Source organism: Chenopodium album, chromosome 10, assembly GCF_948465745.1.
Source record: "Chenopodium album chromosome 10, dcCheAlbu1.1, whole genome shotgun sequence".
Lineage (NCBI taxonomy): Eukaryota > Viridiplantae > Streptophyta > Magnoliopsida > Caryophyllales > Amaranthaceae > Chenopodium > Chenopodium album.
Window position 1 is genome coordinate 61173827 of NC_137843.1, and position 137558 is coordinate 61311384.

General features: G+C 33.9%; 14 protein-coding genes, 1 long non-coding RNA gene and 2 pseudogenes across 19 annotated transcripts; 5 read left to right on the forward strand and 12 right to left on the reverse strand.

The window, feature by feature from the left end:
* Positions 1-8185: 8185 nt before the first annotated feature.
* LOC145562822 (serine/arginine-rich splicing factor RS40-like) lies at positions 8186-13637 on the reverse strand. 2 transcript variants are annotated; one of them, XM_081623224.1, is made up of 6 exons: positions 13482-13637; positions 12395-12504; positions 9757-9869; positions 9429-9658; positions 8668-9282; positions 8186-8576 (listed from the first exon to the last, which is right to left on the reverse strand). In XM_081623224.1, the coding sequence occupies exons 2-6, from the start codon at positions 12498-12500 to the stop codon at positions 8540-8542; spliced, it is 1101 nt and encodes a 366-aa protein (XP_081479350.1). In that variant the 5' UTR covers positions 12501-12504; positions 13482-13637; the 3' UTR covers positions 8186-8539. The 2 variants fall into 2 exon arrangements, with proteins under 2 accessions (XP_081479350.1, XP_081479351.1); XM_081623225.1 differs by lacking the exon at positions 13482-13637 and adding an exon at positions 10084-10415.
* A 2013-nt stretch (positions 13638-15650) lies between these two features.
* On the forward strand, positions 15651-16223 carry LOC145565646 (uncharacterized). The gene has a single exon (XM_081625580.1). The coding sequence runs from the start codon at positions 15651-15653 to the stop codon at positions 16221-16223; it is 573 nt and encodes a 190-aa protein (XP_081481706.1).
* Positions 16224-32772: 16549 nt separating this feature from the next.
* On the reverse strand, positions 32773-37657 carry LOC145564460 (uncharacterized). Its single transcript, XM_081624769.1, has 7 exons — positions 37171-37657; positions 34277-34389; positions 34096-34184; positions 33941-34015; positions 33697-33804; positions 33432-33527; positions 32773-33260 (listed from the first exon to the last, which is right to left on the reverse strand). Exons 1-7 carry the CDS (start codon positions 37593-37595, stop codon positions 32994-32996), a joined length of 1173 nt encoding a protein of 390 aa, XP_081480895.1. The 5' UTR covers positions 37596-37657; the 3' UTR covers positions 32773-32993.
* A 1290-nt stretch (positions 37658-38947) lies between these two features.
* On the reverse strand, positions 38948-39691 carry LOC145564461 (dehydration-responsive element-binding protein 1A pseudogene; annotated as a pseudogene).
* Positions 39692-48255: 8564 nt separating this feature from the next.
* LOC145564462 (potassium channel KAT3-like) lies at positions 48256-52305 on the reverse strand. Of its 2 annotated transcripts, XM_081624771.1 has the most exons (12): positions 51955-52305; positions 51595-51810; positions 51352-51507; positions 51057-51114; positions 50629-50946; positions 50302-50541; positions 50030-50128; positions 49902-49934; positions 49631-49816; positions 49084-49489; positions 48480-48621; positions 48256-48354 (listed from the first exon to the last, which is right to left on the reverse strand). In XM_081624771.1, the coding sequence occupies exons 1-11, from the start codon at positions 52140-52142 to the stop codon at positions 48509-48511; spliced, it is 2013 nt and encodes a 670-aa protein (XP_081480897.1). In that variant the 5' UTR covers positions 52143-52305; the 3' UTR covers positions 48256-48354; positions 48480-48508. The 2 variants fall into 2 exon arrangements, with proteins under 2 accessions (XP_081480897.1, XP_081480896.1); XM_081624770.1 differs by having other exon boundaries at positions 48256-48621.
* Positions 52306-53548: 1243 nt separating this feature from the next.
* LOC145564463 (uncharacterized) lies at positions 53549-55990 on the reverse strand. Its single transcript, XR_014094834.1, has 4 exons — positions 55815-55990; positions 55629-55662; positions 53952-54373; positions 53549-53793 (listed from the first exon to the last, which is right to left on the reverse strand). It is a non-coding gene; the product is annotated as an uncharacterized LOC145564463 (long non-coding RNA).
* Positions 55991-56492: 502 nt separating this feature from the next.
* Positions 56493-60783, reverse strand: LOC145564464 (uncharacterized). Its single transcript, XM_081624772.1, has 5 exons — positions 60296-60783; positions 58830-59094; positions 58522-58718; positions 57868-58055; positions 56493-57191 (listed from the first exon to the last, which is right to left on the reverse strand). The coding sequence occupies exons 1-5, from the start codon at positions 60388-60390 to the stop codon at positions 56905-56907; spliced, it is 1032 nt and encodes a 343-aa protein (XP_081480898.1). The 5' UTR covers positions 60391-60783; the 3' UTR covers positions 56493-56904.
* A 3158-nt stretch (positions 60784-63941) lies between these two features.
* LOC145562823 (ABC transporter B family member 28-like) lies at positions 63942-77820 on the forward strand. 2 transcript variants are annotated; one of them, XM_081623228.1, is made up of 18 exons: positions 63942-64492; positions 66186-66373; positions 67470-67493; positions 68170-68271; positions 68578-68668; positions 69970-70070; positions 70232-70282; positions 70380-70508; positions 71316-71378; positions 71481-71760; positions 73517-73665; positions 73761-73850; positions 74903-75037; positions 75114-75170; positions 75266-75322; positions 76065-76365; positions 76461-76602; positions 77539-77820. In XM_081623228.1, the coding sequence occupies exons 1-16, from the start codon at positions 64102-64104 to the stop codon at positions 76299-76301; spliced, it is 2145 nt and encodes a 714-aa protein (XP_081479354.1). In that variant the 5' UTR covers positions 63942-64101; the 3' UTR covers positions 76302-76365; positions 76461-76602; positions 77539-77820. The 2 variants fall into 2 exon arrangements, with proteins under 2 accessions (XP_081479354.1, XP_081479355.1); XM_081623229.1 differs by having other exon boundaries at positions 76464-76602.
* Positions 77771-78929, reverse strand: LOC145562824 (uncharacterized). Its single transcript, XM_081623230.1, has 2 exons — positions 78387-78929; positions 77771-78193 (listed from the first exon to the last, which is right to left on the reverse strand). Exons 1-2 carry the CDS (start codon positions 78915-78917, stop codon positions 77930-77932), a joined length of 795 nt encoding a protein of 264 aa, XP_081479356.1. The 5' UTR covers positions 78918-78929; the 3' UTR covers positions 77771-77929.
* A 3765-nt stretch (positions 78930-82694) lies between these two features.
* On the reverse strand, positions 82695-86795 carry LOC145562825 (calcium-dependent protein kinase 17-like). Of its 2 annotated transcripts, none has more exons than XM_081623231.1 (5): positions 86644-86795; positions 85136-86118; positions 84608-84904; positions 83711-84109; positions 82695-83272 (listed from the first exon to the last, which is right to left on the reverse strand). In XM_081623231.1, exons 2-5 carry the CDS (start codon positions 85722-85724, stop codon positions 83007-83009), a joined length of 1551 nt encoding a protein of 516 aa, XP_081479357.1. In that variant the 5' UTR covers positions 85725-86118; positions 86644-86795; the 3' UTR covers positions 82695-83006. The 2 variants fall into 2 exon arrangements, with proteins under 2 accessions (XP_081479357.1, XP_081479358.1); XM_081623232.1 differs by having other exon boundaries at positions 85136-85661; positions 86644-86776.
* A 1411-nt stretch (positions 86796-88206) lies between these two features.
* Positions 88207-91021, forward strand: LOC145564465 (uncharacterized protein ycf20-like). The gene is made up of 2 exons (XM_081624773.1): positions 88207-88438; positions 90358-91021. The coding sequence occupies exon 2, from the start codon at positions 90380-90382 to the stop codon at positions 90845-90847; it is 468 nt and encodes a 155-aa protein (XP_081480899.1). The 5' UTR covers positions 88207-88438; positions 90358-90379; the 3' UTR covers positions 90848-91021.
* A 637-nt stretch (positions 91022-91658) lies between these two features.
* LOC145565647 (mavicyanin-like) lies at positions 91659-92647 on the reverse strand. Its single transcript, XM_081625581.1, has 2 exons — positions 92485-92647; positions 91659-92062 (listed from the first exon to the last, which is right to left on the reverse strand). Exons 1-2 carry the CDS (start codon positions 92645-92647, stop codon positions 91659-91661), a joined length of 567 nt encoding a protein of 188 aa, XP_081481707.1.
* Positions 92027-95294, reverse strand: LOC145564466 (pentatricopeptide repeat-containing protein At2g33680-like). The gene is made up of 3 exons (XM_081624774.1): positions 93136-95294; positions 92485-92585; positions 92027-92062 (listed from the first exon to the last, which is right to left on the reverse strand). Exon 1 carries the CDS (start codon positions 95292-95294, stop codon positions 93174-93176), a length of 2121 nt encoding a protein of 706 aa, XP_081480900.1. The 3' UTR covers positions 92027-92062; positions 92485-92585; positions 93136-93173.
* Positions 95295-96942: 1648 nt separating this feature from the next.
* Positions 96943-103749, forward strand: LOC145564468 (zinc finger CCCH domain-containing protein 48-like). The gene is made up of 9 exons (XM_081624775.1): positions 96943-97718; positions 98222-98314; positions 99439-99528; positions 99632-99733; positions 100396-100542; positions 100652-100771; positions 100900-100959; positions 102769-102866; positions 103136-103749. The coding sequence occupies exons 1-9, from the start codon at positions 97218-97220 to the stop codon at positions 103275-103277; spliced, it is 1353 nt and encodes a 450-aa protein (XP_081480901.1). The 5' UTR covers positions 96943-97217; the 3' UTR covers positions 103278-103749.
* A 291-nt stretch (positions 103750-104040) lies between these two features.
* On the reverse strand, positions 104041-107097 carry LOC145562826 (sorbitol dehydrogenase-like). The gene is made up of 6 exons (XM_081623233.1): positions 106836-107097; positions 106676-106743; positions 106098-106334; positions 105365-105655; positions 104516-104703; positions 104041-104418 (listed from the first exon to the last, which is right to left on the reverse strand). The coding sequence occupies exons 1-6, from the start codon at positions 106939-106941 to the stop codon at positions 104226-104228; spliced, it is 1083 nt and encodes a 360-aa protein (XP_081479359.1). The 5' UTR covers positions 106942-107097; the 3' UTR covers positions 104041-104225.
* Positions 107098-110263: 3166 nt separating this feature from the next.
* On the reverse strand, positions 110264-117508 carry LOC145564469 (pentatricopeptide repeat-containing protein At2g29760, chloroplastic-like; annotated as a pseudogene).
* An 8664-nt stretch (positions 117509-126172) lies between these two features.
* On the forward strand, positions 126173-126604 carry LOC145565648 (uncharacterized). The gene has a single exon (XM_081625582.1). The coding sequence runs from the start codon at positions 126173-126175 to the stop codon at positions 126602-126604; it is 432 nt and encodes a 143-aa protein (XP_081481708.1).
* The last annotated feature ends 10954 nt before the right edge of the window (positions 126605-137558 follow it).

Sequence of the window (137558 nt, forward strand, 5' to 3'; positions counted from 1 at the left end):
GAGACAACACACGCTCTTTTGAGAGGTAAGAGGTCGGGCCATGTAACTTAACCATAATGTTGCTTGTTGCTACTAACTATTAGAATAATGACTTAATTATGAGTACAATTGAAGTGATGAAACGAAATTAAGATTTTTATTTCAAATATACTTAGGCCCCAACTTTCTAACACGTACAGAGTATTATTATACTTAAATTATTTTATTTTACTTAATATTCCTCCTTTCATTTCACAACCTCGTAACATTTTGACTTTTTATACTACTCACTTACTCAGTAGTAGTCAATAATTCAGTACTCACAATTAACCATATGTTTTGTTACTGTATAAATAGCAATACTAGTGTATAGTGCATTTTTTTGTGTGGCTGATCACACGATGTGACTTGGGTTGCTTAAATTATTCTGGGATTACTCGATCGGTTAACACATTTTCTGTGTAGCTAGCAGTGGCGTATCCAGGAATTCCGAACTGTGGGTTCGGAATTTTTAAAAAAATGATGATCATATATTAACTAAATATTCAATACATAAGTTCATTTTTTTTTTAAATTACAAATGGATGGATTTTACAAAAAAAAAAAAAAAAAAAAAAAAAAAAAAAAAAAAAAAAAAAACCTACAAAAGCATTTTTCGAGTTTTCATAGTTTGAAATTAAAGCGTGCTAATACATTACTACTTCTATAAATCTATATTTCTATTGCAAAAAATCAATATTACACATAAAAATAAAAATAAAAAATCTCAAGCCCCCAATAAACACAAATTTAACAATGTAAACTTCTTCTAATTATCAATTAAAAGACCAAGTAAAAAATTTTAAATTCTAAGTTTCTACAATTCAATTTGTCAACAATTCAAGTATTCAACAATATATTAAAACCAATTAAAAAAATTAGTATGTAATTAACTAATTATCACTAATTTTAATAAAATCAACCATTAAATAAAGATTTAAGAATTAAGAGGAGTAGAGGAATAAGAGGTCTCACAAGCTCACGAAGAACGGAAGAACTCGGAAAAAAATTACAAAAAAGAAAGATAAAAACATTAAATGAGATTAACCATTAAATAAAGATTTAAGAATTAAGAGGAGTAGAGGAATAAGAGGTCTCACAAACTCATTAAGAACAGAAGAACTCGGAAAAAAATATCAAAAAAAAAATAAAAACATAAAATGAGGGCAGCAGGATCGAACCCAAGACCTAAGGAGGAGATTCAATGCTCTAACAATCACTCCCTTACCAATGTGCCAGGCTTTAACATTTGATTATTTATCTCACATAAATTAGTTTTAACCCTTTTTTTCTTTTTTTTTTTAAAAAAAAAAAAAAATTAAAACTTATAATTTTTTTCCGAAAAATCTGTGGGTTCAATGAACCCCCTTGAACCCCCCCTAGATCCGCCCCTGGTAGCTAGACACATTATATGATCGACTGACACACATTACACACTTAACGGGTAATCTTTGACCGATTAAGTAATCCTTAATTGAGTAAACCCTGACTAAGTTATCCTGACCGAGTAAACCCTTAATAAGTAACCCTGATTACAATAAATAATCTGGCCACATGGTGTAATCAAACACATGAAAATTTGTGTATAACGTATTCGTATTAACGTGTACTCGTAAGTGTATTCTATTTTGGGGAGGAATAATAAAAAGGTAGGTCCAATGAGTATGTGTGTTCAAGTGTAATAGTGACAAGTAGGTATCCACGTGATGCAAGTTACCCAATATTTTACTTTTTTCTTTTTGAGAAGACATTCCACCCTTCTTTTTTTTTTTTCAGGAAAACATTCCACCCTTCTTTTAATTTGGTCACAATACATACAAACGTGTAGAATTCATTTCAAATTTAAAATTAACTTCTAATATGGGGTACTACTATTAGTACTATATAACAAATTAAAGTTGTTTTTGCATGCATGAAAGAATCCTTATGTGTTTTAGTTCTCTTCATAACGTTTTTTATTGACTCTTACTCTGGACTTTGAGAAGGTTTTGTGTGAGACCGTTTCACGTGAGTCCAGTTTATAATGCACACACCCATCCGACCTTAACGAAGGCGAAAGAAAGGCCAGAAGCGAGATCGAAGAAGACGATCTAGATGATGATGATGACGAAGGTGCCGCAAAGAAGATGATTCAGATGATGATGATGGAGGTGCCGCCGTTGAGATAGGAAGATCGAAGCTTATAGAAGTAGGATCGAATAAGATGATCCAGATGACGATGAAAAAGGTGCCGCTAAGAAGACAATCCAGTTGATGATGATGAAGGTGCCGATAATAAGAATTGGAAAAGTTTTGATGATTTTCTATTGAGTAGTGCGAGCCATTAACAAACTAAAGCAAGAAAAATACAAGCTAATTAATAAAAGCAAAAGATAATTACATAAAAGCATACATATCTACATCTAGAGACTAAGTGATAAGCACCGACTATAGTGACAATATGATAAACGTAGTAGTAGCCATAACAACTACTGTATGATTTATCTTCAACACCGAAGTGCCGCCATTGACATACAAGCATGGTGAGTGATTCTTTAGCCATAGAAAAGGAAATTTTGTCTAATATCTTAACAATAGCATCTAATTTCTGACCATTATCATCTAATTTCTGACCAATTTCATTTAATTTCTGACCAACTTCATCTAATTTCTGATCAATTTCATCTAATTTCTAACACTTTTAATCTAATATCTGATATTTATAACTTAATATCTGACCATTATTATCTAATTTCTGACAATTAAGAATTGTTTTTTTCATGTTTGTATGACCGGACTCACGTGAGTCCGTTCTACACAATACTTTTCCTTGGAGTTTTATTCAAGTTTCCTCGACATGAGAAAAATCATACTCGTACTACGAGTGAATTAAAAGGAAATAATTAGAAAACACAACTTTTTATGGTAAGCTAATACGAAGTAGTACTCACATGTTGAGAATATAAATTTGAACTACGAAAATTATATGTGTGTATATGAACGTATTCCATAGTTTTGAAGAATCAAAGTAATGAGTATTGGCCTATTGGGTATTTGATAGGCCGTCGTTGAGCCTACCAAAGATAAAGTCCTATCTTGGTCTCACTAGCTAATAGCAAGGTTAAGAAAGGGTCGAACCCAAGAGAGGCGTTGAATCAACCACCGAGATACTACCGCATAAATAAGCTAAATGTAGTCGAGATTGGTTTGGTTTTATGTAACAAGTGCTAGTTCAAGTCAACTAAAGCTAAGGGGAGATTAACAATATTTAGAGAGTTCTAGGGCTTGGGATATACCACTCAATTTCGTCACAAATCACAATTAGCAAGTAGCAAACAATGGTAATTTGAGGGGATAATATAGGGGAAGTCATCTAAAGCACCTAACTACTCTCTCAAGCTAGAGGGATTACTCGAATTATGAATACAACCTACTCTCATGGTTACAAAGCATAAAATAATTATTAAAGCATAATCACGATGACAAAAACATTCCCTTGACTGGAAATTCCTATTCTCATGGCATTTCAAGTCAATTAAGCATAAGGGAGCTAACTCAAGTTCATCTCTCGATCCTTCATTGAGAAAGCTTAATAGTTTTAGCAATGGCCGTATACAAGAACTAAGCAATTAAACCACTTAAGCTCAACTAATTAACACCCAACAATTACCAAATTAACACATGCAACAAGTAATTAGTGACTACATTGAGGGTTTTACCCAAACCCTAGAAAATTAGACTACTCACAATCCATGGAGATTAAAGCAATTAAGGATTTCAAGTAACTCATGAACAAGAATTAACTAAAGATTAAGCTAAATAACAATCTAAGCATACAAGAATTAAGCAAGATAATTAACAATCAAAGCAATTAAAATGGAAGAGAAGAGTGAGAAAATGTTACTAGAAGCTTCAACTTGAATATCAATGGTGAAACTTGTCTTCTACAATGATTGAGAATGAAATTTCCAAGCTAATAATTATAATCTAACTAATGATTTGAGAATATTTGTGTTTCTACAATTGCAAACTAAGAGGAAACACTAAAAACTTGGCTGCCGTACAAATGAGCTCACAGGGTTATTTATAAAGACCCCCAAATAAAAAGGACGGAGAAAACAAGAGTCGAGCACGGATACAGGTCAGCACGGACGTGCTGAGGTTGGCACGGACGTGCAACTATACCTGCACGGACGTGCTAAGGTTGGCACGGGCGTGCACCTAGGAGGCAGAAGGTACTGCTTTAGTCAGGGCATCCTGCACGGACGTGCCAAATATGGCACGGACGTGCAGGCCTTGTTCAGTAGAATCAGTTTTGAAACTGATTTGGGCTGAGTAACCTGCACGGATGTGCAGGATCAGGCACGGACGTGCTGAATATCCTGCACGGACGTGCTGATCCCTGCACGGACGTGCAGACCTTGAAAGCAGTAGGCAATAGCTTCTGGTCGTGCTGAAACACTTATGCACGGACGTGCCATACTTTGCACGTCCGTGCAGACTCTCTAAGGCCTTTATCTTCACTTTTCTTCGGTTTTGCTCCATTGTTTCAGCTTCTAACCTCGGTTTATCATCCAAATGCCTCAAATGGTCGTCTTTGAACCTAAAAACCCAACAAAAACACTACCAACCCGTGAAGCAAGGGATACACAAAAGTTGAACAAAAATAGAGTAAAAGTGAACCAAAATGCCAATATACCAAGTAAACAAGGTTCGAAATCACTCTAAAATCGTATCAAATAACAAGTTATCAGTATTCAACTATTCACAGTAGGTCGTAGTAGTAGTTCACTAAAATAATTTGATACTCACATCGTTGTTTGATAGAATCTCGGTCTATGTCCTCAAAAATCACATACAAGAAATGAAACAACCGTTTTGTTTATTATAGCAACACATAAGAAATGTTAAGTGTTTTAGAAGCCCATATAACGAGAAAAGAGATAGAGAAAAATAAAACAGATACTCTTATAATAATAAGGTGGTTGATGTAGAAAAAAAAAATTGTGCACATAAATAAATAAAAGACGTTTAAAACAAAAGAACTTATGTATCTCCATGGTATTTAGCTTATATATTCAATACTACCAAAATTGCTTCATGCTTAATATAAATTTGGTGATTGAATTCATGTATTCATTTCTTTATCCATGTGCAAACTTATTAAATGATGTTACGTTATACGTAAACGTAAGAGGCTTTTAATTATAGTTACCTATAGGCTATAGACACAACTTTGATCGAACAAGTAAGATTATTATAGTAGTGGTGCATACTAACTTTACTTCATCATGCTTTTACGACTTTTTCATATATGGATAAATAACATAAACTATTCATTCCCTACAAGGCTACAAGGGCTAAACTAATAATAAGACAGCAAAAGAATTTTGTTTAGGATAAAAGATAAGAATGGAGAAAGAAAAGTTTGAAGTAGCTACTAGCATTTAGTAAGCGTTTGTGAATAAGCAAAGTATCTAGAAACTGTAGAAATGGCCCTAGAATTTTTTTTTGGTCGATCTTTTGGCTAAGTACTTGCCAAAAAAGAAAACTTTATTATCTTTTGTTTAAATAAAAAAAAGTTGATCCTTTTATCTTCTTCTGACATATTCACAATTCACCAAAGCACATTTTGGCAAATTGTTCTTAGCTTCACTTGGTGAAATACACGTGCCAATCATATTGGATAGTATATTTGTTTTGGGTTCATCCACATTTTTTGTATTATGATGTGGCGATAAAACTTATGTTACGTGTCAATTTTGACACCCATTGTAGCCCTATTAAGACTAATAACTAGGGTCAACAAGCCCTTAGGACGTACTGTAGTGATTAATGTAGCACGGTCTTTATTTAATTCGGATATATATATATTTGGATTGAGACTAATGTATTACTAAGGTAATAAAGTTAAAAAAGATGAAATTGAATATAAGAAAAGATCAAATAATAATGATGTGATTGTAAGGGGTTTCAATAGTAATAATGTGGTGTAAGGTGAATAAACTATCGCCCTTATTGCTTCATACTCCATATGTCTCTATTATTATGTCAAAATTACCTTAACTCATTTTATTTGTAAACACTTTATTTTATTAAATCTGATTGTAAGAGTGTAAATTTATTAAACTTAAATGAAGCATTTTTTTAATCTTCTTAGCGTATTGCATCGAAACCTTAGAACACGCACATCATAACTCTTCTATAAGCCCTAATATTTGTATATGTGATGCTAGATAGTGTGAAGTTAATGGGTTCCGATTCTTCTAAAATTGCATGCATTGGTATCATAATGTCAAATTTTCTGAAAGTTTTGTGGTTTACAATAAGTATCGTGCACATATATTGATGATCTAATTTATGATTCAGAGTCAATTTTTTTTATTCTATTATATTTTGCGCCAAGACATTATATCAAAGAAATCCAATAACCCTTGTCATGAATCTTAATTGGGAATTAGAAACAAGGAAGTGAAAGAGGCGTAAATGTAAAAATAGGGCTTACACTTACTAGATAATCACTTGCTTGTAGTTTCACATCATCAAGGAATTAGAATAAAATGGGAGTTGATTTACACAAATATAAACTGGAGTCCAACAACCTGCACTTGTTTTTACATTTTACATGCATCATCATCATCATTCGTTATTTTAACATAAACTTTTTTTTTTTAAGTAGCATTTTCACAGGAGAATAGTAAAAAATAATGTCTGCTGATTGTTCATAAAAAATGATTTGTACCAAACTTCGGCCGATTTGCGGACCAATTTTGTAAAACCAAAGACAAGTAAAATTTTGTCCAAGGAAAAGTCTCAAAAAAAGGTGGGTCCATTATATACCAACTTGAAATCGGTATAGAGTATGGTCGGAAAATTTCGGACCGTAATAGAATTGGGAAGCAAAGTAGTGACCACCAATAGCTGTAACAAAGCTGTGTTTTGTGGCTTTGTGCAAGCTTGGTTGAGATGTCACCTTGAAATTTGGGTGTAAATCACAAACTTGCTTGTCCATATTTTTGATGAAAATCATGGTCCTATTTTTGGTCACTTCCTTTCTTTGATTGATGACCCTATATTAACCATAAGGGTCACTTGATGTCATCAAATTCTATCAAGTACCATCCCTCTCTAAAGGACCACTAAAAGATTTTGCCATATCTCTCTTCTACTACTACCTCCCATAAGGGTTAGCCTCCACCCCAATAACAACTAACAAGCTAATCAAATTAGTCGAGCGAGAATGACACACTACTAAGGTGTCTGAATGGCTATTATCAATATACGTTGTCAGTGTCTTATGCAGTAATTATTGGTAATCCTTTCAGGACCGCTTAGAGAAACTGTTGTCCTTTCTATCATAAGCATAGCTGTGTGAAGTAAGGTTTTGTTAATAATTTCGAATCAAATTATTTGAAGTAGAGAGTAAAGAATACAACTTGACAATGTGATAAGATATACTTGAATCATAAACGCGTGATGATACACTTTTGTAATATTTTCTTATAATTTGATATGTTTATGATAGGTCCACTATTGATGTTGCCAAATCTTATACCCTAGCTACACCAATGGACCATCCTATTTTTACTTGATAAGTGCATTCGGTTTGCTTTATATATCACTATGTTAATGTGTCAACATCTAAACCATTCCTAGCTAAGCAGTTTGTTTTTATCCCTTCTCATGTATGTGAATTTGGAGTTCTAAGAGTTGATAAGTTGGTGCAGTAAGCCTTATCATCCACATCTATATCATCAAAGCTATGTCAATTGCAACTACAAGCAACAATTATCCAGTTCATCCTTTCATGATCTCCTATCCACTAAATACCAATATCTCCTAATTACAACTCGTACAAATAATTCTAAGCAAAAAAGATTCAAGGCAGGGGATAAGGAGTAGCGCCTACCAATTCAAAACTCCTCGTGAATCAACCAAAAATGGTTTAGCAAACAAGGCTCCTTGAGAAGTTGAGAGTAGGTAACAAGAAATCCCACTTTAAAGTACAAAAACTAAGCATTAGAACATTCAATTGCAGTACTTTTCTTTGCCATAACTGATAACACATTAAATAAGGAATTACTATAAAGGGAATGATTGATTGAATGTAGTAATTCAAGTCGTCTAGATTCAATCTGTAAACATGAAGGCCGCAAACCACTTCAACCTACTCAGCAAGAATAGGAGATCAGGGCAAAAAAAAAACCAAAGCATACTTGATAACGTTGTTACAGAGTATAACATAATGCTGAGTTCCTGACTGAGGAAAACCATGCACGCAAAGGTCATACACAAGATACACAGAGCACAACAGACCAGAAGGGTGCAAGTGACAGTTTTTTTAAAAATTTTTAAACAAATTTAAATTTAAGTCATTGAAAATTGGTGAGAATCAGGTACCACTGTAATACAGAGATGGACTAACTACGAATGATTTAGCCATTACTAATATTCTTACATAAATCTAAGAGAGCATGTCACAGCTACCACCTTTTAGAACTGGAAAGCAGCCAAACTGGAACAAGATTGAAGCAAAGCAGGATCAAGATTGTGATCTTTCACGTGCTAGAGGTGAGGGACTGCAACACAAAACAATTCTAGATTAATATCAATAAAGATGAAAATCCAACTGCAAAATTAACTATAAGATTCCAAAAAAAGAAAATCAACCTTCTATATCTGTCATCCACTGGGCTTCCATATTCATTGGTCGGGCTCTCTCTCAAGTCAGGCTTGTTAGTCGGACTCCTGGGTTCTTGAGCATCATCAGAGATGGCCCCTTCCTCAGGATAAGGGCTTGAGCTAGGGGGACGACCATGACTATGACCATTTTTCTCTCCACGAGGACTTCGACTACGCTCACGAATATCAGAAAGCTTCTCTTCAGGACGTGGGCTGGAACTATGTGCACGACTATAATGTGGGCTACTCCTTGATGCCTGGCGAGGACTACGGTTCAAACCATTTCCATATTCTGGGCTCCGCTGTACCCGACGAGGACTGCGGCTTAAACGATTCCCATATTCAGGACTCCTCTGTACTCGCCGAGGACTACGACTAGAGCCATTCCCATACTCAGGACTGCCGCGCTCTCTCCTATAGGCAGCAGGGCTGGAGCCAGTTCCGTAGTCTGGACTTCCTCTCTCTCTTTTGTAAGGACTTGGTGACCTCCTCCTCCTACTAGGTGATCTATCACGGCCTCTCCTATCTGGGCTACTGCCACCTCTTCTTTCATCATCATCACGAGCAGCATACTCAACTGATATGACTCGATCCATTAGCTTGCTGCAATATAAATGTTGTACCAATTATTACAAAATATAGGCAGACAACGAAGAGCAACATTCAAAGCTGAAATGAAACAAAACAGTGAATAAACATGATAATCTATACAAGGAGTGTTGGAAAAAAAAAAAAAAAAAAACACTGACCTCAAGTTTGTTGCATCCAGAGCTTTAGTAGCATCATCCTGGGACTCATACTGTACAAATGCAAAATTTCTTCGGATCCTCACATTAACAATCTTCCCATATGGATCGAAATGCCTTTCCAAGTCCCTTGTCTTTGTATCATAAGGGAAATTAATAACAAATAAGGTCTTAGAAGGCCTTAGATTGGCAGATCTTCTTGTACTGACTGGTTTTCTGCCACCTCGTTCATGCTGAAGGACAGATTGACATCATAAGAGATTTATATGCTGATATGCAAGGTAAAAAATAAACAAAAAGGTACACGAGAAGTCAAATGTTTGCAAGCTACCTTTGTCCATTCAACACGAAGCCTCCGCCCTTTTCTACCAAATTCAGATCTATCAAGGGCTCGAATTGCATACTCAGCATCTCTGTCATCGTCCATGTAAACAAATGCAAATCCTAAGATAACATGAAACAAAAGAAACTCAGCAGATGAGACAACAGAGAAATATACTAAATTAAGCTTGACAAACACCTTCAATAAATCCCACTGTAGGACTCTATGACATCCCTGCCATACATTGACAAATATCGAAATATAGAACTTCCTGAAGAAAATATTATATATATGCACCACTTAAAACTATAAAGCTAAGTGAATTTACCAACAGACCTTCTGAGATCGACTAAATGATGTCAAGGACAAATTCCAAAAGTTCATGGTATGACAGTGATAGAAGGGACATCTCCATGTATGCTGCTGCCTCCGCTGCGAGGTCGGCAAGGTAAGTGCTATGAAATATGTCCAAAATTAGAGGTTGGACAAATGTCACAAGGAATGGAAGGCAATGGTGGTGTCTCATGCAAGTGCAGGATGGTAGTGTCATCGTGGATGGATCAGACAGGCTCTTCTTTGAAGAAGAAGAGGAAAATGAGACATAAGCTGGAAATAGAGGGAATGGCCCTTCCATCAGCCAAGGGAGATAAGAATATGCCAATACATTCCTGCGCCAAAGAAATCGTTGAGTACAGGGGCTGACACTTTTAAACAAAACAGTTTTCTTCTTAATGTATCTTGAACCCCATTATAACTCAACAATTGACACAGATTTGTCCGAACGAATCCTTTAGGATCAATAATTGAGCAACCCGCGATTAGTGCACCCTCAAAAACAGAAGTTACCAAAATCAGTTGGCTCGGTATTTTGGGATCTGCTTCATGGGCTGCTGACCTTTCACACGCTATTTCCCATATAGTTGTACTTAAAAGGCCTGCAGAGTATCTCGCAGTATTCTCTATAATCCTCATGAATCCAAATTCATAAAAGATTTGTATAGCTGTGTCTTTGCAAGATTGATGTCAGACACCGCACATTCTCTAATGGAACTTTCCCCAGCAAAATTTGGGCATAATATTTGAAATTTAACAGGCAAAAGTAATCACTTGAGCCCTTAAAAAACCTTTTTATTTTCCGCGTGACGATATCCAAATAAAATCGTTATATACAAGACTGGAACCACAGTAACACTTCAATATGTACTATCTTAATGACACTGAACACTTCAATATGTACATACAGGCAAAAATTTAATGACAAGTGTCAAAGTAATTCAGGAGACACTAAATTTTCATTAAACAATACTGATTTCATCCACTGAGAGACTATTGTAAATGAAGATATTTACCCATCAAAAATACGAAATACAACAGAATTCCAAAAGCAAATTTATACATTAAGATGCTTATAGTTTCAACAATGATCAGTCAGTAAACAAACGAAAACTTCCATACTGCTTGCAAAATAAACAAATGTAAATCACCTCATTTATTTAACATGAACACGAATTCTAAACATTAACACCAATTTCCCTCTCTAAACCAAAAAATACAAGGGTGAAATTTTACTGATCCTATTTTTATACTTCCAATTAAGGAATATTAAAAAAAAAATGCTGACTTTTTATTATATTTTAGCTATAAAATGAAAGCTTTTGTGACCTTAACAAGAGGGGTAAAAAAATCTTATCTACAAAGCATTCTAATAATCTCCATTACCCTACCAAGGCCCCACTACTGCTGCCTCCATTCCAGTAGCAATATCCTTAATTTCAATGACTATCACATCCTTCATCCACACAATACAAAACCATGCTCAACTTTTCATGTTTAAGATGCATTTTCACAACACTAATCAAATAAGTTGACATTCAAACTTTGTGATAGCCATAAATTAATGTACATGCTCGCCAAAAAGTGAGCAAAATGTTGAGATATGGTCAGGGGTTTTACAGGATATTTATTACTCCATAACATTTCAAAAAATTTATTCTTTTTTGTAAAAATAATGTTGTCAAACACGAGAGTGTATTCCTATGTTAAACAGGCTTGGCTCAGCACGAGGTGCCTAGGTGTCCATACCTAAGTTGAAGTGTCTTGGAAGCAAATAAGAAACATATTTCAATTAGACGGTTCTCTGCACGAGAGAGTGGTGAAAGGAATGGAGGTAATCAGAGGTAGAGAGTAGGGGGGCAGCAGACAGTGAAAGTAGAGTCGGGTGGCAGGGAAAGGAAAGGGGGATCGAGATTTTTAAAACTAGAGATCTACCTCATTTACTATAAGTTAATGGTTTATGCTAATTTAGATCTTGACAGACTTTCAAATGTAGCCAAGGGTTATTGTGCAAATTAAATTTGTTCTTCCAGTTGAAAGCCTAAAACATTGTATTCATGTAGAATTTCTTTAAAAAAAAAAATGAAAAATATGTATCCAAGATTCTGAGCTGGTAGCAAGTTAGGCAATAGGCACTAATGGAGAAATAGCTCCAACAAACAAATAAAATTGACATCACAATTAATTGTTGAATTTGGAAAAATCAAGGAATACAAAACTGAGTCGTTTTACTGTTTTAGCAAGTACATAAGAGATGCAGAACAACACACATAAAGCAAAAACAAAAATATCAGACATTAATCAAGAATATTACCAGACTTCATATCCACTCGATCAACTTTTCCATATCGTCTGAAAAGGCGCTCCAGATCAGAAGAACGTGCATCGTAATCAAAGTTGCCACAAAAGATTGGCCTCATTTTTCTGAAAAGTATTGAACAAACTTTAGAATTCTTACAAAGGATTATCCCACTTATAAGATTAAGGCTTTTATTGATTGAATAGATGATTTATAAAGTTTATGGAATGATACGTTTCTCATGTCACAAAATCAAAAAAACCCAAGTCTCTCTCAATCTTTCCTTTCCCTGTCCCCACTTTCTTCTCCCCTGATGAATGTAATTAAATTATGGTCTTTTGGGAATATGAATTTCATTTCAAATTCTGAATTTTGGATCAATTCATTTGTTTGGAAAAAAAAAAAAAAGATTTGTATTTGATTCAATTCTCTAACAATGGTAATTGCTTCAAATGACATTCATAAAGGCTTGCTCTTTTGCTCATCATTTCCCACATAATACATTTCTCCCTCATACCCGCAATAACAATTGAAACCACACATAAGGCAAATACAGCCGAAAATCGAGAAGTGTAACACACAATCAATAAACTACAGAACTAAAAATCCATTAAAATGTTTCGAATTAATAAATTAGTATAAAAAAGCTGGCTCAGCATCCATCAATAAACTAACAAGTAATCAATACCCTAAAAATGTCATTTCATACGGTTAAATTTATCCTAAAATACTTTCTTGGAAAAATCTCAAATTCAAAAACCCTAACCCCAAATTTTAACAATTCTTTACAAAACCAATGATTTCCATGACATAATTCTGGCTAGTTATACTTAACTATCTGAAATTATCCAGCAATTTCCATTTCTGTATACTTAAACAATCACAATAATTTTTATATAGAAAAATCACAGCAAAATCAGTAACAATAACTAGATCCATCAAAACCACACCCAAAACTCGCAATTAAATCATCAAACATTATCACAGATCTACAACATTCAATTATACAACTAAAATCATAATTAAAATAAATAAGGATAAATAAATAACAAGATCTGAAATAAAATATTCATTAAAAAAGCATACAAGATGAGAGAAAAACCTTGAGATTGCGAACAATTTGCTACAATTTGTAGATGATTACAAAGTAAAACCCTAAATCTTGAAAAAAATGTTTTGTTTTTTTTTTTTTTGGTGAACAAGAGAGGAACTGATAGAAACACGAGAGATGAGTTTTTATGTAATGAAGCAAGATTTGGTTATACAAGTTTTCTTATTTACATAATTGCCCCTAAAACTTGTATTAATTGCAAGATTAACTTTTTCTGGGGATTTGTGTTAAATCATACGAGTACGATATAAGTCATATAACTGCTCGTAATTGTATTGGTTGGATCAGTCAACCAACCACCTTGCCCTCCTATCTCATCAATTTTCAGATTTATAACGTCAGCAGCTACAAAAATATCTACCATTCTTCTTCCACTCCTCTAAAATATCTTGACAATAATAGAGGGAAAATAACAACCGCTCCTAAAGCACCCATTCACTTATATTTTTAAGGCGTGTTCGACAAAATATAGTTATACATGTAGATGTTAGGTATGATTGTAATTGATAGTTGTTAACTAGAACTATTAGCTTTGAACCAGCGGTTAGTTAAGGTAATAATAATTAAGTATGTGTGTTTGGTAAAATAATTGTTAACTGTAAAATCCATAAAAAATTAAAAAAAAATTCCAACAGGTACCTTTTATCATCAAAAGCTAATAATGTCAAAAGCTACTGCAATAATTAAACTATACTTTCACCACTACATTGTCAAACACTAGGATTTTTTTTTTTTTTTTTTTAACTAAGTAATAGTTTGAATAAGTCAATCCACTAAAAGCTACTTAAAAGTTAGTACTGAACATGCCCTTAAGCTTATACGGTGACATGTGTGTTAAATCAAATTGTTTCATGGGGTAATTTTTTAGGAAGAGAGGGAGAGTAACTTACACGGCCTTTATTTTAGTTATATGACGATTTTTTTTTTTTATATGATGTCTACTTTTTCTAAAACCTTTTTTTTTAACAGCTCATACATCACACACGTGTCAAAGCGTAAAATTGTAGCTAAAAGATGAAGTTAGGAAAAAAAAAATTAAATAAAATAAAGCAAAACTGGATCACATTGCATCCAGTGAGCCCAATGAAGATGGATCTAATGTCAGATGCCCATGAATATTGGGTTGAGTATAGTAGTTCTCAAAGCTAGATGATAAATCTTCTTCACTAGTTTTGAGGCACAGAAATATAGTCTTCTGGAGGCCCATAAACATTGAGTACTAGTGCTATTTCAGCTTGGACCTTAACCAGTTGATTTTGGGCCATGTTTAATTCTTGTTGTAATTGGTGAATGACTTTAACACAACCATAAACTGGATCTTCAACTCGACAACGTGCTTCATAGTGTAAACAATTTGCTGCATCTTCTCTCAAGTGTACTGGAATCCTCTGCATATTAACAAGACAAAAAAAGTTACATTTATGTTCATTAGAGTAAAAATACTTTGGATGGATCGATATCAAATTATCGATTATAAATTGAGACTCTGGAGTATAAATTATTTAAGGTTGCAATTATTCATCAAAGAACTCTATTTTTTTTCTTCATGACTTTATTTTAACATAGTTTTACGATCCTTAACTAAAATGGGAAGACCCGGTGTCAAAATGCCACAAGTAATTCTTACAAAAAGGCTAGATTATGCTACTAGTGCATTAAGTGAGTGCAACAAATTGCTATATAAAATGAGCCTGGTTCATAATATGAAATGATTTGGACAATGGTTCGTTGATCAAGACTTTTCAAAAAGGGTACGTTTAGGACATGCTACATATATATAATAAAATAGAACATACCCCGTGCACAATATATAGTGATCATAAACCATAATCTTTAGAAAGTAAGGATAGTGTATATACCCTCATCTCTAATGATCAACATTTATAGACGGAGGGAGTAATTAATACAAAAAATAAAGATCGTATACTATTAGGATATATATTTAGGAAATATCATATATTTAGGAGAATAATTATTTGATATGATATCTTTTCTATTTCCTTATCTTCTCTAGTTTCCATGTTTGTCTAGGACTAGGTTCTAGAGAGCTTTGTATTATATATTTCGACAGTAACCTTCAATGAAAGCCAAGCTATTTTCTGCCTAATTCTATCTAATTCTACATGGTATTAGGCCTAAGTCTTTAATATTTTTAAAATTATGGCTGGTGGCAATGATCAACCACCACCACCAAAAATCGAGCCAAATTCACCGTATTACCTCGGTTCCCAAGATCGACCGGGGGATTTCATTACTCCTACTCGCTTAACTGCTGAAAATTATGAAACATGGGCTGCCGACATTCAAACAGCATTAGAAGCTCGAAGGAAATTTGAGTTTTTAGATGGTACTAATACCACACCGTCACCCCCCTGCACAAAGTCCGATTGGACGGCAATCAATGCAATGCTTATATCGTGGATTACAAATACGATAGACCCCGATTTAAAATCAACTCCGTCAAAATTCAGAGAAGTTAAACCCTTTTGGGATCACCTTAAACAACGATTTGCTCAAACAAACGGTCCTCGCATTCAACAATTGCGTGCCTCCATTGCAAAGTGTGAGCAGACCAAAGCGATGTCCGTCTCTATGTACTATGGCAAACTTCATACTTTATGGCAAGAACTTGATCGGCACGAACCTTTGATTTCTTGTTCTTGCTGTGATAAATGTATGGCAGGAAAATTACATGAAGAGCGTAGAGCCAAGCTCGTTTACATGATTTTTTAATGGGATTAAATTCAGATTATAATTCCTCTCTCCGTACACAAATATTATCTCAAGATCCTCTTCCCAGTCTAGACAGAGCATATCAATTGGTGACTCAAGACGAGCGTGTTCGCTTGTCCGAACAGGAAACCGACTCCGCTTCTGCCACGCCCTCTGAGGCTGTTGGGTTTGCGTTGCGGGCAGTTGATGCAACAAATTCTTGTGCTGCTCGTGGTACGGGTGGAGGCAATGACCCACCTGTTTGTTCTAAATGCCGTAAAACAGGTCACGAGACCTCTAATTGTTGGGGGGACATAATCTGTGGACATTGCAAGAAGAAAGGTCACCCCGAGAGTCATTGCTTTGAACTTGTGGGTCGACCCGATAATCGGAAGCAAGGGCAGGGGCGTGGACAGGTTCAGGGACGCGGCCAGGCTCGAGCTAATGCTGCTACAAGTGGAAATCCATCTCCCACACAAAATTCCTCTAGTACCTCAGCTTTGGGGCACCTATTTACACCTGAACAATGGAAGGCTATTGCCGGCATTGTTGGTAATGCCCAAATTCCTGATAACAGATTGACTGGTAAGTTTGATGTCACATCTTGGATTATTGATACCGGCGCGACTCACCATGTCACCGGAGATAGTACATGGCTAGTTGATACTAAAAACATAGAATGCTCTGTTGGATTACCGAATGGCGCGAAAGTACTAGCTACCTTGGTGGGATCTGTCTGGAGTTCTTTATGTTCCGAATTTAAGTTGCAATTTATTATCTGTGTCTCAACTTAATGATGATTTACATACTATTGTCCAATTTGATTCTCATGTTTGTGCTATACAGGACCAAGCGAAGGAGCTGATTGGAACGGGAATTAAGAGAGATGGACTATATTATTTTAGCAAACCGAAAGTGTCAAACATCATTGAAGCAACATCAAAGTTGGAGTTGTGGCATCGCCGGCTTGGACATCCTTCGGAAAAAGAAGTAAAATTACTTCCTCATATTAGTAGTAGTATCATTTAAATACGGGTTGTGAAGTATGTATGCATGCTAAGCATCCTAGAAACAAATTTCCTTTAAGTGATAATAAAGCATCTCGAATATTTGAGAAAATTCATTGTGATTTGTGGGGTCCCTACCGACATGATTCGTCGTGTGGAGCTCGTTATTTTTTAACAATTGTTGATGATTATTCGAGAGCAGTTTGGGTTTATTTGTTGATTGATAAATTAGAAGTTTTTCAAATGTTTATGGCTTTCATTGCTATGGTTGATCGACAATTTTCTCAAACAATTAAGGTGGTTCAAAGTGATAATGGTACAGAGTTTAATTGCTTACATGACTACTTCAGGGCTACTGGAATTTTGTTTCAAACATCATGTGTGGGGACACCCCAACAAAATGGTCGCGTAGAGAGAAAGCACAAACATATTTTGAATGTTAGTCGTGCTTTAAGATTTCAAGCAAAATTACCCATTTATTTTTGGGGTGAATGTGTTCTCACAGCTGCGCATTTAATTAACCGTACTCCATCTCCTCTTTTGGAGAACAAAACCCCTTTTGAGATTTTGTATGACAAACCTCCGTCCTTTGATGCTATTCGAACCTTTGGATGCTTATGTTTTGCTCATAATCAGAAAACTAAGGGCGATAAATTTGCTAGTCGTAGTCGCAAGTGTATTTTTGTGGGATATCCGTTTGGTAAAAAGGGATGGAGATTACGTTGAGCTTACCTTAGAGGGTTGGTGTGACTCAGATTGGGCGGCGTGTCCTTTAACTCGACGCTCGTTGACAGGTTGGCTAGTGTTTTTAGGAAAATCACCGATTTCTTGGAAGACTAAAAAGCAACCTACAGTTTCTACTTCTTCTGCAGAGGCGGAGTACAGGTGTATGAATGGAGCCACTTGCGAATTAAAGTGGCTCAAGGGTTTATTGTTAAGTTTGGGTGTGCAACATCCTAAAGCTATTAAATTGTTCTGTGTTAGTGAGCCAGCATTGCATATTGCAAGGAACCCTGTGTTTCATGAGCGTACGAAACACATAGAGGTTGATTGCCACTTTGTTCGCGATGGGATTACTGAAGGCTTAATTTCCCCGTCACATGTGTCCACTAAAGATCAATTGGCGGATATATTCACAAAGGCACTCGGAAAGGCACAGTTTGATAAACTTCTTTCCAAGTTGGGCATTTTTGATCCTACTGCTCCAACTTGAGGGGGGTATTAGGATATATATTTAGGAAATATCATATATTTAGGAGAATAATTATTTGATATGATATCTTTTCTATTTCCTTATCTTCTCTAGTTTCCATGTTTGTCTAGGACTAGGATTCTAGAGAGCTTTGTATTATATATTTCGACAGTAACCTTCAATGAAAGCCAAGCTATTTTCTGCCTAATTCTATCTAATTCTACATATACTAATATAATACCTGAAGCATTCTGGCAATATTGCTGGCACCGTAGATTTTGTGCACATTTTCAAATCTTTTAGGATCATTTGAAGGGAAATAAGGTGAGAAAATGCAATCTGATGGACATCTTTTCCTCAAATATTTGCAAGCTGCACAACGAGAATGGTTAGCCATTATATTATTATACGAAGATTTAGCCAAAAATGTGTAAGATTTTATGAATCTATGTGTCGTTCTTTGAGTATAATCTAATAATATATGGAAGATTTTATACGGCCATAAATAATTAATTTATATTGCTAATGACAAAACTTTTAATTTTGTATAGAGACATTAGAGCTTGTTATGGAGGGAAAGGAGTTTCTAACGGCTAAATTTATTCAAAATTTGCGCTATTTTTTGGAAAGTTTTTATAGCCTTAATAGTTTTGGAGCGACAGTCGTCTAGCCGTTACTCAGTTATACTAGCTCATTTAGCTTACTGCATTCAATTTTTAATTACAAATTTAATTTAATGCTTTTATTAAGGATATTATACATATACAGTCATATACTTGTCATCCAATAGATTATTCATTTTCCTAAAAAAAAAAAAAAGGATTATTCATAATTTTTCCTCAAAAAAAAAAAAAAAAAGAATAATATTCATAATCGAAAAATAATATAAAACTTGACATGCATACTCCCTCCGTTTTGTAATAATCTCAATATTTTGACTTTTACACTCTTCGGGCTTGTTCATATTTACTGAACTGAACTGAGCTGAGCTGAGCTGAAATGAATATTTTATGAGAGAGGGAAATTAGGAGCTGAACTGAACTGATTGGAGCTGAACTGAAGTAAATGTGAACATGACCTTCATATGTTTATTTTGACTGAGGCCTGCTACAGGATTGCACAGGTAGGCTGAACTGTGCCTACTCGGCTACTCTTTGAACTTTGGTGTTTGTTCCTCTTTCAAAGCAGAGGTTCTTGCTGTTAAGTATGGCTTGGAGCTGCCAAAGAGGACGGGGATTAACATGTTGCAAATCCAAGTGGATAATCAAGCCTTGGCAGGGATCCTAAAGGGAATAGATAGTATGGTGGGGAGTGCATACATGACATTGCTCGCTGTAAGGAGATACTAGAAGACCCAGCATGGAAAATCGAAGTCAAGCACATTTATCGTGAAGCAAATAAAGCAGCTGATTGGTTAGCTAATCAAGAAGTTATTCAGAACATTAAAATTGAGTTGATTCAAGTCCCCCTTTAGCCCTCAGCTCGATCGTATTCTTCATAATGACGTTGTAGGCATTGCTACGCCACATTTTATCCCCCTTAGTTTTTCTTGTTTTTGTTTTTTTGTTTCAATTTCAGGGTGTTTTTCCCTCGTTTTGCGTTTATTTTGACTCTTTTTTTTTTTATCAATTTATAAAAAGAGAAGGTATAAAGTCAGTCCGGACTAACCCTACGTTTCGTCAGTCCAGCGGGTTTTTAATATTCTCTATTGGCTGGATGATATCCTCTACTTGCTATATGATATCAATGCTATGATATCATCCAGCCATGATATTATATTACCAATAGAGGATATATTATATTTTCAATAGAGGATATCATCAAGCCACTAGAGGATATATATAAGTTATTGAAGGATATCAGAGAACTAATTTTTATCATGAGCAAAGACAATTCATGATGGTTATGTTATTATGAGTTATGGGGGAAATCTAACGAGCCAAGTAATAAACAACATTGTTATGACAATATATGTACACCGTGTAATTGTGAAGGCTGGACCGCTGGACAATATCATCATTAAGCGATAATGCGATATACATACATTAGAAATAAGGCTTGGTAGGTCGATCAAAATTGCTAGGAGCAAAAATGACAAATGGTTACAATTAGCTTTAGGCTTTTATGTTAAAAAATAAGAGGAAATGATATATTTTAATTTTATGAATCTCCACTTTTATCGAGTTTTTTCACTTCTTCTCTAATCAATCCTAAGTGATTTCTACTTCATTAGTTCAAAGCTATCTACTTCTTATGAAGTCAGAACCAGCAAAATGCAAAGTAGGATTATCAACTTATCTGTATAAATCAACATTACATAAATAGATCATAATAACTTTTCTCATTCAGTTAGGAAAACTAAAACAAAGTAAACTAACCATGACAATGGTGAATTACCAAAAAGATCTTAGGCCGGCCATCCTTATCATCTACTCTGTAACAACTAGGTAAAATTACTTTAGTTTTTTAAAAATAAATAAATAAATAGGTAAAAATTACTCGTACTTTAAAAGACATATTCTACCATAATCTATAAACTCCTAATTTAAAAAGTGTACAAAGCTGTGCATACAACATGTCAAAGACCAAAGGTACCTAGAATCAACATTTTCTAATTAAACTTTAATACCCAACATATAAACATGAAAAATAGAAAAAACCTTGCTTAGACATCCTAAGTGAAATTTCCAACACCCAAAAGATTTGTTTTTTTGCAAAAATTATTGTTCAGTGCTTCTCAATCATAGAACATAATAATATGCTACAATTGATATATAGCTAGGAAATTTCAAAGACATGGAATGTCAAAAATGTTAATTTCATGCTAACAACAATTTTAATTATGTACTTGTAACTTTGTAAACACATAAGTAAGAACATAGTATCGGTTAGATGCATATTATTGTATGAGTATGTAATATTTATGGAGTTCAACTGCCTAATTAACTAACTGCCGAAAATCCTCCATGTTAATCAGGCAGTTGAGCTTGAGCTCCATAAATATTACATACACTCATACAATAATATGCATGTAACAAACAATATAAATATATAATGAATCATAAAACATGCAGAGAATAATGAAGACAAAGATTGAGCAACATATACATGCATAACTTTAAAGCAGTTTATCCACATATTCCACAATCCCAATGTAACAAATAAAACATTATCAAAAGAGTCAAAAGAAAGTCATTGGCTCTAGCTTTTATTGGTTGAGTTTTATGTAAACTGATCGAAAACTAAACTTTGTGATTTTATCCTTCAAATTAAAGCAGTCATCGATCACTTCCAGCCACGGCAGCACCAAATTTAATGCCTCAGTTAAGCCCCATGAAATCAGCCCCACCATCCTGCCAAAGTAGTGCAACAAAATACATGTGTAAGTTTACTTTTATGGTTGAAGGGAGCCGAAAAGAACAATGATAATGTAGACGGGTTTCAAGTTATGACTTAGATTACCAATTTATTATTATTCTTGTACTCTAAAAACATTGTCTAAAGATGGATCAGAGTGTATCGATTGATCGAGATATATATTCATGCATAATTTAATAGAAAAAGGCCACACATATTGTAAATATGATATTATGGATTGCTTGTGTTTCTAATTATATTGGTTTCAGTTCTTGATGTCCACTTTAATTAGACTGTAATAATTTATAAACTACTCCGTATAATAATGGTACAAATTATGAATTGACGATGGTTATTTAAAATAGAATATAGCAACAAGTTATATATATATATATATATATATATATATATATATATATATATATATATATATATATATATATATATATATATATCGACTTTAATTAGACTGTAATAATTTATAAACTACTCCGTATAATAATGGTACAAATTATGAATTGACGATGGTTATTTAAAATTGAATATAGCAACAAGTTATATATATATATATATATATATATATATATATATATATATATATATATATATATATATATATATATATATATCGACTTTAATTAGACTGTAATAATTTATAAACTACTCCGTATAATAATGGTACAAATTATGAATTGACGATGGTTATTTAAAATTGAATATAGCAACAAGTTATATATATATATATATATATATATATATATATATATATATATATATATTATTGTTGAAATTAGACCTTAAAATGGTGAAAACCGAGGAAATTAAATACATATTACTTCGTATTTTATATATGCTTGCAACTGCGCAATGTTTTATTACCTATTTTAAAGTATAAGATAGATTACTTGTATTCAAATATATTCATATTAGGATTGAGCTAGTAAAGTTGTACTTTTCAAGTATCAAGTAATTCCTATATACTATTATTAACAATTTATAATTTCAATTTCAAGCAAGAATATCAATTCACTTGCCTGCTGTTTGAGGAATTCTAGTCCACTCTCAGCAAAATAGTTTTCGAAAGGGATGTCATCATTGCTAGTATTAATTCCCTGCATGATGTTTAATTTGTCTTAGCACATTATTATTGCAGTGTATATATTAATTAATACTATACATACATGTGAAGCATGAATCTTTACATATATATATAATTTCTCATACAATAATTATACTGAAGAGTTCCAATTAACTCTATTGTATAAAGATGGAGTGCATCAATTGAGAGATTCATGCATAATATAAAAAGAAAAAGCCAGACAAAATTTAAATATGTATTCCCTAAATATTTAATCTGATTGGTTTCAGCTCTTAATGTTAACTTTTATTAGTCTGAAATAATTGATTAATAGTGGTATGGATTATGAATAGATACATTGAAAGGTCAATTATTATTTAATATTGAATCTAGCAAAACTTTTTTCTAAAAAATATTATTGCCGGAATCTATACTTATATATTAAAAAGCGTTCCTAAAAATGTCTATGTGTCACGTCATCCCCTCTATCTATATGCCACGTCATCTTTACTCAACTAGCATAGGGCCACATCACCACTTAACAATGTATCATCACCACTCGACAAATTATTCCACTATTATTTAAAAAAAATTGTTGGGCATCGAACACTGCATCTCTAGGAATGAAGCCAAAACTCCAAACCATCTTAGCCAAGACTCATTTCTTGACATGAATATAGATAAATACAGTTATATCTCCAAATAAAATAATAAAAAAACCAACAAATTAAAGCAATGTGGGCCATGTAGTCATTGTACTATAGAGTTTGTTACACCTGTCCAAATATTTATCCATTGTTTTCTTACCAAAAAATTAAAAGAAAAAAAATTGTGGATCATAGGATTGCATGTTCTCAGCTTCAAAGGGATGATGAAACGCACATGGTGGTGGATGAAGCAACGAGCAATCAATTATCATACATATATGATGATGGAAATTGAAGTTACAATAAGATACGAAAGAGGGTTTGGTTCTGATTGGTGGTTAAAAATCACCAATTTAATTACCGCCACCATCCTTCAAAAAAAAATAAAAATTACCGCCACCATGACGACACACTGTCATAAATTTTCTATTGAGGTAGGCGATTATTAAGACACCTTAATTCTTCCTGAATATAGTGTTATTGAGTATGCAATTATTTCCAACCAATTAATTGTAATTTTTTCATATTCTTACTTCATTTGATGCCATTAATTCAAAATTAATTAAAATTCAAGTAAATAAGATGTAAAGTTTGTAACTGAAATGTAAATTGTATATATATATATATATATAGGTTATTAGCTTATTAGTGTTCCTTTATGTTTTCCCGTATAAATTTTGATTCCTCAATTTAATCAGTTTTTTTTTAATCTTCAATATATAATTGGTTTATCTATAGATTCTGATTTATTTTGTTTTTTTTTTTGGGTATTGGTGCAGAATTGAGCCTTAAGGTTCTTATACTCATTGTGGAAGTCAGGAAAGCTTATTGGTAAGTCAATTTATTTGTAAATAGCATTTTGGAGTCTTCAAAACTTATAATTTTTGGTACTTTTTAGCAATGTATTTGTTAAGTAATGGAGATAGAAGAATAGATTACTTTATAGATGAATCATTTATTTTATCTTCTATTCCAAAGCTGCACTTCTTCCTGTGATGTGAATAGGGCTACTTGAGGATGACAACACAGGAATTACTGAAACCCAAATTACTCCAAAGAAGAGGAACTGAGATGAGATGTAAGTCAAACATCTCAACACAATGAATATCAGTTACTAAAAAATGACCCACAATAACATGAAAAATATAATCTTTGAAATACATGGGGATGAACGAGAAAGAAGATGGCGCATCAACAACCCAAACAGTTGTAGCAGCTGGACAGTGAATGGAACACAAAAATGCGCAAAAAAACGGAGAAAAAACAGGCGCAGAATGGAAGAAAAATGAGAGGAAGCTAATCAACAACTTGCAAAGAATGGAGCGATAGATATTGTTTTCCAATACTCTTTGTTCCAAACATAATCTTTAGCAAATTTCAAAAACAAAAATAATGATGAACAAGCCATTTGCACGAAAAAAAAAAATTAATCAAAGCAGTTGCTATTGTCTTCCAACACTCTTTGTCAGAACAGAATTTGTAACAAATTTCAAATACACAAAACAATGATGGACAAACCAATTGCTCGCTAAAAAAAAAAAAAAAAAAAAGCAAAGCAGTAACGCGGGGCATCGTCCGGAAGACACACTAGTTATACCTTAAAAGGTGAAAACAACACTTATTTTAGAAACACTTATTTTAGAAACAGGGGAAATACCTATTATTTTATAAATGCTTACAACTGCGCAATATTATTTACCTTTTTCAGGAGCTATAACGTTTTAAGAACATGTAAGTTACTTCAATATAGTATTTACTCCCTATTTGAATATGTAGGAAACCAATATTAGGATTAAGCTAGAGAAGTTGTACTTTTCAAGTATCAAGTCATTCATATATACTTGTAATACCAATTATAATTTTAATATCAAGCAAGAATATCAATTTACTTGCCTGCTGATTGATGAATTCTTGTCCACCCTCTTGAGCAAGATAGTTATCGAAAGAGATGTCACCATTGTTAGTAATTCCCTGCAGGAAATTAGTCTTAGAACATTGTTGCATTGCATATATATACTAGGAAAACATTGTAAATATAAATGAAATTAATTAAATTCCACAAATATATAACTTCACTATTACTATTTGAAGGGTGTTAATTATTAACTTGTCTGATCAAGTCCTTCAACTAAACCTCCCTGAGCATTACCTTGAGCATCAAAAGGTCCAAACCCGAAATCGTTGCCAAAATAGTCCTACAACAATTTGAAATCATTCTTGTTCAATATTGTTGGGAGTTTGAGTTTCAAAATTCATACCTCTTCTAAATTAATCCATGAAAAGCAATTTATATATTTTTTTTAATACAAATTTTTGAAACATTTAAGTTCATTATGGAAGTAATTATTTATGTTATACTGAGTAAAATAGCTTATGACTCGCAACCACACATTTAATTTTGATAGTAATTCCAAACAAGCCCTTAATAATTAGACACAGGCTCACAATTATAAATTAAACTAGTCGGACAATAATGCAACATGATTAATTCATTAGAAAAAAAAAAGATCTAGAGATAAAAATAAATCAATTTAACTCATGCTATAAAAGCAAGGTTAGTTGATTAGATACATTACCTGATCCATTGGAAGGTCAATACCAAGTTCCATAAATTCATCACCTATACCACCTTGCATGTTTGGCATTTCTTGTGACATTCCAAAGGGATTTACTTGAGGAGTTGCAATTTGATCAACATTAGGTGTGTTCAAATTCCAATCATCAACATCAGATGAGAAAAGATCAACAAGAGGTGTATCAGTATTATGAAAAGAATTATCAGCAAAATTCATTCCATAATTGACCTCTTGAGCATTATTAGCATTTTCAGTAAAATTGCTACCATGCATACCATTAGCAACATTATTATCACCAAGAATTATTGGTGTGTAGTTAATAGGGCTAATCAGCTCCCCATCAGTACTTAATCGAAGCCCGACATAGTTATTATTATTGTTGGCTGGATGAAACTGCTGGTTGCTTAGAACCCTGCCATCAATAGGACTTAATCCTTGCTGATCAAAGCCAAACCTAGGAGAAACTTGTTTATGCATACGTTGAAGCTTTTGCAATTTCTCAAGTAGTTCGATTTTTTGATTTAGGCTTCGAACTGCCTCACTAAGATCACTAGGAACACCGCCCCTTGCTTGTTTCCTTGGAGCATTAGCCCCTTGGGTGCTAGTTTCCCCTATCTCAAAATTAGGATCATTTGTCACACCTGTGACAATAATTTACAATTCATTAAAATCCTCAATCGATTATCTGGAAACTAAAGAAAATATTTTTCATTGACAAGTTATTAGAAAAATCAATTGGCAAGTACATACATGTATAATTAATATTAATCAATTTTGAAATATTCTACACTAACAAAAAAAAAATGAAACTTGCATTTGGTAGTAACATCCAAAAAATATGCCCTAATGTATTTTTTTCAACAATTTTTTTTCAACAATTATGCCCTAATTTATTAGTTAAGTACACACACTAGAAATTAGGATCCAATTGTTGAATTAATTATGGGTTTATATTTATTGCTAATAATAAAAATAATATTACAAAAATAATAATAATCAAAAGCACCTCCAAGTATATTCAATTTCAAATTGATAGAACAATGTTTAATTAATTACCTAGAGAACGCTCTGCTACGAGGCATCGATACTGATCTTGAATGCTCCCTGTAAGAAAGGTGATTTCATTCAACACAAAGCTTGATCTAAATGGCCTCTCATTCCAATTATTGGGAATGCCATTTTCATTGTCAGTTGTAGCATCTGAAACCCGCTTCAAAAATATGCGATATTTCTGTAAAAACAAAAAATATTATATCTATATTACCATATTCAGAAGAAAAGCAATGCTTCCTTTTTTAGAATTGAATACATTTTAGTAATCATATATTAAGGTTTAAAAAAAACATATATTAAGGAAATTAAATCATGTAAATACAATTAAATATTTTAAAATAAAATAAATCATTTTTTATACGAGTAATATTATCGTGATATTATAAATCACATTCTGCTCCTTTTCATACAATTAGAAACAAATAACCATAGAACAAATCTATTTGATGACAAAATCAGATCGCAATTACGTGCAAGATACGTACGGTGTATCTTCTCAAAAGAAACATCGTGTGCATGTGCATGCATGAACACTGTTCTAATGAAGAATAAAGATTATTTACCCACAAAATAATACTAGTAGCTAGCTAACAAATTATACAAGTATATACAGATGAAAATATCCTTGATAATAATCTTCTATTATTCTAGTGTATGATAATTATTAACCATAGTGTAAAAAAAAAAGTATTACTAAAATAATCTTTAATTATTGTACTGTATGATATTTAACCATAATGTAAAAAATAACTCACCTGCAAATGGCTTGCGATATTTTCTCTCTTCAATCCTGGAACATTCATGTACTCCAAAATTCTCTTGGGCACAGCTTCTGATAATTGAAAAATAACAATAATGTTAATTCAGAGATTATATATTATGTATATATATATATTCCATATCCAAATCATGATATCATATTTCAAAAAAAAAAAATAAAAAAAAAATCATGATATCAAATTTCTAAGAAAAATCAAATAAATCAAAAGAAATAATTTGTACAACTTACTGTCTACACCAAGGTTATTGACAGCCTCCAAAAATTGGCTATGAAGTGAGGTAGTCCAAACCAGCTTCGGCTTCTTAATAGCTGGTTTATTCTTCACACCCCTTTCATCTGAATTACTAGGCCTTTTGTTATTACCATTGTTAGTGTAGACTAATGGTGTAGTATTCACCTTGTTTCGGCCATTAGTAATTGGCGCGTAGTTTTGTACAATGTCATTGTTGTAAACATTATTGTTGTTGTTAATAATGTTGTTGACGCCGTGCATCATCTCTTGTTGATTAAGGATTCGCATCAAAGTATCAGGATCACTTGTTATGACACGAGACATGTCTATTGAGTTACCATTGCTATTAGTTATACCCTTTGTTGGAATAGCAAATTGCCATATTTTTGAAAGATTGTGTGGAGAAATAGGCTTCACAAAGTAGAATAGAGCTCCACCTTGTAAACCTTTTTGGATGATGTCTCTGTCCTGGTCAGCATACATTACTGCAAAAACAATTCATCAAAATGTTTAATTTGATTAATTGATTAGATAACTAGAAATTTATTATTTTTCAAACAAAATAAAACTAAGACAAATATCACATTTAATTTTTATCGTCTAATAATCTATTTAACCTTCAATAATTGGGAGTCCTAAATGAATTAAATTCCATGTAAATTTATTAATTGGACATATTAATTTACAAATGTAACATATGAATTTCAATGACAATCCTTTAACAAAAATAAAACAAAAAAAAAATACACCAAAAAAAAAAAAAAAAAAAAAAAAAAAAAAAACTAAATAAAAAATTCATGACCAAGTGGTGTCATGGAACACAAGAATTAGGCTACGTTGGATCCTTTTGTTAAAATAAAAATAAATTTATAGGAACTAATTTTAATTTTCTAATTAAAAAATAATTGGTAAAAATCCGTAACTTATCCAAATTTTGTGTTCTTGAAACCTTTAGTTGAAAGGAAAAACTAGGTGGCAGCTTTAGTATCTTTCTATAAAAATCATGTAGATAATTGATATATAAATTTTTATAAAAGAAAATTCCTATAAAACCGAGAAAATTAAAAATATTGAGGAATTAAGAAAATTTGATGATGAGGGTTTTGTAAAAACGCTCCTTCCATTGGATTTGGAAAAAAAAAAAAAAAAAAAAAAAAAAAAAAAAAAAAACCTTCTTTCATCGTCTTTCAAAAGATTTCAACAAGAAAAACAAATAGAGGCACTGAGAATAAATTAATTACGATATATAAAATTGGAGTATTTATACTTACGAACAAGAGGAAGCTTGTACTCTTCTTCGACATGTTTAAGGAGCTCAATGCCGCTCATATTTGGCATGTGCACATCCGACAAAATCAGATCAAATTTTTTATCTTTCCTCCTCCTTAGTACTTCCAGTGCGTCTAACGGGTTGGTCACAGCAATAACTGCAGATTTAATGAAATTCAAACATTTTAGTATAAATTCATAGTATATATTACCAAGAATTTACAAAAACGAATCAAATTAAAACTACATAAATACAATTAACATAACTTATTTCTTTTCAACTATGGTTTGATAGTTGACTTGTATGTTTTTCATGCAATTGACAAATTATAAAAAATAGTTAAAAAAAAAAAAGTGTTACACTTGTACTTAAAACAAATTAAGACCCATGAAAGGGGGAAAATGAATTAGCTTTAGTACGGAGTATCAAACTAACTCATGAAAAACAAACCACCTCATTCTATAAAGAATTCTGCTTGTGAAATTGAGACAAATAGGATTGAAAAAATATTTGAGAAAACACCATGTCCAAACTAATTCTCTTGTAGAATCAAAATCTCAAAATTTTATGTCAACAAAAAAAATAAAACTTGTTTTTTTCTGGAAAAAAAAATAAATAAATCAAGATTAAAAATACTATCAAACTCGTTGTAGACACATGACATTTGAGTCTCCATACATCCTGAAAACTTTGAAAATTATAAGTGATTCGAAAGACGAAGACTTTTAATTTCACCCCTTTTCAACAAAAAAATAATCAACAAGTTATTTCAGATTAGTAAAATAGATTTAAGAAATCACTTGTAAAAAATTAAAAAAAAATTAAAAAAAAAAAAAAAAAAAAAAAAAAAAAAAAAAACCATTAAAACAATCTAAAACATGTATTCTAGATGAATAGAAAAGATGAATTGCTACCATGATGATTCATTTTTGTAAGAGCTCCTGCAAGAACTGAAAGACAAATTGCATCATCATCAATGATAAGGATGCTAATTCCAGGGTTATTGCTTGTCTTTTCCATATTAACTCTCACTAATCTCAATTTATGAAAAACTCTCCTTTTGCTTGAAACTGCCCTAAACACAACAGAAAAGAACTTTGGAAATGTAACAAAGCTATTGGGTGATGACTTAAATAGTTAAATGTAAGAGGGAAAATGCTCACTCTAGTTCTTTGTGGACCTCTACAAATGTTTTCACCTCATGTATATATACATCATTAAAGGGTTGATTGCATTATTATCTTCCTTATTACCCAATAAATGCAAATCGGTTTCAAATAAAAAAGATCATGTGAATGATAAACGGTAAATTATATTGTTATGACGCCGTTTGCCCACAGATAATGGTTAATTTAATAAAAACTCTGTTGGTAAGTAAATGAACATTGTGTGCACGTGTTACAATATGAATAGACTAAGAAAAAAGTTTCTACTTATTATGAAAATCAATATTTTTTGCACTTGATATTAAGTTATTGGGAAGATTGTGTAATTAAGATTTAGTTCCATAATCTAGAAAGGTGACCATAGCCTTATCTGATTTATTTCTTTCAATTATATCTATCCTTGATTTTGTTTTTGATATAGGAATATATCTACATAGCCTTAAGTCCTTAACACAAACATTGATGTTTTAATTTTATTACACAATTTATCAATTGTAGAGTTAAAATATGAGTTTTATTGTGAACCTTTTACTGCGCAAATTTAGCTATGTTACTTTTAACTTGATGTTTTTTTATCCGCTCTTGAGGGCATAGTGTTCAAGCTAAGTATTAAAATCTAAAGTATACACTATTTGGTTAAAAAAAAGATAGGAGGGATAAAAGAGATACGCTCTACTAATAATGTTGATTACGTATCAAATCATTTTTGTTGGAAAAAATTATAAATAAAATAATACAGATAATGAATCATGATATGAATATACCGTATCCAGATCAATTTGATATAGCTTAAAATTCTGTATCGAATCAATCAGATGTAATATTATATGTTTATATTAGGTCTGATTCAATAAACTTGGAGTTTAAATTAAAGTCCAAACTGCGGACATTAGAGAGAGCTATTTCAACTTTCAAGATCAATTCAACTAAAAAAAGTGTAATAACAACCCTTATGATTCAATCAAACAAATTAAATTTAACATTTTAAAATTTGTAGGAAAATTATGTATGTTAGAAAATGAATCTAAAAAGTGGCTAATTACTTTAATATATGTGCATTTCAACAATAATTCAAACACTTTAATGATTTTGAACGGTTAGTTACTCTTTGTGACTAGATTTAGATTATTTATATGAAATATTATTTATATTGTGCATATTATGCCATTTGTTATATGTATAGTAAAGTCTAAAATAATTACTTGGGGGTATTTTCTAAGAGTGGTATGTTATTTCCGTGGGTTTGAAAGCGGTGTCAACTCAATAAAACTCCTTATTAAACTCTAATTCAACTCAGTGAACTCACCATCTTTGTTTTTTGGTTGTGTTTGTTAAGTATTTATAGCAAAGAAAAAAAGTTATTTTTTTAGGGAGAGTAAAGAAAAAAGTAAGGAGAGAAGGAAAAATAAAGGGGATTGACATTAAAAACAATAGTGTAAAGAAAAAGTTTTTTTTTAGGAGAGAAAAGAAAAAAGGTGTTCGACATAACTTTAAACAAAAATAAATAAATATGTTAAAAATTAATTTGCATTTGGTTATGTAAATTGTCATTTAATTGATAAATGTAATATGCCAAAATTGCAAACAATTAGTGGAAAATGAAAATTACTTTTAAAAAAAATTAAGGTAAGAAGAAGAAAAAAATAGTACGTACATTTGAAACATACATGCATGCATGTTGTTACATATATAGGACTTTAGGTGGATGCTAAATTTGTTAAGCTTGTTGCTTCAAAAAATTAATAAATATAACTTGCTTGTTAGTTCGAATTTTAGAGGATAATACCCAAAAATTTGAGATCGAATTATGTTTATATTATTTGAACTTTTACAAATATTTTAAATTTCACCATTTGTCTTTTTTAAAGTTTTAAATTAATTGCTCAATTTCCATTTTTGATTTTCTACACACCAAATTAAATACTCATTTTCTTTCGAATCATTTATTTATTTATTTATTTTTTATTTGGTAGTAGTCATTCAATATTAACGGTCGTTACTTCAGTTTTTTTTTTCTTATCACGTGAGTATTTTGGTGCAATCAACAGGTGCATATAAAAAATAAAAAATAAATAAAAAAAACTTTTTTCTATTGTAATAGTAGAAGTTGTATTCTTTTCAACTTTTTTTTTATTTATTTCAAGAATATTTAGTTCATACTCCTTATAATATAAGATAAGTTCGAAAAAAAAAAACCTAATGATAACCAAATTCCATAGAATAAATAATGTTAAACATTTGTGTAGTATTATGAGTGTTTCAACAAGCTCATATTGAAAATCATGGCCTATCCAATGAGGAGAGTCTATACAAAATGACCCATATGTGGACAACATAGGGTTCGACAATAAGAGAACACGAGTTACAATCAAATTATATACTCGTACTATACAATTACAATGATTGGACCTAAAACTGCAGAATCAGCCTACTCAGAAACCAGACTTCAGTTGCTCATATAATGCCCACAAAAGAACACCAATCAATGTATCCCTTGCCAAATCTTTAAGAATTTTATTGATCCAAGCATTAGGAACATTAGCACCAGATCTATTCCCAGCTAAGTCGCGAAAGCGTAGATCTCCCAGATCTGAAATCAGCGCGTATATCACTCCATTCAAGTGACCCTTTCCTACTACTCCCACCACTCTCTTACAGTTATTTACAGCTTTGCTCCGTTTTAGAGACCATGCTAGGTACTGTAAATGTGAACTTTCAAGTTAGTATATAAAAAGAGAAAAAGAACCTTGAATAATCAGCGATTCTGGACTCTTTGTATTGATCATAGTATCAAGATATTCATCGCACAATAATCAGGTTAAAAAATGTACTCTTGTGAGTAAAGAACTTAAGAGAAATGAGACCATTACCGTGTCACGTTCAAGTATAAGCGGCTGTACAAGGGAAGGGTAAGCAGAGCTAAGTTTCTCGTAAAGCTGGTAAGGGTTGTCATCAGTACCCGATTCCTGTAATCAATCAATACTTGAAAATTAAGCGAGACACTTAGTAATAAGAGAGTACAGTATGAAAGGAATGGCCTTATAATCCAGATGGTTGAATGTTGTTTGTTAAGGGTCATTGTACAAAATTTAGAATAATGTATAGCCCACATTAAAACAATGAAGTAGCGAGGACCTTCACATTGGCTGTGGAAGTCTCGGATGAAGATGTGATTCCACGGATAACTGAGCTCACTAAGCTTAATTTTTCGGCCCATTTCAGTGAATTCCACGCCCTCTCAAGCTGCAATAATAAGGACTTCAGATATACATATGACAAACAGAACATAATCCCAAAATGAGCCTAATAGTGCCTCATCAATTGAAACTGTTGAAGCCAAAACTGTGCAATTACAGGTTAGAAATTGCATAAGACTTACAGTAATTTCAATGGGCCGATCCCCCAACACTATCTGTGCACCAATTTCTTCAGACACCATCCGAGCAGCACGAAACTGCAGACAAAGTATATTATCTCAGTCAATCAGATGACTTCCTGGGTCCAAATTAAAGTTAACCTTTGCAAGTTGACTACCTCATCTCCAAAAGGCCTGTCAACATCCGAAGAAATTTTGGAAGAAAAGATGGCCAACAATAGCCTTAATGCCAAAGCAGTTTGTCCCCCTATCATAAGAAATTAGAAAATACCACTGATCAGCCACGCAGGCCCACAACGCCACCAAGTTCAAATGAAGCACACTTCACATATCTCTTACCCAAGTTTATGCTACGACTAACAGCACCGAAAAATCCAGCACCACTTAAGGAAAACATGTTGGACTTCAGCTCTGCTTTTGGCTGATTGCTGCTGGAGTACATTATCCCAGCTCTGAAGATGAAAGTCTGTAATAATTAAGGTTAAGCCATGGAATGAAGATATAACACACAAATATTCACATATACTTGTAAGAGGATAACACCTAATTCTCTACAGCCACAATCATTTATTTCTACATTGTATTTTACTCCAACTTGGCATTTCTAGTTCCACACCATGTCAACATGACACAACAAGGATAGAGGTATCAATTCCATAGCCAATACTTGACATTACGATATTAAAATAAAGCGCCATTACAGCAACACGAGACTAAGAAGAAAGGTTTATGAGAAAGTGATCGACAAACATCACATAAAACTGCCATTACAGCAACAAGAGGTTTTTCATTAAAGTAGTTTGTAATGCACGAATTTAAAAGGCTTTAAATTAATGTATTGACATCAAACCAAGTTACATATTGGATTCGGAGCCCCTAAATCCTAACAAAATTAGTTTCATATCTTGATTTAGTTAGATTGTTCATGACAAAAAAGCATATCCAGAAATTTATACTGTATTTGTCCTCAGAGTAGAGTCCAGAAGTTTGAACCTTGGCAAGAATTTAGAATTAGAAAAGAGCATTAAATAATCTAAAATGCTATACATTCCTTCTTGAACCATAACTTGTAACTTCAATCAAGAAAATAGTTGTCATGTGAACCTTTATTAAAATTCTGCATCATTCAGGATAGTGTCAGTCGGAAAATAAGGTACAAGGTGCAACTCTAAGTATCAACCTGTGATCATCTCTGATACAGGTTCTGCTGAAGCCTCTAGTATTGCAATGTGAAAACTGTATCTGCATATTCAAGCTACTAGAATTCTGCTCCTATAGACTTCGTAGCATTTTAAAATTCATGTCTCAAAGGACTACCATGCTTTATCGAAACACAGTAAGGAGCATTATAGCAAGCTTGATGCCTAGACCACATAATTGTCATGCAAAGTTTTATCTCTAACAAAATAGTATTCGTGTGTCATACTTGTCCAAAGAAAGCTCCACCAAATTGCCTTGTGCCATTTTCCTATATCCGATTTTGTGTTTGATCTCGTTTACATGGGATGTCTGAGGTGAATATATAGTGGAATCTAGGGGCAACTGAAGTCTTAGTATTGCAACTCTAGTGTACTGAGTAATGTACACTCTCAAGCATTATAATACACCCTTTAATAATCTTTCTTATAACTTTGCTAAAACACATTTTGGTAGATTAGCATATACAAGTAGTTCAACCAAATACAAAATAATGACCTTGAACTTCACATAACTCCAATGTAGACAAGAGAGCACACAAAAAAATACTTACGATCTTTATAAAACAAGCCGGACCCCTCTCTTTTTTCGAAATATTGCCTTCCAATTAACCCCATTTTTTTTTCTTGGATACCCTCAAATTTGAATAAAGGCTCCAAACTTTGATCTTTCAATCAAACAGGAATTTTTCTATGAACATATTAAGTTGTATGAATGATATTTTATTTTATCCTTCTATCACACAAATTAGTCATCATCACACAGCTTCTATGACTCAATCTCATGATTAAGCTTCGTCGATGCTACCCTAGACACATAGTCAAATTATCTACAATTAAGGCTAATTATTCAGCTTGGAATTATTTAAAGTCCACCATCTTTTTATTAATTAATTTTCAGGTTTCTGTTAATTCATTCCAGGATCTAACTCATATTATTAACTCCACCATCCACACATACAAATAAAAGAGAATTTTGATACGGAGTGTTGGTTTTTATTTTTCTAGATAAATATTATTCCAATTCACCAGAATTATCATGTTGTAAATCCTGCTAATCCTGGATTTTACTTTATAAAGTTCAAATTAATAATTCATATGATTAATTTGATAATTTTTAACTTGATTACAAATCATAATAACATATACGAAAAATGTTTAGCCATGGATGTCAATCGGCTCAGTTAATCAGTTAATCAGTTAATAAGGTAACAGTAGGGATGTCAGTGGGGCGGGTCAAGTAGGAGACCCGCCCCATCCCCGCCCCAGTGGGGCGGGGATGGGTCTCGGTTTGGCGGGTGGTGGGGCGGGGATGGGGATAAAAACCATACCCGCCATGGGTGATGGGGCGGGGGTGGATTTTAAGTTGTACCCGCCCCATCCCCGCCCCGCCCCACTTGCCCCACTTCATACCCACCCCATCCCCACCTCATACCCACATCTATATATCTTTTAAAGTAAAATTACATACTTTTATACTATTTATAAATAATTACGTGAAATACAATATTAATTATAATACTTTGTATGACACTAATATTATAACACAAAAATGTGTGTAGAATGTTTTATTTTATAATTCGTATTAATTATGTACGATTGTTTATTTGAGATACGGAGATTAGGTGGATCTTGGGTGGGGATTAGGCGGGTCTTTGGTGGGGATAAGGTGGGGATGGATATCCAAGTGGGGGGTAGGGCGGGGATGGTTTTGGAGTTGTACCCGGTGGGGCGGGGATGGGGATGAAAATTGGACCCGCCGCGGGGATGGGGATGGGGATGGGGATGAAAATATTAGGTGGGGATGGGGATGGGAAGGCCAACATCCGCCCCGCCCCGCCCCATTGACATCCCTAGGTAACAGGACAACACGTATGACCGAAGATCAAATCCCGTCTACGTCACCCCCACACTTAAAACACCCAAAAAAACAATTTCTTTTAACAGAATGTTAGAATCTCAAACTACTAACTAAAATTCTAAAAAGTAAAATCATCGGAACTTTAAGTCTTATAACCAAAAAGCTAGAAGACTTGCCTGCTACGACAAAGCTCAACGACGACATTATCGGGCCGAATAGCCCGAACAACCCGCTCAACATCCAAAGAAGAACCCTCATCAATATGACTAGTACCCACCAACCAAATCTCATCGGGCTCAACAAACTCAGCCCGCCAAGATGGTACAGGCCCAAACTGATTCTTCTGGACCAAAACCAAACTCCCCATATCAACCAAATCCAATAGCTCCGGGTGGGCCCCCGAAATTACGGCCCGAGAATCCGAAAAAATTTGTGATGATCGGAAATCGAACCCGGGTGGCGGAGCCTTAATCGACGCTTTACAACTGAATTGGGCCTTGAGTTTGGGCTTGGGCTTAAAATTAAGAAGTTTCGAAGTTTGTGAGATTAGCAACGACGGTGACGGCGGTGATGACGGCGGAGATGACGGCGGAGTTGCCATGGATGAATAACAGCTTAACAAGTGGTTTTTGCATTTACTGTTTGTTTTTTTTTCTTTTCTTGTTTGGGTTTTTAAAGTGGTTTAGTGTGAGATTCGTGTGTGATGTAGGTTGACATGAAGATAACATGAGAAATTGTAAAACAAAAAAAAAAAGAAGATAACATGAGTGGGGCCCATCAACGTGTGAACATGTGGTTGAAAGAAACTCGCTTTGAAATGTGGGTCCAAAAGTGAAATTTTATTTGTGGATGGAAATGCTCTAAGCCTCTAATAGTCTCACTACTAGTAGTACCCATTACCGAATATACTTGTTCGCCTATATTAGTGAATGATTGATAAATGAACCCTTTGATTTTCAGCCAAGTAAAAGGATTGTATAGCCAAGTACAGTGTTATCCTACTTGTGTATCCTTCGTGGTTTTATTATATTGATAACTTATGAGATAAGTTATGACAAAACAAATTATGTTGGTTCTGCTTGGAGAATCTATTGATGTGCTTACATGGAAAAGGTTATCTATCTATCTATCTGGCTTTTTACTCTTTTTTTACTTTTTCTATCGGATTATTATACGAAGGTGTTTGACTATATTATTTTTTTTTTTTAAAACAAACGAATCTTTTCTAGGTATAAAGTGTGACACATAATTATGAAAAAAAAAATTAAAATAGGTACAATATCACACACTTACATTAGAATTGTGAATTATCAGTGACGCATTTGCTACACAGTCAACGATGTTATCCATACCACAAAATTTACTCTCCTTCTTCCTCATTAATAACACCATTTTAAACAACAAAGTAGCATTTCCATAATACCATCCCATCACATATTGAGGAATAACAATATAACAAACATAAATTAATAATTTGCTCTGTTTTTAAATTTCCCTCTTATTTTATATGAACATGTTCTTCCTTGAAAATAGTGTATTACTCCCTAAAGTTAGACAAGATACAACCAAATTAAACCAATAAAGAGACGAATCATCGTCAATTAAGAAAGTAGTACATGATCTTAGTACTACACGTTACAAACATACTTCTATTTTTAGTAATACTACTCACTCAGCCAGTCAGCTGTGCTCTGTTTCTCCAAAGCAACTAACAAAGTACATTTCTAAATTCAATTTTATTTAAATTTTCCCACTCTAAATAACAATACTTGCATACCACCTGTACCAACCAAAAAAAAACAATCGGTAACGGCTAACTAACCAAAAATGATGCGAGCATAGTAGTAGTACTCTGTTCTACTTGTAAATTTTAAGATACAAAAATTAAAATATTTTTTATAGATTCTGAAATTATCCTAAAAGTTTATTGACTAAGAATGAATGGAGTAGTTTCTAAATAGAGTAACTCCACAATGGCAAATCAGCAGTTCCATTAGCCATATCATCTTCTTCATAAGTGGTCTCATTCCAGCAAGTCATATTTGGAGGCGGAAGCATCCCCATTCCATGATACATATCAGCTATTAATCCAGGGGTTTCAAACTCTGTATCGTAATCCATATACATCCCATTCTCATTATTACTAAAACTCATGTTGTTCGTCTCGTTAGTGTTGTCCATTGTGGTAGTAGTTGACGATTGAGCTACCTCTTCCGCCTTCTCATCCACCGCCTGTTGTTCTTCAACAGGCGGAAGTTGAGGGCGGAATGCCTCGGCAGCCTCAGCGGCTGCGCGCTGAATGTCCTTGGTATCGGAGGATGCAGGGACAGGGAGCCGCCAAACAGAGTCAGCAAAGTTGAGACAAGCACCGGAACGACCACGGAGGGCCATTGCTGCCACGTCATGAGCTCTGGCAGCCATCTCGGCAGTAGGAAAGGTGCCCAGCCATATACGGGTCTTCTTGTTAGGCTCACGGACCTCGCACACCCATTTACCGTTGTTCCGTTGCCGGATCCCACGGTAAACGGGGTGTCGAGTCTCCGTAAACTTCTTTCTGCCTGCCCGTTTCTTCGGGTAGGCAGAGGCGAGCATGAGCCCCTCTTCTTCAGTAGAGTTGGGGCTCATGCCGCCGTCGGATGAAGATCCTTGGTTACTGTAAGACATGTTCATTAGGATAACTTGTTTGATGAGTATATACGAGTATGTCAAGTACTACTTTTTTTTTTCTCCTTTAGCTTTTTCTTTTTCTTTTTCTGTTTTTTTTTTTTTTTTTTTTTGTGCTTCTATTTTTCTTTTGCAGTTGTTTTGTGTTATTGTTGGACAACATAAAGCCGTAATTGGGTGCTATTTATACTTACGTATATACAACTTGCTAAGAAAAGTGATGGGTCTTTCCTCAAACAGCAAATAATAAATAATAATTAAAAATAATAAAAGAAGGCATGGGTCAATTATAATTAATGGTGACATATATATTTTGGGAATAAACCGTTTAAAAATGTAGGATATGATTCATATAAGTGGTATAATTAGTGATTTAATGGTTAGTGTAAATAGATTGAAAAAGACGATGATTCTCTATATTTCAGGTCGTGAATACTATATAAGTTATAATTTGGATAATGCTATATGTAATCTTAAGGGTTATATATAAATATTAAATACACTCTTAAAAATTGTATAAAATTAAAAATTCATGATAAAAACACGCATAAATCAGTGTAATTAGTGTTTATATTTTATGATTTTTTAACTTTTTACGATTTTCAAATATAAATTTATTACTTATATATAGCCCTTAACATTTTCCTTGTTGTAATTTTTACTGCGGACTTGTTTTTTTTACTCATGTTTCAAAATAATTTTTGTTATGGGCCCACTTGTTTTTGGCATATTGTGTTGTGGGCCATGGAAATTTGGGTACATCAAGTGAACAAGTGACATTTGTCAAATGCTTAACTAATTCTTCATTTGTTTTTATTTTTTTTACGAAACTAATTCCTAATTTATGTGGGGCCATAAAGCGATGGAAAAAGTTTTCTTCACTAACCAATAAGAGTAGCTGTTTTATTTAGTAGCTGTCTTTTAGTCAAGGAAATATCTGAAGAGTGACTATTTGACTTCAAAAATAAAATATCAATAGACTACATTGTAAAATATCCCTTATAAAAGAGACTTTTTTTAATTGGTGGTGTGTTTTGATTGGTTCAAAGAGAAAATCCCTTTATTTTTTTTGGAAATGAGTAATTGAACTAGAGACTGTTATTTGTGCACATATTGCTATACTGCTGTGAGTCTGTGTTGCATACTCGTGGGTAGGAACTATTGTACTCCGTAGTCCATATCATGGATTAGGACATTTTTATTTTCATTGAATGGTGTATGAACTTTTTTATGAAAGATATTCCCCCGATGCATGATGATGCATGGTTTTTAAGGTGATCATGAAAATTTAGAGGCTGGAAAAGTTTTTGGACATTTTATTCCAGAATTAATTTTTTTGACCACTAAAATTAGAAGATTGATTTAAAATTCTTTTTTCATAGGCGATCTGTGTATATTGATATATTTAAAAGTTAAATGGATATGTACGCCACAATCGTTAAAAAACAATGACTTTTTGTTTGAGACTGATTCATCATACGTAGTATATATGTTGCTAACTACTAGTGCATTTTTCTTTTTTAAAAAAAAAAAACTTATCTTTTATTAGTCTGATGCACTTGTTTAAACTTGTAAGTGTGTCAAACTTACATCATCTAAATGACTTGTCTAAAATTACTTTAATTTGTATAAATTTATCTTAACAACCTTTATTTCTTATTAATTAGCTGACACACTTTATTTATGCACACATTTTAAGGAGGTGTATCAAGAGTTATTACACTTCCCTTCGTTTTTTTAAAGTGCCCCATTAACAAATTTGACACTATTCACGCATGTTACTATGAGGCACTTGACAAAAAACGGGAGTATAAGTTAGTAGTAGTAATAATAATAATAATACCCCCTGCCTACCACACTACAAATCAATCTAAAGTTGTTTAAGTAATGGTAAAAATATCTAGGAAGGAATGTGGTTTGATCCAGAGATGGAACTATACATTAAGAAACTTACCAAATAAAAAGGGAAACTTGTCAACTATAAAACGAAGAAAGTAATAACTTTACCGAAGAATCCAAATCAAAATAAACTATACAGAACATGCTCCAATATACTCCGTACTAATAGTAGAGTAAACCCCCATATTCCCCGGTATAGTTCTTGTGTTAGTACTTAGTATGGTTAGAGAGCTAAACCCTGTCCTTGTTTTAATTGTAGAATCGAGTTTGTTGGGAGCTAGCCTCCTTTTTTTACTGTTGTCAATATATATATTTAGTTGACACCGTACTAATAGTAGAGTAATACTTTCTCCGTTTTTTTTAGTTGACATCGTTTGACTTTTACATTACTCACACAACATGCTTTTGGGGTTCATAGATACGATAAAACATATACATGTGGGGTTTTGTTTGAATCGTTTCAATGTATATTTTAATAATATCCACTTTTTATAATTTTATAATGTTGATAATTAGAGATATTAATCGTTAAAACATGCGTTGACAGGCGTGATACTAGAAAGATGTCAACTATAAAAAACAGAGGAAGTAATATACAGAACAAAAAGGGTGTAAGTGTTGACGTGTAGTGCTCTAGTAAGACCTAGCTCTTGCATTATATTTTAAGTTGTTTTCTTTTCTTTGAAAGCTGCATGAAGTTTTAGGGCTTGTTCTGTTCAACTTATTTTCATTTTAGTTTAGTTCAGTTCAGCTCTAATAAGTTTAGTTCATTTCTTAATTTCCTTCTTTCTTAAAATATTCAGTTCATTTCAGCTCCAATAAGTTCAGTTCAACTCAGTTCAGTTAATCAGAACAGACCCTTAGTGAATAATTGTATATAGTCTAGACTGTCTAGTGGATGACTTGACCAGAGGAAAACCTCAAAAGTGGAGGTTGGAAATTATCTTGGACCAACAAATTTTATAATATGGAGTTATGGACATATGGTAACAAAAATTTCCAACTACTAGAATTAGATGATTAATCAAAAGTATATAATTGTATAATTTTATTGTCAATAATCTATGTGTGTGAATGCATTACAGGTTTATAAGAGATATTACTTCGTAATAAATACTATATGATCGTGCAAAATGACAAAAATCTTATAAGGCCTTTTGTATCATAGATTAAGATACTTCATTTTCGTTGAAAGCTACATTTATTTTTGGATTTTTGGTGAATGCTATTCTGAATTGATTTGTGATTGATCAAGTGTTCTTGAAAGATTAGAGGTTGAAATGATCCTATAACAATAGTTTTGCAATTCTAGAACCACTAAATTTATATGGTCACTTAAGAGGTTTTCATTTGTGTGTAAGGATGTATTACAGATTATAAATATCGAGTATGTTAAACACTATGATCGATTTTTAAGAATGGAGACATCTTATATTCCCTCCAACCCAATTTATCTGTCAAAAAAAATCATTTTAGCCGGTGTATATATATATATATATATATATATATATATATATATATATATATATATATATATATATATATATATATATATATATATATATATATATATATATGTCATATTAATACCAACTCACCCGACTAAAATAAAATGAATTGAAGTTTGTTTCTTTTATTTATCTTTTGAAAACATATTACTCCCTCCATCCCTTAATTAAATGCTTATTTCTTTTTATTATGCGAGAAATAAATGCCAGAAATAAGCATTTAGGTAGGAGGAGTACTTTTAAATTTTTACAAGTTAAAAATGAAATAGAAAGAGTAGGACTGACGCTATGCTGCGGCTAGATGACATATACTAAAGAAGTAGGATACAGAGAATGAGAGAAATAAAGGTGATTGAGCGAGTGATGTTGTGCACTAGTAGGACCTTTGTTCTTGTATCATTAACTTAAGATATTTTTCTTTTCTTTGAAAGCTACATAAAGTTTTGATTCGAAATGGATGATTCTTAGCCTCTTAGGTGACCATGTGTAGTTAGAGGCTGGAGTTAGTTCTAGAAACCCCCCCCCCCCCCTCTTTTTTTTTTGTTGTTTGTTGTTGTTGTTGTTGTTTTATTGTTACAAGTATTATTTTTGTTTTAACAGTAGTTTAAGAGATTTTCATTGCTTTTTCAAAAAAAAAAAAAAATTCTTTGGCCTTTTGTGTATTGGTCTTTATTTGAGGTCCATGTAGAATTTGGGTTATCCATTATCACTAAATTAGGCTCGTACAATGCACAATTTTTAACATTATTTTACAATTTTAATAATATTTTTTAGCCTGTTTGTGTGTAATATGTATGTAGCACAACAATTAAAGCAAAATCTAATAAATTGATAAATTAATAAAGAGTGGAAACCCCAATCATATATCTGCATAAAATATACGGAGTAGCAGAAAAAGATAATGTTTATAAGAAAATGAAATAGTCCGACCTTACTTTAATTTCTCCAATGGATATTACATAATTAGTCAATTTAAATATAAAATATGTTAGGAAAATGTATAATTAAATTACCATTTTCAAATTTTAATTTATGTTGAAAAAAATAATAATGATGTCATTATTAGTTTTGGCGGGAAAATTATTTATAAGAAGTCGACATGTGAAAAGTAATAACATCAACGGTAATTACTTTAGTTATATTTATAGATGGTAGTGTGGCAAAAATCTTATAATCTTGTTGTTGTTTTTGATTCGCTATTTTATTTCTATTACTTTAAAGTTGTATTAAGTCAATTGATTGGTCGATTACGTCCTTTTATATTTATGGCAGTGAATGATGAAATAAAGAATAAGGGTAACATAACCTTGATACCATAATCAAAGGAATACATAATATCTTAAGAATAAAGGAAGTAACATAGCTAAAGTAATAGTATTACTTATTTTGTGATACTCGTAATTTCTTATTTATATGTGATTAATAATGTTTGATGTCTCACGCACAACAAATAAAACTAGACTAGTGTCTTTTTTTTTTTTTTCCACATGGTAAAATAAAATTACTAGCTCTTCAACCTATTGAATAAATAATTTGACCAACTTTAACTCACTAGATTTGATTGTTACGGACAAAGTTGATCAATTTGCACACTAAATTAAACAAGCACCGTATGTATATAGTCTCAAATGACCAGTAGCCATTAAGACAAGCATGAACAAGGTACGTGACCATATTTCTAGACATATCAAAATAACACCCATATTTTAGTCTACTGTTTATATTTATTTATTGTGTCTATTGCTTAACCCCAATAAATTACTTCGTATATACTACTTATTTAACAGTTCGTTAAAATTTACATAACCTTGTAAATGGAAAAATAATGAAGCAATTTTAAAGAAACGCCGTTTAGAGAAATATGAGACAAATATAAAGAGACGGAACAATTCCTAAGGTTTACTTAACTAGACCAGTAGACCATGAAGGCATGAATGAATAATGATCAACCAAATTAGAACATGACGAACCAATGACAAACCATTCTTATTAGAACGAGTAAGACCAATGAGTCACTAATTTTACACACTCACGAAATCACACGGTTTGCCACCTCCTTAAATTTCCAAAAACGAAATAAAAAACATTATCGTCCCTTCTAGAAACTCTAGATCATAAGACAACAAAACGTAGCTTTAAGAATTGACTACTCAAAGCACTTTTCTCTTTTTTAATTTTTAATTTATTTTTCACTTACTAATTAAGTAAACTTTCCCACACGTTTGGTGAGTTGGTAGTTACACACTCACTTCTAACGGCTGTTTCCCTTTTTCCGTCATTCAACTGTTAGGTTTTTTCCGCGTAAACGCGTGAACCACGTGACTTTTTTACTATTTACGGAAGTATCTTTTTTTTAGATGCTTTGTTGGATATTTATTTTTGGAAATCTTGCTTTACAGGAGGAAAATCTTGTTTTATTAAGAAATTAATAATATCATGATTATTTTGTTTACTGTGTCGTCATTATCCTACTTTCTACTACTCCGTACTTTCTAGATTATTGTTATTAGTTGTATTATTATAGTGGACTATATACTACTCTTATTAAAAGGCAAAAACTAATGAGCGTACTCGGGGCGTTAGATAAAAGAATTAAAAGTGGAAATATAAAAGTAAAATTAACATTAATTACACCGAATGACGCGTGATTTTGTCATGCATTCCTAACTTAATATCATTTCAACCAATATAATTATTCATTATCTAACGCCTCGGGGCGCTCGTTAGCAAGATGCTTATTAAAATTATATTGTTGTTGACTGGTGATTGAGACTACACTTTGTAGGTAGGACGGCTAAGACTCGTGTACGATCTATCGTAATAACAATTGAGAGAGGACTGGAACCTACCCATTTAAAACTGATTCCCGAATACAAATTAGCCCAAAGAGTGAAGCGGGTGGAATAAAAAAAAATTAAAAAAAAGTATATTGTAATATGTTATTATGTTGCGCTGTTACATTAGTGGATCTAACAGCTACATGACAAGAAGAATCGAATTTGATAATAATGTCTGATCTACGCAAATGTTTACTTAAATTAATACTTCATGATATCGTATTAGAGATTAAATTTGCGGCGCTCGATTGCTCATATTATTATAATATAGTAGAATGTTTAATTGAATCTTTTGTCTATATTTTGTCGGGAGGACTAAAAGAACTGAATCTCTTACACGATGTGGATTAGATACATGATTAATTTCTACAAAATATAACTTCATACGGATCGGAGTAGAATATAATAAGGAAAGACTTTTATTTATTACTCACTCTGTTTTTAAATACTTACTCCATTTTTCCATGTGAAGTTTTAAGAGAAATTAGAGAAACTAATAAAATATGGAGGTAGTGAGATGGCGAAAAATAAAAAATTGTAAAAAACAAGAGTAGTAGAGTAAAATTAATAAAATATGATTCATGGTGGGTCTGTTAAGTAAGAGAAATTAATTAAATATTGTAAAACCTTTCTAAATAAGAAAATGGAGCAAAAATTTAAAAACGGCCGAAAATAAAAAGTGAAACAAGTATTTAAAAACGAAGGGAGTAACACTTAAAAGGAAAATCGTTTTCACGTTTTAAGTATGTACATACGAGTAGTGTTGGATTGTTGGTTATGATTCGCATTGATAGAAGCAGTAATTGAGTTGTTTGGATTAAATGATATTTAAACTATTAGAGGAAGCTTTCTTTTAAAAAAAATATTTATGTTTTTGAGATACAAATCCAACACATGAATTTATGTGGTCCATTAATTTCACAGTTATATATTAAATATGTAAAAGTACATGATTATTAATAGAATCAATAATTACTTATTCCGTATATGATTATTAATAAAATCCAAAATAAGATTCAAAAGCCGATTTAAGACAATTTAAAGGGCCAAGTATGCACCAAATAATTAGATATGAAGTATAAGTTATACCCTCCCTGTCTTTTTCAGTGTCCTAATTGAACAAAATACTGAATTTTGACCTATACTATCTCTGATTATTAATAAGTTAATGTTTAAAAAACTATATACTGAAACAATTACCCATATAATTGTAGTTGATTTTTTTGTACAAAATACATATATTGGTCAAGTATGTATGTAAATAGTGAGGAAGTCATAATGGGTACTTAAAAAACACGTGGGAGTATAACACTAGGCATGATCAAGCCCTTTAAGTGGCATAATATGATACTATACTTTGTTTATTTAGTTGGATCTCAGATTTCTTGAGATTAAGGATTCAAATATTTTCAAAGGAGGGTTCAGAGAGTCAGGGCCTCAGGGGTGAAGGTCCTCTTATCCAGTCATTTTTCCCTCTTACTCTCACATAACATGCTTCCTATATACTACCTATATTTTATTTTTATTTTTTTAGAAAACTACTCTCACATGATATGACCCACATATAGACCCTGTTTGGTACTAGCGTTTGAAATAGCGGTTAGCGTTTTGACCAGTTAAAACACTATTGGAAAAAATTTGAGAGTGTTTGGCAAGGTAGCGATTTTAGTAGTGATTAGCGATAGAAGTAATGTTTAGGTAGCTTTTCTCAAATGTTAAAAATAGTAGCGTTTAGAAGTAGCTGGTGGCGTTTGACAAATTTTTATTACTTTTTAAACAATATTTATATAAATTTTGATATATTTTAATGTTGCAACCGCTACTTTTACCAAACACTTATACTATCAACCGTTACTTTGACAACTAACCTCTACCCACTACTAATTGTCTGCTACTTGCTACCTTAACAGCTACCCGATACTCGATCGCTAAAAGATACCCGCTACCGCTACTTTTGCAAAATAGGACCATAGTCGAATAAAATAATCCTAAGATTTGAGGTATAGTTAGGGCCACATTTTTATTGGTAAAGAATGACGTGTACGTGATGATAAGATGATAGACATGTGAACTCGAACCTGGCTGGACCACCCTTTTGAATGTTCTAGCATAAGGTCCACAACACATAACTATGGGCCTAGGCTGCTACGACCCACGAGGTAATCAGACTTGACATGAAGCACGACAGCCTTTTTTTTTTTTTTTGGAGAAAACGAGCCTATAAAATATCTTTACCAAGCATACCAATGAATGTAGTATGAAAGACAATAAATAAAATTATAGAATGTGGTTCCTCAAATACAGAGGAAGCCACTGCATATACCTCATTGTATGATCTACCATTCTACCCTGCTTTCGAGTTTCAATAATCCTTCAAATTCAATGCCTTTGAAAAACTCTTACATAAATGACATACTTTCGTACTTTCCATTTGGATTAAGTTGGGCCTCAGCTGCCAAAAAAAAGTTTTCGCATTACTAGTTTAAATTACGTACACTGCGGAGTAACAATTAATTCCGGCCATATGGAATAATTGTTAGCCTCCTTTCAAAATTGTATGGAAGGTCTAAACTCTACCTGTACAACTAAATTACACCCAATTCTTTTCAGTGATATTGCACGAAAATTAGATGGTCTCCATCTCTGATCACACCAATGTCTTCAATTTCTGCATTTTCTGTACTGATAATTTTTGTGAAGCATCGCCTGAACTTCTGGCCTGCAGTTCAAAAGGGTTGAATTTGTCAACAGAAACACACAATCGAAGAATTGAACAATGTGTAGGAAAAAATGAGGTTCTCTTGATTGTCAACGAGTATGGATAGATCTGGCACTGAAGCCCGGTACGGCCCAACACAAAAAAAATAAAAAAAAAGAAAAAAAAAAGAAAAAAAAGCACAGCATGGTAATGTGCGTGTGGGCCGTGAACCGCCTTTATTTGGGAGAAGCACGATAAGGCACGACGATAAGGCATGGCAAGGCCAAGCCTGTCTAAAATCAATGCAATTTTTCTTAGTCACGCAAGCCCGGCACGTGGGCCGTGCACAGGCCGCCATTTTTAAAACTTTGGCCCGGCACGAAACTTTTGGACTGAGCCTAACTAATCCCAAAGCACGTGGGCCTGGTACGAGGCACAACCCGGCACGGCCCAGAGCATCTTTGAGTAGGGACTGGCTGGTACCTGCAATATTGAACAGCTCTTCAATGCTATCTGGCAGGACTATCAGTTTGCCAAACTGTTTCTCTTCCATACTGTCGCTTTGCGACTGCATGTGAATGATCACCCTAATCTTGTTAACATTTGTAATCGCTGCTCCAGGATGTTCTACATAGTTGTTTGATCTCAAGTTTTCTGATGCTGCCTTCATACCACACCCACATGTGACTGAATCATCATATCCTTGAGTTTCCACCTTGTATGTAGCATTCCATCCTTTGTGCATTGTGAGATATTCAGGAAATTGGGGTTCAATTTCATCTTTTAAGCATGTAATACATTTATGTTGGCTATTAAACCGCTCCCTATAAGTATATTCCTCAATGTCTTGCTGCTCCAACAAACCTTGGCTTGCTAGATGTTTTAGTTTCTGCAGAATAAAACAGGCAAAAATCCCATCTATAATTTCATTTACAGAGTATCATCTAACAAATAATCTTGGAATTTACTTGTATGAGAATGAAGGGAATATCAATTAGGCTTGCTCATTTACTAATGTTGGAAGAATTACCGTAAATAGATGGCTCATGATGATGTGTCCATCTGCTTCGTTTGCTTGAATAATATTTGTAAATGAAGTTCTATTTAACCTTAATATCTGAGACAGTTCTGAAGTCCGGACAGTGAATGGCTGAGGCTTGTTACATAGAACCCCAATCTCTCCAAATATTTCCCCTTCAAGTAGCTTCTGAACAACCTGAGTACAAAGTATAATTTTCGCTGTTAGACTGAAAAATTGATTTCCTTGCATACTGTCTCTGTTAAATTGACCGCATAATTACCTGATTACGCCCATTAATGTGTGACACCATGTCCTAAATAAAAGATAACATTTCATCAGTTTACAAGTCTTTCTGATGATTTGGTTAATTGTTAGCTTGTTAAAGTGCTTGAAACAATAAAGCTTTACCACTGCACCAGATACGAGAATGTATATATCCATAGGCGTTTCATTTTGTAAAATCACATCTTCTTTAGGTGGAAAGTATTCAGCCTCCATTTCCGAAACCTGTATACTAGGAAAATCAGGGGAAATAGGCTGAAATGGCATATGTAACGCAATATAGATTGCAGTGTAGTATCAGCCTTGGCCAAGAGTACAGCAGAAAGTAAGCATATACTCGTATACTGATTGGAAAATAAGAACAGCTTTGAAGTTTGTCAAGCAGGAAGAGGTCTTACAAGTTGCAAGAGAAATTTTTGAGAAACTCCACAGAAAAGTTGAACTTTCTGAACAACGGGAAAGAAAAGATGTTGTGCAATGCTGGATCGGAGAGCTTTGGGCAGACTGTTTAAGGTCTGTTGCTGTTTTAACCCTTCAGTTTTGAACTTCAGACATACATGTGACAGCATTTGGTCCTGTATTCTGGGAGGAAGTTGGTTGCGTGCTGCGAATTCTGTACAAGCTCTGACTGTATCTCTCTGCAGAACCATTAATCATGAGCATTTGTTCATATTATCTAATTCTAATAAAAACTTATATATATCTAGCTATATTGAGCCACTCACAAAATTTCTGGTGCGACTTGTCCAGTGAACAACTAGGTTTGTCATGTTTCCAATGATGTACGACGTGAGTCCTAGATTAAAAAGCATGTAGAAGATGTCAAACAGCATCTCGATAGTGTTTTCAGCATGCAGGTCACCATAGCCAGTGGTTGTTAGTGTCACAATAGACCAGTATAGTGAGGCAATGTATCTCTTCCACACGCCCTGTGATTTAAAGTTCGGGTTCACTGCACCAATCCAAGTTTTAGTTGGATCAGGGTATTTGTCTGCTATCAGGTAATAGAAGCATCCAGCATAATGAACAGCAAATAATGTTACCTGTAATTCAATAGAAGTCAAAAGAAAAGATACCACTTACTTATTAAAGTTAACAATTATTACAATTAAGTTGACTATAGAAATGGTAAGCGGAGTTCATGATGGCTTACTGCGACAAGTTTGGTGCAGCGGGTCCAAAAGTAGTTGAAGTGGATATCTTTCTCGAGCCTGGAGATGGTAAATAATCATAGCAAGTCTTAGGTGAAACTGTCTCGTAGTAATCAAATAAGAAGTATAAGATGGTACTAAAAGTTACCCTTCAGAAAAGTAAAAAGTCGTAACTAAAACTTTTCATTAAAAACACAAATCAGTCTGGTACTCTTGCAAAAAATTACTGAGTACTGTAAGACTGTCGTATCATCCAGAGTTTTACTTCATCAGTTCATTTAGAGTTTGATTACAGACCTTGCAAAGAGGGAGCTGACCCTCCGAAGTCTCCAGAGTCGAAGCATGTTAAGTGCTTTAAAACCTAGTCCGCCGTTGTGGTCTGTAAAGAGAAGGCTAAGCGTCTGAAGTGGTGCTGTTGAACAGACATCAAAAATAAACCAAGTTGACAGGTACCTATAAAAAAAATTAGAAAACTTTTTAAGTCCAACTTTAGTATCTAGAAGGGATGGAATCCGAACTGCTGCATAATATTATACTAACCTGATTGCAATTTTTTTATGATCATCGATTAGTAAGTAAGTTCTACGATCAATATATGCAACAAAGAAGGTGAGAACTATATCAATTGCGAAAAAACCATTCACGACGTGATCAATGATGAAGAGTGCATCCTGTTTGTATACGAGGAATGCAAACTCAAACGGACAGATCCATGCTGAATACACAACCAGGATTATTAGCAGCATCTCCCATGCCCTGAAAGTTTGAACCTTTTCACTTAACTCTCATGACAACTGATAGAATTTTACAGAAAGATGACAGCAGTGAAGTATGTTATGTCAAAAACCTTGATAGAGTAGAGTGTATGCTTTAATGTTCAATCCTACTTTGTTATCTCACCTGTAGCGAGGATTGAATGGTGAGATGACATATTTATTGAGCTTGACAGCTTGGTTGATTCGAGCTCCAAGAGACGGTAAAATATCATTGGAAAACACGCTGTCATAGCTGCTACCGTGATCAATTCTCAGCTCGTCTGTGCAAAAACGCTTGAAGAATGTTCTTATGCAGGAAAGCCACACCCACATGCTTCAGTATGCGGTGCTCAAGAGTCAAAATTATTCTTTATGCTCAAGATTCAGAAGTTTTTTGTAGTAAACGAAGTGTTCTAATTAATTTTTACTTTTGCAAGCTGGTAAGCTATGTTTGGAAGGGAAATACCTGTTTCTGAATCATATATATATTCTTAAATGTCTACATATATATGCAATGACAACAGAAGTGGTGCGCGATTGCCATGTAGACAGATTGATGAGAAAATTGAAAAAGAAACATCTTGTGACCCAACCAGAAATGGAAAGGAAGCATATATGAGCATATGGCCCAGGTAGATCTCGTGTATAAAGGTAGGAGAAGGATCCAGAGAGAAAAAGGCAGCAATTGTGGCTGAAATACGTCTCTTTTGTATTAAAATTTATTAGCTGGTGCACTGTTAAGGGGTTCATGGGTACCAGAAAGAGGGAAAGTTCACATCAAAGGTAGTTTAAATTGTTGTAAAAGAGGTTATAGTTAACTGTAATGGTAATAATTGGCTTGGTGGATGGCTCCAAAAAGAAAGGAGGCCTGGTGCTGCTGGCAGGCAGCCGCACTCTGCAATAATTTATACAACCTCCGTTCTTTTATAATCGCAACATTTGCACTATTTATGATTGTGAGGAATAGTGTCTTTTAAAGTTTTTGACTGAATATGTTGACTACTCCTCTTGTCTTTAAATTTTTTTTCCTATCTAGACAGTTATTGTCTCACAAAAAAAAAGTCAAGATATAATTGAGAGACAGAGGGAGTAATATTAGAAACAAGTTATTACATACATTTGAAATGATTGTTAGATTAGATTGACTCAATGTATAGGTTCTAAACTTCAAAACTTAAAACATATTTACTACAGAGTAATAAGATAGTAAAAAATAACAAGGGTTAATGCTGAGCATTGAACATGTTAAAAAACGTGATTAAAATTAAGTAATGGAGGGACTATTTGATATTTCATGATTCTTGTATGTAAACTATTTACAATTGACTCGAATATGATCAAATCAAATCCAACTCGAATAAAACAATTTGTCAACGGGACATGAACCATTCCAAAGGATGCAGTTATCAACTGGGCCATATATGCTCATATGATTTTTGTGTGTAAACTATTTACAATTGACTAATACTACTAGTTAAGTATTTATTTACTAGTATTTATTTTGACGAGAAATACTACTAGTTATTAAACCACATACTATGTGCGCATTATTCCCCCTACACAGTGACTCTTCACTTAATGGAAGACTTCATTGTTCATTCAGTTGTACTTAAAAAAGATCATACTAAACAGAATATATTAGGAATAGATTACATACTAATTTCTAGTCAGTTATAGAACTTAGAGTAACTTTTGAAATCTCAAGTAAATGCCAAAAGACGAAGAATAATCACTGTAAACACATGATCTTCAATAATTTGGCATTAAGATTTCAAACCAGAATGCTCAAATTCAAGCTTATACATTAATTATATGAACTCGAATTCAAAACTAAAACAAATTCTAAAAAAAAGCTATCTAGGTGTAAATCCATTTCTACAACTCCGCCGCAACAGGTATTGTCACATTATAGCCCATTGAATTTGACACTGTACTAATCCTGTTCCGTCGTTGTCCCTTGCTGCATTAGCAGCGAGCGCCAACACTTTCAATGATAGATAGAGGTAAGTTAAAGGAAAGGAAGGTCAAAATTGCTAAGAGGCTCCCTTGTTAACTAATGACCAATAGAATATTCCAAACATGTTCATTAAAGATTTCAAGAATGCAATGATGTACAATGAATGGAATGGAAAAAAAGACTACCTCATGTGTCTGACTTCGTGTATGAAGCACCAACTTCATTTCAACCAAATTGCCTCAACTTGTTCCCTTGACTCCCAAAATGTCTCGTTGTCATATAGTAGATCATCTATTCTGTTAATTCTGCTTGCCTGAGTTAACTATGCATAAAGCAACAATTAGTAAAGACAGACCATCTATGGTTTTCCATTATCGATGATTATCCATGGTCAGTAGATCATCAAAGACCAAAACTTTTGGGATATATTGCAACAATTTGTACTTTAATGCCAAAAATAAGAATGCAAAGAAGATTGTAGGCATTGTAGCAACAAAAAACCTGCCTTCAAGTCTCTTGACAATCATAGTTTGAAGTTGCACTTGTGCCTCTTAATAATATCAGTCGGTTTATAATTCAAACCTCAATCACCTGTAAGACTGTAAGCCTGTAACAACAGATGCATACAAAGTTCTCAGATGCTGTTCCAATTGCTCATAGCAGAAATGGAAAATAAAATTCGATTCAGAAAATTCAGGTGTTAGAGTGCATCACAAGACATAACTATGTCAACTAGATGCATTAATTCCTTCTTGATACTAGCTTCTAGTTCAAAATTTGTATTGAAACACAGTTGCTATTATTGCAAATCAATACATCATATAAAAACTGTGAATGACTCAACTTCTCTTATGCTAGGAAGGTTAGCAAGAATATTCTTCTAGACTTGACCCGAATAGCAGCTGAAGATGAGAACATGAAGTTGAATGCATAAGTAGAAAAGCCTGGGAGTCCCTGATGATTAAATTAAATAAACCAAGATTTTACCATGACTGCAATTTTAGAGAGACGCGAAAGCGAAAGCCTATGGGGTCGCTTCTGTAACTGGATAACCAGCACTCCTATGGTAATGCAATTTCATCCTCAAGCATGTGTTTTCTTCATGTTTTTTCATTATCATCCATTACCGCTTGGGAGGAGGTATTGGGTGGGAATGAAAATTTATAAATAAAAATGAACAATTTGGGGTGAACTAGCATTGTCATGAGCATGAACCTTACAAATTCACATACAAATTCATTCTCATTACCATCATTTATGAATACTTACCAAACGGGCCATTAATGTTGTAGCAATCGAACTTTTATTCTCACATCCAGTACATTTTACTTCTCTCTCTTTCATCAATTTCCAAACTTTGAAAAGTGACCTAAAAAATATATGGAGAAAAAAAAAAAAAGAAATGGAGGGGGTATAGCACTATAGCATACTGCATAAACATCTCCAATATAATATAACTGATAACTTATGATCTTTCATATGTTTGCCAAATTTCACTCACCTTGATAGAAACAGGCTTAAATGATCCTATTCCTAAATGCCAACCGCCAAGCATAAACTCCGTAGTATTACTTATAAACAAAAGTAATTAACATCTACTTAAGTTAATTGCTCAACTACAGGTTGAATCATAAGTAAACTTAGAATGAGTTATATGAAAGTCACATTTTCTTTGAAATCATTTTTGTGCATAGTTACAGAAATTAGTGACTACAAATTTTGTATAAATCAGCATTACACCGTTTGATTAGCAAAGAGTTCAACCTTATCGACATTAAGAGTTTGAATTGAAATTCATTCATAAACCAAAAAGTATTAGAATGCAATTAAACTGAAATTATGGCAGCAGGAATATTTCAAACCTGTCAAATGACTCAAATATGGCCTCAACACTCCCTGCATTCAAATTGTACAAACATATATCAACCAAAGTATAAAAGGCTAATTACAAAAATCACAAGCTAATCATAGCATATCACATCACTTTATATTATAAAAAAAAAATAAAAAAAATAAATCAAATAAGATTCACCAATTAGCACAATCACCTTCAATATAATCATCCTATATTTATCAACCGTTGTATATATCAACGTGTATGTAGATAGAAACTCCGTTGAAGGCGAGCCTTATCGAAGCATCATCATTAGTTTCACTGTGGTGTGGGGATGATGAAGATGTGGTGATGAGGAGGATACTAAGGAAGATAAGAGGGATTGAATAGTATATGAAAAGATTGAAAAATTAATCAGCATGTCTTTGGGATATATATGACATATTCTCAATAATTGCATAAGATATTTTGAACTTTTGACTTTCAACTCGTAGTAAAAAGAGAGGTAAAGAACTACACACTAATCATAATCAGAGTACCCAACTGATTTTTTTGCCAGTTATATAATCTTAGGTGATCACTCTGACCTAATAATATGGTTTGAACTTGTTAAAAGCCATATATAACAAATAATACACTTCTAAGTTCATACATAAATACAGAAATTTATCGATTCAACTTGACTTGACCCTATAGCATGAAAACTGTACCAACTCCAGCGACACCAACCAACCATATTGTTAATAATGATCTCAGAAACCTACTAAAAGTTAGTTCAGGAAACACTTAAACATGAAAACAAAAAATGACCACCCAACCAGCCAATCAGCATGTTTGACACGTATCCGTTAATCCAGAAAAGGCTAAGAGAAACTGACAAAAGAAAAGGTAATACGAAGTACAAAATAAAGGCCAGGATATATAACAGAGTACCAAATTAGATGAATCTTTTTGTAACAGAAATAACAACCCCCATATTGCCAAATAAAGATATGAATCTTGAACAGAGTGCACAGATACTCAGATAGTCAATCGGACTAAACTGAAAAAACTTAACAGAACATGAGAACTGAGGAAGACCAAACAATGTTTACACTATACATCTTCAACAAAAATCCTAGTCAACACATTACACATTAATGTGGAAACAAACTCCGTTCTTCTGGCCACCAAGGGGTGTCAAAGCAGAAACACCCACCAATGCAAGCATCCCAGAGAGATGCACAATGGCGAGAGAAAAAACGGATGAAATAGCTGAGATCACAGCACGAATCTACTCTGTATACAAGCCGAAGCAGAAATTTCTACTTGGCCTTCTTCAATAGAATCAATGTTCTGTACTCTGCATCATCCTTAATGAAGCTCCACCAAATGTAGGAAAGAGGAATGCTAATGGCATGCCACACAGCAAGGGCATCCACAAAATCCCAGTAAGGTGGAAAATCATAAATCACCAAGAGGATAGAAAGAGCTCCCCCGAAAACTACAATCCATAACTTCGAACGTGAAGGATGCTGACTCATACGACCCCATACAGCCCACAGAAGAAGCTGAGCCAAACCCATGGTTAGGCACACTTTCATGTTCAGACCTGATGGACACAGAGGAAGTGGAATTCAGACAGGTGATCATGAAACATCAAAATACTAATAATTTACATGCAAGTTGGAACTGAGAGTCAAGAGAATAACAAAGCCTTAAAAACAACTAAGATTCATTAGTTTACTCATAATTCCATCCTAAAGCCACCATTATCATGGGAAGGGGAATATGTGCAATAAATACCAGTATTAGGCTATAGGAACAGCCAAACAGCTCTAGTAAAAAGCAGATGTGGACCAAGGCCAATTGGCCACCGTGCTAAAAATACCTTTTAGAGAGGTCAGTAATATAAAGTTACAAGCTAGAGAGTTTCACATATGAGCAACTATTTATAATGTATGGAAGGGGTAATATTTACAATCACAATTCAATGATCAATCAAAACATTCGACTTTGGATCTCAAGGATTATATTAATTTGCTTTTTAGTTATTCCATACTTCGTATTTGCTGTGAATTACTAATAGACAATTCTAAGGGCAAAGAGTCTCTCTGCATTTGTAACAAGGCTCTGTTTCACCCAAGGGCCCAGACCCAACCCAGAAGAAGCAAATCCTCTTCCCCACTTCATGAATGAAATGCATGAAATGATGCTTTGTAAATCAACAAACTTCCTTATAAATCAACAATGTATAAATAGATAAAAAAAATGAAAGAGAGATTTACCATAGTCAAGAGCGTAAAAGTTTAGATACAAGATGTGTGTCGTCACAAATGCAATTAGTGGTGCGGAAACCATAACCCTAGAGGCTTCCCGCTTTATCTCAAATGCTCGAAAGATAGCTAGGATAAGACCAAAGCCAAGCAATGCCACAGCAGAGGAGTAACCTAGCTTCTCTGTCAGGTCCAGATCTCTGTAAAAGGAGGAAAGGTTACAGATGCCAACCAATTTCCACATCATTGACTATAAGCATAAGGACATGCAAGTGCAGCAGTAGTCTAACAGGTTTAGACAATCAGTAATTCTTGTTATAATGTATTAATGACTGATAGCGACCTCAAAGCCACAAATTTCCCAGTTTTAGGCTTTCAATATAACAACTTTATAAGTATAAAATATATATTTGAAATAAATAAATAAAAAGCCTTGATCGTTCTAGCCCATATCTTTTCCCTTTCTATTGGTGTGAGAACCTTTAGAGTGTAAAAATCAATCTTGAATTGCACTTTTTTGCCAAGATGCCAACATCAAAGTATTTAGAAGCTATCAAGAACATACATAGCTAAGGATGCAGAATTCAGGGATATCTTAAAGCTACGGCAGATGCATAAATTTGATAAATGAATTACACAGAAAAATACAAAAGGATGAGTACTGACCGACTGTGGAAAACTGCAGCCCAGAACCAACAATTCATTGCCAAGACACCATAGATATGCCACAAGCCAGAATATTCATAATATGTCTTCCGCTTATCCGTCAAAGGCAACTTGTAATAAACAAGAATGAAGAATGATATCCAACCGTGAAATTGTATGGCAAGATTGAGTGCAGAAAGAGATACAGAAACAGGTTCCTGGAGAAACAAGTGGAAATCATTTTAAACATGATAATCAAAGAATAAACAAAATTAAAAAGTACTTTATAATACTATACCATATTTCAACAATGGGAAATACATAAGAACCTGGATTCCATATACACGACGAAATGGCCATCTTCCATGATACTTGACAGGTTTCTCTCCAAGCTTTCTCCTTTCCTCCTCCCTTGCAAGCATGCAATAGTAGCGACAATCACTGTGGCAATCCCACTGTTTCCATTTCAGATAGAGAGGTTCTTGAAGATACCATCGACCATCAGAAATGTTACCATCGGCAGTGAATATGCAATGTTGAAAGCACTGATGGCTTCCAACACAACCAGTCTCCTGACAATTTTCCACACAAACCCTAGAGCATGACAGAATATATAATCAGTAGAAGCTTTGTACCAAACAGTCAAGCAAGAAGAAGATAAAACAAAGTCAATGAAAGCTATGAAGTGCACATCATCAATACTAAATTACTAATCTAATAATAATGCTAAAACATTGCCAGAACTCATTTCTAACATCAACACTATATTTGACAAACTACAGGCTGAATCGTCCACTGAATTGGCTCGTAATATACACTTTATTAAATATATACGAAGTTTAGGAGAACAGTAGCTCAAGAACAAAGGCTACACAAAATTATTATAAACACAATCAGAAAAAGATCCATGGAAGTAAGTATAAAATTCCTTAATCCTGGTGCCTCTCATCCTACCTTGAAGAGTTTCTGTGCCATTAAAGGTATTAGAACCCAATGCACTTCTTCAAGGTTGTCAATCAAGCAACTAGGCAAGAACTTAATATCTATCGGATGCTCAACCCCAATAGGATGTCATTAGCTATCCAATTTTCTCAACTTAACAAGTTCACAAGTGAGTAATGAGCTAATGGCTTATGAATAGTCCCATATCAAAAAGGTTTATTTACTTTGAACGGCTAGAGTGTAACTTTGACGTTCCCACAATTTCCAATTGGTTTCAGGATGGAACCACCTTAAACGAACATCTAATAAGTCCAACTATCCGCCATCGCGATCACAAAGAGGGATATAATCCACTTTAACATTCCCCTCCGCCATCCCACCCCTCATTGACCACTAAAACTTAAGATTTAATAAGTAATCTCATTATGAAGGTCAAACAACCCATTGCAAAAGACTCAGGGTGGAATAAAATTGTAACATTGAATCATCGCATCAATTCTTCTAAAAAAATAAAACCTTAATCATATCCATCCAACTCACAACCCCACTAAGTCACATTCTTCAACTCACTTTTTAAAAATCCCCCACTTTTTAATCCCAAAAAAAAAAAACCATCCAATCAATCAGTAAACTTGATGTCACCAATCACACCCATGAATTCCAATAATCGATCAATTCCCAAATTTCAAATTCAAAAAACAACAAAAATTCACATATATCAACAAATTAAAACCCTAATTAGCAGCAACAACAGCAACGAACATTTGCAAATTAACCAATTAATCAACAAAATAAACTAAACCCATCAAAATTAAACGACAAAAAAAAAAAAGTAAAGCAAAGATTAGACAACCTGTAAATTGGATCAGCATCACCTTCAGTAGCTTTAAGAGCACGAGCAATGCCGAAAAAAGCAAAGAAAACAACCAACCAATGACAAAGTGCCATCTGGGAAAAACCCAACAAAAATGGAGGAGAGAGAAAGTAAACGGAGATCAAGCTTTATCAGCTATGGCGGCAAAAGTCAGGCGATTTACAATCACATTTTTAGGAGGAGAGAGAAAATAGAGGTGCAAGATTTTGTGGGATTTTCTTTGGGAGAAATATTTAATTGCGCGGAAAAATTGGGAAGAAGACAAGTGGGAGAAAAAACGAGAGAGATAAAATAAGTTTGGGAAAATGGTACGGAAGTTAGTTTATTGAAGTGAGTTTGGGGGTTTTGGTAAATGGGAACAAATCATGATTTGAATGACAAACTGATTTTCTGTACATAATTTTTTGAGACTATCACCTGACATGTGGGTGTAGATTTGTGGATCATTAAGGTATCTTCAGTTTTGTTTATTGCTTGCCAGGAGGTTGTGTGACCATTAAATTTTGAGGTTGGAGAATGATATTTAATTTGAGATATGGCCAAGTAATGGTAATTGCTAGTTGTGGGATTAGAACCCACCACCTACACTAGTAAAATAGACACTAAATAGCCATCAACCAACTCAGCTAAAAATAAAGAGTACATATGATGAGTAAAATAGCCTTGCGAAGGGAGCGGACAGATGTAAGGATGTTGAATAAGAGTTATCAAATTAATTTAGATATTAGGATATATTTTCTATATTACTGAGGCTCGAAAAAAAAAAACAAACAAACAGTTAATGGAATGAATTTTTCTAATTGGATAAGATTTTTAGAGGTGATTAGTGTGGTTTCGAAAATGTATGCGATGATTCACACTAAGATGGCTAGGCTGATTAATTGACTGAAAAGGCAGTATGGGTGAATGTAGCGACAGTGGTTTCAGTGAGTGATATTGTGGTTTAATTATGGGTAGCTTAGGTTAAAACTTTAATTTATTAATCATTATTATAAAGTTTTGTGTTGGATTTCGTATCGATCAACTCACATTGAAAAAAATGGATGTTTCAATTCAGATGTATCACTTTCCCTTTTAGTTAATAAATTTTCTTATGTATAGTACACAAATACAAAAGTTATGCAACTAAAAAACGGAGGAAATATATAATACAACTCACTTATCATCTTCTTCCCGTCTAATATTCCTCTAGTTTCTTTCTCTAGTATGTGTTTTTAATAGTTCATTTATTGTGTTTTGCTACTTGATTATTTCTTTTTTGTTTATAATTAATGTTATTATTATTATTATTATTATTTTAAGGAAGGTTACTATATCTTGAGATGAAATTTATGTACATAGTAACGAAGGTGGAGCATTAGATAATGATTTAGGTGGATACATTACTCACAAATAATGCCCAACACTAATATTTATAGGTAATATATGGAGGTGGAAGTAGTGTGTGAAAACTTCTACCCACATACTCTTTAAATTGCCATATTAATCTAGAACCTTTATGACCATTCACCAATTCTAGAATTTTCCACAATTCTCCGTCAAATTCTCAACGTACGAGAATTTTCCAGAAAATCTTTGGAATCCTTGAGACATAATTAGTTGAGCTTATGGAATTTATTGAGTCACACTAACCCAACATATACTTATAACATGAAGTTTGTATGCTATAATACCTCGTGTTACTTTGTTATCTTATTGTGCTTTTCTTTAATCTGTCTACGTCTTTCTATGTATTCATTTTCGACTTGCTATTTCCTCTTTTCTTTTTCAGGAGTTAAAGTAAACCATTTGTAAGGGCAAAAAATAAAAAAAATAGAGAACTTCGTAGCTTACTTCATTATTCACATACACTTCGTATTAGATACTCCATACTTTTTCCAACAGTTTTCCTCTTTCGTTGGAAATTATAATTCAATTCGCAACAACACTAGTCATCACCAAAGATTACAGTGGAATCATAATCAAGACATTTACATTCAATCTCGGCAAAACCAAAGTATCCTTAGCAAAAGCTACAACTATTCATAAAGAAGTCCAACAAGCTCTTCATTGCGCCATTCAAAAGATTAAAATTGAAGGTGGTAACCTTTTAGGCTTTTAGTCATTGACTCAATAAAAGACATTTGGTTAGTCCCTTGGTTTATCAATCATATTATCGAAGACATTTGTTCCCTCCCCACCCAGTTTCACATTTGGGGCATCCAACTTATCTACAAAAGCCAAATCAGGTAGTAGATTGGATCGTTAATATAAAGCCTCTTGCTCTTACTATCTGATAGCATAGATATTATTGTTTGTAATAACTCTAACCTATTCAATATTCTTTATTTTGATATATTATAAATTCCGCAGAGTTGTCTAATGATTATTGTTCATATGTAACCTTGCAAGAGTTCCAATCAAAATTAACAATCTCTATTGCTAACCTTGGTGAATTGCTTTACTATTATACATGTGTTTTGAAATTTAAAGCGCGCATTGTGTGCATATCTAATATGACAAATATCATACGAAGTACTACGGTCTCATTCTTTAGAGCTGCTTTGCTCTGCTGAAATATGCTCTACTGCTGAAATCTGTTCTACTCTGCTCTGCTATGCTTAAAAATAATACTTAATATTGAATTATTAAATAATAATTAATATTGAATTATTATAACAATAATAATTAATATTTAATAATAATAATAATTAATATTTAATAATAATAAATAATTAATATTTAATAATAATACTAATCTTAAAAATTAATATTTAATAATAATATTATTAAAAATTAATATTTAATAATAATAATATTACTAAAAATTAATATTTAATAATAATAATAATTATAATAAATAATTAATATTTAATAATAATAATATTATTAAAAATTAATATTTAATAATAATAATATCATTAAAAATTAATATTTAATAATTATAATAATAATAATTAATATTGAATTATAATAATAATAATAATAATAATAATAAATATTTAATAATAATAATAATAAATAATTAATATTTAATAATTATAATATTAATAATAATAATTAATATTTAATAATTATAATATTAATAATAATATTAATATTTAATAATAATAATAGTAATAATAATGATAATAATAGAAATAATAATAAATACTTACTAATAATAATAATAATAATTAATTTTTTATAATAAAAATTAATATTTAAAGATAATAACTAATATTTAAAGATAATACAAATTATTAATTTTTAATAATAATAATAAAAATAATAATTATTAAATTTTAATAATAAAATAATATTTAATAACAATAATAGTTATAATTATTATAATAATAATAATAATTAATATTTAATAATAATATTACATGATTATAATAAATATGCGATAATATTAGTAATAGTAATAATAATAGTAGTAGTAATAATAATAATAATAATAATATTGGTGCTCGTGCAGCTGCTCACATCTTCAGCAGGATCGGATTCGCTAAGACTCAGACGTTCGCTAAGACTCAGGATATTGGTGCTCGTGCAGCTGCTCACATCTTCAACAGGATCGGATTCGCTATAACTAGAGGGGTGAGGGCTCAGATTATATCTCGGCTCCCCATCAATTTCTTGTAAATTGATTGACTTTTGATAATGAAATCTGCTCGGTGCGGCTCTGCTTCAACTGCTTTGCTCTGATGCAACTGCTTTGCTCCGGTGAAATCTCATCTGCTCCGCCAGAAACTCAAAAGAACAGGCGGCAAACCTAACGGGTAAACCGTGAGTCTCTTACAGAAAGCTATCCCCGTTCACAAATGGCGGCAATTTCTCTCTCTTCCCCATCAATCACCCGCACACACTTCCACTTCTCTCACCCCCGCATCCAATCACACCACTTCCCGCCATTTTCTCTCTCCTCGACCCACCTCCGCCGCACCACCAACCTCCGACTGTCAACTCCGAAGCAGAAATGGGCACCAGCAGCTTACGTACACGGACCCGCTTCAGACTATTCGGTGTCTGACCCGAACCCGAACCCGGACCCGAAAGTCGAGGGGTTTGGGAGAGAGAAAGTTGAACCAGAGGTTGCCATAAGTTGGGGAACTTTCTGGAATTTGTTGGTGGACCAAAAATGGCGGCTTGCTCTTTGTGTTTCTGCTCTTGTTGGGGGTACTGCTTGTACCCTTTCTATGCCTCTTTTCTCAGGTACTGTTTAATTCTTCAGTTGTTTATGTTTTATTTAAATATTCATATAGTTTGATTTAATTAGAGTCGGAATTATGGGTTACAATTGTAGTTGAATTGTTTGATGATAATTTAGGGTTTTCTATTATGTTATGATTGTTTGTACTTCGTAATTCATGAATTGCGAGATAGATATTGAATCGTTTTGATGTTAATGTATCTAATCATCAGAGAAGAATAGATGAATAGCATATTCAGTTGAACAACGCTTAAGCAGTTAAACCCCCTAGGTGTCGCCTTTTCTTGTTGTCGGAGCCTTGAAGCTCGGCTTTTCTCACTCTAAAATCCAAAATGTAGTGTTAAATACAAGTATCATTTACAATAGCAATGCAACTTCAACTAAATTTAACTTATTTTGTCGATGTGTGGAAATTGCTAAATTGACCTTTAGGCGAGTAATCACAAGTGTATTCGACATTACAGGATTATTAACTATGGATATTTCTCTAACCATACTCTTTCTGCATTGAAGAAACATATTTTCAATTCTATAATAACACTTGTGATTACTAAAATATATTGAATGATAACCTATAATAACGTTTTATAGCTATTGCATAAAGAGGCTTGGATGGAGTCTCTTATATCATGTATGGAATTTTGAAATACACATTATGGTCCTAGAAATAAATGAGATAGAAAGGCAATCTAGGAAACCACAATCTAAGAAGTTGTCTGTCTTGTGGATAATGATGTTAAATATGCAAACAGGGTAGATTGGTTTTCAAGTATACTTTTCACTTAACACATGGGAAACAATCATATTATCAACTATGACTCACCTCGAGTCCTTGGGATAACGCAACTTAAGTATATATTTTGGCTGATGCCGCTCTAAGTCAAGCTTGGCTTAGTTTGAATAAGCTTGCAACAATTCACACTCAACCCTGTCCTTATGTAGTGCCCATAGGTTTGATGTTAGCGGAGTAAAAACTTGAATGTATGACTTCATCTCGATCAAATGCAGCAGATGAATGTTTATTGACATAATTTTTATAGTTGTGGTAATTAAGATGTGATTTAGCACATATATCTCAGGTTTAACCTTTATTATCACATATGCAACTAACACATTACTCCAATTTCCAGTCTACTTTTCCGCTGCCTCATCCTTAATGCTGATTTGCCAATTTGCCATCTTTAGTAGTAGGAAAAGTATCACCTCTGGAGGCTAAACGATTACTAGTGAAGGAAATACTGTTTTTTTGCAGCAGAACTTCCTTACCTCAAGAAAGAAAACTTCCATGTACTTTCTGCCCAATTTCTAACCCAACATCTCTTTTGAGATCCAATCTCCTCGTACCCTGTGTCCCCTTACGGCCTTACCTTCCTGGTGCCACTATGATTGTGAAGAAGATGGCTGAGAGAGGGTTTTAGTGGTAGGGACAACATTTGTTTTCCAATTTTTGATCCAGATGATCACATAGACACTGGAGCAGTAAGCAGCTTAGGATTCTTCACTGGGGCTCTGCTTTGTTGGTCCTGGGCTTGTTGCTTATTAGCTAATTTCTTCTTACAGTATGGAGACAATTCTTGATATATCTTCTTTCTACTTGATTTACATTTGGTTTATCCCCCCCCCCCCCCCCCCCCCCCCCCCAATCTTTTTTTTTGGTAAAACCCTTATATGCTTCTATGTGTCATGATTATGCAGGGAGGTTTTTTGAAGTTCTTTCAGGAACGACACCCGAGCCTTTGTGGAAAGTAATGAGTAAAATTGCATTTGTATATTCACTAGAGCCAATCTTCACTGTGATATTTGTCATAAACATGAACAAAATTTGGGAGAAGGTTATGTCTGTTTTAAGAGCTCAGATATTCCGGAGGATGTTAATTCAAAAGGTAGCATTGCATTGCATATCCTAGCCCATTGAATTTATCTAGTCTCATTGTTTGTCTCATCAGGCATTATAATTTCATATATGCTTATACCGTGCTACTGTGTAACTAATAAAACAATTGAAACAAGGAAACCTCTTTATGTTTTGTTTAAACATATTACATTATCTATGGGATAGTAAATCAAAGAAAAAAACATGGGTGACCAATGAGGATCGTGCATCTAGCCGTCTAGTACAGATCAACGTATTTAACTGTTACTTCCTCCGTTCTTTAGTTAATTCAACAATTGCCTTTTATAGAAGTTTCACAATAATCAATTTAACTTTCTCTTTTGGGAAACATTTCACACTAAAAGCTACAACTTTGTCCTAGTTTATCATCTTTTGTTTCTCCTCTAATCATATAATCACATGGGTATGGGGTGGGCCACCTCTCCCACTTTCCTCCCTTATATTCTTCGTGTCAATTCCAATCGTTGCAATGACTAATGAACGGAGGAAGTATTGCTGTTAGTATGCTTATGTTAATACTTAATTAAAACCCCCAAGGAAATGTGGTAGTTGTATCTACTTATGTGCATGTGAGACTGTACTGTACCAGTAAGAAGTACGCTAATATTAAATGTAACGACTATAGCTGTACACATAGCTAATATAAATTTGTAGCGGCATTAAAACAATTTCATGACTTTCTGGCTTCTGGACCAAATTGCTTAGTTGAATAGGAGTATTTGATTTTTACATTATCTTGAGGTTTGAGCACTTCAGTGGGATGGACCAAGACTGTAGTACTAAGCAAGATCATATATATTGGTTGAATTTTTTCTTGCCTTTTCACCAACATGAATAATGTTATATGCCTGAAAAGCAGTAGCTTTAATGCCTTGCTGTAGCACTGTTGTGATTGTTAAATGTAAATACCAAATTGGGCCACCTAAATGTACATATGATTTATAGCAATATCTCTTTTGCCTTTCACATTTTATGATCTGTGTCTGCTTTAGTATTTGCGACATTTTGATAAGACATTGTGTAGTATTCCGAAACTCATTAGTTGCTTAATTCTAATTTGTCACTTTTTCATTTGTTCCATGCAGGTGGAATTTTTCGACCGCTACAAGGTATGGTGTGATTTTCATATTCTTATCAATCTCTAGAGCTGCGCATAGTTTGTGATCTGCCGATCTCTTTTCCCCTTTATTTTAGGTGATCTTACCAGCACATTTCTGAAATGGTGTATATTATGTGTGTTCTTGGCAAAATATATATATTTTATTCCTGTCGCCTTTCATCATTGTTGATGCAACATAGTTTGTGCTGGATGCATTTTATTCCCAGAAATGAGGTGCATCCAATCATAAGTATTCTCCACCTTCAGATGCCTTGACCTTGTAGTAAGGTCATACTCTGATAATAAGAGCACAATGGTGCTTTTGAGTATTAATGATATATATGTTTTTTTCTCCTTTAGTCAGCTATTGGCTCTATAGCATGTCGATCCTGGCATATCTCACATTTCGATGTTTGGGATCATACTTCTTGAAGTTTCTCATTTCTCTCTGAGATTTTGGTGACGGGACTTTGAATCAGATTATTCATTGCATATGACATTACTATGTTGTTTTCGATGGAAAATTCCATCTCAGAATTTCGTAGTTGTTTTTAAAAAATCTGCTTATGTTTCATGGACATTAGATTTCTTTCCCTTTTTTCTTCTTCATGTGTTGTATTAGTCGTGGTTACTTAAAACGGTTATAATTTCTCAGTTTCAACATTTGTGGTTTCTAAATTTTGCAGGTTGGGGAACTGACTGGATTGTTGACCTCTGATTTGGGGTCTGTTAAAGACATTGTCAGTGAAAATGTTTCAAGGGACAGAGGATTCAGAGCACTTTCTGAGGCAAGCTACTTTAATTAAACAGGAATGATTCTTCTTAAGGTGTAGAATGCTAGAATCCATAGCTAGCTTTATCTGAAGTGGACTGAGCCTTCAGTCCCTTACTACAGGGGAAAGGAATCAGAATAATGTGGATATATATTCTCTATTATAACTTTATTACCTGTATTATAAAAATAGTCAACTGAAGATTGTCAATAATCTAGGTTGTTTGACCTGCATTTCATGTAACATGCTATGATCTCATCCATACATGTTTCTGCAATTTTTTTGTTGATTCTTATTTCTTAATATCCTCATAACTTTCAGATTGTTGGAACTATTTGCATCCTGTTCACTCTTTCACCACAACTCGCACCAATATTGGGTTTGCTAATGCTTATTGTCTCCATTTTAGTAGGTAAATGTTTTTTTTTTATTGACTCTTTCGTTTTTATTATTTCATCTATCTCATTGCATATCAATTCTCTATTTAGAAGTGTGTACAAAATATCATCTTTGACCTTGTTAAATACTTGAGTAAAATACTTAGTTGATTCATTTTTAAGAAAAGGTTGTTTGGAATATTCTGAAAGATTTCCACCTAAATGTTAATGTCATAAATTTTCTCATAGGATTTCATGTATGGAAAAGAATTGTCCACCTCCTTTCCCTTTGTTGTGGCGTGTTTTTTTTTTTTCAAATTTTTTAAATCCACTTCTTTGAGTCAAAATCAACCTATCTCATTGTTGCTAATCACATACATGTCCAGAGGGTGAAATGTGGATGTTTGCGATTCTTCATCCACTGATACTAATACAAAAAATGGTCCAGTATTATCCCTTTTCTGAATGAAAGGCAATAGGGTATGTACCCTTAGGTAAAGGTAGGATTTTCTTTACTTTATCATTTTAACTTTCTATTATGTATGTAATCGCTAAAGCTAAGCTTTTGGAGTGGGCTTGGCAAGAACCCACCTTGTAAGAACAAAAGGGGTGCCCCTTTAACCCCAAATGCCTTCTTGATTCCTCTACGCTGCCCTAGAATTTGTATTTCCCCATCGCAGGTCATTGCTCTTAACATAATCATTTTCAAGTTTTACCTGCCAAGCCATCATCACCAACCCATATTCTCCATCACCTTCTACCTTCATCTGTCATTCTTAGTAACTAAGCCCAATACGCCTACCATCTGTGCAATCAACAACGCACCCCTGACCCCTACTCACCCCTTTAGCAATGACCACCACCTAAGGATGTAGATTTTGAAGACTGAAACCTCATAACTGCCAAATATGATCTCCATTAGATTTTACCATGTAAGAAGGAGACATGTCAACATGGAGGCGAGGGTTGAGACTTGAGAGAAGGAGATCCAGCATATCTATATGTGTGCATTTGCGTGCATGTGTTTTGTAACTCGGTGTTGCTATAACACAACCATACTTTACTGCGAACATCATAAACATGCATCCTGAAACAATTCATGGATCCAAATCTAGTTGTTTGACTTGCTGAAATCAAAGAATTGTATGTTCTGTAAGTCGATAATATATCTTGATGCATATTCTTATCATGTAGTTCACTTCAATGTACTTAATGATGTAGATTCGATTGCATAATTGCATTGAGTATCATCATTTAACTCCTTTGAAGATTAGTCTTGCTTTTCTTCTGATTTCCATCTACCTATATAATTTGTTTTTAACATCTTGTTCTTCAGCTGTTTACAAGCGGTCAACTATGCCTATCTTTAAAGCTCATGGTTTGGCACAGTCTTCAATGTCTGACTGTGTGACAGAAACAATTTCGGCCATTCGCACTGTGAGTTCCAGTTGTGCAATATAGCATTTTAGCATCCACTGCCAGCTCTAGCTCTTTTAAGGGTGATTTGGATAATCATAAACTATAACTTTGGCTTTTGCGTGATGGGATCTATGATCCATCCACATACGCTGTACTGAACTCTTGATATAATATTTCAGGTGAGATCCTTTTGTGGGGAAAAGCGCCAAATGTCAGCATTTGGTAACCAGGTAATCTATCTGTCATATCGGAAAATGGAATCCGTTTTGGTTTCTGTGGGATTTTGTGCGTTATGTTTGTTGATATTTATTCTGTTTGATGTGGCAGATACTTGCTTATCAGACGAGTGGCATTAAGCTGGGAACTTACAAATCCATTAATGAATCAGTGACCCGAATTGCAGTTTATGTATCATTATTGGCTTTGTATATCCTTGGAGGAAACAAAGTTAAAGCGGTGAGGTTTCTTCAATGGCAGTAGAATTTTTGCCTTTTTTCTTAGCAGGCCTGTTACTCATTATATTCTTTCCCTGTTTTTTCCATGATAATATTTTGCAATAAATCCTCTTGATTGACATGCATGTACGGGATGTTTTGACTTATGTCGAAGGTTTCATATGTCTTTTTGACTACTACGTATATAATAAAATGTTGAGGAGAAATAGAAAGGAAACAACAGCAGCTTGCTGAAGTGGGATATTGGAAGGGTGAAGCAGACTTTTTTAAAAGCCTTTGTGATAGAGGTCAAAGAAAAGAGATCAATTATAATGTTAACTGAAAATGAACATGACTGAAAGAGACTCATTTGTTCATAATTCCATATGATAATTTAAAACACGGTAACATAGGAATAGCCTTTATTGACTGATGGGATGAGAAACTTGCATCTAAATTATGAAGTGTATGTGGGCAAGTTTTTGTGCCCTTCAGAAGCAAAAGGTGAGTCATTTGACGCTGAATTTGTTATAGGCTAAAAAATTATTAATACTCTTTTAGAAGTGTGACCTTCATGTTTAAACAGGAGTGCAGTCTTCCAGTGAGGGCACTAATCTTCTAGAGCATAGGGTTTTTGTTTTGCTTCTTTCTCAACTTGTTTAGCACCTATATTATTTTTCCTCATTATATATTTATTTGTCGATGATCTCTGACCTTAGTATTGTAACATTTTTTTTTTTTGTTTGGTAAATATAGTATTATAACAATTAATTCAAACTCTATGAGCTTGTTTAATTTGTCTACTTATATGGTTCAACGGAATGTGCAGGGTGAACTCTCAGTTGGAACTGTGGTTTCTTTCATCGGATATACCTTTACTCTGACATTTGCTGTGAGTTCTTGCTTCTGGCTAATAATTTAGCTGTTATACATTTTTTTATTAAAAAAATTATTACTGTCCCTTATAACCATTTTTATTATATATACTATGCAGGTTCAAGGATTGGTTTATACATTTGGAGATCTACGTGGGGCTTTTGCTGCTGTTGAGAGGATTAATTCGATTCTCTCTGGGTCAGAAATTGACGAAGCTCTTGCTTATGGTTTAGAAAGACAGATTCAACCAAAAGATCTTCAGGACGAAAAGTTTCAATTATTTGTTGACAATGGATTTGATGAGAAACAGCAATCTAATCATATGCATTACATGTCAGCCTTGGGCTCATCAAGTGATGTGTATAACGTAGCCTGGTCTGGTGACATTAGTCTTGAAGGTATTCCAAACTTGGTTTTTTGTACTTGTGTCAGGTTGATGCTATAATTACTTGGTATATATTCTCTCTCCCTACTGTGTACCTGTTATTCAGCGTTAATGTGCTTTGTTCAGGTACCTTTTGACCCTGGAAATGTGGAAAAAAAACTGCAAAAAAATTAATCAGTTAGGAGGTTATTTCAGTCCATTAGCAATGTAACCAATCCTAAAGCCCTATAAATGGAAAAGGAAGAGGTTATGCATCCTAAATCCCTATAAATGGGATAAGAAGAGATCATGCATCCTAGTTCCTAAAGCCTTATATATAGAAAAAGAAGAGATTATGCATCCTAAGCCCTTTAAATGAAAAAGCAGAGATTATGCTATGCAGCTCTGTGCCCAAAAAATTTATTAAAAATCTTCCTATCTAAACAATAAGCACTTTTTTTCTTTTTTTTTTTCCTTGCAGTATGAAAAACAGAATTTTCCTACCTTTTCGAGACAACAATTCATCTGAATGAAATATTCTTCAGTTTGCTGAAGGTCTTTACTGCTTCTTGATCCAGGGAATTACAGTTGTGAGTCATTACTCAGTAGCATTACCCTGGCTTGCATAATGGAAAGCAGTCCAGCATCACTTATATCCTTAACTACTGGGGACTAGAAACCGGGCCCCCAACAAGATATTCAACATTATCTTGAAGGAAGTTGTAAGCCCTTTACAAGCTGCTTTTCCTGGCTTCCCAATTGCTACACTACCAAAAATGAAGGTTACATGCCCATTGAGGGGAAGTCCTGATTTCTTGTCCCCCTATTCATAGCACTTCTTCTAGGATCAGCTCTATGAACTTGTTATAGGAAGATAGTAGGAAGCATTCCAATTGTTATAGTCCCCACCTAACAATCCCTTTGGACATCATCATTATGATTTCCTCTCCAATCCTATCAATTACGCTAGCAGCATTACTCTCAATACTATGAGTTCATAGTGTCCAAATGCTGTCAACACCACAGCATCTGGGCTCCTATACTTTCCTAGACAAGATTTTAGGTGAAAGATATGCCTTACTGATTACGCTGTTGAACAGCCTAAAAATTTTTTTTAGCTGTCTATGTTAATATGCTTACACTGTTGAGCCTGCATAGTACTAAGAGATTGATGTAGGTCATAAAATTTGGTCTTTGAATGTTTATTGTGCCTTATTGATATAGTTTCATGTTGAACAACAATCCTTGTAATGTCAGGGGTGAGGGGCTTTTTCCTTCGGAGAACCTTCTTAACTTTCAGGTTCTGAAATATATAGTAGTGTCTGTACAACTGACATATAACATCTACAATTAAGTGAGTCACTCCCGCTTTGTTTTCCTTATTTGTTGCTTCTATCAATATTATACTCCATTGCCTCATGTGATGAAAGGATCTTATAAGCATTACCCTAGAGTCACTCCTGCTTTGTTTTCCTTATTTGTTGCTTCTATCAATATTATACTCCATTGCCTCATGTGATGAAAGGATCTTATAAGCATTACCCTAGAGACCATGTTTGGTGCACTCTTGGTTTGAAAAGGGTGGTTGACTGACCTTTTACTTCACAACTATTAAGAATTAAAGGACTGAATAGTAGTGAGACATTTGAAGTTCATTTTGAAGCAAACCTGAAAATTTGCCATTGTTATATGTTCAGCTTTGTTGGAAAATCAATTCTGTCACTTCTTGTAGAGAAATTAATCTGCTGTTAAATGCCAGCTACTAGTTTAACATTTCCTCATCACTGCAGATGTCCACTTTTCTTATCCATTGAGACCTGATGTTGAGGTCCTTAAAGGTCTTAACCTTACATTAAAGAGTGGAACTATTACTGCTCTTGTGGGATCAAGCGGTGCAGGGAAGAGTACAATTGTACAGTTGCTGGCACGCTTTTATGAGGTTTAGTTTGCATCGTTGATTCTTTCTCTCTCCTAATAGTAAGTGTAGTTGCTTATTGTTTTATAACACAACCAAGCCTTGTTAATGTTTTGCAGCCAACCAGTGGCCGCATAACTGTGGCTGGAGAAGATGTTAGAATGTTTGATAAAAGTGAATGGGCTCGAGCTGTCTCAATAGTGAATCAAGTAGGTTTTCAGTAATTAAGCATTTAGCTGTTTAACTTTTGCTTTTATTTTTTTTTGGGCATTTGAATCTAGATAGCTTCTATGTGGTATCAGATGCAAGCTTAAACTATGGCTGCTATACACCAGAAAAGAAACCCTTAGTCCCAAATTCATCTCTGTCCATTTAAACCAGAAGAGTCTGGATTGGGATGGGTCTGATTGTCTAATCACAAATCAATCAGTTAAACCTTTCATGAACTAATTAATTGAATTGCATAAAGTTCACACCATTAGGAGATAGTGCCTTTGGTAGGTCTTATACTCTTATGTTTTGACCATTATGCTCTGTCTGTGAAGCTATAGATTGAGTCTTTTGCTTTACTGTTTTTCTATTCATGTTCTTTCAAGATCTATATATTTTTCTCCTCGTGCTTTCCTTTTTTTCCTTTTGATCTTCCTTACTACAATTTCCTTCCCTTGTTAATTATTCTATTTCAATTTAGTACGGAGTAGTTTGTCGTTGGATGTTTTAGACATCAACTAAATTCTGATTAGATTTTTACTTACTAATGTGTTATTTACTTTCTTAGTAAAGGAAAACCTTTTCTCCGTAGACTCGTTTAAAAATTTTGAAATGCTTCAGTAGCCAGCAATATGTAATAATTCTTAGGTGCTTTCAACAGTTGGGTCAACCTGAACCCTAATATTTGTCTGAGGGCCGACCCTTTTGTAATTTGAACCTGGAATTACCAAACCCACTGTACATCCATTGTAAATATGTCCTGTCCTACTAGTTGGCTTCCTGTAACTAGAACTTTTATTTTTGAAAACTGTACTGAACTGGCTGCTCAGACTGCTGAGCTGGACTTCTTGCTAGTTCAGTCAAACATTTGAAGATGCTATTTGGTATAACTTGTCAAACCAGTGTACCAATCAACACGCTGGTAAACTGTCAGGTTGGTTACATATACAAGTATATACATAAAGTATACTTATCATCTGGGTACATCTGATACTCAAATTGTCAGTCTTATGATGTCTTTCTGAAACATATGCTGACTAACCTTGTGCAGGATCCAGTTCTCTTCTCTGTGTCTGTTGCAGAGAACATTGCGTATGGTCAACCGGATGCTAATGTATCTAAGGACGATATAGTAAAAGCAGCAAAAGCCGCTAACGCTCATGAATTTATCATATCACTCCCACAGGTTTGTATTGGCTCCTTTGAAACAGGAAAATATATATGTAATGATAATATCCTTGCTAAATATTGTATGTTTTTAGGGTTATGACACTCTAGTTGGTGAGCGTGGAGGTCTCCTTAGTGGGGGGCAAAGGCAGGTATAACATGTTTTAATAATTTGTTGAATTTCTACGGAGGATGTAAAAGATAAGGTATACATCCTAATTTGTAACCTTTCTCTGTACTTCTGTAGAGAGTTGCTATTGCGAGGGCGCTTTTAAAAAATGCTCCAATTTTGATTCTTGATGAGGTATTTATCAATCATTTGTGTTTCTATTGCCTTCTGACTCCTCCTTCTGACTCCTGCCTGCTGTTGATATTTTATTCTTGTAATTAACCCTCTTAGTTGACACTTAATGTTGTTGAATAGCCACAATGTAGTTACCAATCTCTGCTCTGTCAGAGAAAAAGCTCTTTCTCCTCTCTTATACCTTCCCCTTCCCTGCAGGGCCGTAAATCCAAGTACTTTGCTTTGTCTCCCTAATTATAACTTGTTGATTTTGATAAACAGTCACGTCAATGGATATCATTAGTTTTCTTCAGCATATCACTCATTCATTTGTTATTCTTTATTTTGTGTATTTGTGCCTCTCGTATTATTTCTCGTGAAAGTTACAGTGACAAAGAAAGATAAAAATGATGAAGCCCGTATTAATTTTTCCGTTTGTTAACATTGATTTTATGTGAACACTGTGAAACATACTGTTTTGCTTAGGTATGTAATACCATCTTGGTGACCTTTTTTTTTTTTTTTTTTTTTTTTTTTTTTTTTTTTTTTTTTTAAGGAAAACAATAGTAACTGAAAAGTTGGACCATCCCACCAGTGAAGGAAAATTATCTATTTTTATAGAAGAAAAGTGTTTCCTGTGATGATGAATATTAATTCTCTGATAAAGGCATACTGACATCAATATATTGATCTTGTTTCCAAGCCTTCAGGCTGCAGAGACAAATAGATTTGAATATTTGACTTATAATTTAATTTCATGCAGGCCACAAGTGCCTTGGATACAGTTAGTGAGCGTTTGGTCCAGGATGCTTTGAATCATCTTATGAAAGGAAGAACAACATTGGTAATAGCTCACCGTTTAAGTACAGTCCAGAATGCCCATCAAATTGCACTTTGTTCTGATGGGAGGATTGCAGAACTTGGGACACACTATGAATTGTTGTCACAAGATGGCCAATATGCTTCATTAGTGGGATCCCAGAGGCTTGCGTTTGAGTGAATTTGCAGTATATTACCATAATGGTTGTCAATGTCCATCATAAAGCGCTACTGAAGGCGGAAAGGTTATTTCCTAGCAATTTTTTGTTCCCTTAATGATCCCATTTGCACTATTGCGTATAATTTATTTTAAATTTTCTTTATTTGTCTGTTTTTCTAGAAGATATGCTTCAGTTTCAAAGGGATACTTTAAACACTATAACAAGATAAAGAACTAAGAAAGTTCTTAGTACATTTCTCATGTAAAGAAGCACGACAATCAATTGTTACAATCGGCTGCTGATTCATTGCTGTAAGACATGGTAAGAAACAATGGGAATTTCCTTTTATTGCATGTAACTGTCATGGTTGACTAATTATTTGATAAATTGATCCTTCTGTGCGCTTTGCTTTGGTTCTTTTTCTTATTTTATGTCCTGGAACATTCGAACTTTTGGGTTTGTATTGAGTCGAAACTAGAAATAAGATATAGTGGCTTTCAATCTGGTGAGGAATTCAGAAGGCAGGCCAAGAGCTATATTTATGTACTTGGCATCAAGAAGATCAACCCAAGCCACACTGATCAACTTGCAACTCCCATCTTTGCCAGCCTCTGCCCTCGGTTGCTCATAGTTAGTGCTCTGGTGCTCCCTTTAGCTGTAAATATCATATCTATGGGCAGAGGAGGTTCCTTATGGATGATCCCTATGGAATCCAAGAGTTTGGATTTTAATTTAGTTGGACTTGTACTGGCAAACTGCACAGCATAAAGTTGCTGTTCGTTTCACACAAACAGCTTTTTCAATCAATGACTGAAGTCGTATGTAGCAGAGGATTAGCTGTGGAATTGGTCTATTTACAATTTTTTATCTGAGTATGCTGAAGTAATTTTTATGGTATTTCTTATCCATATAGTCAGTACTCAGTGTGTACCTTTCCAGATTCCTCGTTAGATGATTTCAAAGACAACATCAGTCTTCACAAGAGGGTGGGAACAGGATTCACCCTTCAAACTGTGGTGTTGTGATTGTCAAAATCTTTTCTGACTGGAACTTGGCCTTTGACTTTTTTTTTTTTTTTTGAAACAACTTGGCCTTTGACTAAATTGTTCTTGATTTGATGTAGTTGCTGGTCCGTCTCCCACTTCTGTTGTAGCTGTACTGAAATGTGCAGCTTGCAGCCATTCAGTGCTAAATCCTTTATTGTTGTAATACTATTGTTTGATAATTGTGTCTGTGAAACAATAATTTGGTTTACAGCGAAAGATCTGGAGCACTGCATTTCTGGTTGCTGGCTGAAGAAGACTCAAAGGATGAAGGAGATAACCATTGATCCTGTTTGTAGATTGGAGTTTTTTCTTTAGTCATGTACAAGCTGTAATTAGAGGTGTGATATTGGTACTAGGTGTATTTAAATACCTGCTCACTCTTGTTATACAAAAAAAAACAAATCTCATTTTTCATGCAATTAACATTCAAAGCATGAATGAGATTATTTGCGAACCTCAAAAAGTATATTTATATAAAAGTTTCTTAATACCATTTTTTTTTTATTGTGCTGGGATATACAATGGTCGCACTAGATATCTACTAACAATAGTAGATAATTACTCATATCTGCTATTATCCTCAAAGCTAAGCCATATAAGTATTATAAAGAGATGGTGGCGTTCATAACGGCAAGGCATTCAGTAGGAAGGCCAAGAAAGGTATTCATGAAGAGATCATCAATAGGATCCACTGTTGCCACCCCTACCAACATGCAGTTTCCATTTTTCTCCATTCTTTGCCCTCTCCCTTTTCTCAATTTTCCTTGTGATTCTTCAGATGTCAAGTTCGTTGATACCAGTAACGGTGGTGCTCTGTAGATTGTCCCCATTGAAAACCAGAATTTGGCCTTGAATTCAAGATCAACCTGCAATGAATATATTCAGCTCTAAGTTTCAATCTCATTTTTTTCAGTACTACTTCAATAGCTATTTATGCCGAACATTTACATCAAACACATGCTTTGACGACTAACCTTTATCCACTAATTATCTTTTGGCGAACAAACCATAACTACATAAAGTAGCCTAAAAAACAGTGAAATTTGAAACATCTCTAACCTTGCCAGACTCGTGATCAATGCATCCCTTGAAAATCTCAGGCACAATATCAATCCTCAAAAAAGGTGGCAAAGGCAACCCCAAAAACTTTGTAGTCCCACTTGTTAATGATGGAATATAAAGCTTATCAACATCAAATTCTACCAAAATTTTACCATTTGACTCGTTTTTACCACTTCCACTCCCAAACCCACCTTCAGCATCATACTCAAAATCAGGATATCTTGCTATTCCAAGCTTACAACCTCCCTTTGTCTTAAATTCAACATTATAAGAATTTGGTGAGCTTAGTATCTGATTATTTTCTTGGTTTTTTTGGGTGGATGAAGATAGAGCTACAACATGAGTTTTATGTAGTTTAGGATGTGACAAATAATATGATGAGATTAATAATAATGTTGGTGGTTTTTTAGTAGGAAGTTTTGTACATGGATTTTGAGGTTTTAGGGAGAAATTAGCATGATAATTCATTTTTTTTAGGAATGATTTTATGAAAATATGATATTGGGGACTTAATATGAAACAAAGCATATGACTATATGAATGTAATGTTGTTTCTTGAATGTGTGTGGTCAGGATTTTGTTCATCTTATCTGTGCCACAAGCTTCAAATTGGTGGACCATACAAAATTAAATTTGCCTAAGAGAAGAAAATCAATTAGTATTATGTGCATCATGGTGTACCTAGAAATAGGTGTACCACGTCTATACTTTAAAACATTTAATAAAAAAAAATTGAACATTTTACAAAAAAATGAACATTTAGTAAAAAAATATGAACACGTCATAAAAACTGAACATAAACATGCAATTTTCATGTTCATATTTTATAAAGAAATATTCATTTTATATACAGTAAATGTTCAGTTAATATTAAAAAACTATTGAATTATTACGAGTCTGACAAACTTCTTTCAAAATTTATCTGACTCGTAATAATTCAAAATTTGCGATTGTTCAGATTTTTTTACTAAATGTTCAAAATTTGTTATTGTTCATATTTTTTACTAAATATTCAAAAGTATTTGCGTGGTGCATTGCGATTGTTCAGATTTTTTAACTAAATGTTCAAAATTTGCAATGTTCAGATTTTTCTACTAAATGTTCAAAATTCACGATTGTTCAGATTTTTTTACTAAATGTTCAAAAGTATAAGCGTGATGCATTGCGATTGTTTAAAATTTTTAACTAAATGTTCAAAATTTGCGATGTTTAAATGTTTTTACTACATGTTCAAAATTTGTAATTGTTCAGATTTTTTTAGTACATGTTCAAAAATATAGGCGTGGTGCACCTATTTCTAGGTGCACCACGGTGCATTTTAAATTTTGCGAAGCAAATTTTCTTTTAAATAATTGGGCTTGGACAACTTTCTCATTAAAAATAAGTAACTGTGATCTATAAATTTGGGCTTTATGGCCCAATTTGAAGGACAACGGAAATTTTCTCTACTAAATTTCGGAAGCAAGCATGTCTATGGGAAATAAGCACATTCTTGATTTCTTGATGGAAACAACTTTTTATCATGTAATGATATTGTATTAAAAGAAGTCAATATGTGGGACAAATTAACTTTTTATCATGTAATGATGTTGTATTAAAACAATAATGGTTTGAAAATATTTACAAAGTAAATAGAATCCGAAAGTACATATAGAAACTATTTCGTATTTGATTTACGTATCAAATTTAAGAATTACAGATCTTGTGCGAGGAAGATAATTTCTTTTATGAAGTGTTGTATGAAGTATATGTTATTATGTTAACACTAATCATAATTATTAATTGTTAAAAAAAAACTATAATTATTAATCGAATAACTTTCAAATTTTAAAGTCAAAGTCGTTAACTTATTTTGATTAAAAAGGATTTTCTTACCTAAAAAAGAAAATTATAACCAAATTTTTTACTCTGTAGCGAAAGAAGATTTTTTTTTTTTTTTTTTTTTTTTGACATCCTTTAGAGAAAGAAAACTACAATTAATAGTCATGCCTTTTCTAGGAGGAAAAAAAAAAAAAAAAAAAAGAAGAAGAAAAGAAAAAGCATAAGCATTAATAGAACGATTTCCATAGAAATTGCAAATTTATAAATAAATTTCCTAATTGCGTCGGTTTAAAAACTTATTCCCACGGTAATGTCCACGTAGGATAGGTACAGGGTTCGTGTTTTTTTTACTTATTTATTTTTTATTTTTAATTTCTGGTTGCTTTAGAACCGCTAACACCATTAGTGGTTCTTAGATAAGAACCGCAAATGCCGTTAGCAGTTCTTAGACAGGGAGTACTCGAGCCTTTGTCCCCTTTTTGATGGTATTAAAGTGAATTTGGAGGTGCCTCTTAATAGTGTTAATGAGTTGGTAATGCATAACACCTCAGATGACTACCTTAATATGAAAACCAAATGTGAAGAATCTATGAATGGAGTATGTAGCAATTAATGGGAAAAAATTCAAGCAGAATAGAGAAACAGCTCTGTGTAGTGAGTAGGAGAACATGGTTTGAGGGTGGAGAGAAAGTAGGAGCAGGTCAGCAATTAAGAATTAATGAAGATGTTGGGCTGCAGTAGAGGTGGATCAAGAATCCAACGCGAAGGGTTGTGTAGAGAAGCTCGGAAAACTTAATAGCATGTCTATTTCACAAGAGAAGGATGATGTACACAACAAATTAGAAACAGTAAAGGAACCCCTAAGTGACCAGGATGATTTAAACAGGTATAAACCGCTACTGTCATTTGCGGTTCTTGTCTAAGAACCACTAATGGTGTTAGCGGTTCTATATAAAAGAATCGCTATCATCGTTAGCAGTTCTTTGATGAATGAGAAATTAAAATAAAAAAAAAACGGAACCTTGTACCTATCCTACATGGACAATACCGTGGAAAAAAGTTTTTAAACCGACATACTTAGGGAATTAATTTATAAATAAGCAATTTCTACGGAAATCGTTTAACATTAATAGTGATTTATACTGTCTTGTTAAATGTCTTACATATGGATCAACAGGCAACAGAAAACAGAACATTAACATTTATGCCTTAAACTGTAAAAATTTAAGTAAAGGCCCCTCAAATCTTTAGAATCAAGATAAGTATAATGACCTTCAATTAATTCGGGCCATGTATATTTATCAATCTTCTGTTGTTCGGAATCTGCAAAGGGAATCACACTTGTTGACTTGTTGGTGGTTGACTAGTTGTCATCATCAACACCTCACATGAATTTTGCATCAACAACTATGGACTTTCCTGTTTATTTATTTAAACAAGGAAATCAATTATTTGTAAAGGAAATTATACAGATCTATAGTCCAGGGATGGTTCCTATTTTGGATTTATAAATTCGAGATTGAGATTTTTATTTGTATATTTTAAAGATGGATAATGTGAAGGCATATAATAAATTTTCCTTAACTCTATTGAAAAGTCTATTTGAAGATTATGTTAACCTTAACAGTAATCACTAAAGCGGAATTTTCTCAAAATTTGTTACATACTAGTATATTTGAAGGTATTACTTGTAACGTATGGTGCAACAATGTGTACCACATGCATAACACAAGTTGAAACATATACATCCCACGCCGTGCATGAACATCCCACGCTCACCTCGTCGTTACACGTGACACACCGGTGTACAAAATCATATACTTGCACCACTTTAGACACTGAATGCCCCTTTTGAATGATTTCAATGTATTGATTCCAGCGAATATATACATATACATCAATACATGCATGGTCCATTGGTCCCTCCACCATGATAATATTACTTATATTAGTAAAGATCACGTAAATGTACATGAAGCATTTATACCAAAGATAAACCAGCCTGGGTCCAGATCATTGTGATTCGGTCGGCCATTTCTTTGAATTCATTATTAATGTCAGATTCTTCTCTACTCTCTTACTGTAACATCTAACATTTATTACTTCACTTTGGGGTATCAAATTATACATGAATCTCACAATTTTATCCACACATGAAAAAAGTCAACAGCTTTGTAATAATTTCAAAAGATGCCTACACGTTTATATCTCTCCAATAACATCTTATTAACATGGGAACTTTAGTATTATACAGTACTAATTGGAGTCAAATTTACATGTTCTTCATGATTTGGTTGGTCTTGAATTGGAGATTATAGGTTTTCAGTACCTTCACATAATCACGGGTTTTTGTCAATTGACAAAGATTGAGGATTTGTAAATGATAGGCCGTCATAGATTAGCAAATGTTGTTGTGGCTCCTTCGGACCTAAAAAAAATGTGCAAGGAATTTGTTCATGACAAAGGTTTAGCAATGACATGGAATGAGAACAAAAAAGCTTTCTATACATTTGTAAATTATGACCCAAAAAAGTTCAGGAAATCAGTGCCTTCAAAATCCATGCTTTACACATTTTGAAGAAGAATCTGCTCTTTTTCTCTGCAGATTCATTGCAATCTAACCGTTAACATTAGCTTTCTAACTTAAGAGTTATCATCAACAACAAAACACGCAATTTCAACCCCTCGTAATTTAATCTTGTACAAGAACAGCAGGATCCGCACAGTTTGCATGTTGTTCAACTTTGTATCATGATATATGATGTTATCGATAAATATGGGTTGGTCCAAAGACCATCAGCATACAAGAGAAGACCTGAGTGATGATCCGGTAGGTAGGTTGGTGCATGAAGCCCATCGGATAACTGATTCAGTCACCACAATATCAAGCTGGTCAAACTCTCCAAGCCCAATCGTTCTATTTCTCTTGCTGTGGATCCCAAAAATCCTCAAGCCTGTTCCTACACTCTTCTTAGAGTCTGCTGACTTCTGATCCAAGTCCCTAGCATCAGTTTCTGAGCTCAGGGAAGAATTGGGTGATTCAGATTGTTTCTCCAAGACATCTGATAAACAAACATTGAAATTAGTTGTATGAAGTGATGTCAATAAAACCTACTCCGTAGATGTTACGACAAATGGTATCAATCAAACCTAGATGTTAGGACTTAGGAAGCTCAACACACTACATTAATCAATCAACAAGAAACAGAAACAGAAAAAATTATGTTTCCTAGAAGTACAATAGAACACCATAAAAAAGTTATTTATCTACTGATGTGGGCATAAATGGAAATTCAAAGAGAAGTTCCCGACAAACTCAAATCATCTAGGTTGCAAATCCAAAATTAGATTAAGATAATAACTATTTAGTTAAGAGGGTCTATATATGAGACTATAGTATGTTCATGACCAAGGGAGTTGAAAATTTGACACCAGGGAAACTGTGGCAAATCTGAAATCTGCCAATAAGAAACGATGACGAATAGAAAAGTGGAATCTACCTGCATGAATTTCATCAGTGCTTTCTCTGTCGCTCGAAAACCTCCCATGTTGACTTCCATGCTCAGCTACTGAGCTAGGGCTGAAAAATGTGAAACTAGGCATGGAAGGAATGGGCGAAACAAACTCAATAGCAGAGAAATCCCCGCTGCTACGGAAAGAGAATCCACTTGATATAAGGGTGGGTGTGGATGGCTCCACAAAAAACGCTGAGAAAGATGATCTGCATGTAAATGTTGGTGATTGAGGCTCACAGTTTACTGCTGATCCAGTGCCAAAGCTAATATCATGATCTCTGGCTATAAATGAGCTATCTCGAGTTTTTAATTGCCTGGAGCTAAAACCATCATGTTCATGTGAATCTTCAGTGGCTGAAGAAACCTCTTCCATCCACGAGTGAGCTACAGGTAATCAAAAGAATATGGTTAGTAGACTTAGTACTATGTTAATAAACTTTTATACTTAGCATATGTATAATTAGCTTATAACATCATGATTTCGGTAACATAATTGGAGCCATAATTCTAGCTTGTAATCTTGTACAGTACATTGTTTGGAAAGCAATGAAATTAATCACGGGGTGTTATTGTTTGGAAAGCAATGAAATTAATCACGGGGTGTTAATTTATCACGTACTTCCAAAAAACTAAGCATGCAACAATATTTTACTAATAATGGTTCAAGTGTCCAAGTACACCAAGGAGATATTATTAATTTGACTAATGATCAGGTATAGTTGATTCATTAATGTTAGGTAAAGAAGATTTGTCATTCAAGCTTGATGCCTTCTAGATGTCATCTCCATCAGGACATATAATAAGATACACTAACCACTTGTGGTACAAAATTTGTACACTGATGTTCGTCATCTGTATCTAGCAAAGAGGACGAAATCATACCTAAAACTTGCTCAGCTGTCAAGCGCTTCAAAGGATCTATGCAAAGCATTTTCTTGATCAGTTCCTGGGCAGATTTTGATACTCGGTCCCACGGTTCAGATGGGAAGCGCAGATCAGCTGCTCGGACTGCTTCAAAAATCCTTGACTTTGTCTTACCCCAAAACGGCGGCATAGCACTCAAAAGAATGTAGAGAATCACACCAGCACTCCATACATCAGCAGCTTGGGTGTAACCTCCAGACAGAACTTCAGGAGCTATATAAAATGGACTCCCTACTGTCCCATGCAAGCTCTGCCCTGCTTGACCAAAAACCAAATGCTTAAACCACTTGCTAAAACCCAATATTACTCAATATTGTTTATGATCAGACTGACCATCATATGAAAACATTGCATCTTTTCATCAGAGTGTCAAGTGTCTATCCTATGTCGAAGTATCTACAGTTTTCAACATGGATTAATATCAAGGTGAAATGAAAGAGTTCAGGTAACACAGGTAAACAAATTAGTAGAAGAAGAGTGCTCTACCTGGCTTGATATAAGTAGCAAGACCAAAATCGGCTAGCTTGATTGGTGAAGAAGATGACTTGGTTGCCATAAGAATATTCTCAGGCTTCAAATCTCTATGAACAACACCATTATCATGGCAATATGAGACTACCTGCATTAGATGCCGAAATATGATCTTTGCCTGAGACTCAGGATACCTTCCTTTTTCCTCTAATCGGTGGAACAACTCCCCACCAGCACAGAGCTCCATCACCAAATGGACATAATCTTCTTCCTCATAAACTGCCTTGAGATCAACCACATGAGGATGACCCGATAACTTGCTCATGATCTCGATTTCAAGCTTCACACTTCGAACATCATCTTGTGTTACCAGCCTTTCTTTGGCAATTGACTTGCACGCCAATAATTCTCCTGTAAACTTATCAGCACACGCCCTGATCACACCAAACTGCCCCCAACCCAACTGATCTCCCAAAACATAACGATCTTTCAAATCAGATGTCTCAGTTGCATCCAAGATAGTTTCCTTCAAGTCCGCCACCTTGAAACAACGGCATGGATGAGTTAATTGTCCAGTGTTGCTACTGTTTTTGCCAACAGCCATTTCGTAACCTACAAGTCCAAAACCAGGACTAAAGCAAATACTATAGGGTACAGAAGACAAAGTTCCTTCTATGTAAAGTTGGTCAATTTTCGCCAAGCTTTAGCGCTACCTTCCTCAAAAGAAATGAGTACACAAAATAAAATTCAAAGTTTGAAGTTCGAAGCTTCGCAACCACCCCAGTACCAAAACCAAACTCAAAGGTCAAAATTCAAACGGAATAAAGAACCACTCTTTAGCTACTAAAGGTTCAAATTTTGACAATGAAACTCAACTTGAGTAACAAGATACATCTAGATTATATGGCGCTATATCAGCAAAATTTCCACGCTCAACAGATCAAGCAGAACAAGTAAAGTTCAAGCTACCCAATTAAACAATTTTGTAATACCTGGATCTGCAAATTAAAAATAAGTGCACCAAAACTTAGAATCCCAATTTTAATCTACAGAAAAGTAATAAAAATGCACTTTTTACGCTAAATATTAGTAATAAATTGAACCAAACAAAGCACCTTATAAATGATCTAACAGATCACACTTAACTAAAAATTCAAGTTTAAACAAACCCAGATATACTAATTCAAAGTATCAAATTTGATACCATTTTTATTACATTTTAAACAAAATTAGGCAAATGAATCTAGAAAAACCATGGAAATTACTAAACCCTAAGTAAATTTAAATTTCAAACCCAAATTAATTAATCAAAAACAGTGAACACCCACAAACTAAAAACCAACTACTGGAGTAAAATCAGCAGAATTCAGCAAACACCCACAAAAATTAAACCAAAAAGAAAGCAACCCAACTCAGAAAATCTAGCATAAAAGCAAAGCGAGCAACAAAGTTCATAGCACAAATTCAGTACAAAATTTTAAAAAAAAATTCTTCAGATTATTACAAGTAGAAGAGAGAGAAACCTGGAAGATTCAGGAAAGAAAAAGCAGAGAAGAGAATAGATTGAAAGAGAGAGAGAAAGAGGGAGACGTTGGAGAAGATGGCCCTCAGAAAGTGGGGGCTGCCTTCTCTGGTCTACTCTGGCTCTGAATTGCCCAACTTGCTTGTTTATGTTGAGTTTGAAGATTATTTAATAGTGTGATTTTTGAGTAACTATTCCTATAATTTAACTAATTTATGTTTACTTTGCTTGCTTTCTTTATTTGCTTAATTTACTCTTCCTTGTCTAGTTGTCAATTGTCTTTCCATCTCTACCTCGTTTGATTAGTTTGTTATCAATATTTATTACTCCAATATTAAAGGTTAGGCGATTTTTCCTTATAAGTTATCCTATTTTGAACAACAATAAAAGTAAAAAAATTATGTTACTAATACGAGTATGTTTTTGCATTTAAGGTAATCTATCGTATTAGGGTTTTAGGAGAAAGTTTTCTCCTCTTTTCTATTTCATTATTGAGCTACTTGTACTTAACATTTCAATAGTTGTGCATGAGTATAGATTTATTATAGTTGAAAAAAGAAAGTAGGGAAAGTTAGTGACCGATTAGGTAAACATATACAATTAAAACATACATTAACAAAGCTAAAGTAAGAAAGAGGCGATATAAGTGCTTCTTGCATTTAAGTATAACGTAAATAGTTTAATAGGATAAATATTGACGATGTCCAAAAAAAAAAAAAAAACATTAACGGTGTTTTTCTTCATAAAAGTAGTTATATATGTTAGTTGAAAGTTGGATCGTTATTAATTGAGAATTTAATTTGGTAAGCTAGTTTAGCTCAATTTAAGGCTCGATAAAGTTCAATTTAATTGAGTTCATGCAACATGTTCCTAACCAAAAAAAAAAGTCATAATTGAATTTATTAAATATTTAAAGTTTCGTGTAGCTTAAGGAAATCATTTAAATATACTACTCTGTACCTTTCTTATAATAAATACCTTAAAGTAGTGTAACATCAATAATAAATTCATCCCAACATATGATTGGATAATAGGTATACTCTCATGATATTCTTTGTATTTTAAAAAAATAAAATTACAGAGGTTAGAAATTCATGATGTCTTAAGATAGTACTCCGTACTTCGTACAGATCATATACTTGTAATTTCACAAAATGTTATCAATTTAGAGATAGATTTATCATTGCTCTTTAAAACACTCATTTTTTTTTTCTCATATATAATGCTAGTATCATTAAATATTTGTTGTTAAAACCTATGTTGCATGGACTCGGATACCCATGTCCGACACGGGTACATGTCCAAACATTTGAATCAACTATTTTGTGAAAAAATCCATAATTTGAACTAAAAGTAATGTGTCCACTTCAGCTTAATTTCAGTTCAGTTCAGCTCCAATCAGTTCAATTTAATTCAGTTCAGTTCTTAATTTTCTTTTCTCATAAAATATTCATTTCAGCTCAATTCAATTCATTTCAGTTCAATATGACATAGATTTTTTTTTTTTTTTTTGAACGGGTTTTAAACGTGAAATAAGAGTTCATTATTATTAAGATTTTAGAATGACACACCCCAAAGTTAGCCAAACAAAGGAACTCAAAATTGAGAAATTTATCCATCATTTCTCCATGACAATAGTCCATGACTATGAGTACATGATAGTGACTTCACCCCAAAAAAAATCCAAAAACTTTGGAATGAATGTAGCTTAGACATTCTTTATCAATTTCAAAACACACAGAGTGGACTCATATCTCTGCTGTTAATTCTCTCTCGACCTATCTGCTTCTGCCAAGGTTAGTTTATTTGTCATTTTGTTGACTAAATTTGTGATTTTTTTAAGGTTAATTACGTTATTCTAATTATGTAATGTTCTACTTTGTCGATTGTTTTGCTCAATTTGATTTTGTGTTTTAATCCTTCAATCTATGATTGCATGATTATGTTGTTTCTGAGTTGGATTTTTGGGGCTGATTAATGACTTTTTGTGGTCTAATTTGGCCAGTTTTGAATATAATTTTGGGGGTTAGGTTTCCATTGCCTTTTGTTGTAAATGCATCAAAGCAATTTTTAATTAGCAAATTGTGCTTTAGGATGACTGACTGATTAATTAGTTTCAGCCTTTAGGGGTTTAATTTCAGTTTTTTGTAGTGTAATTTGCTCGATTTTTGAAGTTAAAGGAAAACCCTTGATCGTATCGGACTTGTTGTAGTTGGTGGTGTGGGAAACTCGGAATCAGCATCATCTATGAGAACTTTGGAGCTATTGAGTTCTGAATTTTTGAGATTCTATTTTGATAAAATTACCTGAATTATGAGAGGTGAGAGAGGTGAGCATTAGCCTTAGCACCCGATTCAGCCTCGAGTGTATTTTGTTGAGTGCAAGATTGGCAAGGCCGAGCAATGATGAATCTATAATCAAATTTTGATAGCGTTGTTTGATATTATGGTTCGTTGGTAATTTGGTATAGTGGTACACCTAAAGGGCATTTTGGAATGAAAACAATTGAGATTGGATCAAAACTTCTAATTTCCGTAGTTGATTGTAGGTTCCTATGCAAATGGCAAGGTCAGGGTTATTAGCTTGGCTATAGTGAAAGAAGAGAGCAAGGGAGAGCAGAGAAAGAAATTGTTTTGGGATTATTTATCTGCCCTTGTAATAGTTTTACATGTCCAATTGTCTATAACTAGGAATGCTTGTTCTTCTGATTTTCTGTAAGAGTTTATGCTGATACCTATTTAGCTTTACTTATGATTCATTGATGTCTTTGGAAGAATAATAAATTTTGGAAGAGCACTTTGGTGGTGAGACATTGAAGCTTGAAAGTGTTTGGGAAATTGAAGCAATGTTCTGCTGTTGTGCATTACAATCTGCTTTTTTCTTCTTTCATCTTTCATAGGTTTAGTCGCCAATGGGGTAGAAACTAATTGCATGCTTTGTTGCATATATAGCTTTAGAATTGGTCTGGTGTGGCTGTTTTCTTTTCCAAATTAATCGACTTTGTTTAGCAATCTTTCCATCCCTGGACCAGGAAAATGATTGGTGGCATAAGGAGGGGAAGGAAAGCAAGAAATGTATACATAGGTTGTGCGGAAGCATTTCTGGGCTGGGATTTGCTCAGATATTATTCCCTAGGGATGTTTTGCTGATTCTCTAATATTCACATTATGTGTAAAGCATACTTAATAAACTTTAGCATCGGTTGGCTTGATACATCGTCATCCTGTGCAAGATTTAATACTGCATTTGCTTATCTTTATTTAAGGGAGTGAAACATATATACGAAGTATTTAGCATCATGTAGCCAATAATTGTAATTGAAAGAGGAATTGATTGTGTTCTTTTTAGCATGCCTAAAGTAAGGCCCTGTTCTCTTCACCTTAAAAAAATAATATTAAGTAAAAATAAGTTTAGTTCAGTAAAAATAAGTTCAGTTCAGTAAAATTCAGTTTTCTTAAAGAAGAATTATAATAGAAAATCAGTAAAAATAATTTCAATTCAGCAAAAATTAATTTTACTGAATTTCAGTTCAGTAAAATTAATTTAAGTTCAGTAAAAATAATTTAAATTCAGCAAATGTAATTTTGTTTCAGTAAAAATCATTTATGTTCAGCAAAAATAAGGTGAAGAGAACGGGACCTAACAATGTTAAGATTAGGAACATTCTGTGTACTGTGGCATTTAGTTCTTTGACATAGCATACCTCTCTCTGCAGGTAACAATTTTTTTATTCCTCCATGGCGATTGCTGTGGGTATGAGCCCCATTGGGTTGTTTAATTATGGCTTAAATATCAATAAAAAGAGCTCATATGGAAGATTTGACTCCCTTGTTTCAAAATCGCCAGTCCGATTTCATCCTATTCGAGCTGTGCAAGATAACGTGGGCCCTCGAAGGCTGGTAGACATTATTCGTACTGTACCAGACATTTCAAGAAACTATTTCAAGAGACCTTCAAGGAGAGCGCTCTTTGGAGGAATTGCCTTATTAGGTGGGTTTTATGTCGCACAAACAATTTCTTTGTCCTTTGGAGCTTTAGGGGTCAATGATGTTATTGCTGCTGTATTGTGTGTGCTCCTCACTGAATATGCAACCAAATTCTATTACAGTCGGTCGAAGGTAACATTTCCAATCGCCCTTCTCAACAATTTCAAGATGGGATTTACTTATGGTCTTTTTATTGATGCTTTCAAACTAGCTAGTTGACCTGGGACTCAACGATAAGGGTACTGTGTCGTTCTTGTACATACTTCTAGTTATCACTTCTGTCATAGACACAGTACAGAGATCCTGTAACAGTGCAAATTTTGACAATATGATTGATGTTGGTTCTTCAAATTCATCCATTTATCCTACTACCCTACTAGCTTTTGCGATGCAGACAGCTGAGCAATCCAGTGGTTTTGTATAAGCCTGCAAAAGTTGTGTTATATATGCTGTCATTTTTATTATCTTCACTTCTTATTTGAGATGAATTGAGCCAATGGAACATTGTCACCATGCTAGAGTAATAGCTGTCTTAACCCCTCATACTTGGAGGATTCAACATGATTTTACTAAAATACTTTGTATGTTTAAAATACCTGTCTTCTCATCCTACAAGTATTATTCAAATGGAAGGAATACTAAGCAAAGTCAAGGATTGAATTGAGGAACCGAGTTTGTTTCCTTGGGCACTAATTTGCATATCTAAATTTAATCCGGTGACATCTTAAAGAATATGAAAGAATACAATACAATAACATCCTCTTCAGTGCATAGTTCTATGTTAAAAGGCGAGGTTCTCCACAGATGAGAGAAAAGGCATTGTTCTAGTCTGGTAGTTGTAGCAGAAAGGCCGTGCTTGGTCTTCCATGTTCCAAGTAAACGAATTTTTTTTTACAAAATTGTAATATTACATACAATGTATATTTCTTTTCAATAATTGCTTATGTTTCTAGCACAAAGAATATGTATACGATAGTTCTTCAACTCATGTATAACGTATAAATGGTCAAACATATAACCAGAAATAATCTCATATAATACCCACACTCAGAATTGAGAAGCCCAGAAAACCAAGCAAAAATAGGAAGAAAGGTTCGCCAATTCTGACATACTCAGCCGAGGAAGCTAGAACAGGGTGATTGCTCTTGGAAGTTTTAGGGAGTAAGCCCACGGAATTTGGTACTAGAGCTGCTTCAGGTGCTCCTGCTGTTGAAGCAGTTGACACAGCAGTTGAGTTGGGTTCAACATGTACGTGAAGCTTCATCCCTCCTAGACAGTATAGTCGGTTGCAACAAGCAAAGTACCTGTCTCCTGGTTTTGTTAAAGGGAAGGTTGTGTTTCCTGAGGTACTTCTAAGCAGAGCATTATTGGTGTCGCAACTATCAAACTCTTGTTTTGTCAGCTCACATACTGATGATGATGAGAATTGAAATGCTGCAAATATGATAAGAAAATAAGAATACTGGATTACTGGTACAAACTAGCCTGATAAATCTATGCATCAGCTATTCAGCTGGCAATCTGTTCTATCTACAGAGTACATATATTTTAATTTTATCTGGAATTATAAGGCAAGGGTTCCTTTAAAGAACAAAATGGGAAAGTACAAAGTGTAACTTAATTAAGAAATTGTCTAATTACTTTGTGATGACCTTAGGTAGAAATGTGGTCTATAATCTAGAAACGTAGGAGTAGTTGCATAAGATGGCAACCAAAAAATAACAATAAAAATAAGCTGAGTTTGGAGCCAAATCTCTAAATATTTATACCATATGGCACTTTCATCTATTCATGCAAGTTTAAATTACGACACCAGTTCCCAAGAAAATAGGGAAATTAAGGGGAAAGAGCCTTACCAAGAACATCTCCAACAACGAATCTCTTGCCCGTCACCCATGAATCAAGATCAGTACTAATATCCCAACCAGAGGTATCACCGACCATGTACATGGTGGCTCTGCAAGCAACAATAAGGCAAATCAGTGCACCGATAAACCCAAGCAAATGAAAGTTCCCCATAGTGAATAAACCTGAAGTTGATGTGCAAATCATCTCTTTCAGGCGGCAATAGAGCATATTTATATAAAGCGTTTGTTAGTAATTAGATTACCAAACACATCATATGGCCCATTTAAGTCTTAGACCAAATAATTAATTAAGATAAGTATTCTATATAAGTTGGCCATCTGATATAACCAACCCCCCTGAGTCTGACATTTGATGGCCAACTATTAACAGAACCTACTAATGACAAACTCTAGAGTAACTGAAGCCAAGCAATATGCTAGAAACAATAGACATTCTCAGCAACCTAGAGAAAATAAGTTGATTTGGAATTTCAGACAAACTAAATTGGGAAATTCAAGCTTGGAACCTCCAAATCCTACATTCTCCTGTAATGTGAAGACACTGGGCAAAAGACCAAACACATTGAATAACCGCACTTGAACATATTTAAATGTCAAAAATCTCATGATATCAAAGTTTAAATGAAAATAGGTTGGTACCAGAGATCAAGTCTGATTCAACTCGATCTTCCCATAGTTTAAGTCGAGGTCGTCAAAAATGGATCATAAGCTGGTCGGTAACCTTCATCAATCATTTGTTTAGTTAAAATTCTTAACCAGCTACATATATCTGCTATCTCAGGATGCTTCTGATCTCCAACAACAAACACGTGAACAAGACTCTTCAGTTCAATCCAACTACACCCAGCCTCCTTGCCTACCCTTCTAAGCTTCATAAGCCTCATGACTCGTCCCACATCATCTGATCTTCCTAGTGCAGTATAAATTCTAGACAATAAGACATAAGCTGATGATTCTTGTGAGCCTAGCTCCATTAGTTTCTCTCCTGCATAGGCTCCTAGCTCATAACGACCGTGATTTCGACATGCACTTAATAATATTCGCCACAAACACATCCCATGATCCAAAGTTGCTGATTCAATGAAATCCTTGGCTTCAGTTAGCCTCCCAGCACGGCTATACACATCAACCATGCATGCATAATGCTCTAATCCAGGTTGTAGGCCATATTCACTGGAAATCATCTTGAAGTATTCCCAGGCTCTTTCAACCAATCCCATATGGCTACAAGCAGAAAGAATATTAACAAAAGTAACATTATCCGGCTTTACACCTTCTGATCTCATCTCCTCGAATAGATCCAAAGCTTTGTCACTGCACCCATTTTGAGCAAGACCAGATATCATAGCATTCCAAGAAACTATATCTCTTGTGGTCATCCTCCGAAAGACCATGTTGCCTTCGCCAATGCACCCACACTTTGCATACATGGATGAAAGAGAACTTCCAATAGTCATCACTCCAGCAAGCCCATACTTTATGGCCCGGGCATGGACTTGTTTGCCTTGCTCCAAAGCAGCAAGACTAGAACAGCCTTTCAATACACTAGCAATTGTTAGGTCATTAGGTAAAATTCCCTCCGCTTCCATCCTGCCATACAAACTCAATGCTTCTTCATTATCTCCATGCTGTATATAACCTCCTATCATTGAAGTCCACAAAACAACATCTGGCTCTTGCAAACAATCAAAACCTTTCCTAGCATCAGCAATGCTACCGCTTTTTGCATACATATCCACCAGTGCAGTTATAATATACATTTGACCCTCAAATCCCATTTTAACTGAATAAGAGTGGATTTGCCTTCCTTCCTCAATGGCACCATAGTCACTACACGCATTAATCACCCCAACGAAAGTGTATTCACTAGGCCTAACCCCAGAATAATGCATTTTAGAAAACAACTCCAGGGCTTTCTTAGAGCGTCCACTCTGTGCAAAGCCAGTAACCATCGCGGACCACATAATAGGACTCTTATCAGTAGACAATGCAAACATCTGAAGAGCATAGTCCGCACTCCCACATTTCAAATACATAGTAACAAGAGCATTCCTAACTTCCACAATTAAAATCACCCCAACCTTAACAGCAAAGCAATGAACCTCCCTTCCAACATCAACCAACTCCGGAATAGCCAATGCACTAAGCACACTAGTCAAGAAAAAGGGACTCCCTCGCTCCTCTTCATCCTTCACTATCAGTTTAAAAACTCCCACAGCCTCTCCAGCCATACCACTCGCAGAATACCCAGATATCATAGTCGCCCAAGACACCGAGTTCCTCTCAGGCATTTCATCAAACATCTGGCGTGCATCATCCATAAAACCCGATTTACAATACATGTTTAGGATCGCGCTTCCAACAACCACATCTCCACCATAATTAGTCTTAATCACTAACGAATGCACCTGTTTTCCAGCCCAAATATCACCCACATTTGACACTGCACTAAAAATCCCAGCAAATGAATAACCATTGGGGAGACAATTCTCAACCCGCATTCGACGAAACAAATCAAAAACATAGAAAGATGACTTATTGCCACCAAATTGAGCATGGGCATTAATAATTGAGCTCCAAGAAACATCATCTTTAATGGGGATTTCCTCAAAAGCAAGCATAGCATTGGCTAATTGGCCACATTTTGCATACAAATTAACTATGCTATTAGCTAAGTATACATTGGAAAAATAATTTGATTTGATGATTTTTGCATGAATCAATTTACCCTTTTGAAGGTTTTGTTCTTGGGTAAGCTTTACAACCTCCTTAAAAAGAGCTCGATGAGCTGCACTCATCAATTCTGTTATTGTTTGGCAGTTATCCTGGAAATTGAAACTATAGGTTATAATTTTGCAATCAATTTTAGTTTAATCTATACTTTTATCAATATAAATTAAAAAGAAATTTGAAAAATAAATAAGAGAACCTTGGCGCCAGTAGAAGTTGATTGAACGAACAGTCGAACAGGAGACTCAATTTAGTTGCTGGTGTTAGACTGTAGAGTATAGAGTTTAAAGGAGGGTTTTTTTTCTTTTAAAATTTAGTTATAAAATAGGAGTGTATTGATCTATCGGCGACGAAGTTATTCCAACTTAATTAAGGTTCCGGGCTCGAGACTTGAGGATGTTCTATTCCGTAACATGGAAGAACTTTTTTTTCAATTAGGTTTTAACTCGACTCATATTCGGATTAGTTGGACTTTAGTAGGCTTTGAATTACCAAATTTGCAAAAAAAAAATGTGTGTAAGAAACATGTGAAGAATATTACTTAGCTAATTATACTTGATACATCTTACTTAGCTAATTATACTCGATCCATGATAGATGTTCCGCCATGATATAACATTTACAATACTAAGTATTAAAGTTGATGTCTACATGCTTATATGATTGAATTATTGGTAAAATTATTCATTTTTTTAAAAGTTTTAATCCAATGGTAGCTATTAAAACCTTTTTCTAGGTCACAATATTTCTTTGCCACTCCAAAAGAAGGGAATTCGTATTTTCAATCAATTTCCCTGACTAGCAATGAAATGACATTTCCTTTTCTCAGGCTTGACGACATTGAAATATCTAAAATGCCTAGTTGACAGTGATGTCCTAATACTTTTGAGTTTATTGAAGAGTGATATAGTAGTAGAGAGAGTTAAAGGGGAGGAAGAGAAGTTGTGCCTTTGTGTGTGTTAGACAATGAAAGGTGATAATGGGTTGGAGAAGTACAAATTTCCATTAGATCATTTGTAAGGAAAAGAAGCTAAAAGTTTATGTTTTTTCCATCAAATAAATCAAAATAAGTTCATATTTTTTTCATTTCCATCAAAAACTAATTTCTCAATTCTCAATTTGACAAAGCACAACAATGCTATAGAGTACTTGTATGTGTTTTTCTTTGCAAGTTTTATTTGATTTAAACTATTTTATAAATAGGTATAGACTCGTTCAGTTTGTCAAACAGATTTTTGTTATTAAACATTAAAGTAGGTTGGGTAACAACTGGTACTATTTACTTGATTCAAATAATAGTGTTTGATAATGTCGAAATGGAAGGTAACTTTTAGCTTTTGAAGTAGTGTTTGTCAAAAACTACAAAATTTCCCTTTAAATGCCAACATTCAAATTTCGCCTTATATCTTTACTAAAGAATTACTTTGACTTTGTTTACCTTCACAGAGTGGTTAATTTGACAATTATATATCTCAACTGGAGTATTAATTAACATTTGCTCCATAAAATCTACTCTTACAAATACCTAATACAGAGTATCATTTATTCTCACAGCTAGTCAGCTACCAACTACTTTGAAGTTCAAACTACAATACGAGGTAGTCATAACCAATTTTGCCAAACGCGCCCTTACTATCTCACCTAAGGCGATGATCGAGTTGGATCTTCCACTTCCAAACTTCTATAGTAAGCTCTTTCCGTTTTCGATCCCTACCCAAAACCAAAATTTATCCTCGTGCGTGTAGATGGCGCAGTTACAACCAGTAAACTAACCAATAAATATTTACTCCGAAAACCAAAACCCAAATCTTCTTCTTCCACCGCCGTATTTCTTTCTTTCTCCTCCGACCACCGCCTTCCCCACCTCCACTAACACCCACCAAAACTAAAACCTCTTTTTTGCCTTTTCTAATCCAAGAACCCTAATTTCTCTCTCCTCCCAATTTCCCCAGTTCAATCAATTCACCAATTTCAATTTTTTTCCCCCAATAATGGATTTTGATTCAAACGGCGGCAATAAACGAGTATTCCATCGACTCGGAAACAAACAATCTCAACCCCATCAACAACACCAACAATCTCATTATCCTCAAAATCAAAAGGTTTGTTTTCACTGGCAAGCTGGAAGATGTACGAGAAACCCGTGTGCTTTTCTTCATAGAGAACTTCCTCTTCCTCCTCCTACTATTCACCCTTCTTCTTCACCTTCATCTTCTTCTTCGTTTAATGGCCCTGCGAAGAGGGCTCATGGTGGTTTGGGCGGTGGTGGTCAGAGAAATGACGGCTTTTCGAGCCGTAAAAACCCTAATTTTAATAATACTTGGGGTAAACCTGGTGGTACTAGTGGTGGGGTTCCTCCGAAGAAGATGGAAAGAGTTTGTAATTACTGGGTTCAAGGGAAATGTAGTTATGGTGATGGTTGTAAATTCTTGCATTCTTGGTCGATTGGTGGTTCCTTTTCACTTTTGACTACTCTTGAGGGTCATCAGAAGGTATTTTGATTTGTTTTTAGTACTGTTTAATTTGATTTTGTTAATATTAGAGATTGTTTATGTTTCATCATGATTCAATCTGATCAAACTGTAGTTGAGATTTGTGTATTTTACATGATCATGATAATTTACCCATAGTAACTAAAGCTGCTTGAATTTGATGGGTTTGGTTTATCGGGTTTTGGGAGCTGTGTTTGATGGGTTGAATTCTTGTTCGGGGAGTAATTTTATTGTTTTATTTGATGCAATCTTCACTATTCAATCTGATCAAACTGTAGTTGAGATTTGTGAATTTTAACATGATCATGACAGTTTACTCATAGTAACTAATGCTGCCTGAATTTGATGGTGTCGGTTTATCGGGTTTTTGAAGCTATGTTAGATGGGTTGAATGTTGTTTTATTTGGTGTTTCTATGTTTTGATTGATGCTAAAATTGGAAATATCCTCCTCCTAGGGGGAATTGATTTACAGTGGGTTTGAATTGATGTGTTTTCGGGTCAGGTTGTAACTGGGATCACTTTGCCATCAGGGGATAAGCTTTACACAGGCAGTAAAGACGAGCATGTCAGGATTTGGGATTGTGCATCAGGACAGGTTTGTTCTTTTTTATTCGAATATGCTCTTTAACTTTTGTTTTAGTGATTAGCAGATTTCTGTTCTTTATTGTATGGTTGATGTATTGATGCCCATACCTAAATTTTTGATTTTTTTTTATATATATTTTGGACTACCGAGTACGACGCGATTTTTTTGGAAATTAGTTAAATAAGTGTCCACTTAACTAACACTTTTTGCATCATGTTTTTTTTGTCACTTAAAATATCAATGTACTATTATGGGTTGGCTTAAAATACCAGAATGATGATACTAGTTACTATTACCATTATAAACTCTCATATTCTTAATCTTTGATTATATTCTTAAAATAAACTTATTTTTAGAATGGAGATAGTAGACCAAAATCATTCAGCTGTACCTGAAATCAGCCAAATGCTATCATACTTTGCTTAGCTTTTTGCATTTTTTTTGGCGCAATAATTCCCTTACCCCTAACATATATTCTACATTGGGCTATGTATTTTATTTGTTTAAAACCTGTTGGTTTGTTAAAAATAGCCTCCCTGTCTCCCCGATTATCTGGGTTGAAATACTATGCTTTGCTAGTTATCTTTGGAGAATAGTCTTTATGGCGTATAAATTAGATATGTGTGTGTCCTTCACATAGACAAGATTGGTTACATATTCAATTTGTTGGGTATAAGTGCATGTGGCTTCTACATGTAAAAGACCTTTACATGCTAGAGAACCTAATTTAGGCAATAAAATTGTATAGAGTTATTCGAATGAATCATATGAATTGTGGATTTAGGTTAATGTAAGAACTTGTAGAATCAATTGCACTAGACCAACTTTTAACATGTATCATTGTATGTGTGTGAGATTTGGAGGTTTGAATAGTAGTCTGCGAATGTTGTTTAAAGTGAAGCTATGGCATCCTGTAACTATGGAACTTATTGTCAAATTTGCTTGTTTTGTAAATGGATTAGTCCTAGATTAATTGGAAAGTGTGCAACTTTGACATATGTGATGTCTGATGTGTCATCGTGTTCACTTCTCTTCCCAATTTTAAAGTGGTCACGAGATTTTTTTATTCTCTTCATAAAAAATTATGCGCTCCTTATTGGGAACTTACTTCTGCACTGTTGCCTTTTTTATAGTGTGTCAGTGCTGTTCATTTGGGCGGAGAAATTGGCTGTATGATCAGTGAAGGGCCCTGGGTTTTTATAGGGTTGCCAAATATGGTCAAGGTGAGGTGGGATGCAAGATTTTCTGTGAGATAATGTATAAAGTTCACACTTACTTTTTATAATAAGCTAATGTGTAAAGGTTCTTGATTCTTCATATTTGCAGGCATTGAACATTGAGACTGTCACTGATATGAGTCTCAGTGGACCTGTTGGTCAGGTTTATTCTCTGGTGGTGGGGAATGATATGCTGTTTGCTGGCATACAGGTGATTGATTTTTCTGTTCAGTTTGAATTAGTGTTTTGATGATTTTGGTAGTGTATATTTTTGTTTCTAGTGTTAGCTTACCATGAAAAAGAAAAGAACAGAGGCTTATTGGTTCTGTTGCTGAAAGCATTCTTTATTTTTGAGCATCACGTCTATTAACTAATTAGATTCTGGATATAATTGAGTGTTTGAGCTAAAGCTAATATTGTTTTCATTATTACAGTAGATGCTTTTCAGTTTTGATGACTCTCGCCGTCCATTAATGATAGGATACATCTTCTTTGGATTGTCTCAAATTACTTCTTTTTATATTTAGTTTGTAATTCTTACAATTTATCCATATTCCTTTTTCCTTAGTGATAGTTTTTAGGAAAGAAGATGCAAAAACTTATCCCAATTCCTTAAAAATACCTTCAGTTTCACTATCAAATATTTATCCAAATGTCCAATGAAGGCAACAATCCATATATTATATCTTCAGCCCTATTTCTTTATCTATCTACTTATGTTTTTACTCTCCTTTTATTACTACTTTTAATTTCTGTGTCAAATCGAAGTCTGAAGATTTGGAACAGAGGAATGTTTCTTTCTGCTGAAACTTTGATATGCTTATATATCTGTATTTAAGTTTATCCAAAGCTAGGTGCCTTTTTTTCTTGTAGGATGGGAATATATTGGCTTGGAAATTCAACCCGGCTACTAATTGCTTTGAACCAGCTGCATCCCTTACGGGGCATACAAGTGCTGTTGTTACTATGTTTGCCGGAGCTAATAGACTCTATTCTGGTTCAATGGATAATTCTATAAGGGTAAGCTGTTTCGTGATATTGATATCAGTGTTTATTAATGCTTTACTTTGCTTTTCCGAGGTATTGTTATGTATAGTCTCCAGTTTGATCTTAATATTGCCTTTTACAGGTGTGGAATCTTGAGACATTGCAATGCATACAGATTTTGACAGAGCACACTTCTGTTGTTATGTCTGTTCTTTGTTGGGAGCAGTTTCTATTATCAGCTTCACTGGACAACACTATAAAGGTTGTTATTGGTTTGCCTAGTTGAGAATTTTGGCCAATAAATGGAATTTGTATGGCTTTGTTTTGGCCACCATTTTCATGACTTCTTTTTTTCTTAACCCTTCTTGCAACTTGATTGTTTTTGTGCAGGTCTGGGCTGCTACTCCAAGCGGAAACTTGGAAGTGACTTATACTCATACTGAAGAGCATGTATGTTTAAAATATTTTCTTGTCATTATAAGCATTGCTTTGCTTGCTATTTTAAGCTTCATTTCTTTTGTTCACCAAGTTCCGATTAGTGATTATAAGCTACATCTCTTTGCTTTGCTCTAAGTATCATCCATTTGGTCTGAAGTTTCTGTTTAGTATTGTAAGGCATAACCTCAGTACCTGACAATGTGGACTTAGTTGCAATGAAGCTGTATCATATTTAAGGTGCACAAATTAGCCATGATTCTTATAAAACTACTAAATTATTTCTGCTAAGAAACAATGTAAAAGCTATTCGATTGGTCAACAATTTCTTTCTTTATTCAATGAGGTTTTATCCCATGAAATAGCTTAGGAAAAGGTGATCCTGGGGATTGAATTTTGGTTATGTGGGTTAGATTGTTGCACTTAGGTGTGCACCTGATCCCATGAGACGTTGAGGTAGTGCTTCTTGCAAAATATGCCTGGTTGCAATTTTTTGTTCGTGAGGTCTAAGGATTTAGTGTAGAGTTTGTGGGGGAAATATGAGAAGTAGAGAGGGGGAGTGTGGGGGATACCCAGATTAAGGTCGTACCTGGGTTTATGTGAATTGTGTTTTACTGTGTCTGACATGTTGGTATAAATAAATAGGCTTACTCTCTAATCAATCTAATCTGCTTCTCATTATTGCGGTCAGCAGAAACTTCATGCGCATAAATACTTGTCTTATGTTTATGCCAAGGCTATTTTGAGGTTGAAGCCCAAGTTACTTTTTCTAGCTTAGGTAGTCAGCAAGAGAAAGACCGCATAGTCACTTGAGTGCATTATTGCTAACTTGTGATTGCCAGGGGTGTACGTGGATATGCTTGCTCTGCATCCCAGTTTTGATCACAACCCTCTCTCATTGTGTTATCATTTTTAAAAAAATGCTGCATTCTCTGTGAAAGCAATGAAGTCTGCTTATCACCTCCTTGAGTTTTGCCACTTTTTTTTTTATTTTTTTTTTTTTAAAAAATAAATAAAGAATATGAGATCATCTTTGTCTGTGGCATTGCTTTGATTCAGCCGAGATTTGGTCAGTTAAGGATTTTATTTCTTTTTGGTAGCTTGGTGGAAGAGGTAGTTTTGGATTGAAGACTTGGGAACACCATTTCATTGATGTTTTGGTTGTAGTGTAGTGCTTTAGGTGGTAAATAACCAGTGGGTATCAAAGATCAATGCCTCTCATCTGTTTTTTCCTATCTGATGCTTTGACTATGACTGGAGCATAATTCTTTGCTGTATGCAGCTATTCTTTTGTTCAACTGATTTTTTTATGCTATGTAGTGTGGTACTGGACTTTTATGGAGTGGGAGCTAGGAAAAGATTTTAAGGGGAATGAAATTGGTTATTCCCATTTGTGTTTCTGGTATGGAGTGCAGTTAATCTGACTGAATTAGGTGTGCATTTTATAGTTAATATGTAATCATTTTATGTGGAATTTGTTTCTCGTTTCTTGTGGGAATGAATCAAGCCAACCTTCTATGCACAATAGAGCCAAATTGTTCTAACTCCAAGCCCCACCAAGTCAACCATTTAATTCTAGTGTGCAAAGCACGTGTTTACAGGTAGGATTAAACTTTACATTCACTCTTTCACCATCTCATTCCAGCTGTACAAAAGAATTTATCATTGCCTACTTCCTTGGTGCTGGGGTGATTGTTCTGTTGCTTGTTTAGTAGATTACCCTTAATTGGTTTAGGAATTCACTGGTTTTTAACTCCTTCCATAATCTTCCTTCTTTGATTAAGTTACCAATTGAGTTTTGATTTGTGGCTGTTTAATATGCAGGGTATTCTCACTCTCTGCGGGATGTTTGATGCAGAAGCAAAGCCAGTCTTACTGTGTTCCACCAATGACAATTTTGTCCACATATATGACTTGCCATCGTAAGTTTTTATCCTAGTGTAGGAAATCCATGTCATTCTACCACCATACTTAGCAAATCTATTAACATTGGTCATGGGTTGGGCCTCACTCAAAATTTAAGTGGGCTAATTTTGGCCCGATGTTGTCCCTGAAAGCTGGGTAAATTTGGCTTGTGGTATATACAATTATACATCATGGAAATGAATATATTCTACTTGTGTCAGGTTGTGTGCGTGATGTGTTTAATGATTATGCATGTTATAGATAATTATCTGTTGTTCTTCTTTAGGTTTATGGAGAGGGGCAAGATTATATCAAAGCAAGAGATTCGAGCTATTCAAGCAGGTCCTAGCGGATTATTCTTTACCGGTGATGGAAATGGTCAAGTGAGGGTTTGGAACTGGTTAGCAGAACCAAAGACAGCTATGTAACACTATTTATTTTTCATGGCAGTTAGCCCTTCAAGTTTTCTCTATTTTTTTTGTTTCCTTTGGTCATCGTCGTTGAGGAATTGTGAGAAGATAATCCTGGCTGATGTTCCTTGTAATTGGACACAAACTCGGCACCTTTGAAGTTGTCTTCTTCAATGATAAGGACTACTCTTTTGGTTGAGCAAATTCTTACTACACTCCACAGCAGCTTTGTTGTGATTTATTATGTATTTATAGCAAATGAGGGAATGAGATTGTGTAACACTTGTGTATGTAACCATTAAGTGATTTTTGCTAGTGTATGTAGCCCTTTTTGCAGTAAAATTCATATCAGTTAACTCTTTGAGGAAGAGGCATGCCTAAAGCTTCATTTTCTTTGACTCTTAGTTTTATGTTTATGATTACCTTGTATCACCCCCAAAAAGAACTGAAATAATTGACAAATTCAAGTGTACATTTTGCACTTAGTTTCCCTTTGCTATATGCTTTTTACCAAGATTTGTTCTAAAGTTGGGGCTAACTAGTCCTATGAATCAGTCCAACATCTTTCTTATATATGTGCATTCTATTTAAATCTTCCCTTATTTTACACCTTACATACTCCACTTCTTACTTGGATTGTGGTGGTAAAAAAGTAGCAAGCAAAGCTATTTGTGTTGGATGTGCTGCTCATAAGAAAAAAAAAATGCTAATATACGAGGAAGTTGAACCAATATTGGCAGTAACCTCTCCCTTGAGGCTTTGCTAATTATTACAAACACAATGCATTAATAATATATTATTTTAATTAAAACCCGATTTTATGGTTCTCAAAGTACACTTGCATAGGAAAGCTATAAAGCAGCAATTAGTAATCTTTTACACTTTTATTGTCTAAGTATCTCTGAACTCTGCTGTGTAAACTTAGCTTCGCAAATTTTTGGTAACCAATACTCATCGTACACTTCCTTACAGATTGAACATAACCTTAATCGCATCACCACCACGAGCACTGGTTTCAAAAGCTTCTTCTACCTCCTTCTGTGAGAACCCAAACCTGTGAGTAATGAGAGGCTTCACATCGATTTTACCACTCGTAAGAAAGTCGATGCATAGAGGCCAAGTATTTTTGTAACGGAAAACACCCACAACATCTACTTCCCTGAAATTAAGAATGGAACACATTATTAGAGTCTAAACATATAGTTAGTGGAATATTTATAAGCTTTGCATTTTTTCCCTATTAAGGAAAACAATACCTCACAGCTGCAGCGGTGAGAGGAACATTCATCTCACCATGGCCCATCCCAATTAGGCACACTTTACCCCCTTCACCTGTTGCACGAAGAGCAGTTGACAAGGTCTTGTTAAACCCCGCACAATCCAAAGTCACATCTACACTTCTCCCCATAGCTTTTCGAATCTGCTCAACTTCTTCTGGTATGTCCTGTGGAAGGAAAGAGTCATTGGGAGCATAATTAATGTATCAAAAATCAATAAATTTCCAATTGAAATTTATTATCACATAGTATACTCTTAGGATATATACAAATAGTTGCCACATTTGGTAATCAAGTATTCGGTATATCATGTTTATACCATCTTAAAATTCACATAGTGGTGGAGCTAGCATTTTTATTGCGGTTAAAATTCATTAAAATTGGTTCCTAGTTAAATATAAATTATTTTATTATTCCAAATCATTTAAAAAACCACTTATAAACACTATTGAAATTGCTTTAAAATCATTATTAAAAAATTCATATATATTGCACATACACGTGTAATATTTGACACATATGATGTGTGTAGTTTAAATTGATAAATATTTTGTATTTGTATGTCTTTTCCATATTAAATAATAATCTTCTTTTTTTTAAAAAAAAAAGAAATATTAAATAATTATCTTTTAAATATAAGTAATTTTTCTTTTAAATTCAATTAAGTAGGGTTAATTGATTCCTTTGCTTAAATAGACTTAAAAAAAAGGTTATTCTGGAGAGTTAAGACATCATTACAATCATGTTTGGACTAAGTAGTTTGTGTGAAAGAAGCCTATAAGTTTAAGGATTTCCAATGAGAAAATTGTTTATAAAGAAGAAGCAAACCTGCATATTGGTTGAAACCTTGACAGTTTCATCTGCACCAAGTTTCTTTGCAACAGATAAACGGTATTCATCTACATCCACTATGACTATTCTAGGGGCTCCAAAAGCACGAGCTGCCAGCAATGTCACAAGCCCAATAGGTCCAGCTCCCATGATCAATGCTGTGGTCTCAGGACCAACATTGGCACGACGACAAGCATGGATACCAACACTTAGCGGCTCACACATAGCCCCTTCTTCCAAACTAACATTATCTGGGAGTTTGAAGCATAAATCAGCAGGATGTACCACCTGCCACAGGTCATAGAAACATGTTTTCATACTAACTTCAGGTTGCATAAAGCACTCACTGCAAATGCATCAAGAAAACTTAAAAATATACATGAGTAAATAAGGAAAACAACATCATTTATTGATTAAAATTTAGTAATGAGCCTATCGTATTACCAGCAATAATATTCCAAAACATTCCTGGTGATAAGAGTACAAAAAGACACTGAACAAACAACCATATATAGTCAACATAAAATCTATTCCATCCATTGGAAATTAGTTGTCACATTGTATCAATCTTTTATAATTAAGGGTATGACATCATATCACAAACCAACCTTTTATAGTTTTATATCATATCACATCGTTAAATTCAAATATAGACTATAAGGAATTTCAGTCAAAAACCATTACTAAACGTAATTATTGGACATAGCGGAAGTTATAAAAAAACAGTTACCTGATTTGCAAGAGAGCCATGAACAGGAGGAGTTGCAAAGAACTTCATCTCAGGGCACATATTGTAGCGGCCGTCTTTGCAGACATTACAACGCCAACAACTGATCCCAGGCTCCAAAGCCACTCGATCGCCCGGCACCAATGTTTTAACATCACTTCCAACTTCTTCAATTATCCCAGCACATTCATGTCCAATTACCATAGGCTCTTTCACTATGAAATCAGCACATCTTAAGGTCTACAAAATCAAACAAAAAAATTGTGAATAAGCTTTTAATTTTATTCACCCAATTCCTTAGTATCTATCTGATGTTTGATCATTTTTAGCATGCATGCTCATATAATTAATCAAGCATACTATAAGCTAAATTAAGTAGCAAAATCAATTCTTTTATCCACTAAATTAAATCTCCTAGTATCTGAATATCAGATGGCTTGATCATTACCATGCATGTCCATTAACAGCAATCAAGCATAAATTAAGCTAAAATAAGAAGAAAAAAAACAATTCTTTTTTATGAATTTCAGAATTAAAATAGCAGGAAAAGAAGCTGAATAATAAAGATGGGATTTTTATACCTTGAGATAGTGAACATCACTTCCACAAATACCAACAGCCTTCATCTTGATTCTTACATCATATGGTCCTTGAGAAATTCACAAGAAAATATGCAAAAGATTAGATTTTTAACAGGAAGAAAAACAAGAAACAAAGAAAGGTAGAAGTAGAAGTAAATACCAAGAGGAGGGAGCTCAAATGGTTGGATTTTGAGAGTGTTAATCCCAGTTAACCAAGCAGCCATGTTCTGCTGTCCATCTTTTTCCGAATTTCCTCCCTTACCCATTTTTCTCTCTCTAGCTCTTTATCTTTCTCTCTCTTACTAGGTGTTGTGTTTCTTGGTGAGTTTTCTTTAACTGATTGAAGGGCTATTTAAAGTTGACAACTTTGAGCTGAGGTTGCACAACTTCAAGTCTTCAACTACAATTTCCAATATTTTATTTTATCTCTGTTCTAACTAAGTCAATTGTGTAGAGAAAGTAATTGGATTGTTGAAGTCAAGTTCAATTTCGGTCAAGATTAAGTGAAATTCCGTGTATCGGTTTGGGTGGTTCATATGTGTATCTATTACTCACTATGTTTTTTTTAAGGGTTACACTTAATTTAGGACTTATTCGGTATCTCTTTTTTTTTTATTTTTATTATGAAAGTCTTATAGAATACGAGTAATAAAATTTGTCAAACATATTAGAATAAAACATGATTTTGATAACCAACCACAAAATAGTGCAAACAACATGAAATGTTCACTTTGTTTAGCAAACTGCATATTTTATGTTACATCTTTCTCCTCTTAATGATCCTCAATTCCTCATCCTATGAATAATAATAAAAAAAAAAAAAAGATCCTCATCCTTAACCGTTACATTTATTAAGCTTTCCCTATTTTTTGTTTTCTTATAATAGAACATTTAGGCTTTCACACTGTCAATACGCAACTTTAAACATTATCATTAATTAACATATAATGAAAAGTCGATATTTTGAAAGTAAATCAAGACGATTCCAATATAATATGACTATATTTTTCCTTACTTAAATTAAAAGTCACAAACGATGGTTAAAGAGTATCATGTAAATATGTTAAAAAATCAAATGTTGCATTTATATAAAAATTGAGGGAATTTTTCTCTCATCTCATATCCCTTGATTTTCTCACATCTATCAACTATAACTAAAACAAGTCATTGCTTACCTCATGTCATTTTTTGTGAAATATTTTTCAATTTAAACTTTTTACAACATCATCTTTTTATATATATATATATATATATATATATATATATATATATATATTCTCGTTTCCAAAACTTTTAGAAAAATGAATGAAATCCGAATAACAAATAGATAAGAGAGCTAAAGAGGAAATATCAAAGTAAAATTAACATTAATACACAGATTGATGCTTGATTTGTCATGCAATCCTTAATACTATCTAACACCCCAAAACACTCATTAGTAAAATCTAAAAGAATAATAACTACCGTAAAAATAGAACAAATTATTCAATTCGTTCGTGCACACGTGACTAATTAATATACTATTAAGGCCCTGTTTTCATCAGATTATTTTCAGTTCAGTTCAGTTCAACTCTAATAAATTCAGTCCAGTTCAGCTCAGTTCATTCGATGAAAACAGGCCCTAACCCTACTACTCGTATCTTTAATTACAATGTTTGAAATTTTTTCTATGGAGGCGGATGCACCATGCTTGGTGCATCCAATGTTTTTTAAAAAAAGGCGGAATGAACATTTAGCTATTCAGTAAAGAACATATAGTTGTTTTGTAAAGAACATATAGCTATTTTATAAAGAACATCCAGTTTTATATGTTTTTTTGTAAATCTAAAGAACATTTGTAATTTTAGTAAAGAACATGATAATATTAAAGAACATTATTCATATAGTAAATGTACATTTGGTATAAATGATCATGTATGTATATGAAAAATGTACATTTTACTGTATTATAATGTACATTGTATTATATTCTAATGAACATATATGTTATAATGTTGGTTACATGTTTTATATACATTGTATTATTTGCATCATATAAGTATATGAAAAAAGAATATTTTACTGTATTTTAATGTACATTGTATTATTTGGATCTACAACTTTTTCTAAATTTGTCTATTTGCTTGTTTTCTTCTTCCAAAATATATTAATTGGTTGATCTTCTTCAAGAATTTCATTTTACTTCTCATTGCAACAACAAAATTATATCAAAATCGCAATTAATTTTCAATAAAATCAAATATTACAATTTTCAATCAAATTTATAAAAAACAAACACTCAAACTCAAAATAAACAAGTATGAATGTCAAATAAACAAGTATAAATGTCGAATTTGGTCTTATCTTTGGTTTTTATTTGTCATCTTGAACAATTTTGGGCTCAAAATTTCGAATTTCTTGAAATTTTGTTTGAGGTTTGAGGAATTTAAATTGGTTTGAAGTTTTGTTTGGAGAGAGAAAGTGAAATTTTGGTAAAAAAAAAATTAAAATGATTTGTAATTAATGTATGGTAAAAAATAATAATTATAGTACTATTTATCTATTTCATTATACAAAATTTCATTTTAAAAAAAAAAAATATACAAAATTGTTGCATAAAAAACTGATGTACATTATAAATGAACACTATGTTCTTTTATGTATATGTCCATGTACATTATAAATGACTACTATGTTCTTTTATATGACCATGTTCATTAGTATATATCTGAATGTTCTTTCCGCGTTTTTGTATTTTGGAGCGGATGCACCATGTGGATCGTGCATCCGCCTCCACGAACCAACTATTCCTAGCGTTCTACTAACCCCGCTAACATCTTACTTCGTTATTAAACCAGTAAGTAAGAAGAAGAAAAAAGAAAAAAAAAAAAAAAAACTCAGTTGGGTGTTGGATCGTGTAAATTTGATTTGGCAATTCACATTGGGTAATCAAATCGGTTACAGGGTGACTCGAATTTACTGGATAACCGTGTTTTCTGTTGGTGTAGTACCTAGGTCATAAATATCATGTTCCATTTTTTTCGAAACATAAATTTTTGCTTTGATAATATCGATTTCCAAAATTGTTGTTTATCCTGAGGCTCTAATTCCTGCTGACTTTGTTGATTTTGTTTGAATGCAAAAATCATCCAATGCATGAAAGCAATTTGCCAAGCTACGATTTCCACATTGTGTCTTTGTTTTTTTATTTAGTTCAAATTATTTGTAACTAACTTTCAAAATTTCAGGGACCTTATCCTTATACAGTCACCTCCAAGAAGGCAAGACTAGTCTTGTTTTCTGGCCCACCAAAATTGAATGAAAATCACCTCCCTTCTCCAATAAGTGTAACATCTCTATACATATATTGAGCATCAGCTCGGGAAGTAGCACCGACACAAATTATTACATGCACTTGAGAGTACCTAGAATGACGCTTCCACCAGTGCGTGATGAGTCTGGTGACCACAGGCTGACTCATACATATCACTGGGCTGGAGCATTGATGTGAGTCATGTGACTATGCGAGTACTCTTGGCCTCCTGGGTGATGCACGAAATGTTTGGCCCCAGGAAGCGACCATCACACATGAGCCCAAAGCCTACAACTACTCCTGGCCTCCCGGGTGGTGCACAAAATGTTTGGCCCGGAAAGCGACCATCACACATGTGCCCAAAGCCTACAGCATATGTGCTACGAAACCCTAAATGGCATCGGCTTTGGGCTCATGGCATTGGCTTTGGGCTCAGATGGCTAGGCACCACGAACTCCCTTACCTACGTCGTTGGAACTTCAGATGATGGCTTCTGCACAATATTTGTAATGATCATTAAGACAGTTAAACGCGCTATAGAACACAACGCCAAGCCCAAGCTGAAGGCTAACACACCTGAATTTCTCCTTGGAAGGACACAGGCACACAGCAAGCTCTAAGCACCAAAAGCTCAAACTTATTTTATACAGCTTCAGGCTGTTGGCTTTAACCCAATGCTATTTTGAATGTGCTGCAGAAGCAACCGTATGCCCAAACTGAAGGATATGACAACAAAATTTCTCGTGGACAAAGGGGCATAAACACCATGAATTTACCTAGTTACTTCAACAGAACTCCAGGCTGATGGCTTTTGCACGCGGTTTTCCTCCATCAAATCTCTGTACTTCATAGCAGCATCCCACCTTTCTGCGCCTGCATAAGCATCCGATAAAAGTACATAGTTTCCACTATTACCAGCATCTGATTCAAGAAGCTTACATGAAACAATCTCAGCTAAGGCAACATTTTTATGTAGCTTGCAGGCACTCAACAAGATTCTCCATAATACTACATCAGGAGGTGTTGTCATCTTGAGTATGAAGTTATATGCTCTCTCTAATTCACCAGAACGACTCAAGAGATCAACCACACAACCATAATGTTTCATTTGTGGGATAATTCCATAGATTCTATACATACTATCAAAAAATTCCATCCCCTTGTCTACCAATCCAGCATGCGAGCAAGCTAGCAATGTGCCGACAAAGGTTCCATGAGTTGGCCTTCGTTTTTGCATAACATTTCCTCAAATAGCTGAACAGCAGAATCAGCAAAACCATTTACTGCAAGCCCTGCTATAACTGCTGTCCATGAGACAGAGTCTTTATCACTCATACCTTGAAAAACTTGTAATGCCATCTTAACATCCCCACATTTGCAGTACAAATCAATTAAAGAGTTACCAACATAAATGTCTACTCTGATGTTATGCTCAATGATGAATTCATGAATTTCCTTGCCCATGTCATGCATTCCTAGATGAGCACAAGCAGAAAGCACACTTGATATTGTAATTTCGTCGGGTTTAATCTTATTCGACATCATTTTCTGAAAAAGTTTCACTGCATCAGAAAATTTGCCTGCTTGTGAATACCCTGTAATCATTGATGTCCAAGAAACCACATCCCTCTTCGGCATTTCATGGAAGAGCTTCCTTGCCATAACCAAATTTCCGATTTTTGCATAACCTATCATCAAAGAATTCCAAGAGACACTATTTCTATCACTCATCCGATCAAACACCCCCTGGGCTGAGTCTATCATCCGACGCTTTCCATACATATCAATCAAAGTATTCCCCAAATAAACATCTATATCAACACCACTTCTCTCAATGTAATCCACCATTGAATCAGCAATATTCCACTCACTCAACACATTACAGGCCATGATAACTTTCACCATTGTCACAGCATCCGCCCTCACATTCGCCACCTGCATCAAATCGAAAACACCCAGAACTTCTTATAGGAAATAATCCCTTGAGATTTCCATTATTGAAAGGTGTATAAATACAAAGGTTACACAAAACACTAAGCTATGATTAAGGAGTGTGAACAAACAATTAATAAATGCAAAGGGAGAAGGGGAGTGAACCTAGAGAATATACACCTAGAAAATACGCAAGTATTTACATAGTCTAATACACCCCCGCAGTCGTAGCGGGAGGTTTATGAACGCTTAGACTGTTACGGAAATCTTCGAAAAGAACCTGAGGGAGACCCTTGGTGAAGATGTCAGCAACTTGGTAACGTGAGGGAACATGAAGAACACGAACTTGACCAAGAGCAACTTTTTCGCGGACAAAGTGAATGTCCATCTCTATGTGCTTGGTTCGTTGATGTTGAACCGGGTTGCCGGAGAGATAAACGGCACTAACATTGTCACAATAAACAACCGTGGCTTTCTTGATGGGGCAATGAAGTTCAAGAAGAAGATTGCGTAGCCAACAAGACTCGGCAACAACATTAGCAACACCACGGTATTCGGCCTCCGCACTTGACTTGGAGAGAGTGGGTTGTCGCTTAGCCGACCATGAGATCAAGTTATCACCTAGAAACACGCAGTATCCCGAGGTTGAACGGCGAGTATCGGGGCAGCCACCCCAATCCGCGTCTGAGTAAGAAATGAGGCCGGAAATATGGGATGAGTACAAGTGCAGCCCGTGAGAGAGAGTGCCTTGGAGGTACCGTAATATGCGACGGAGAGCGTGCATATGTTCATGTCGAGGGTCGTGCATATACAAGCAAATTTGCTGCACGGCATAGGAGATATCTGGGCGGGTGAAGGTGAGATATTGAAGGGCTCCGGCAAGGCTTCGGTATAGAGAAGGGTCGTCAACTGGGGGTCCGGATGTGGAGCTTAATTTTGCTTTAGTGTCGACCGGGGTGGCTGAAGATTTACATGAAGACATATTAGCACGAGAAATAATATCCGCAGCATAAGATTTTTGAGAAAGAAAGAGCCCTCCGGAATGGCGAGTCACCGAAATACCAAGGAAAGAACTTAATGGGCCGAGGTCGGTCATGGCAAATTCAGAGCCAAGCTTGGTCATGATGGACCGCCGAAGAGTGGCAGAAGAGGTGGTGAGTACAATGTCGTCGACATACAGTAGAATGTATGCAAAGTCCTTGCCATGAGAATAAATAAATAAGGAGTTGTCGGACTTGCTATGAGAAAATCCAATGGTAGCCATAAAAGAAGCAAACCGATGATACCATGCCCGAGGAGCCTGTTTGAGACCATAAAGAGCCCTTTTTAGAAGACAAACATGACCCGAATGATCGTTGTCACGAAGACCAGGAGGTTGGTGCATGTAAACTGTTTCCGAAATATCACCATTCAAGAAAGCATTTTTGACGTCCATTTGATGAATGGACCAAGACTTGGAGAGAGCTATGCTGAGGACGGTGCGAATGGTTGCCGGTTTGACAACCGGGCTAAATGTCTCATCACAGTCGATGCCAACCTGTTGATTCCTGCCATTAACCACAAGTCGGGCTTTGTGCCTCTCAAAAACACCATTAGCATTCTTTTTATGTTTAAAAAGCCACATACAAGGAATCACATTGACATTGGGGGGGCGGGGCACCAACTCCCATGTCTTAGTTTTAATAAGAGCGTTAAATTCATCCATCATGGCATTTTTCCAATTCGGGTCGGAAAGGGCAATTTTTGGATTTCGGGGCAAAGGGGAAGGAGTAGTTTGGCAATTTAAATCAAAGATGACTTTAGGCTTAAATATGCCACTAGAACTACGAGTTTGGACCTGCAAAGGTGGGGGAAGGGGCCTGCTTGGGCGTTGGGCCGCAGGGGAGATGGCGTAAGTGGGCTCAGAACTGGAGTGGGCCGAAGGAGATGGGCCGCTGGAGGGTGAGGTAGGAATAGAACCAAACATTAGGGGAGTTTGGTGGATTTGGTTGGGCCGATTTGGAGAGGAGCCCATTTGAGGAGAAGGAGGGGGTCTGTTTGGAGAGCCGAAAATGGGAGGTGTTTGGGCCGGCGTGGTGTGGGCCTCAGAGGTAGGAGAGAGAGTTTGAGTTTGGGCTGGAGGTTGAGAAGTGGGCTGACTGTAGATTTGATGGAGAAGAGAATGGGAAAATCCATCCTTTAGGAAATCATAATCAGTGGGTTTTGGGGTGTGAATTTTGGCAAAGGGAAATTGAGTTTCGTCAAAAATCACATGACGAGAGATAATGATTTTTCGAGTAGAGATGTCGTAGCATTTGTATCCACGATGATTAGGGGGATATCCTAGGAAAACACATGGTGTAGACCGGGATTGGAGTTTGTTGATAGTAGTGGAGGGGAGAAGAGGGTAGCATAGACACCCAAAAACACGAAGGTGAGAGTAAGACGGATTTTGTTGGTAGAGAATTTTTGTTGGTGAGTCATATGCAAGAAGTTTGGTGGGTAGGATGTTATGGAGATATGTAGCCATTTGGAGAGCATGGTGCCAAAAGGAAGGAGGGACGGAGGAATGAGCAAGAAGAGTACGTATCATATTGTTGATAGTACGGATTTTTCTCTCGGCCTTCCCATTTTGAGGAGAAGTGTGAGGACAAGAGAAACGAAACACCATTCCATTTGAGGCACAAAATTTTCGAAAAGGATCATTATCATATTCACCACCATTGTCACATTGGAAACATTTCACATCACGTTCAAATTGAGTATGAGCAAATGCATTTAATTGTAGAAAGAGATTATGCACTTGAGATTTTCGAGCAATAGGAAAAGTCCAAAGAAAATTAGTGAAATCATCCAAGAAAAGCACATAATAATGATGGCCGGCACTACTAAGTTTAGGAGAAGTCCATATGTCACTATGCAAAATGTCAAATGGCAAAGTAGTGCATGAAGTAGAAGAATTAAAAGGAAGTTTCACATGTTTTCCAAAAATACAAGAAGAGCACACATTAGATTGTGAAATCCTATTACACTCAATAAAATTATTCTTCTTGAGGGAACTCAAAACTTGTGTCCCGGGGTGGCCAAGACGTTCATGCCACAAAGAGGAGGAGAGGGCGGCAAGGGCGGTGGGAGAGGAGTGAAGGTTGGCGGTGTTGTAGAAGGGGTAAAGTTCCCCCGAGCTATCACATCTCATACGGGTGGTCCCCGTCCGAAGGTCCTTCACACAAAAACCAAACGGATCAAATTCTATGGAAACATTATTATCACTAGTGAATTTTCGGACAGAAATTAGATTTTTTATGAGGTTAGGAGCATGAATGACATTTGTTAAGGTGAAGGGAGGGAGGGAAGCATGCCCATAGCCACGAATTGGAATACCACTACCATTGCCAACAATAATATTTTGATGATTTTTGCTCAAATTAAAATAAGACGAGAGGTTACCTTGGTGCGATGTCATGTGAGAGGTAGCCCCGGTGTCCATATACCAATTCTCATCGGGAGGAGTGAGAGTGAGAGTATGAAGGGCAGCTTCAACATCTGTGGGAGCATATCCAACTGAAGATGGGGCTTGAGCAGAGAAGGCTTGCTGCTGACCATGTTGGGGTCGAGGGCCAAGTATCCCACTTTGTTGAGGTCTGGGCCCAGCAGAAGGTCGAGCCCAAGGAGTAGTTGGGTAAGGGCAAGGAGGCATAGCCCAAGGAGGAGAAGCCCAACCACTCCAGGGGGGGGAAACTGCCAGGCAGGGGAGTTACCCCACTGCCAAGCCGACGGTGGCTGCTGTTGTTGCGGTTGATGCGAGCCGCGGCTGCCACCACGGCCTTTCCCCTGGCGGCCACCATTGCCACGACCCCTGTTCTGACCACCGCGGCCACCACCGCGGTTGTTGTTTCTTGAATTGGTGCGCTGATTTTGAGAAGGAGAAGAGTGAGGATCGTGCATATGAGATGAATTTCCCGCAGCCATTAACGCAGAACCTACAGCATTTGCCTCGTTAGATGCTTGATTTGCTTGCCTCGATTCCTCTAACAGGAGCATAGAACGAGCTTTTTGAAAAGAAACAGGGGGGTCGGATTGTTGGAGAAGAGCAGCGATGTTATCGTAAGCCTTTGGAAGACCACGAACAAGGGTTATAACAAGGCGGTGATCGGAAACTTTAGCCCCAACATTGGCTAGTTGATCCGCAAACATTTTAATATGTTGACAATAGGCAGACATATTAGAGAAATGGTTCAAATCGACTTGGGAGAATTCGGTTTCGAGTTGGACAGCCCTGTTGGTTTGATTATCCTGAAAAACGTCCTTCAACCTTCCCCACGCAGCAGCAGCAGTTGAATCAGGGACGAGAATTGTGTTGAGCAAGTCATTGGATATAGTGCTATATATCCATTGGAGCACAATTGCGTCGAGGCGACGCCAAAGGTCGGGATCGGTGGACTCAAGAGCAGAGGCAGCACCTTCTTGATCAGAGGGGAGGATGTGTTCAAGAACTTGGTGTGCTCGAGCGTTGATCTTGAAAAGTTCAACCCAAGAAATGTATTGGGCACGATCCATTTGAAGGGTAATGGGGATAACACTTTTGATGTTGTTTACAGTGAAAGCGGGGTGGAAAGCGGAAGCTTTTGGAGCTTTGGGTGAGTCACCCATGGTGATCAATACACGGCTAGAGAGAGAGAGAAAGAGGGGAGAGAAGATAGAGGGACCTAGCCTGATACCATATAGGAAATAATCCCTTGAGATTTCCATTATTGAAAGGTGTATAAATACAAAGGTTACACAAAACACTAAGCTATGATTAAGGAGTGTGAACAAACAATTAATAAATGCAAAGGGAGAAGGGGAGTGAACCTAGAGAATATACACCTAGAAAATACGCAAGTATTTACATAGTCTAATACTTCTGTATACTTATTGCATTGACTATACCCACAAATCAAAGAGTTCCAAGTGACCAAATCTCTCTCAGTCATTTCATCAAACACCTTCTGTGCAAAACCCATTTCCCCACATGATCCATACATATGTATCAAAGCATTTGACACAAACAAATATGATTCATACCCAAGTTTTAATCCATGAACATGAATCTTTTTACCCTGCAAAACATCTGAGACACGACCACATGCCTTAAGAACAAATATAAAAGTCAAATTACTCCCAGTTAACCCATAGTTTCTCATATCATTATACATATAAATTGCTTTAATTGGATCATCACTTTTGGATAATCCCTTTATCAAATGATTCCATATTAACAATGGGGGTCTTTGAATTTGATCAAATACAATCTGGGCTTTGTGTAATGTGGTTGAGGAGATAGAATATGAGCGCAAAACCAGAGAAATTGAATCTGGCTCTTTGTGTTTTTGGGTTCTGATCAAATGACCATGAAGCTCTTTAATGGCGTCGATTGAGGTTGAATTTCTGGGTAATTCTTGCGATTTGCTCATCGAAGTGAAGCTGCTTAATTGGCGTGAAAAGGGTTTAATAAATTGCATGGAAAATCTGGATTGAAGTATCATGAAGATTGAGGTTAAAAGGTATGATGGTTGAAATATGGAACCTAGGTTTTGGAATTTTAGCAAAATTTGAGATTTTGAGTAGTTCTTGATCTTAAAAAGCATTCAGTTCCCCCCAAAAAAATCCAAATTCATTGACATACAATTGTAAAATTGTGGTTTAATTAATTTTAGATAATGAAAATATCAATCAAATCATAGGTTTAAGGCGAAATTGGCCTCAACAGCACGAACTTTTAATAAGGTGTAAGTAGCAGCATGAACTTTGACTATTAGTTATATCAGCACAAACTTCTTCATTAGGTGCACAAAATATCATAAATAAAGCTCAATACCAAAAATTTTACCGAGACATGGTATCTAACATTTTATTATCATCAAAAATCGTCTGGTATTGCGTGCCTCGATTTGTATGCGGAAAAAAAAATTATCAAACGAGATTTTGAAGGTCAAATTAGTCAATTATGAGATCAAATTTATGAAAAAAATTTACAAAAAACATCGATTTCCGTGCTATAAAAATGTCTCGGTTGGGGTTTTGGGACAATTTGAACCTCGAGAACTAAATATGATAGCAAAATTTGCAAAAAGTTAATAAAATATTAAAGATTCCACGTATTCGATATAATTTCTGATCCTAAGTTTCATTTATGATATTTTGTGCACCCAATGAAGAAGTTGGTGTTGTTACGACTACTAGTCAAAATTCATGTTGCTACATGCACCTTGTTAAAAGTTCGTGTTGTTGAGGCCAATTTTGCCTAGGTTTAATGAAAGTGCCAAAATAGTTAAACACATTCGTTATGAATGATTAATTAGTATAGTATGGCTTAAAATTTGAGTACTCTAGACCTTAAATCAAATAAAGTAAAATTTTAAAGTGAAAATTAAAAAAATTAATACTCCCTCTGGCCCCGAATGATAGTCACTTTTGTCATTTTTAGTGACCCTAAATGTTAGTCACATTTGTTTTTTTCAAGTACCATTAATATTATTTTTTTACCAAAATTCTCTAACATTTGCATAAATATTTGTGCAAATTTAACTTTCCCATGTAAATTTTTCTTTCCCATGTACTTTAATTACTTTCTCTCTCTACTTTTTTGCATATCCAATGTAAATTTACTTATTCAATGTACTTTCTTTAATTCTCCTTAATTCCCGTGATTTTTCTTCAAAAGTGACTATCATTCGGGGCCGGAGGGAGTAATAATTTTTATTTTTTTTTTTAAAGAAATTCAAAGTAGGGTTTAAGTTATCATATCATTAACATCAATATTCTGTACATGAGATGGAGTTATATCATTTCACGAACGATAGCCAACTTTCCAAGGTTGAAAGTGAGTTAGATTGTGTGCTATCTTATTCTCACCCATTCTAATAAAAAAGCAATATATAATAAAAAATAAAAAATAAAAAACATTCTAAAATATCCTCTATAATTAAGTGGAAAAAAAAAATGAAAATTACTTTCACTTTTCGAATTCCCATGTAAAATCTCAACTATCAACCAGGAATAACTCTCCACAACAATGTCACTCCACTATATTCACGTACATACCGCGATTATGATTTAACAATTTATTTGTTATATAAAATCATATCTAAAACCCAGCAAATTCTAAATCAAATCAGATCTAAAGGGAAAAGGAAGTCGCGAAAAACGAAAAATATTAATCTAAATTTTCAATATCATCATCACTACCGTTAAACTTGAGACTGCAATATGCTTCTAGACAAAATAGCAAGAAGGAATGGAAGTCAATAATTTGAACAATAACTAGATAAATATTTTGGAATAATTAATGGTAAATACTTCTATATAGAATGATAATAAGGGACGTTGATATGGGTTAGTTCAATTTTACATTTTTTTTTATAGTTTTTTTAGCTGCTTAATTAGGGTTTATGCTATCATATGGATTTGTAACAAGGTATAGGCCCTGTTCTTTTGAGCGTCTGGGCAGAGCAGAGCAGATTAAATTTCAGCAGAATAGAGCAGATTTCAGGATAGCAGAGCCGAGCCGAGCAGATTTCAACATTATTATTAATACTATTATTAATGTTATTATTATTATTAATGTTGTTGTTGTTGTTGTTGTTGTTGTTGTTGTTGTTGTTGTTGTTATTATTATTATTATTATTAAGTGCATATACTATTGATTTAGGTGAGTGAAAACATAAATAAATGTGTATCATATTTAACATATGTTTATAGTAGAAAGATAAAAGACAACAGTTTACTTATATTCATTTCACAAAAAATTAAAAATAAAATGATTTAATAAGTAATAATGATTTTACTTATAAATATGTCTTAATAATATATTTTTAACCCTCAAAATAATAATATACAATATACTACTTGAAAACAACCTCTTTTTTTTTTAGGAAAATGCTATACATAGCCCTAAGGGCTACATATAAGCATTTAATTTACTCTTGAAAATTGTTTAAATTTAGAAAATTATGACAAAAACACACTAATTACACCGATTTGCGCGTGTTTTTGTCATGAATTCCTAACTTTATACATTTTCCAAGAGTAAATTCAATGCTTATATATAGCCCTAAGGGCTATGTATAGCATTACCCTTTAATTCTTAAATTGTATGGAAAGATTTGAAAAATAATTCAACTCAATGAACTAAAAATCAATACCCACATTAAATGTTTCTATACATTGTGATTCTAATATCAAATGTTCATAAAAAGAAATTGTTATTATTATTATTTATTTTTTTGAAAGAATTGTTATAATTATTAGAAATTATTAATTAATAATATTATTAAATATTAATTATAATAGTTTGAATTATTAAATACTAGATGAATCGTGTCCGATGCACGGTTTGTTTGAATTTTTAAAAATATATATATGTATTTTTTTTTTATGTATGTGCTAAAATTTGTTATATATATAGATAAAATTCATAATATCAAAAGATAATATTTTATATTTAATTAATTTAAACTTAAAAATCTCATTCGACAATTTCTCTTACATGGCATATGAATTATTTAATTTTAAAAGAAATTAATAATCTCTTATTTTATTGGATACAATTTATAATCCTACGTGGCGCGTTAAGAAAATTAAACCCTATATAGCTCTCTAAAAACTCAGGAAAAAACTTCCCTTTATATATATAATATTAGATTATTATTGATAATTATTATTAATTATTATTATGATTAATAAATATTAATTATTATTAATATTAATAATTATTTTTAATATTAATAATTATTATAAATATTTAAAATAATAAATTATTATCATCAATACAATTAATTATTATTATTGAATATTAATTATTATTGTTATTATTAATTATTATTTGAAAATAAAACAGAGCAAAGAAGATTTCTTTTGAGCAGAGCAGGGCTCAGCAGAGTAGAGCAGAGCAGCTCTAAATAACGGGGTCATGGTTGTTTATAAAGGGTTACCTTCAATTTATTTTGTATAATTGTTCTTACACAGAGTACATGATATATTAATATGGCAAAATTATTAATTTGTTTTTTCTATGTATGGATTGATTCCTCGACATGTATAACTATAAATATTTTATAGGAAAACATCAAAATGGTCGAAATTTTGCTCAAACGAACCTCGATTAGATTGTATGTATAATAATAGAGTAATTGATTATTCAACCTGACCAAAGATTTGATCTTTTGATAAAAGAAGCAAATTGCCCCCTTTATCCTTATTGTTTATTTGATTATGTAATAGGTCCTACAAAGTTTAGTAATAGTTACACACTTTTATAGCTATTGTAATGTTTAAATCACAACCTTATATTTATTTAATTAGTACTACGCATAAACCTACATAGTTCATCCAAATGATTAATTAATACTTTAATTTTTTATTCAAAAAACTCTGTTAATTTTTACCTCTTTTCTTTTTAACCCAATATGTATTCCACTTCATATTCAAGAAATAAGAAAAAAAATCTCCATATTTCACATAAGATGTTTAAAAAATTGCAATTAAAGATTATTTTATGAAAGCTTTACGAAAATTGGATCATAACAGTACACTAGGTACAGTCAAATGAGTTTGATTTAGAGCAAGGAGGTGTTGTACAATATTATCAAATTACTATTCAGTCGTCTTAACTCTCTTAAGATAATACTTCATAAATTATAATATTTTAAGCAGTTTAAAGCTAGTTTTTACAAAGCTTGAGATGGAGACTCGAAAATTCAAGATCCGACTTAAAACCTAATATAATTATAGATCTTATATTTTTTAAATGGTTCATGTTAACTAACCATTTCATTTAACTAATTCAAATTTATTTGTGATGAAGGGATTATTTATTTATGATATGTGCCTCATGGAGTCATGGTGTCTCACTCCTTAGAGCAACGCAACTACTACGAAGTATAATAGTATTACTCTACTGGGCTACTGGGCCCGAAAACAAGTAAAGATGAAGGCGAAGCTACGGGTTGGGCCTCTTTTGATTATATGTCATTGACCCTTAACAAGACCTCACTTATATAAGAAATTTATTCACATAGCACCCCAATTTTTTTGAATTGAGCCTTTACCAAGAAGTGATGACAATATCTGTATCGGTATATTAATATATTATATAGGAAAAAATATATATTGGCTTTATATAAGAAGCTAAAAATGGAAAGAAAAGACAATAAATAAACATTTATTATACCGATTTACTCTTGAATTGTCGATAAATTTCCAACTTTATACTAAAAAATGAAGTATATTAAATGCTTATATGTAGCCAGCATATAGCATTACCCAATTTTATATCATCAATAATTTTTATTGACAATCAGTATATCAGTTTTGCATATCTTAAAATGTTATCCATGAAATAATACTTCTAATTACTACGGAGTAATTACTAATTTTATGGAGTGGCTGAAAATTCTTACATGTAATCGGGTTTACGTAACGATAAATATGTACGATGTATTTAGAGTTAGGTGTATCTAAACATATTGTTTTCTGCTCATTCAATAAATTTTCTCATTTTAAAACCTTCAACCAACCAAAAACGTACGTTTAGATGTACCTATTTTTATGTATAACTGGGTTTATAAATCGTAGAGAGGTTCTTCGTAGCTAAAGTATAAAATTATGATAGCTCAAGTGTTAAAAATAAAATTATCATCACACACCTTGATTGTAAACTGTTGGCTAAACCTATTTCCTTGCATTTTTGTACTACTCAGATATTTTAAAGCGCAGATAATTATGTTATTTTATTTTACGTGGACTAACCATAGCCTGTTGGACTTAAAAATAAAATCGAAAATGGCACAGTAAACGTTAATTGGTTGCGCAAATTGTTATCTAGTCAACAGGCATTTTGGTTCACTATTTTAACTTATCAGTGTAATCACCTGATATAATTTATTTATTTATAACTATAGAAATTCTAACTTATAAATGTTGTCTGACTCCTGATAAATGCACCAAAAAACACTGCACTTAGATAAAAAAAATTACCACTTCTTTGACGTGCTCCAACAAGAAATTCTTGACACTGACCCCCAAAATCAAAGGAAGATGTTGCTAATTGTCTATTATAAATCAACAAATTCATAATTTGTACACAATAATGTTGTTTTTGATGTTGGATATTCACACTAATCAGCCAATAACATTAACATATAGTTAATTTAGTCAAGTTCAACATTATAATCAAGTGTTTGATTATCGCTTCTTGTTGAGAAAATATTGGTCAAGAAGAATTTTGTCATTTTGGTGCATGATTATTGTAGTGTAGTCGATAAATTTAAATAGGACCCCAATTAGGTTTATATGTAGTCATGCATACACTTTTCTAACATCAGCTTATAATTAAAATATTTAATTGAAAAATAGGATAAAGTATTTTTTGTTTTTCAAATGACTAGTGTAAATAGTGGTTTTTTTTTTTTCTTTGGTTTAAATTTATTGTAAATTAATTCAATTTCGTTAAGGCAAAGAAGTGACAATTCATTGTATAGCTTTTAATATGAAAATCTGTATTAGTGGACATAGTTTGATTGTACTTCAGGCGATTTATGAGCTAGTACTTTTTTTAGTTAAAGGTTTGAGATGTATTTGGAATCAAAGTTTGCATGTCTACTTTCAATTCGTTCTCATTCAACCTAAAAAATGAATATTAGGTGAGAATAAGTTGACCTAATCTTAAAGGACAAAGGCTTAGCTCGATGTCAATGGCTATTTAATGATTTTGACTTCATTTAGTAAATTTTATTTACTTTTTTAGAATATTGATGAAATTCACTATCCCATCCTTTTGTTTGTAGAAAAAAGGAAGTTATTGAATTATAGATTGATTGATTGGTACAAGAATTGAAATAGGATGCCCTAGGTCTAATTAAGCTTGGTGTCCTTTGTGTTTCTAAGATCTCGGACAAAGTTTCAATTGACATATGCTTTTACCAAGCCTCTAGAATTGCTCTTAATTTTAGCTTTTTATTTTTACGTAGTATTTTTTTTATTTCAAATATTATCATATTTTTTTTTTCAAATATTAAGAAAGTCAAATATGTAACATCATTGTGCTATCAGTATAAGTTAGTTGATCATTCACAAATTTAAGACTTACTAAAATACAAGTAACATATACTGATATACAAGTATATACACAAATATTGGCCTTACTTGCATACAATTTTATGTAAAGGATCCATCCCCTCCCAAAGAGTATGAGCCTTTGGAAATGGTCAACTTTGTTAGTTGAGGATGATTGGCTCAACATCATTAAGGCATGTGAAATATGAAAGGGTTTTGTATTTTCTTAAATTAGGCATGAATTTGGCACACTATTTCTCCTTTTTAGCAATAAACACTCTACATACACATGATATATGACACGAACTATATCATTATATCCTTTCGATTCACATTCTAAATCTTTCTTTGTCTTTACACTTTGTGTTTTATTTTAACTCATAAGTGTCACAAGTAATAACTTACCTTAAAATTTTACTCGAAAAACAAAATACAATAAATTCTTACTAACACACTTATTGAAAAGGTTCTTGCTTATTATGGCTAGAGTAGTTTTTCTGTTGCTTCATTCTAACTCATTTATCGATATTGCTTAGAGAGTGTAACTAAGAACAACACGTTATTCACGATCTCGACAACTACTTGACTATCAAATAAGTCATCATGAAGATGAAAAAAATTATCTACTTCAGTTTGTTAATAATTTTAAAATGATACGTACACTACGCACACTCTAATTAACATTGTAATCAAGGTGAAAAAAATTTCAAGTTTACTAAAAAGTTTAAAATGTATACCACGTATATGTCAATGGGATTATAGTTGTCACACACACCCTAATCCATGCGTAGTGTTAGTTTAGTATGCGTTTGTATTTTTTTTTTCAAGAGCAAAAGCAATGTAATGTCAATGAGATTAACCTTTAAAGGAGTTATTGACAGAAAATTATGATTGAAGCAACATTGTTTCATTACAAATGCGAATTTTACGAGTGATTGTTTCTTGTCCAACAACAAGTCTTTTTTCCTTGTGGGTTTGTTCAACCTAAAGTGGTTGGCTTCAACTCCTATGTGTTTTCTCTGGGTTTCCACAAATCGAAGCATATAAATTGCTTACTTTGAGAATGATTGCTTGATTAGAAGAATGACATTGCTTTATAAGCATTACTTGTGTAATTTCTGTAAGATAAGACACATAAACAAACTAACTCTGACATAATTGTCATCTTTACTGTCTATGTACAATTTCTAAATACGGCAATAATTCATACTTGGTAAAAAGTGGTTTGACAAAATTGAATTGCATCTACTAATAAATTCTACCAAAACAAACCACTTTAATTTGTACAATTTAGAGAGTATAACAGACAATAATATAGATGAGATTTGATTTTGAATCTTAAGTATTACATCTAAAACATTAACCAAGAAACTAGTTGACACCTATAACATCGATTTAACAATGGGACAAACTTTGAGTCTTCGGATGCGAGTACTCACATTATTAATTTATTATTTGCGTAAGCATTGTTGATATGGCAAAGAAGTACTCCATAAAAGAGATTCCTGATTTTAATGTGATTTCGATGTGTAATTGCTTTGCTTGAAAATATTAAGTTTGTGTATCTAGCTACTCTATAATACCTAGTGCCCTAACCCCTTAATATCATTATAGGGTTTATCTAGTTCGTTTTCTACACAGTTTAAAAAGTGTCAAAACTACTACTTTTATACATAAACCATAAACATCATCCAAAAGAAGATCATTGTAGAGTTATTCTTCAACCACGTATTGACAAAATACTATACGATACTAAAACACCACTAACAAGTTAGAATTGATTCAATTGAATGATACTCCGGTAGTATTCTATATTAGCCATAGATTTTGTCCAAAACTATACGGCGAGTACTTGATTTTTTTCATACATAAAGTACAAGGAAGACTTGAGTTAAGAACTAAAATTGATTCGGTAAACTAAACATAAAGCCTAAACAAAATTTGACCCCACTTTCACCCTCCCACTCCACACCAATATGCACGTCCTTCTTCCACTCCACCCCCCCCCCCCCCCCCCCCCCCCCAAAATAAACCCAACTCTTCAACTCCACTTTTTCTCTCTCCACTTTCCACACTTCACCTCAACATCACCAACACCCATTTCTCACCCCTTATATAACCCACCCAAAATCATTTTATGACACCCAAAACCAAAAACATTTCACACTCACCCAAAAAAAAAAAAAAAACAAAACCCCAAAATGACTCTTTTATGTCCATCAGAACGACGTATAAATGGTATCAGAGCAACCCTGACAATAGCAGATACCGCCTCATGGTACTGTTCTATTATCATAGTCGTCCTAATCTTGTTCATTACCTTAAGGGAGGAGAATTTTAACCCTTACGACGACAACAACAACGACAACGATCATCATAACTATTTCTCTACTAGTAATAACAACTTAAAAGCGATGAAAGGTTCGAGCTTTCATGATCATCATCGACCGTGCGATGAAATATACGTTGTTGGTGAAGGTGAAACTCTTCATACTATTAGTGACAAGTGTGGTGATCCTTATATTGTTGAACGTAACCCTCATATTCATGATCCTGATGATGTTTTTCCTGGCCTTGTTATTAAGATTATGCCTTCTCCTTCTATCAATACAAACAGGAAATTTCTAAGTTAGATTTCTTTTTTTTTCTATGATAAAGTTTATAGGATTATTATACACAAGAAAACAGAGCACTCTGTTTCATAGATGTATATTTTACTTTTTTTTTTTCTATTTTTTTTTTTTTTTTTTGTTTGGGGGTTTTTTGCAGTGATAATGTAAATATTATTAGAAGGGTTAAAATATTATGTTTTAAACAATTAAAATTAAATACGAAGTATAATATATTTGGAGTAATTTTTGAGATTCTCTTATCTCTTAAGGAGTACGTATTTGATTTGTTGCTCTGTTTGGAAAAGATATGATAATTCATAATTGGACCCCTTTGTCCATTATTTATATATTTAAATTTTTATTACTCTCTTTGTGTTTTAGTAAGTGTTATAATTTGATTAAATACGTATCAAGAGACACGACTTTGACCATTACATTATTAGTAAATTAATCAAGTCAAAACCAATATGTATTTAGTGAAAAAGGTCAAAGTGTAACACTTATTAAAGCACGGAAGGAGTATATTTTTGCATAGTGTGAAAATAAAAATTATTTACTTCTTTGGTCGATATTTACTTTTTATATTTCATATTTGCTTGCATTTTTTTTTTTTTTTTTTTATTGTTTTAGTGCAAATGACTGTGGGACAAGTAAATTGGACGAGAGTGTACATATAATAATTTTATTTCTCTTTTCTTTGTCTCCCTTCCAAAATTGACAAACATTGCAAATGGCACCTTTACTTTTAGTTGCAAAAGTTGATCATGGTGTGTATTGTTTTGGTCACACAAACTCTGAGCCGCAAGAAGAGGAATATTTTGCTTAACGTAATTGTATTTTATGTATCTAATCAAATTTTTTTTTATTAGATGACATAAGAAATTTCTATTAATATAATTCTAATGTCTTTTCTAACTTTAGTTTACCCCTTTTTTAAAGTTTGTCGCATGACTTTCATTTTCCATGCCTTAAGTATTGCAAGTAAGCATATAGAATGCTCCATAACATAGAGTAGGAAAGAATATGGTTATGACTAAGCGTAGCCGTAATAAAGCTAATATTTTATGGAACAGAAGTTCTTTTTTTTTTTTTTTTTTTTCCATTTTTAAAAACTATGTTTCTAATTTTACATTCTTTATTGTAATTCATTGAAGAGCAAAAAGATGTCGAATTTTTAGATATCTGTTTAACTGTTATTAGCTTTTTAGAGTACAATTTAAAAAAAAAAATGTGACAAACTAACAATCAATGTCAAACAACCCGGAAACAAGTCAACTTAAGTCATACTCTTTTTTTTAAAAAAGAAAACTTGAGTCATACCTCATACTCCGTATTTGAGTAATGAGTTGTTTTTTTTTTTTTTTTTTTCAATTATAAAGTTCACAACAAAATAATACGAAATATAAGTTTATTTGAGTACTATGTATGCATACAAAATTACAAACTATGTCGATTACTACGATTTTAATATGAAATAATTGGCACATATAAAGACATTCATTGACGTGAATGTTATTCTAAGTATTGATTAATAAATTTCCATAGTTGTCTCATTCAAATAATTTCAACACGAGAAGACTAAAGTATTATTTATACGAAAGTATATATTTTATGGATAACACTACTTAGGTGCCTTGGATTAGTAGGATGATCCTTAAGAGTGATGCACATGTCTTGGTATATTCTTGGTCAACTTTTTCAGACCCATATTCTTAGATGACTAGTAAAAGTAAAGTAATCTTTGTAGACTTGTAGAGGACAACGGTCCAATTCTTTAGTCGAACTTCATCATTTAATTTCGCAATAAACAAATAAATACATTAACAATGGGTAGAGCTGTAAGAGTGAGGGATAATTTAAGTGGTTAAATCTTTTTTTTCCAATTTTACGAAATCTTGAGATTGATTATCACCCCCGCCCTATGTGACTCTCTTAACAAAAAAAAGAAAAAAAAAATGAGAACTTTCAATTCAAAAGAAAATAAATAATATAAATAAATAAATAAATAAATAAAAACAAGGGAAAAGGCTCATGATTTTATCATTTTGGAATTATCATTGTGATGAAAAGTGGGCAAGCACTTCGTGAATGTTTTTCAATTATGATGTGACGAAAATTATTACTTCATACAAAATAAAATCATCATTTGCTTTTCAAAAGATCTTTTTCGGAAGGTGCCTCCTTGTTTTGCATCTAAAAATAGATAAACAAAAGGTGTGGGAAAATAAAACTATTCTTATGTAGTAATATGTCTTTTTTTATATATATACTACTTTTATGCCCCGTGTGATGTCGGATTATTTATTGAATTTTAAGATAAATTTTAAATCTATATATCAAATTTTAAAATATATTATTAATACAAAATTAGTTAGAAATTGATGTACTTTTTTGACGATTTGCTATCTAGTAGGCATGTAATGACTAATAATAATGTTGGTAGAAATGTTTGATTTAATACGTTAAAAAAAATAAAAAATTAGCAAAAAATAAATTAAATAAAAGCAAAGCCCGCTGGGTTGACTCGAACCCAAAACTTTAAGCAAGGGTTGAACATTTCTTGACTCGTAACCTAAAGTGACCCAATCCGAGATGACTCATGATTCGGCCCTAATTGACATGTCTATATAGTAATAAAATTCTATCAGATTGTAAAGTATATTATTTTAATCGATTAGTATATATTATAATTTATAAATGTATGTTTTACGCTTTGAACTACTTCTTTTGCCCTAATAATATTATGATATACAAAATAAATTTACATGATAATTTTTGAGAATTATAATCGAATAAATTTTTTGAATAAAATTATAATTCAATTTGTAAATCTGAAATATTGGTATTTTATCGAAAATAAAACTCTAAACTAACAATTTTATCCTAAAATTCTATTCAAATAGAATTCTAAACTAACATTTTTATCTTCTGAATTCTATTTCAATCTATCCAATGTGGCGCGACACTTGGCGAAAAGTTGGAACGTCGCTGCCTCGTGCCCCGTGCGATGCCCGATTTGTTTATTAAATTTTGAGATAAATTTTTAATCTATATGTCAAATTTCAAAATTTACCTCTAAATCTCTAATACAAAATTAGTTAGGAATTGATGTGCTTTTGTGACGATTTAAACTATATAGTATGCATGTAAATGACTAATAATAATATTGTTATTTTTTTAAAGTTATAATCTAATATTTTTTTTGAATAAAATTATAATTCAATTTATACATATGAAATATATTGGTATTTTATCGAAAATAAAACTCTCAACTAAACAACTTTATCTTAAAATTCTATCCAAATTTGATTGAAAATAGAATTTTTAAACTAATTTTTTTATCCTATGAAATCTATCTAAATATATCCAATGTGGCGCGACACTTGACAAAAAGTTAGAACGCCAAGTGTCGCAATGTCGTGGCCTAGTTAAAAGTTTAGCTTTATATATTAGTTATATGACATGAAACTAAAAATCATATACGATATGTATGGAGTTGTCACATTTTGTTATTGTTATAAAAACAACTTTAAGATTAGAATTTTATGATACGAATATAAACTAATGTGGATTAATTAATCATTCTAATAATAATGGTTCATAGTTCCCTCTAGGTTTTCTCCTTGGGAAGGTTTTTTGGTTCCCTCTAGGGTTTCTTCCTTGGGAGGGTTTTTCTAACCTCTATTGCTAGATTTTCTTTACTTTCTTTGAAGTTTTTCCTTCAATCTTCTCCTCCTTTCTCTTTCTCTTCCATCTCTTTTTTTCTGGTCTCAATTGTAAATTTTTATAGGGGCTTCCACCAGTTTTTTTTTACCGTTGGTAAGCCCCAAAATTTTTTTTAATTGCTTTCAATAAAGAATCACATCTGTATGGTGGAGTTAATTCTATTAGGTTTAATTTATTTGTTTGTTCGTCTGCCAAAGATTGAAGATTTAAGGTTTCACAATCTCCAAACACTAGGCGAAAAAACTAGTTGGCCACCGGTTCAAAACCCCCCTATGCCACTGGTGGTCAGTTGGGGGGTGGCAAATCTTAGAACAAAAGGCCACCGGTTCAAAACCGGTGGCAAAACTGATAATTGCCACCGGTTAACCGGTGGCCCAAATGCTACCCAATTTTTTTTTTTTTAAAAAAATTTAGCATAAATGCCACCGGTTAACCGGTGGCAATAACATGTATATAATTTTTTTTTTTTTTTTTTTTTTTTGTTTTTGACTATAAAAATAATTAAAAGCAATGAACTAAAAAAATTCAACATCGAAATATAAATCAAACTATTTCATTCATTATAATAGATAAATAACATTTAATAAAAAAAATTACAATACAAATTGATAATCAAACAATCAATTACAACGGTATAATAAAAAAAAATAACAATATAAATAAAAAAAAAAAAGAATTACAACATCAAAATGAAAAAACCCTATACAACATCTTATTCTTCAATTTATCTTGCTTCTTGAAATATACCTGCATCAATTAAAACAAAAAAAAAATTAATAAAACGTATGAGCCCAGAAATCCCCCCAAAAAACTGGAAAAAAAAAACGCATTCATGAACCCCAAAAAACAATTAATTTAATCGAAAATTAACCAAGAAAAATCAAAATACTAGCCATAATTAACCAAGAAAAATCGAAAATTAATACATAACTCGATTAATTAACATAGAACTCGATTAAATAACAAAAAAAAAAAACGATAATTTAAATTGAAAATTAACCACGAAAAATCGAAAATAAAAAAAAAATTAAATAAACCCAAAAAATTAAACCCATAAAATCCAATTAAACCCAAAACTCAATTAATTAAACTCAAAAAACTCAAAAAAAAAAAAATTAAATAAACCCAAAAAACACATGCATGTAGCCATGTACCCAGAAAAATCAATCCGAAGGTCAATTAACCCCAAAATCGATTAAAAAAAACTCAAAATCAATTCAACAAAAACCCAAAATCAATTAGCCCATTTCGAAAAACCCCAAAATCAATTCGAAAAAACCCCAAAAAATTCGAAAATTAATTAAATCAGAACCCCTAACCTCAAATTATTGAACCCAATAACAAGCACTAACCTTGGACTTGGAGGGCGACGGTGGTGTTGTCGAAGGGGGTTGTCGATCTTGGTGGCGGGGGTGGTTAGTAGCGGTGGTGATTTTCGTGTGGGTGGTTAGGAACGGTAGAGGGAGAGGAGAGAGAAGGAGAGACGAGAGAGAGGAGAGAGAAGCAAAGACGAGAGAGAGGAGAGGTTAGAGAAGAAGACGGTGGTGGTGGTGGTGATGGTGAGACGATGGTGGTGGTGGTGGTGAGACGAAGGAGCATATGAGAGAGGGAGAGGAGAGAGGAGAGAGAACGAGAGTGATGAGAACTCTCAATGAGAGTGATGACTGATGAGAATGAGAGGAGAGAGAATGAGAGTGATGAGAGGAGAGAGAACGAAGGAGGCGGCCATATGTATTCATGAAGTAGGGTTAGGGTTTATATAGGGGATCTTTTTTTTTTAAATGAAATGGCACGGGTTTGATAAACCGGTGGCAATAATGATTTTTGCCACCGGTTCAAACCGAACCGGTGGCAAAAACCTCCCCTCAAAATCCCGCGTATTTTTCCTCCTATTTTCCCCACCGGTTTTTAATAACCGGTGGCCTTAGGGCGGTGTTTATCTTCTTTTTTCACCTAGTGAAAAGTATCTAGAAGGCCATATAAGTTTTTTGACCCAAACAACTATTCATTCGTGGATCTCAAGCCGAATTAGTGCTAACTCACAGATTGTATTGCTTCGGATGAAGATTTTTATAAAGGCGATCGTTGATCGAATCTGCGATGTAACTGGTTCTAAGGTGAATTGTATTTGTGTTTGAATTTTAGATTTCCTCGAAATTGTTTCTAAATGCCGTTTGACTATCTTTCATTAATGAAATCCTTTTCTTTTTGTTAAAAAAAATGTGGAAATTAAAAAGGAACACAAATACACAATTATCACTTCTTTAAGCCCATACTACTATACTAGTACTAGTATACTCTCTATAATATTATTAAAACTGAATGGGACAATATGCTACCGCCATGTGTCACCATTCCTTTCATATGACTTGGCACCACATGAGCAATATGTGTCATCATTCATTACCCTGAAAATCTTCACATGTATAACATTTATAGTTAATTTTCCCATAAGATGTAACTCCTAAATAATTATTGCATATTAAGACATTTTATTGATTCCTCGGATGCTGATGAATAAAAAGTAATACCGCAAGTGCACGGTGTCTGTTGTTAGCAGAGACTTAGCAAATACGGGTCGAATCCCACAGGGAGACAGGTTCTATTAGTTTTTGTCCAATTATATAAACTATTTCAACAAACGAAGAGTAATTTGATGATCAATTAACTAAAGTAGGACAATAATGAAAATAAGGTTGTTCTCAAATAGATTAAAGTCTAGGGCATACGTTCGGCCCACCATGCTTATACCAATCCAAGAAATGCAAACAATCCATTAATAAACAAATTATGTCGAATAATTAAAGCACTTGTTAATCCTACGGTCGGGAATTAACACTTACGAATTAACATATGTAGTTCGGTCGCTAACATAATCAAATTCGCCAATTGTAATTAAGCCTCTAAAAATATGATCTTTCAATTCTAATTTTTATTAGCTAAATAATCAACTCATGATATTGGCCAATTACATGAATCAAACAATAAAGCAAAAATCAATTGGAATTATTCAAGCCCTAATCCATAAATTTATAAATAATTAAGCACAATTAATCAAGGTATAAACATGGCTTCCCTCACTTAGCCCTAGAAAACGACTACTCACTCATAATTGAAATAAACAATACAAAGGAGATAAATAAACTAGAATTCATAATTAACAGAATAAAGAACGAAAGATTGAATGAAATACCTCAATGATTGAATTAATGGAGAATAATAAACTAGGGTTCTACAATGGAGAGAAAACTAGAAAGTGTTTAATCTCGAAAAATAAAGCATAAGAGGCAAAATAAAATCCTCTCCCGTATTTATATTTTTGCCTCATCCTAAATAAAATAAATAAATAAATACATAAGCTATAATGCTATTGGATGATAATTGATGACGTGGCACGATACTCGACTTGATCACGTCAGACGACCAAGAAACGCTGGAGCAGCAACGAGCTATAGCTCGTTCATTGAGTGAGCTCTCGCTCACTAATGTCGTGAAAGATAGCAGGGCTGAGCTATAGCTCTCTAACGAGCGAGCTATCGCTCCTCGTCGAATGTAGCTACTGCCTTGGCGAGCTAGCTGGCGAGCTATAGCTCGCATAGGACTTTGCATATGGCAGTGATGAGCTAATATGCGAGCTAGCTGGCGAGCGATAGCTCGAAGCTTCCTTGGCTTGCGGCCTTACTGAGCTAGTACTCGAGCTATAGCTCGAGCTTAGCTCGATACAAGAATGCTTAGCAACTCGAATTGTCAATACACCAAAGGCCTAAAACGATCTCGAACTTGCAATAGGGACTACGAAACAACTCCGATTTGCTTCAAGGAATCTACATACATATATAAGCACAAGGTTAATGAATCATCAGCCTCAAATCAACATCCCTCCATCCAACGATTATTCGACAAATGCTGAATTCTTCCGAGAGCTTCCAAATAGCTATGAGAACTACCTGAAACATTAAGAAAACACAAACGGAGCATAATACAGCACGATAGTGATAACCTATGCATAATTGACTCTAAACTAACGACTAAGAGACTAAGAAGTAACTAAAAAAACAATGAAAAATGTGCCCAACAATCCTATACAAATATGTTTTATCAAATTCCCCCAAGCTAAACTGTTGCTTATCCCTAAGCAACACTAGACTCAAGATGGAGAAACAAGACAAACAAGACTTCCAGAGAACCAGAATAAGACCGACTCGACTCTCGAACAAACAATCAAACCAAAGTTAGCGAAACTGAAATCTGGCTCGGATACAAATAGAACCACGTAGCATCCATAGTCCTCCAATTAACTCTCCAATCTAGAGGCCACAAACAGTCTCTTTCCAAGCTAGTCTCCGCCAATTTTCTGTAGATATGCTGAAGTTGAGCACGAGAGGTGCTCTACCAGCTTATGGTTATAACAAACACTCAACCTATACCATGTCGACTCGAAATGCAACAAATACTCTTTAACTTTAACTCAAAACTCAGTTCACTCAATCATAACTTATGCACGAAGATCAAGAGGTCTTTATGAGGGTTGTAATGGGGCTAGGGTGAGAGGTCGGATAAACATTTTGGGAAATGTGAGAGTTGAGCTAGCTGGGAGAGTGGTAATAATAGAATATAATAACAACAAAACCAAATGCATGTCGAAGATAACCTTGCTTAGAATCTAGCCTCTCTGTACACCATAAAAACCAAAACAAAAATCACTATACACCAAAGTTATTTGATTTCCTCTTCTTCCCTTCTTTCTTTATAGAAATTTTTTTTTCTTTTTTTTTTTACACTCTCTCTTCTTTTTTTTTTTCATTTTCATTTTTTTTTACAACCTTGAGCTTCCATTCAAAATCTCCTTTATTGCACCACAAAGCATACATTTAGCCAAATAAAAACCACAAATCACAAGATAGACCACTCCCTCAAGCTAGGATTGGGAATAGTAACCAATTGAGGCCAAAGGCTTGTAATATGGCTAATTCAATGAAGGGTAAAGCTCAACATGGGTAACAATTAAGGAGCAAATGTACAAAAATAACATCTGGAGGCTCAAATAAGAAAAAGAAAGACCTTTATCATTTCAATCATGCACTCATTACAACCAAATTACTACGAGTCTCAAGGCAAAATCAAGATCAAAATTGCACCAGGAACTATCACACACACAAAAAATATAGACTGTTATAAATGTGACAGTCAATCAATTAGGTTTCAAAAACTCACATTGTCTTAGGGTCTACAAATATATCGACTAGCTAGACTCAAAAAGAGCAAAACATCTTTCCACAAACCAATTAGTCGCAGGCTACATTGCTACGCAGTTATCAACGTATAAAGCACACCGACCGAATTTCAAAATCATAACTATGATGAGAAGAAGCTCAAGAGAGTCTAATCTAATCCGCACACGGTTCGAAGTCAAACAAATGGAAAATAGGCACAAGAAAGTATTATTCGAAAACACAACTAAACTAAGAAAGCAATACATTTTTTTTCCGTTGCACGTAAACTCCCACTCCTAATGAATGGTACAAACCTTACAACAATCCTACTAAAGCAAATAAAACTACACTATGAAAGAAATTAAAGATAGACATCCCTCCCCCAAGCTAAATGAAACACAGTGTCCTCACTGTGAAAAATGCATAAGGAAAAAAGGAAAGGGAAGAAAAATTGCTCACTGATCAGGAGCTGGACCGGGAGCAGCATCACCGGTAGTAGGAAGAGGTTCCTCTTATGCAGTAGTGGTGGCAACTGTAGTGGGTTCGTCTCCTCTAACTAAGCGGCGTAGGCTCTTGACCTCCTTTCGAAGCTTGACTACATGACCCTCAATGATGTTGAATTTCTTAGATGCCTCCTCTCGAAAGGAGGTGAAAGAATTCAAAATAGCTTGTAATGCCTCGTCTATAGTCAATGAAACATCAGTAGTGGCTTGAGAGGAAGTTCCTGTCTCTCTAGGCTCGACATTAGTAACATGTGGTGGTGCTTGGGTGCCGGTCATCTGTGGTAGAGGTTGGGAACCTGACTGACCAGCATCCGCATGGTTTGGAGCAAATAACCATGAATCATCACTGTTTAAATGAGCCTCGGTACGTGGGAGGTAAGAGTAGCGCATTTTTCGCTGTCCTTTCAAATCCCCCTTTAAGCACCAAACATAACGAGTATCACTCCCCCTTCTCTCCAACTCAATCCATTCAAAACGTTTCATCGCATCAATATCCAATGACTTATGTTTTGAAACTGGAGTCTTACCCTTAGTCGATAGTCCCAAGGACTTGGCAATACAAGTAATAAACCCCCCACAGTGGATTTCACTAGACTCATCACGAACATTGAGAAAAGAGCGAATCAAGAAACTCCTATAATCTATATGACCGTGTTGTTCCAGATCATCACTCATTAAGAACCATAGGTGTCGGAGGTCACTAGTGCATACTTGACTCATGTCTTTCTTAGGATAAAAAGCACCATTAATCAACCGGTGAAGCATCCTCATGGTTGGATTAATAATTGACGATGACTTGCTATGACTAGCTCGCCAATCTCCCCTATCAGTAATTTCAGACCAAAATTCATCAGCATAAAATAGATCCTCCTCCTTGATGAGACCATCAAGAAAAGTGTCGAAATTGTCCGGATGAATCACTCCTTTTTGTTTCCAACCAAAGACCTCGTTTAACCTATCAATTGACATTTGGTGTTTCTCACCATCAAGTTGAAATGTTATATGCAATTTAGGATAAGTTTTCAAACACCCATGGACTTCAAGAGAAGCCAAAAATTCATATGTCTAGTCTTTATAGGTGTACTTCTCAAAGCTTAGGAATTTCTCCCATTAACAAGAGGATAAGGCCCATAGAATGCTCCCATGTAAACCTAACTTTCCAGCATCTTTCTTTAAATAAAATAGTGTAGGTTTTACGGGACGGGTAAGGATATTGTCAAATCGGCGCTTATTTGCGGGGTCAGGGAAAGAGGGTTGGCTTTCAAATTGAGGTTGGGGAATAGGAGGGGAAATTGTAGTTGGGGAGGCTGATGGTTGAGGGGCTTTGGGCAGGGGTTTGTTCTTGGAGATTGGCTTGCTTTGTGGTATTGGTTTAGTGGCGTTTTGTTTGGGATTAGTCCTCCTAGCTGCAGTCATGACTAAAGAATAATCACAGGAACTGCTGCACAGCCTTCAACATTTCACCAATTAGAAAGACAAACCAGAAAATCACAAGATTAATATTTAAATCAAGTTCAACAATGTGCAACAAGA

What these genes read in the sequence shown, in the direction of transcription:
- LOC145562822 (XM_081623224.1), bottom strand. Translation starts at nt 12,500, where the DNA reads ATGAGGCCAATCTTTTGTGGCAACTTTGATTACGATGCACGTTCTTCT. An exon ending in TCGAGTGGATATGAAGTCTG is followed by an intron (nt 9,870 to 12,394) that starts GTAATATTCTTG and finishes ATGTTATCTTAG; the next exon opens with GATTTGCATTTGTTTACATG. An exon ending in TTCGTGTTGAATGGACAAAG is followed by an intron (nt 9,659 to 9,756) that starts GTAGCTTGCAAA and finishes TCTGTCCTTCAG; the next exon opens with CATGAACGAGGTGGCAGAAA.
- LOC145565646 (XM_081625580.1), top strand. Translation starts at nt 15,651, where the DNA reads ATGGCTGGTGGCAATGATCAACCACCACCACCAAAAATCGAGCCAAAT.
- LOC145564460 (XM_081624769.1), bottom strand. Translation starts at nt 37,595, where the DNA reads ATGGCAACTCCGCCGTCATCTCCGCCGTCATCACCGCCGTCACCGTCG. An exon ending in ATCGGCCCATTGAAATTACT is followed by an intron (nt 33,805 to 33,940) that starts GTAAGTCTTATG and finishes TTATTATTGCAG; the next exon opens with CTTGAGAGGGCGTGGAATTC. An exon ending in TTATACTTGAACGTGACACG is followed by an intron (nt 33,261 to 33,431) that starts GTAATGGTCTCA and finishes TCACATTTACAG; the next exon opens with TACCTAGCATGGTCTCTAAA.
- LOC145564462 (XM_081624771.1), bottom strand. Translation starts at nt 52,142, where the DNA reads ATGTGGGTGTGGCTTTCCTGCATAAGAACATTCTTCAAGCGTTTTTGC. An exon ending in GTCAGCTCCCTCTTTGCAAG is followed by an intron (nt 51,115 to 51,351) that starts GTCTGTAATCAA and finishes TACCATCTCCAG; the next exon opens with GCTCGAGAAAGATATCCACT. An exon ending in AGAGCTGTTCAATATTGCAG is followed by an intron (nt 48,622 to 49,083) that starts GTACCAGCCAGT and finishes TTTGAACTGCAG; the next exon opens with GCCAGAAGTTCAGGCGATGC.
- LOC145564464 (XM_081624772.1), bottom strand. Translation starts at nt 60,390, where the DNA reads ATGGCACTTTGTCATTGGTTGGTTGTTTTCTTTGCTTTTTTCGGCATT. An exon ending in GATGCTGATCCAATTTACAG is followed by an intron (nt 59,095 to 60,295) that starts GTTGTCTAATCT and finishes GTCATGCTCTAG; the next exon opens with GGTTTGTGTGGAAAATTGTC. An exon ending in GCTGCAGTTTTCCACAGTCG is followed by an intron (nt 58,056 to 58,521) that starts GTCAGTACTCAT and finishes CTCCTTTTACAG; the next exon opens with AGATCTGGACCTGACAGAGA.
- LOC145562823 (XM_081623228.1), top strand. Translation starts at nt 64,102, where the DNA reads ATGGCGGCAATTTCTCTCTCTTCCCCATCAATCACCCGCACACACTTC. An exon ending in CCTTTACTCTGACATTTGCT is followed by an intron (nt 71,379 to 71,480) that starts GTGAGTTCTTGC and finishes TATACTATGCAG; the next exon opens with GTTCAAGGATTGGTTTATAC. An exon ending in TTAGTGGGGGGCAAAGGCAG is followed by an intron (nt 75,171 to 75,265) that starts GTATAACATGTT and finishes GTACTTCTGTAG; the next exon opens with AGAGTTGCTATTGCGAGGGC.
- LOC145562824 (XM_081623230.1), bottom strand. Translation starts at nt 78,917, where the DNA reads ATGCTTTGTTTCATATTAAGTCCCCAATATCATATTTTCATAAAATCA. An exon ending in TTGATCACGAGTCTGGCAAG is followed by an intron (nt 78,194 to 78,386) that starts GTTAGAGATGTT and finishes TATTCATTGCAG; the next exon opens with GTTGATCTTGAATTCAAGGC.
- LOC145562825 (XM_081623231.1), bottom strand. Translation starts at nt 85,724, where the DNA reads ATGGCTGTTGGCAAAAACAGTAGCAACACTGGACAATTAACTCATCCA. An exon ending in GACAGCTGAGCAAGTTTTAG is followed by an intron (nt 84,110 to 84,607) that starts GTATGATTTCGT and finishes GATTACCTGTAG; the next exon opens with CTCACTCGTGGATGGAAGAG. An exon ending in CACTGATGAAATTCATGCAG is followed by an intron (nt 83,273 to 83,710) that starts GTAGATTCCACT and finishes TTTGTTTATCAG; the next exon opens with ATGTCTTGGAGAAACAATCT.
- LOC145564465 (XM_081624773.1), top strand. Translation starts at nt 90,380, where the DNA reads ATGGCGATTGCTGTGGGTATGAGCCCCATTGGGTTGTTTAATTATGGC.
- LOC145565647 (XM_081625581.1), bottom strand. Translation starts at nt 92,647, where the DNA reads ATGGGGAACTTTCATTTGCTTGGGTTTATCGGTGCACTGATTTGCCTT. An exon ending in CGTTGTTGGAGATGTTCTTG is followed by an intron (nt 92,063 to 92,484) that starts GTAAGGCTCTTT and finishes TCATATTTGCAG; the next exon opens with CATTTCAATTCTCATCATCA.
- LOC145564466 (XM_081624774.1), bottom strand. Translation starts at nt 95,294, where the DNA reads ATGAGTGCAGCTCATCGAGCTCTTTTTAAGGAGGTTGTAAAGCTTACC.
- LOC145564468 (XM_081624775.1), top strand. Translation starts at nt 97,218, where the DNA reads ATGGATTTTGATTCAAACGGCGGCAATAAACGAGTATTCCATCGACTC. An exon ending in GGGATTGTGCATCAGGACAG is followed by an intron (nt 98,315 to 99,438) that starts GTTTGTTCTTTT and finishes CCTTTTTTATAG; the next exon opens with TGTGTCAGTGCTGTTCATTT. An exon ending in CACTGGACAACACTATAAAG is followed by an intron (nt 100,772 to 100,899) that starts GTTGTTATTGGT and finishes GTTTTTGTGCAG; the next exon opens with GTCTGGGCTGCTACTCCAAG.
- LOC145562826 (XM_081623233.1), bottom strand. Translation starts at nt 106,941, where the DNA reads ATGGGTAAGGGAGGAAATTCGGAAAAAGATGGACAGCAGAACATGGCT. An exon ending in ATGGCTCTCTTGCAAATCAG is followed by an intron (nt 105,656 to 106,097) that starts GTAACTGTTTTT and finishes GACCTGTGGCAG; the next exon opens with GTGGTACATCCTGCTGATTT. An exon ending in CTCACCGCTGCAGCTGTGAG is followed by an intron (nt 104,419 to 104,515) that starts GTATTGTTTTCC and finishes TCTTAATTTCAG; the next exon opens with GGAAGTAGATGTTGTGGGTG.
- LOC145565648 (XM_081625582.1), top strand. Translation starts at nt 126,173, where the DNA reads ATGACTCTTTTATGTCCATCAGAACGACGTATAAATGGTATCAGAGCA.